Source organism: Desarmillaria tabescens (genome assembly GCF_030435595.1).
Source record: "Desarmillaria tabescens strain CCBAS 213 chromosome Unknown EV420scaffold_6, whole genome shotgun sequence".
Classification (NCBI taxonomy): Eukaryota; Fungi; Basidiomycota; class Agaricomycetes; order Agaricales; family Physalacriaceae; genus Desarmillaria; species Desarmillaria tabescens.
Window position 1 is genome coordinate 1,558,032 of NW_026848305.1, and position 129,233 is coordinate 1,687,264.

The following is a 129,233-nucleotide window of genomic DNA, read 5'->3' on the forward strand; positions in this document are numbered from 1 at the left end:
TAGCGCAGGGGCTCGCCAATAAGACCTCCTCGAACCCGAGTGGTTCGGGTCGAGGCAACCAAAATCAGCAGAAGGGGCAGGGTTCTAGTGGCAATAAGAAGGACGCCACAGGAACCACCTACGGTGGAGCAGGGCAGCCAATGGAAATCGACCAGCTACGATCCGATAAGCGCTGCTTCAAGTGTGGGAACACCGGGTGGAGCCGAGACCATAAATGCCCGACGGATAAATCCAAATGGCTCCCTGTCAAACTCCCACCTCGTAAAAAGCCCAACGCTGCGCGACTCCGCCAATTGCTTGCTGAAGCCGAGAAGGAAGAACTGGGGTCGGAGACGAAAGTTGAGGAGGAGAAGTCGTCAAAAGATGAGCCGGCGTCAAAGTAAGCGATTCGACGGCATCGGCAAAGGACTCAATTCCATCTGGTGCGCGCTCATGTACTTCTAGCCGGACTTATACTACGTATGTAGGTACTCCGTACGAACAATATACCAACTTTTTCGCCGCGTTACCAGTCGAAGGAATTAAGAATGAAGAATCGCAAAACGCCTATGGCATAGGAGGGGATTTCCACCGTCCTACGCAGCCAGCGATGGACACTGAACCCCTAGGGGCTGGTCCACCTCTGACACCCCCGCCTGATCAAACGGGGAAAGTTCTGGAGCACCCAGCGAGCGCCTCAGGTCAGGACAAGATGGACGCCAGACGTGGTGGTCATCGCCCCGGCAGGGAGAATCGGCCGACGACTCCGACGGGTGGGCCTCCCTGCCAAAATGTAGGCAGGGCTGTTCCTCCCGCCAGTGGCGGAAAAGCAGCTGAGGCCGGGACTCAGGGGGACCACCTACATTTAGTAGTGGACTCATCCGCAAACGATGCCAACCCCCTTGACGAGCCAATATGTGTGCGTCTACCTCGAGTTTCCGAGAGTACCGCCAGTGTTAGGAATGAGGATAAGTACCGGATAACTGTGGAGGTTACAATGCCGCGCACAAGCGCCCTTGGCCAGGGTCGAACACAGGGCAGAGAGCCCTCCTCCACCAACTCGTCGGAAGGTGACCAAATGCCGCCGAGGGGCCTTATCGACCGGCCCGGTGACCAAATGCCACTCACGAGTACGACTCCCCGTGTTTCCATAGAAGAAGTTGAAGACGAGGAAGCGCATCTGCGGTCCGACATTCCGGTTACTAAACCCAAAGGGACGTCGCCCGTGACCCCTAATCTGGAGCTGCGAACCGAGGAACGAAAGCCCGTCCCGGATACGTACTACGAGCCTTTTGGACGGCACTGGACCCAAAGAGCGCTGCGACTTGCCACTACCGAGTCGGCAGCCTTCGCCGCCCTCAACCGATGGGTACACCCCAGGCGCACAGGGGAAGTTACAGTTGAATTATGGGAGGCACTCAAGGAGCAACCCGAGATGGCCGCTGAAGCCAGAGATAAGTGGGAGTGGATGGAGGACCTTACCAAACCACCCATGTACATACGAGGGAGGAAAGGGCGCAATGTATCCATTAACGTACAGTTGGAAACCCTAGACACCCGAGAGGTGCACCCTGTGAAAGCGCTAGTGGACAGTGGAGCCACCGGCAGCTCCATAGACCGCGCCTGGGCCCAGGACCACGCTTTGAACCTCAAAAAGGCGGCCCGACCCATTCTGGTCTATAACGCTGATGGCATCCGGAACAAGGGCGGTGATATCACTGAGTATGCCGAAGTACGGCTACGCCTAGGAGACCACGTGGAACGGATCGAGCTAGCCGTCGTAGACCTAGGCTCTACCCCTCTCTTCCTCGGGCATGACTGGTTACAAAGACATAACCCGTTGATCGATTGGGACGCTGGGGCGGTTACCTTGGCCCGCTGTACTTGCCGAAAGATCCCCTTTTCCCTTCCTGATATGGACCCGTCGTCCTGATGGGATGAGTACGAGGAAGGGGACACCATCCTAGTGATCGATTTCGAAGAAGCGTTCCATGTGCGGGCAATGGGGACTAAGGCCAACGAACTAGCCACCCAGGCCAACGCTCGAAAGGAGGCGAAGTCCTTTGAAGAGATTGTGCCGGCCGAATACAGAGATTTTGAGGATGTATTCGCTAAAGAAAATTTTGACGAATTACCCGCACGAAAACCGTGGGACCATGCTATCGAGCTGATCCCCAACGCCAACGCCAACCTTGATTGTAAAGTTTACCCTCTCAATCCCATGGAGCAGGAAGAGTTAGATAAGTTCTTAGACGAGAACTTATCTACCGGACGCATTCAGGCCTCCAAGTCTCCAATGGCGTCCCCGTTCTTCTTCGTCAAGAAAAAAGACGGGAAGCTCCGCCCAGTCCAGGACTATCGCAAGCTCAATGAAATGACCATTAAGAATCGGTACCCGTTACCTCTCATCGGCGAGCTCATGGACTGACTAAAGAAGGCTAAATACTTCACCAAGCTAGACGTACGGTGGGGATACAACAACGTTCGAATAAAGCAAGGGGACGAGTGGAAGGCCGCTTTTAGAACTAACCGCGGCCTCTATGAGCCGCTGGTAATGTTCTTTGGACTCACAAACTCGCCAGCGACCTTTCAATGGATGATGAATGACATCTTCAAGGATCTCATCACCGCTGGAGAAGTGTCGGTCTACCTTGACGACATTCTTATCGCATCGAAAGACAAGAAAGATCACCGACGCATAGTGCGCGAGGTACTTCGGATCCTCCACGAAAACAAGCTATTCCTCAAGGCGGAGAAATGCGAGTTCGAGGTGGAAGAGACGGAGTACCTAGGGGTGCTCATTAGTGAAGGAAGGATCTGCATGGACCCTGTAAAGATTGCCGGCCTTTTGGATTGGCCTATTCCGTCAAAGAAACAGGAACTCCAATCCTTCCTAGGCTTCTGCAACTTTTACCGAAGGTTCATCCACGATTACAGTAAACACGTCAAACCCCTCACTGCTCTTACGGGAAAGGCGGAGTGGAAATGGGGAAAGACCGAACAAGGGGCATTTGAAAAGATCAAGGAATTGTTCTGAGAAGACGTGGTTCTGGCCATCCCGCTTGATGAAGGGAAGTTCTGAATGGAAGCGGACTCCAGTGAAGGAGCCATAGGAGTGGTACTGTCCCAGTGGCAAGAGGAGAAGTGGAGACCGGTGGCCTTCCTCTCGAAGGCGCTATCGGCCACCGAATGTAACTATGAGATCTACGACAAGGAACTCCTTGCCATCATGATCGCGTTGGAGGAATGGCAACAATATCTCATGGGCGCTCGAGAGGACTTTGAGATTTGGACGGACCACTCCAATCTCCAGTACTTCCGAAAGCCTCAAAAGCTCAACCGGTGACAAGCTCGATGGGTAACTGAACTGGCTGAATACCAGTTCACTTTACACCACAAACCAGGGGCCCAGAATCGTAAGGCCGATTTGTTATCCAGGCAAGCGGATCATGATCAAGGGAAGGACGACAATCGGGACGTGACGGTCTTGAAACTGGCCCACTTTCGTGCTCTTATCATGCCCACCATGGAGGAGTTGCATGAGAAGATCAAACTAGCCACGCACGATCCACGCAAATGGGACCGAGGCATCTCCGACTCTCTCAACCATGAGAAGGGGGTCTCACGGAACCAGGATTTACTGTGGTATGATGGACGCATCTACGTACCCAGGGACAGACAGTTGCGAGGCGAGGTTATAGCTCTACACCACGATCATGTAACTGCCGGGCATCCGGGGATCGAAAAGACAAAGGAACTCATCTTACGAGATTACTGGTGGCCCCAAATGCGCTCAGAGGTGGAGGCCTATGTCAAAGGGTGCGAAGTCTGCCAAAGGACCAAGGCGGATCGTCGCCCCAAGAAAGCACCACTCCACCCGAATGAGGTCCCGGACCGACCATGGACACATATTTCGGTCGATATGATCACCAAACTCCCGGATTCGAAAGGGAACGACTCCATCCTAGTCTTGGTCGATAGATTCTCTAAAACCATCATACCCATCGCATGCACCGAAGAGCTGTCATCCCTAGGATTTGCCAAAATCTTGCGGGACTACATCTACGTACCGTATGGCGTAATGCCAGAAAAGATCATCTCGGACAGAGGGGCCGTTTTTGTATCAAAGTTCATGAAAGAGTTCTACGCCCTCATCCAAGTAACTGGGAATCCCTCGACCGCTTACCACCCCCAGACGGATGGACAGACGGAAAGGATCAACCAAGAGATCGAGAAGTACCTTAAAATGTTTGTCAGCTATTGACAGGATGACTGGAGCGAGTGGTTACCACTTGCCGCGTTCACTCACAACAATCGCAAGCACTCTGCTACGGGTTTTTCCCCGTACAAAGTAGTCTTTGGACATGATGGACAGGTCATTAAAACTGCCCAACGCCCGGACGCGGTACCGGCTGCCTCGAAATTGGTCCAGGGGATTCAGGAAGTGCAAGAGAAGGCAAGGGAGTCACTGGAACAAGCGGCTACATCGATGAAAAAGGCCTACGACAAGCACAAAGGAAAGGCAGTGGAGTATCAAGCCGGAGACAAGGTGTGGCTAGACTCCACTAACCTGAATTTACCCCGTCCGATGAAGAAGTTGGGAGATAGACGAGTGGGACCCTTCACCATTATAGCAAAGAAAGGGGCATCGGCCTATGAGCTGAAGCTCCCGGTGAGATGGCGGATCCATAATCGATTCAACGAATCCCTACTTACGCCGTACCATGCCCCCGATTTCCCGAATCAACCACGTCCCGAACGACCGCCTCCAGAGCTTATCGATGATGAAGAAGAATACGAAATTGAAGAAATTGTAGGAGAAAGAGACCGAATCATTGGTAGGGGGAGAACGCGTCGGACCATCACAGAATACCTGGTCAAATGGAAAGGATACCCGATAGAGGAGAATTCGTGGGTCAAATGTTCAGACATGGCAAATGCAGAAGACCTTGTCAATGACTACGAAACCCGAATCCAAAAAATCACATGGACAGTTAACGGCAAAGGAAAGACAGTTGGGAGGGATGATAAGATACCTTTAAACCTTCCGGTCCACTATCATGAACCAGATACCCCATGCGTCTCCGACGTCATTACCGTTTACTCTTCCGAATGCACAGCCCCTGCACACTCCGAGCAGCTCAACGCCCTGGACGATAGGTCTTCACTCGACGAAGAACTCCCTAACCACCCTGACTCCGAGGACTCGGATGTGGATCACCTACAACGGGTTACAGAAAATTGGGATAAGGATGAAGATGATGACAACGATGAAAGTGACGATATTTCATCATTCTACTCTGAATCCAGAAATTCTTCTTCAGACTACGACGAGGGACCATCTGATGACTCATTCGGGACGAACGAGTCTTAGGGAGGGGGTAATGTTACGGTTTATTCATTTTCTCTGTTTTACTCAGCATGATTACTCATATGCGATCCTGACAGATCATTTCCCACAGTACTATTATTAGCGTATCCATTTGTATTTAAGTAGAGCCTCAGCTGGGCTAAACCCCAGCTTCAGCTAAGGTTTAATCTACCTAACATCGAACTCCGTCCTTCGTGACTATCTGTCCCATCAACTTTCATCGCCTTTGACTTGCTAGAGTATCGTCTACCGAAGTGCGAGTAGCGATCCTAGTACGATCTAAGTCGATAGAGTTAGTGGCTAACAGTAAATTTCAGTGACCGATAGCGATTTGGAAAGGAATGCTACAGGTCGCCATTTCTCTTCTTGCAGTTGGGATAGCATGGCCCCTATGGCTCCTTCACTAGAGTCTGCTTCTACTTGAAATTTTCCTTTATCCAAAGGAATGGCTAGCACCATGTCCGCTCGGAATAGCTCCTTGAGTTTTTCGAAGGCATCTTGCTGTGCCCTTCCCCAAGTCCACTCGACCTTTCCGGTGAGGGCAGTAAGGGGCTTGACGTGTTTACTATAGTCTCTGATGAATCGTCAGTAGAAGTTGCAAAATCCGAGGAACAACTGCAGTTCCTGTTTTTTCCGAGGTATGGGCCACTCCAGGAGCCCTGCAATTTTAACCGGGTCCATCCGAATCTTCCCCTCACTAATGATCACCCCTAGGTACTCGGTCTCCTCCACCTCAAACTCTCATTTCTCCACCTTAAGGAAGAGCTTGTTTTCATGTAGGATGCATAGCACCTTTCGGACAATCCGTTTGTGCTCTGCTTTTGTCTTGGAAGCGATCAGAATATCATCCAAGTATACCGTGATTTCTCCGGTGGTGATCATGTCTTTGAAAATGTCATTCATCATCCATTGAAAGGTAGCAGGGGAGTTGGTGAGCCCAAAGAACATAACCAGAGGTTTGTACAGGCCCCGGTTAGTTCTAAATGCTGCCTTTCATTCATCCCCCTTCTTGATTCGAACATTGTTATACCCCCAGCGGATGTCCAACTTGGTAAAGTACTTTGTGTCTTTCAGCTTGTCCATAAGCTCGCCAATCAGGGGTAAGGGATAACAGTTTTTGACAGTCATGTCATTAAGTTTCCGGTAGTCCTGGACCGGCCATAGTTTCCCATCCTTTTTCTTTACAAAGAAGAAGGGAGATGCCATAGGTGATTTTGAGGCTCGAATCCGACCGGAAGACAGGTTTTCGTCCAGAAATCAGTCCAGTTCCTCCTGCTCGGTCGGATTTAAGGGGTAAATTTTGCAATCTAAGCTGGCATTGGCATTAGGGATCAGCTCAATGGCATGATCCCATGGCTTCCACAGGGGTAATTTGTCGAAGTTTTCCTTTGCAAAGACATCATGAAATTCCCTATACTCCTCTGGTACAATATCCTTGAAGCTCTTTTCTGTTTGCTTAGCATGGGCCTGGGTGGCTAGCTCATTGGCTTTAGTCCCCATGGCCCGGATGTGAAAGGCTTCTTCGAAGTCTACCACCAGAATGGTATCTCCCTCTTCATATTTTTCTCCCCATCGAGCAGACGGATCCTTGTCCAGAAGGGAAAAGGGGATCTTCTGACAGGAACATCGTGCAAGCGTGACTGATCCGCTTTTCCAGTCAATCAGGGGGTTATGACGTTGAAGCCAATCATGCCCAAGGAAGATGGGAGTGTTCCCAAGGTCAACCATGGCAAGTTCAATATGCTCGGTGTGGTCTCCGATGCGTAGTCGTACCTCAGCATACTCTGTGATATCTCTGCCTTTATTCCGAGTTCCATCCGCATTATATATGGGGGTAGGTCGGGCTGCTGGTTTGACCCTGACCCCGTGCTCCTGGGCCCAGGCCCAGTCTATGGCGCTTCCTGTACAGCCACTATTGATTAAGGCTTTCACGGCATGGATGTCATGGGTATCGAGCGTCTCAAGTTGCAAGTCTACCAACACGCTCCTCCCCTTCCTGCCTCTAATATACATCGGCAGCCTCTTCAAGTCCTCCAGCCACTCCCACTTATCTCTTGCCTCTGACGCACTCTCCAGTTGCTCTTGTAGCACTCGGCATAAATCTGTGGTTACCTCCCCTAGGAGTTCATTGCTGGACGCAGGCTGTGTAGAGCAGCGGAAATCCCCTCCTATGCTTTGGGTATCGTGCGATTCCTTTTTCTTAATTTCGGTGGTGTTGAACATGGCGAAAACATCATGATATTGTTCATACAGAGTACCTACATACATAGTATAAGTCCGACCAGCAACCTGAGAGCATGCACCATTAGAAATTAAGTCCTTTGCTGATGCCGTCGAATCGCTTATTTCGACGCCGGCTTATCTTTTGATGACTTTTCTTCCTTGACCTCCTCAACCTTCGTATCCTTTCCTAGTTCTTCCTTCTCCACCTCAGCGAGAAGCTGTTGCAAGCATTGTGCGGGGATCTTTTTGCGTGGGGGGAGTTTGATGGGGATCCATTTCAATTTGTCCATAGGACATTTATGGTCCCGGCTCCACCTGGTATTTCCACACTTGAAGCACCTCTTCTCGCTTCTCAGCTTATCAATCTCCATCGGCTGCCCTGCACCACCATACGTCACCCCTGTGGAGTCCCTCTTATCCCCCGAACTCCTGGATCCTCCTGTCTTCATGGAGGGCTGGTTTTGATTGCCTCGACCCAAACTGCTGTTAGGGTTTGGGGAGGTCTTACTGCCTTGTTGCTGGGCAAGGCCGTACCTGTAATTGGCATCGATCCTTTCGATATGCCACTTCCATTTGGCATAGGTGGTGGAACGCACGTTGTCCCCATGCATAATCGTGTTCCGAACTGTCGGTCATACTGTGGCTTTGATGGCTTTGAACATCTGCTTCTCGTCTCCAAATTCCTCGCACTTGTGGGCTAGTTCTTTGAACTTCGCAAAGAACTCAATTGCCGTCTTAAAGTCTGCTTGTCAGAGCTTCCTCCATTCTTGCTTCCATATAGCTATCTCCACCACTTCTCGGAATCTTGTCATGAGATCCTTGGTGAATTTGAACCATGACAGCAGTCTCCAGTGCCCCCATTCGTCGCGATATCAATAATACTGGTCGTTCCACCACTTCTGCGCTTTCCCTCATAGATAGGACTGGGCAAAGGTGATCCGATAAGGATTCTGCCCGGCTGTGTTGAGAGTGTAATACATTGGGAATACCTGGAAGTAAAGCTCACAGTGATGGAGGTAGCGAGTGATGTCCAAGGATTCCCCGGTGAAGTATTCCAGCTGTGTAATCAGCTTTGGTTTCACATCGTTCCAGGGGTTGTTCGTAGCCCCAGGGGGTAGCTGCCATGCTGGCGGCATGCCAGGCAGCGAGGGTGGTACTGGTGGGATTGGTGGATTGGGCAGCCTTGGCAACGACCTGAGTTTCGGGTTGTGTCCTGGGGATGGATATCCTCCAGGCTTTGGTGGTACTGGGGGTGGCAGTCCCATCGGCGATTTCTTTGGTGGCAGGGGGACCATGGATCCCTTCCCTTTGTTGATGTTTGACGGTCCAGCCCCTTCGTCCTCTGCCCATCCTTGGTCAGTGCCTCTGCCTCCTGCCATGAATTTCATGGCATCCAGCGGGTGGAGCATGGGTGTGGGTCGGCGATAGGCCGCACACCCGGGTCGTTGATCTTCCAGATTGCACATGTTCCAGACTATCACGGCTCTATGCCAGGCGTCTACCTCGAGGATGTTCCTCATCAGGTAGAGGTCTCCCGCATGCCTGGCATCGATATAGTCTTCCCCTGCTTTGGTGATAAGCCACTGGGGGTCCTGCACCATGTTTTCTGCCATTATCTCATATAGCGCCTCCCATTCTAAAAACACCAGCACCACCGGTACGGTTTGGACCGATCTAGTGAGAACCGCCCTCACCTGTCTCATTACTTCCCCCATGATGGTGGAATTGAGTGGTCTCCTCAGCATCCCACTGCCTGCTTGCTTGCATTGACCACGTCGCTCCTCCACGCCCTCGTTGTCACCTCTCTCTGAGATCACGTCTCCTCCTCCACTCAGCGAGGTTGGAACAATCCTCGTCGAAGACCTTGTCGAGGAAGTGATGTCTGGCTTCCTTGCGGTATACATCATTGGCCGTTCTTCATAGGGTCTCTTGGAATCGAAGCTCTGCTGCTCCGATTCTTCAATGGGCCTCGTCATCCGTGGCATCTGGCTTGAGGGGGAGGTCCTCAAGGTCTCATATGGCATGACGCTCTGCGTTTCTGGTGCGTGCGCTGTTCGTTCTCGCTTGGTCCATTCGGGCTGCTCCTTCTGGGGTGACCTGAGCAGCTTGAAGGTCGAAGTTGGACTCGACGAGCGCATTGTACTCATCGGTCCATGGTCGCTGATTGAAGGGGACGGGGGTTGCGAATGCCCTTGGGGCAACTGATGGGGTGAAAGCGGGGACTCTGGGGAATTCATTGGTGGAGGTACTTCCTGCAGGGGTACCAGGGTGAGTGTCCGGGTTGTACGACTCAATGGTGTCCCAAATATGCTGCTCCGTCTCGGCGGGGAGGGCAACGGTCCTCAGGATTGGGATGTCCTCAGGCCTGGCAGCTTGGGCCAATACTCTGGCCACAGGAGATTCTTCCTGGGCAAAGGCCCAACTTGTGTGGGGGTACCATGCCACAGGGATTCTCTGCCACTCTCTTCTGCTGCCTGGCACAATTCTTCCATCATAGGGGTCTGCTGGCAGCTGGACCTGGTGGTAGTTGCAGGCAGAGGCCCCAAGGCCGAGCTCTCCACTATCCCCTGCAAGGTCATCTCCACGGAAGTACTTTTCGGGTGTCTGCCTCTGCCTGGAGCCACTTCGCTTCTGGAATAGGGGTCATCTCCTTCTTCTGTCGTGACGCTGTCGAGGAGGTCTTGGAGGCAGATCCTTTCGAAATTCGCTGAGGTTGTCAGCCTTCTTCGCCCTCAGTCCACAGTCCCTCCTTCCTCCTCCAATGGGAGGGAGGTCGAGGATCCCTGGAATTGGGACTGTTACTGTCTCCGAGATTGACTCCTCATACGTCTGTGATGTCGACTGAGGATGCTCTGGGTGTTGGGGAAGACTCCCCAGAATCTGAGGATGATCCTCTGGGTGTGATGGGTCGTCCATCATGGGTCAGTTGGAATATGTGGATAAGGAATTACTGGGTACAGGGATGGGGAGGTGCAGGAATATAATGGAATGGTAGTTGTGCCCTTCGACATTGGATGCAACACCTATATAATTGCCTTAAGGGCAATCGCTAGGAGCTGCTCCTGCGAGTAATCCAAAAGCTACTGCAATGGTCAGGGAGCAGTTCAGCAAGTGGCATACGAGCAGTCGAATGGCTAGGATGGTGAGTGCAATGAGGGTTTCGAATGATAAGGTTGATGTCAGTTTGGTAGTCAGTTTCGGTCATCCAAGATTGGATGTGATGTGCTTGTCAGGATCAGCAGTATCACTACTGCTAACGCTGATGAGTTGGATTATGAGAATGAAGATTTTCAGCATTGCTGTTGGTCCACCCGCGATATGCTGACAGTCACACTGTCCTCACGAGCGTATGGTGGTGACCTCTCTGGTCAACGTAAAAGGTAGGAATGTTTCTTGAATGTCGTTGGGCAGCGTTCGTTCTCTGACATGGTGCTGGGCAATGTATAGACGAGCTTCAGCTAAATGTTAGCCACCAACTCTACAAACTAGATCAAGCAAGGATTGCCACTCGCACTTCGGTGGATTGATACACTCGCAGGCCTAAGAATGTATGGGACGAGTAGTGGAGAACTTAGATAGATGTGAAACATGGAGTTCGAGTTGGGTAGATTAAACCTTAGCCGAAGCTGGGGTTTAGACCAGCTGAGGTTCTACTTAAATACACGATGACTATGATATAAATAGTACTGTGGGAACATGTCCATGATGATCGCACCATAGCATAAGCGAGAAATGTAAAGAAAATGAAGAAAAAGCGAAAAAGATGAATAAACCGTAACACCGATGAACACACATAGAAGAGTGTAAGATGCTGGCATACGCTTGCTCTCTGCAATCTTCCACCTGTCGCAGAATTGGGTGAAGTGGAGTAAAGCTGCAGCATATGATGACCTTTGTGTTAGGTGCATGAGCACATTCAGCAAGCTCAGGGGGAAGTGAGGAGAACATGTTCTGATTTTGTGTAATAGCATAAGGCATTGTCCAGCAGTAGAGACAGTCTGCTGCTGCTACATGAGGGCAGAGTGGGTTGCTGATGATCCTGTTCTCAGAACAGGGTTGGCATGGTACGATGGTGCATGCATAATCTGACAGGTGAAGTGGGAAATTAGGAGGTGCAGGCCCATCTGGTTGAAGAACTTGTGTCAGGTGTGGCACAGGTGTCAGTATGGGTGATGGAGATGTAGAAGGAGAGTGAGAGCACAAAGAATGAAATGGTGAAGGAGATATCAGAGCAACGAGGCGTTGATGTGGTAGTTCTGTTGCTATAAGAGGCAGAGGTGATGAAAATCGATGGAAAGGATCTGAGATATTGGAGATAGCATTTCAAGTTGAAAGGTGCACTAAACATGGACAAGGGTGTCTGCAAGCTCCTCTGGGAGTATTATAGATACTGGTAGATGATCATCCAGTGACCCCAGTTCTCTGCATGAGATAGGGTCTGCTGGATTTGATGCTGATTTGATGTATTTGTAGGAAGGGACAATATTATATGCTGATAATGAATTATAAGTGTGACAAACAGAGAGATTTATATGCTAGTTGTGGCAACAGCCCTTTGTCTGAGCCCCCATGGCTCTGATATTGTCAGAGCAGATGAGTATGTGGATATCGCAATGGTCCATTGATACTAAAATATAGATAAGCAATTCAATAGCAAGTGTCTCAAGCCAGCAGATGTCCCAACCTCCAATCTTCCAGTCAGGAGAGAGGTGGAAAGCAGCCCATTGACCACCAATAATGATGCTAATTCCCTAAGATGTTGATGCATCAACTGAAATACTCAGATCGATGAGCAGTCCCCGAGGATGCAGCTCTCTCAATAAAGATGGTCTGGACAGTGTCTTGAGCCACCATTCAAGGTCTGATATCATAGATTGTGGTGGGTATCTGAGGGCCAACTCATTGCCAGCAAATGAGGCTGAGAAATTGGAGAGTGATGGGAGACAAGAACACCCTTCAGTGTAGACAAAGGAAACGTGACAGAGAGACTCATGGATCTTGTTGACATCTAGCAATGCACAGCGATACCTTCAGAATTTGGCCAGGAAGACCAGAACACATTGATGAAACTTCAAATGCTTAATCTCAGGAAGAAACACCAGCTTCTCCAGGATATCCCAGAGAAAACTGATGAAAGTCATCACAAAGACGAAGGCTTTGTCACCTTTCTCCTCATGCCAAGGTACTTGAAGAGGGGCAATCTGCCTCAACATCTTCTCCTGGTCATAGTCATAGAGGTAGTCACCCTCGTGAAAGGCACTTATAGGCAATGGGATCTGGAAAGCCTTAAGATCATCCTCAAATTTGAGGACAGGAAAGACACCTTCTCCCTGCCAGATATCAACAGTGGCATTAGCAATCATCCCTGAGTTACTGCTCCGCAGGTGCAAACCTCAGGATGATGTTCAAGCTCGCAGGTGCATGGCTCATGAAATTGCAGGTGCAATGCCATTTGAGTTGGTGCAAGTGCAAACAACCCAGGATGAAAAAGAGATAGCAAAAGACTCACAATTTCTGCTACCCTGGTGGCAGTGTCAAAGCATGTAGGAAAATCCTCCTTGTTAATGAAGGAGTTTATGGAAGGAGAGAGCTTAGTACCCTTCAAAAGGTGCCAGCAGATCTGCAATTTGTTGGGGGTACCAGAAGCCTGGGTCTGTACAGTGATGATGAGCGGGGATGACTGGAAGGGATCCCACAATATGCATTCAACCTCGTTTCTTGGAAAAGGGCCTGACATACAGCCAGCTCTCAGCTCCTCACAAAAGTAGTCATCAACTGTGCTGGGGTGTGCAAAACAGGAAGGATTATTGGGAATGATAATGGTACATTATAAATTAGGCATACAACCTAGAGGAAAGCCTTTGCAAAGGTATTGGCAGAGATTAGGGTAGAAAGTCATCAATTCATGTTTATTGAGAAGTTGTTTGAAAGCATCTGCATTATAAGGATGGACAACAAGCAAGAATAAGTGTGAGTTGGGCATGAGAGAGTGCAGTGGAGGTCCAATTGTGATATTGGAAGCCATTGTATTGTACACCAGCATTGGGGGAAGAGCAGCAGCAAAGAAATCAAGCAGAAGAGGACCAGCAGATGCCCAACAGTGCCTCATGATCTGACCTGCCACAGAGTGAGCAGACGTGAGTGTGCTCGGCACTGTTACGGTTTATTCTTTCTTTTTCTTTCTTTTCCCTTTCTTTACATATTGTTGCTTACTATTATGTGATCACAGCGTATCTGACTTCCCACAGTACTATTTATAGTCTTCAAGCTTGTATTTAAGTAGCAGTCTTCGCTGGCCTAAACTCCAGCTTCGGCTAAGGTTTAATCTACCCAACTCAAAGCTCCTTGTTTCGTGACTATCTAAGTTCTCAATCGACTCTCCTATATCTCCTTTGACCTCTAAGAGTATCGTCCACCGAAGTGCGAGTGGTGATCCTTAGTTGATCTAAGTCGATTATAGTTGGTTGTTGACATTTAGCCAAAGCTTGTCCTACGTTGCCCAGCACCGCGTCAGAGGATGAACGCTGCCCAACAACCTGTTACTATATCTCCATCTCATGCAGCTGCTCACAACCATAGCAGTCTTCCTGCTAGTGGTGACTAGCTCAGCACCATCCAACTCAATCAGCATTCATTCGTGGATGACTGACTATGAAACCGACCTTAAAATCCATATCGTATTTCTGATCACACTTGCGATCCTCACAATTTGACTGCTCGTATGCCACTTGCTGAACTGCTACCAACAATCACAGTAGCTTTTGGATTACTTGCAGGGGCACTCCTAGCACTTGCCATCAGGGCAGTATACAGGTGTTGCACCCATGCCTGAAGGGCGAGACTCCCCTTCCATTACATTCCCCACCTCCCAATTCCATACCCTACCATCCCTTACCCGCACATTCCAGTGCAACCCACACTTCACGATGGATGACCCATCACACCCAGAGGAGAATCCTCAGATTCCGGGGAGTCTTCCCCCACCCCAAGAGCAGCCTCCGTTGACATCACAGATGTACGAGGCATTGATCTTGGAGACATCCACATGTCTCCCCCAGGAATCATCGACCTCCCTCCCATTGGAGGAGAAGAAGGAGGGCCTGTGGACCAGAGCGAAGAAGGCAGTGACGACACAGAGTTCGAAGGTGACGAGCTTACAGAGCTCGAAAGGATCCACCTCCAAGACCTCCTCGATGGCGTCCTGACAGAGGAAGATGAAGCCAATTATGGAGTCAGGTGGATCGATGTCAACTCCCCCAGGGACTACTTCCACGGAGATGACTTTGAGGAAGACGATGGAGAGCTCAGCCTTGGGGCCTCCACCACAACTACCACCCGTCCAGTTATCACAGACCCCTATGACAGCAGAATTGCGCCAGGCAGCGGAAGAGAGCAGCAAGGGATTCCTGTGGTGTGGCACCCCGCAACAAGTTGGGTCTTCACCAGGGAAGAAACTCCTGTGGCCGGAGTATCAACCCAAACCACTGGACCCGAGGACACCCCCGTCCAGAGGACCATTGCCCTCCCTGCCGAAACAGAAGAGTGTATCTGGGACACCATTGAAGCATACTCCCCGGATGCTCACCCCGATTTATACACAAGAGATACCATTACCAACAGCATCCAATGCACCAAGTATCTGGGGAACACGCCGGAGGGAGAGCAAATCCTCGATTGGTTTGGAAGAGGTCCCTCCCCCAGCGAATTCCCCGACGTCCCTGCTTTTACACCGTCAGTCGCACCATGGGCCTTTGCGATCCCCCAACCTATCAATCAGAGACCTTGGACCAATGAGTACAACACGCTTGTCCAGTCCAACTTCGACCTTCGAGCTGCCCGGCTCACCCCAGAAGGAGAGGCCCTTGTGGACCGAGGAAGAACAGCAAGCGCATGCACCCGGAATGCAGAGCGATGCGCCGTCCGAGACCTTAGCTTTAACCTCCCCCTCGAGCCAGACGCCGAGGATTGCTCTGACCTCGCAGAGTGGAGGCAGTGATGCCGGCTTGAAGAGAGACAACAGCGAGAGGCAGGAGGCTCCACATGGTCGACCAGAGGAAGTAGACAGTGGACCACAGACAAGATTGCCCATTGGAATGCCGAACAGGCCACCGCTCAGCATAATAATGAAGGAGGTGATGAGAGACATCAAGAGGGTACTCATTGAACCCATCACAGTAGTACCACCCACTCTAGGACTTTTAACCTGGGACAACATGTACGAAGTTATTGCAGAGGACATGGTGTATGACCCACAGTGGCTTCTTTCCAAGGCGGGCGAAGACTATCTGGATGCCTGACTCTCCAGAGACGAGTATTTGATGAAGAATATCCTGGAAGTTGATGCATGGCACTGAGCTGCTATCATCTGGAACATCTACCACCCGGATTATCCATGAGAGGGATGCGAGGGATGCGCCGCATATCGATGACCGGCACCAATGTCCCATCCACTTAGTACATACGGGGTGGGAGGAGGAGGCACCGACCAAGGCTTCAAAGAAGACGAAGGGGCTGGACCTTCTGCCCCTGATAAAGGAAAAGGATCCACGGTACCCGAAAGGCCGCCGACGGGACCACCTCCACCCATAAGGCCCCGCCCGAGCGGCTATCTGGGATGATACCAAGGTTATGATCATTACCTCGACCCCCGAACCCGCCGGTGCCACCGGTACCGCCATCACCACCAGACCCTATTCTCCCATGGCAATTGGCTCCAGGGGCTGTGAACAACCCATGGAATGATGTAAAGCCAAAGTTGATTATGCAGCCAGAGTACTTCACCGGGGTGTCATCAGATATAACTCGCTTTCTCCATCACTGCGAGTTATACTTCCAGGTGTTTCCCATGTACTACACAATGAATGACGAAGGGCAAAATCCATATCGGATTACCTTCGCCCAGTCATATCTATGGGAGAAGGTGCAGGAATGGTGGACCGACCAGTACTATCGTTACCAGGACCACCGGGGACATTGGAGATTGCCGTCATGGCACGAGTTCACCAATGACCTCACCGTCCAATTCCACGAAGTAGCCGAGTTAGCCATTTGGAAGCAGGAGTGGAGGAAGCTTCGCCAGTCGGACTTCAAGTCCATGGTAGAGTTCTTCGCGAAGTTTGAGAGGCTGGCTCACAAGTGCGAAGAATTCAGTGATGAGAAGCAAATGTTCGAAGCCATCGAAGCCGCCATATGTCCAACAGTCCAAAATACAATCATGCATGGGGACAATGCTCATCCCATGACATACGCAGAGTGGAAGAGGTGCGTCGAAAGAATTGATGCCAACTACTGATACGGCATGGCCCAGCAGCAGGGCAATAAGCCCTCCTCGAACCAAAGTAGCGGTTCGGGTTGAGGCAACCAAAATCAATCACAGAAGGCCAGTGGTCAGGGGTTGAGTGGCGATAAGAAGGATGCCATGGGAACGACCTATGGTGGAGCAGGGCAGCCAATGGAAATTGACAAGCTGCGGAGTGAGAAGCAATGCTTCAAGTGTGGAAATACCAGGTGGAGCTGGGACCATAAATGTCCAACAGACAAATCAAAATGGATCCCTGTCAAACTTCCCCCTCGCAAGAAGATCCCCGCTCAACGACTATGCCAGTTACTCACAGAGGCCAAGAAGGAAGAGAATGGAAAGGACACGAAGATCGAGGAGGTCAAGGACGATAAGTCGTCAAAAGACGAGCCGATGTCGAAATAAGCGATTCGATGGCATCGGCAAAGGACTTAATTTCTAGTGGTACGTGCTCCCTAGCTGCTGGTCGGACTTATACTATGTATGTAGGTACTCCGTATGAACAATATACCAACTTTTTCGCCATGTTACCAGTTGAAGAAATTAAGGAAGAAGAATCGCCAAACACCAATGGTGTAGGAGGGGATTTCCGCCACTCCATGTAGCCTGCATCCAGCAATGAACCCTGAGGGGCCGTCCCACCACTGGAACCCCCGCTTGACAGCATGGGGAAAGTTCTGGAGAACCCAGCAAGCACCTCATGTCAAGTCCAGACTAGTGCCAGACATGGTAGCAGTTGCCCTGGGAGGGAGAATTGGCCGACAACCCTGGCTGACGGGCCTACCCCAATTGTTCCTCCAGCCAGCGATGGAAAAGCAGCTGAGGCCAGGAACCAAAGGAACCACCTTCACTTAGTAGTGGCCTCATCCGCAAATGGTGCAGACCCCTTTGGGGAGCCAATATGTGTGCATCCACCAGGGGTTACCGAGAGTACCACCAGGTTTAGGAATGAGGATAAGTATGGATTAACTGTGGGGGTTACAATGCTGAGCACAAGCGCCCATGGCCAGGGCCGAACAAAGGGCAGTGAGCCCTCCTCCACCACCTCAACGGAAGGTGACCAAGTGCCGCCGAGGGGCCCTTATCAGCCCAGTGACTAACTGCCACCTCGAGGCAAGACACTCCCCGTTTCACTAGAGGAAGTAGAAGATGAGGAAGCCCACCTACGGTCTGACATTCCAGTTACAATACCCAAGGGGAAGTCTCCTGTGACCCCCGAGCCTGAATTGGCACCTGAAGCGAAGAGAGCCATTCTCGACATGTACTATGAGCCCTTTGGGACACACTGGACTCGCCAGGCGCTACAGCTCGCCAAGGACAAATCAGCTGCCTTTTCTACTCTAAAACGGTGGGTGCACCCTCGAAGAGTTGAGGAGGTGACGATTGAGTTGTGGGATTTGCTCAAGGAGCAACCAGAAACAGCAAAAGAGGCCAGAGACAAGTGGGAATGGATGGAGGATCTAAAGAAACCTCCCATGTACATATGGGGAAGGAAGGGGCGCAATGTATCAATTAACATGCAGCTGGAAACTTTGGACACTCAAGATGTATTTGCCTTGCGTTGGGATGAATACGAAGAGGGAGATACCATCCTGGTGATAGATTTTGAGGAAGCCTTCCACGTACGGGCTATGAGGACTAAAGCCAACAAATTAGCTGCCCAAGCCAACGCCAAGAAAACAGTGAAGTCTTTCGAAGAAATTGTACCAGAAGAGTATCAGGAGTTTTGAGACATCTTCGACAAGGAAAACTTTGATAAATTACCCCCGCGGAAACCTTGGGACCACGCCATTGAACTAATCCCCAATGCCAATGCCAATCTAGACTGTAAAGTCTATCCTCTTAACCCCACAGAACAGGAGGAGTTGGACAAGTTCCTTGACGAGAACCTCTCCACAGGTCGCATTCAAGCTTCAAAATCCCCCATGGCGTCACCTTTCTTCTTCGTCAAGAAAAAGGATGGAAAGCTTCACCTGGTACAGGACTATCGAAAACTCAACGAAATGACCATTAAAAACCGATATCCGCTACCGTTGATTGGGGAACTGATGGATTGGCTGAAGGAAGCCAAGTACTTCACTAAACTGGACATATGGTGGGGCTATAACAATGTTAGGATTAAACAGGGGGATGAATGGAAAGCGGCGTTCTGAACCAACCACGGCCTCTATGAGCCCTTAGTAATGTTCTTTGGGCTCACCAACTCACCAGCCACCTTTCAGTGGATGATGAACGACATTTTCAAGGACCTCATAGCGGCCAGAGAAGTGTCTGTCTACCTAGACGACATACTCATTGCATCCAAAACCAAGGGAGACCACCGACGCATCGTACGAAAGGTGCTGAAGATACTCTGGGACAACAAGTTGTTTTTAAAAGCCAAGAAATGCGAATTTGAAGTAGAGGAAACCGAGTATTTGGGGGTAATCATTAGCAAGGGAAAGATTTGCATGGACCCCGTAAAAATTGTGGGCCTACTAGACTGGCCGGTCCCCCACAAGAAACAGGAGCTCCAGTCATTCCTAGACTTCTGCAACTTTTATCGGCAATTCATTCGTGACTACAGCAAGCATGTTAAACCTCTGACTTCTCTGACTGGCAAAACTGAGTGGCGGTGGGGCCCAGCACAGCAAGCAGCCTTTGAAAAGCTGAAAGAATTATTCCAGGAAGACGTAGTCTTGGCAATCCCACTCGATGAAGGAAAATTCAGAGTAGAAGCAGATTTGAGTGAAGGGGCAGTAGGGGCAGTGCTATCTCAATTACAGGATGACAAGTGGCGCCCTGTCGCATTCCTCTCCAAAGCCTTGTCAACAATAGAATGCAACTATGAGATCTATGACAAGGAACTCCTTGCTATCATGATAGCTCTGGAAGAATGGTGTCAATACCTGATGGGTGCACGAGAAGACTTTGAGATTTGGATGGACCACTCCAATCTTCAATATTTCCGTAAACCCCAAAAGCTCAATCGAAGGCAGGCATGGTGGGTGACAGAATTGGTGGAATACCAATTCATGTTGCACCACAAACCAGGAGCCCAGAACCGCAAAGCGGACCTATTGTCCAGAAGAGCAGACCATGACCAGGGCAAAAAAGATAACCAGGACATAGTCATCCTAAAGGCCAAACATTTCTGGGCTTTAATCATGCCCACGCAGGAGGAACTGCACGAGAAGATCAAGCAGGCTACTCACGACCCCCGCAAATGGGACCAAGGTATCTCAGACTTCCTTAATCATGAAAAGGGGGTCTTTCAAGACCAAGAGTTGCTTTGGTATGATGGACGGATTTATGTCCCAAGGAACCAATGGTTGCAAGGGGAGATCATCGCCCTACGACATGATCACGTAACAGCTGGGCACCCTGGCATAGAAAAAACCAAGGAGCTCGTCTTGCAAGACTACTGGTGGCCCTGAATGTGTCGGGAAGTGGAGGCGTATGTAAAAGGGTGCAAAATCTGCCAGCGAACCAAGACAGATCATCGCCCAAAGAAGGCTCCCCTCATCCCTAATGAGATCCCGGTTCAACCTTGAACTCACATCTCGGTAGACATGATCACTAAGTTACCCAATTCCAAGGGATATGACTCCAACGGGCAGACGGAACAGGTTAACCAAGAAATTGAAAAGTACCTTAAAATGTTCGTGAACTACCGACAGGATGACTGGAGCAAGTGGTTACTGTTAGCCGCATTCACTCACAATAATTGAAAACATTCGGCAATGGGTTTTTCTCCCTATAAAGTGGTTTTCGGAAGGGACGGACAAGTTATCAAAACTGCCCAACGCCCCGACGTTGTTCCCGCAGCCTCAAAGATAGTTCAAGGTATTCAGGAGGTACAAGAGAGGGCGAGAGAATCGTTGGAGCAGGCGGCCAAATCTATGAAAAGGGCTTACGACAAACACAAAGATAAAGCCGTAGAGTATCAGATTGGCGACAAGGTATGGTTGGACTCTACCAACCTAAACCTACCGCGACCTACCAAGAAACTCGGAGATCGACAGGTAGGGCCTTTTACCATTCTCGCCAAAAAGGGACCCTCCGCCTACGAACTCAAGCTCCCGGTAGGATGGAAAGTTCACAACCGATTCAACGAGTCTCTTTTGACACCGTACCATGCTCCTGAATTCCCTAACCAACTCCGACCTGAAAGGCCACCTCCTGAGCTAATAGATGACGAGGAAGAATATGAGATTGAGGAAATTGTGGAACAGCAAGACAAAGTTGTTGGTCGAGGACGAACCTGTCACACCATAACCGAATATCTGGTAAAGTGGAAGGGGTATCTGGTGGAGGAAAATTCTTGGGTGAAGCGCTCAAACATGGCCAACGTGGAGACCCTAGTCAACGAATACAAGGCGAGGGTTCAACGGATAAAAGGGAAGATTGAACGAGCTGACGAGGGATTGTTATATAGCAGCAGTACCCAACAAGACTCTTATCCCTCTTCCCAATCTTCACAATCCATCAATATGAACGCTCAAAATTGGCATCCAGCATTTAACCCGGAACTTGAAGAAGATTTCATACGTTCGAAATGGCCCAAAGTCACCACCGACAAAGCCGACGGAGTATCAATAGTAGAAAATGATGATATCGAAAACGAGTCAGAAGTCAATCTGGAGAATCTACAACGGATCCATGAAAACTGGGAATGGGATAGTGACAAAGAAGAGGACAATGCCAAATCTGACTCCTATTACACCGAATCACCAAACACAGAAGACGACATAGACTCATTTGGGACAAACGAGTCTTGAGGAGGGGGTAATGTTACGGTTTATTCTTTCTTTTTCTTTCTTTTCCCTTTCTTTACGTATTGTTGCTTACTATTATGCGATCACAGCATATCTGACTTCCCACAGTACTATTTATAGTTTTCAAGCTTGTATTTAAGTAGCAGCCTTCGCTGGCCTAAACTCCAGCTTCGGCTAAGGTTTAATCTACCCAACTCAAAGCTCCTTGTTTCGTGACTATCTAAGTCCTCAATCGACTCTCCTATATCTCCTTTGACCTCTAAGAGTATCATCCACTGAAGTGCAAGTGGCGATCCTTAGTTGATCTAAGTCGATTATAGTTGGTTGTTGACAGGCGCTATGGTTGCAAGTGCAGGGAGAGTGGAGGTTGAAGAAGATACAAATGCACTTGCCATCTGGTGTGAAGAGGTCGTTTCCTCGTATCTGTGCCCAACGGGGTCAGGTTGTGATTGATCCATCATAGTGCTTCGAGATGGGATGGGGGCCCTCACACGTGATGCAGCAAGGAGTCGAGCCTGACCTCCCACTGCCAGATGGAAAGGGCTGGGAGGGCCTACCTCCTTCAGAGAAGCCACATGAGGAATGGCATGCCTCTTCCTTGGCCTTAAGTTCAGCACGTACCCATGCTTCAACCTCAGCCATCTCTCATCTCATATCCTCCTTCATCTTTTCTTGGAGAAGAGCATTGTTCTTGACCTCATTGTAACATTGCACATAGTAATCAAGGTCAAATGCTGTCAGGGAGCTGATATGTTTGAGGTGGAGCTCCATCTCAAGATGCTTTAGATAGTCCCAGTATTCGATCTTGTCTTGCTGACAATCAAAGAAGAGGATATGACTCTCATACCAGATGGCATGATTGCCCTTCAAGCCCAAAGGATTGTGAGATTTCTGGAAATGGTAGAGATTAGCCATAGCTTTGGCATGAAGGCCATAATCTATGGATAACTCTGCCCCAAGAATAGGCATCAGCTCCTCAATCTTGAGGATGTTGAAACCCTTCTTCTCGCAATCGAGCAAATTCGCTTTCTGCACTGGCAACAAAGCAGCATTGACATTTATGTACTGGAGGCTCTTGTTGGTGAAAAAAGGGAGAGGAATATGTATATGAGCATCGTCAGTATCATATAATATTTGGTGAAAAGACACCTCCTGCTGGGTGCCCAGCATCCTTGGCTTTAAATCTGAGCCATCCTTGCAATGGTGCTTGGCCTCCTATGACTCCTCCACCATCTTTGGTGCCTCCCTCTTCTTCTTGTCCTTTGCATTCTCTGCCGCTAACCAGGCCATGGTGGCCTTGGGGTATTTTGGGAAAAGAGCAAATACTCCAGGATTGTGCAGGGTCACCAGCTCATCATCATTGATCGTGAGGATTGACTCTGAGTCAGATGCATCATCCAGATATGTAGTGGGATCAGAGACATGATTGAAATGCTTGATGTATCATGCATCGTTGCAGGCTTCAATGTCAGCATTCTTCTCAAGCCTGTCACCCAGAGGGAGGGACCAAAGTGCTGCTGTTATGGCATCGGTCTTATGGGTTCTGTGGACTCGAGGTGGCAGAATCAGCACCTGTATCATAGCAAGGAGGACTACAAAAGAACAGAGGAAGATGGCCTGATACTGGCCAGAGAGGGAGTCAGACAGTGGAAAAGGAAATGGATGTGATGGACTGCTTATTGCTGCCCCAAAGAAATGTTTATTTGTGGCAGTATATACTAAAGGGCTTTGCTGTCTGCCTAATCTATCTTATCCTCTGATAAGCCATTCACTTGTGCCTTGCTACTGGCTTATCTCAGAGCTGTATATGATGGAAAAACAGCAGGGTCTTGTCCCAAGAAGTCTGTGGCACATTACCAAGAGGCATCAAAGCTTGGATTTCACTTTGATCCATCTGGGAAAGAGGGAAACTACTGGTCATCTCATGAGACCATGCATTCTCTCATGGATAGAATCATTGTGCCATATATTGAGAAGAAGAAGGAGCTCAATCTTCTGCAAACTCAGCAGTCAATCTGAAAGATTGACTGCTGGTTGGTTCATAAGTAGGCAGAGTTCCATGGCTGGATGAGAAGTCAATATCTGACCATTATTCTGGTGTTTATTCCTGGAGGGTGCACAGGTGTATGGCAGCTGCTAGACATGGGTATTCAACAATCACTAAAGAGTAGCATGAAGAGAACTGCACATCACAACATTGTTGAGGAGGTCTCAGCTCAGCTCAGCTCAGAGCAAATTCTGATAATGTTCAGATGGATATCACAAAGAGAATGCTTCATGATTATTCAGTTGCATAGCTTGTCAAAGCTTATGAGGATATAAATAGGAAGGATCTCATATTAAAGGTAAGTAAAGTGATGGACTGCATTCTATAACAACTGTCATTGATAGATTCTCACCAGGCCTTCTCTCTCTGTCATGTTGGTACCTATGATTGTTCACATGAGAGCCTGACCTCTGCGATGACTGTTCAAGAGCTCCTATAGCTACCAAAGGAGAATCCAGCATTGTATGAAGAGCTGACCTCATCGACTGACTTAACTATTGCCACATCAGCAGAAGAACCAGCATATGGTGAAGAAATGGATGATGATACATCACTTCCCATATCTGATATTGTGGAGCACATCATAACAGAAGAATGTGCTTTAAACACAAATTCAAGGGTTGAAATTAGTGAAGAGGATCATTTAGAGCATGCTGGAGCTGCAGAAGCTGTGGAGGATAGTGTACCATTCAGGTATAGTTCATAGCACATCCATTGTTCTGTCTCCTTCAGCCCTAGCTAGGATTCATGAACTTATTCTGGCAGTGATTGACCCTTTCATAAATTGAACTTCCCATCCTGTATAAAAGTAAGCTCACCTCTCAACCTAAGGACTTCTTCCAGATGTGAATCCTTTACTGGGATAGGTCTCCACCCTGGCTGTACCAAATAGATTTTTCAGGAGACATTGAACTCAAGTCATAATGAGATGAAGGGATTTACAATGATGCAGCCATAACTGCTGGATAACGTTCGATTTCCTTGGTTGGTAGACCCTTCATTGCCTGTCCTTGTAACACCGAGCAACTTGGAATGTGCCACTCAGTTGATTAGGGAGGTCAAACAGGGCAAGTCCTTAAATCTTTCCTTGATTCTAGAACATATCTGATTTCTACTACAGGTGTAGTCTAAGAAAAAAGGAGGGAAAGATGCCCTACTCCATACCCCTTAGCCAAAAGGGCTTGCATATTGACTTGTGATTTAGTGGGCAGTGGTTCATCATTGGAAAAAAGCTTCAGGGACTCCATCTGGTCAGTACCTTCAAGTTCTTCCCCTCCATCATCATCTGAAGCTGGTGTTGCAACTGCAGCCTACTTACGCATGGAATTTTGCAATCTAGCATGTTTTACATGCACACAGAGATATAGTGAGCAAGCAGACTAAAATGACATGTTGACACTAATGCTACATGGTGCAATGATGCGGAATATAACTTATGGCATAAGAAGCAATGGGATTCTAAACAGGACTTAGTCACAGCACTGTACCTGATGGGCATGTGTGATGAGAAGGCTGAACCCTATACCCAGTGCACTATGCTCTAACTTACAAGCATGCTCACAGGAATTAGATGCTACTCTGAAGGTTGCATTAACACTGAAAGTACTTAGCAGTGCTCACTAACTATAACATGCCATACCTGAAAATCCAGGGAAAATCCTTATGCTGAGATGACAGATATCACCGGAGTGAACTGGGACAGTGGGTCTCAGCCAAAGTCCATGAGCCCACATTCCATTGTCTGGAGTCCCATTGTTCAAAGGCTCACTTGTTGCCATATTAATGAGAAGCCTCTGTGAATCTAAGAAAGAAGTACTGAAGGACATATGTCAGAATTGATAGTTCTGTATGCCTAGACCTGTCAGTCTGTTGAAGTAGTAGGACACCCTCCATGTCGTGTTTACCTTACATAATCATAGCTACCAAACACTGGAGATCGAAGGTCAACGTTCCTTAGCATTTGACCTTTGTCTCCAGGTATGTATCATTCACAGTCTAGAATATTACTAGCATTTGACCTTTGTCTCCAGCCTGGCACATACTCACTGTGCTAATAACCTGCTCACAACAGGTTATGGGCCCCATGCCTTACTAAGCCAAGACAAAAATTTTCGTTCCCTCTCACGAACCATTTCTTTGACATCAACGTCTCGCTCAACCCCTCAAAGGGATATCACTATCCAATCAGAAGTTGCATCCACCCATCATGGACCATCACATTCTCTCTAACCCCACTAGTCTTCTTATTCCCACACCAAAATGAATGACTCAGACACTGACTCCACCAAGCGTGGATTCCCCAACCTCCACACCGATAACTGGAATCAGTTTGTGCCTTCCTTCGAAGCTTACATGTGTATCAAGGGGCTCTTTGGCCATTTCGACAATACTGAGGACACGCTGGAGCCAGTGGACCCTGACAACCCTACAAAGGCCGAGAGGAAGGAGATGAAGGCTTACCTGCAGGATCGTTCCTCTGCAGCGGGATACCTTTGGCTCTGCATCGACGAATCACAGTGCACTCACATTGGTCTCCTCATGGGCAAGCCAGAAGCCATGTGGTCCAAGCTGAAGGACATTCACCAACAGCAAAAACCGGGTACCCACTTCAATGCTTATGACAGTCCTGTTCAGCATTCAAAAGGATGATGATGAGTCCCTCTCTACTCTTGTCGGATGTGTCTCAAGGGCCATGTAAGACATCAAAGCTCTCTGCCCCAAAAAATTCACTATTGACCAACTTGACGAAGAGCTCCAATCCATGGCTCTCATCTGTGCCCTTCCATCCGACTTCGACAACTTTGTGCCATCGATTCTCCTCCTCCATTCCCTCAGCCTAGACAAACTTGTCGCTGCCTTTCACACTAAGAGACGCAGCGTCGCTCTCACAATACCACCTCAGCAACGTCGTTCAAAGCGACTGCCATCCAAGTCCAAGCTGCCCTTGCAGCCTCATCTGATGCTATCTGTAGCTGGTGTACCAACTCTGGACATACTGAGGACCAGTGTTTCAGCAAGAAGAAAGCCTGGGAACGAGCTGCACAGTGTACCCAGGAGCGTCGGACTGTGAGACTAGGCAAAAAGGGAGGGGAAGCGAAGGCAGAGAAGTCCAATGTTGTGGAGGAGACTGCTAGCCAAGCGAGTATCAATCCCTTGTCTCCAGCATCATCTAACTGGAACACAGATACAGATGCTTCATCTCACATGAGCCACCGTCGCAACTGGTTCCATGTTTGGACACCACACGTTGTTCCAATTCGACTGGCAGATAACTCAGTCATCTACTCAGCAGGTATGGGGACAGTTGTGTTTGAACCAAGAGAGGACAATGGGAAGGTTGGTGAGGCTGTCGAGTTCCAAGACGTACTGCATGTACCTGATCTGTACAATAATTTGCTTTCACCCTTCCACCTCACACACCATAAGGGATATGAGATCAGCATAGCTGGGTCATCTGTTCAATTCTTTCAAGACCAAGTGCTTCATTTCTCAGCCACTGTTAATGACAACAACATCAGATACCTCAACGGTATTACTTGCATCTCAAGACCAGTTACCTCAAATGCTGCTAGCACCTGTCCCCTTGATGTAAATCTATGGCATCGACGAACCTGCCACAGAGGTGTCAGCACTGTACGGGACATGTATGAGAATCAACTTGTCTCAAATATGAAGATGTCCAACACAAGTTCCAGCCCAGATCCAATTTGTAAACCCTGCCTCATGGGCAAGCACTGACGACACAATATTCCTCAAGGCCCATTGCTCCTCCCTACCCATCCTCTCACGATAGTATTCTCTGATCTCAAGGGTCCCATGCCGGTTGCTACACCTGAAGGGTATTACTATTGGATCACCTTCATATGCGGTGCTTCACGATTTTGGGTTGTTGCTCTGCTGAAGCAAAAGAGTGATGCACTGGCTGAATTTAAATGCTACAAGGCTTATGCTGAAAATTTTCATGGCCTAAAGATCTTGGAGGAGCAAGATGATGGAGGGGGGGAGTATATGGGGCATCAATTTGACCAGCTATGTATTGATGAAGGGATATCAAGATGCCATACTGAGCCTGATGAGCCTCACCAAAATGGAGTTGCAGAATGCGCTAACCATGACATTGCTGAAGGAGCTATCACTATGCTCTATGAGGCTCATCTCTCTCCTTCCTTCTGGAGGCTTGCTGTACTTGCATTCGTATATATGCACAACCGCTGCCCCACTGCTCCGCTTCCTGGAACAACACCCTATACTGGCTGGCACAAGAGGAAACCTGATGTCTCTAACTTGTGCGTCTTTGGTTGCTTAGCTTATGTCCATGTCAAGAAGAATAAGTGATGAGGCTTGCAACCACGTACCACCAAATGCATATTCGTTGGGTATCCATCAGGTACAAAGGGATGGACATGCTGGAATCCAGTGACGAAGAAGTTCATCATATCTAGCCATGTCATTTTTAATGAGCAAGTCTTTCCAGGAAACACGAAAGCACTTACCAATCCCTTCAGTGACCTATTTCCTTCAGAATTGAATCCTCCTACGCTGCCCAATCAAGGGGGAGACTCGAAATCTGACGATGATGATGATCCTCCACCTCCGGAAAATCCTCCAGCCTCACCTCCTCCAAGTCCACCTCCTCCAGCATCACCTCTCCTTCCTGATGTCATAATGCCTCCTGGTTCACCATTCAATGGATCTCTTCCAGAGCTAACACCGTCACCACCACCATCACCACCATCCACAGGCCTGGGCAAGCACGAGTACACAACACGTGATGATGGCTTATATGATCCTGGCCTTGGTTATGGTTGTGAGATGCATCGAAATGGCAACCGTAATAGTCATCCGCTCTGGAATTACCAAGGTCCTTGGCCTCCAAGAAACACACATCACAATGAGGAAAATCCAGAGGAGCAAGCACACACAGCCACCATGCCAGATGAAGCCATCCTTGAGGGCATAGTGTTCTCTACTCAGACATTGGCCTACTTAACGATGGAGGAAGGACTTGAAGTTGCATTTGAGGGTATGACAGAAACAGCTCACAAGGCATCTGCATATGATGACGAACCTAAATCCTTCCACGAAGCAATGAGATGCCCTCCAGAGGAAGCCGCAAGCTGGTATGAGGCCACTGTGCAGGAGATACAAGCACTTGTTGAAAATGGTGTCTTTGAATTGGTGAAATGCCCTCTGAATCGAAAGGCAGTTGGGAGTCGCTAGGTATTCAAAGTAAAATGCAATGCTGATGGATCAATTGAGCACCATAAAGCAAGGCTTGTTGCAAAGGGATATTCACAACGGCCTGGTTTTGATTACACTGAAACATTCTCTCCAACACCAAAATGGGCTGCCCTATGAGCTGTTCTGGCACTTGATGCCCTCAAGGATTTAGAGCTATGGAGTGTTGACATCTCATCAGCATTTCTCAATGGTGAGCTGACAGAAGAGGTATATATGGAGCAGCCAGAGGGGTTTGAGGAGAAAGGAAAGGAATGGGTCTGGCATCTCTTCAAGTCTCTATATGGACTGAAACAAGCTGGGAGAGAATGGCACAAGAAGCTACATGCGACACTGACTGATGCCATGAGATTTGAGCAGGTGAAATGTGAGCACAGCATATGGGTTTACAAGAGAGATGATGAACGCATCATTGTCCCTGTCTTTATTGATGACATGACCATTGCTACAAAGACACCAGAGGGTGTCACAAGGGTCATCAATGATCTCAAGAAGCACTTCAAGCTTCATGACCTGGGCCCAACGTCTTACCTCCTTGGCATCGAGATCAAGCGTGACCAAGCCAACCAGACACTCTCTCTCTCCCAGCGCCAATACATCCTAGATATCCTGCAGCATGTAGGGATGGCTGACTGCAACCCTGTTCTGACTCCTTTGGATCCAAATGTAAAGCTTACAGCAGATCAGTCCCCCAAAACACCAGAAGAATATGAGATCATGAGGACGGTCCCATATCTCAATGTGCTTGGCTCTGTAGCCTATCTTGCTATTGCTACCAGGTCCGACATTGCATATCCTGTGAGCGTACTCTCACGGTTCAGCCAGAACCCTGGCACGGCTCATTGGGAAGCTCTCAAATGGCTTCTACACTATCTGAAGAGGACGCTCGACTATTGCATTGTCTATTCCCCTGACCCCAAGTCAGAATCGCCAGTCTTCAATTTCAAGACTTATTGCGATGCAGATCATGGGGGAGACAAAGATAGTGGACGTTCTACAAGTGGCTATGTTGTAAAAATGGGAACTGGAGCCATTAGCTGGATGAGTCGTCTTCAAGCATTCATGACACTTTCAACAACAGAAGCAGAATATGTCTCAGCTGTGTCTGCAGGCCAGGAAATTCTTTGGCTTCGCAATCTGTTCACAGAGTTTGGGTATTCATTCACTGATGCCTCAGTACTCTACATTGACAACGAGTCCGCCTTATCAGTTGCTCAAAATCTGGAACACCATGGCCATGTTAAACACCTCGACCTTTGCTTCTACTGGCTCCATGATGAAGTTGAGAAGGGACGCATCCATGTGGTCCACTTACGAACTGAAGATATGCCAGCTGATGCCTTGACAAAGGGATTGGGGAGAGAGAAGCTCAAGCACATGGTTACACTACTTGGACTTGTCTCAATACCTCCGTAGACATGTTCGGTCGAGGGGGAGTGTTGAAGTAGTAGGACACCCTCCATGTCACGTTTACCTTATATAATCATAGCTACCAAACACTGGAGATCGAAGGTCAACATTCCTTAGCATTTGACCTTCATCTTCAGGTATGTATCATTCACAGTCTAGAATATTACTAGCATTTGACCTTTGTCTCCAGCCTGGCACGTACTCACTGCGCTAATAACCTGCTCACAACACAGTCATCAGAGAGCAAGCCTGCAGGTGTCAGGAGAGCACCTCTTGGCATGCATTTAGCAAGCTCACTATAGAAGTGAGACTAAAACTGGGAAGTCCAACTTGGATGCTCAGTAAGGTGGCAGTGGCAATGTGCTATGCATGTAGGGGTCTGGGTACTGCATGACGTTTGTAATTCTAAATTCCCTGTAGTATAAGTAGGATGGTTCCAGTAGATAGAAGCCAAATTTTGAGCCTCTGAGTTCCTGTGCACATGTTGAAGGCAGTACTATAACAAAGGATCAGTTTGTGACTTCGAGCTTTGCATAGAATTAGCAAGCTCACTCAGAGAAATACGAGATACCCTTTTGATAAGACTTTTGAGAACTTAGTCAGAGTGAATATGAATCAGTGACGCTGTTTCTGTTCTGTTAAGTGTGATAAGTCTGTTCAGAAAATATGTTGAAGTGGAAATCTGAGTTCTGTTCTGTTCTGTTCTGTTTCAGTCTGTTCTGTGTCAGTTCTGCTCAAAGTTCCATTTTGAAATCAGTTTCTGAGCACTTCTGAAGTGTTCTTGAGTCGAGATAACCTACTGGAGTTAGTTGGAGAACCCCTACATACAGTTGTGTAGCGAGTGGGCTAAGTCAGTGCTTGCCTGTGGTGTTTTTTTAGTAAGCTCACTATTGTTTCAATGTGTATCATCTCTGTTTCTGTTGGGATCAGTGTCCCTTGTGTATTTTAACTTGAATCTGCCTTGAAGGTTGCATTGTGCCAGTGAATGACCTTCCTGTAAAAGTTCCTAGACTTAGGAATTCATTAGAAAAAGCTTAGCTTTGCTAAGAGCATCGAGAATAAGAGAAACTCTTTGAGATATTAAAGTATAGGTGGATCGCATTAGAAATAATTGCTCTCCCTATAACTTACGAGGGTGATTGTAGTTTGTGTAGTTGTGTGAGAGTGTGTGTGGGTTTTTGAGGTTCACCTTTTAGCCTGCTCACTATTCCACAGGTGCCCACAGCCAGCCTCTTCACTGGTAATAGTAGCTCATCAGTGGAAGCTGCTGCCAAGGAATAAGCACTGAAATGTCCATATCCAAAGATCAACAGACATCTACTTGGCTACCCTAGACTTTAATATTCTCTTGGACACTACCCTCTGGGATCCTTGAATGTCCCTAGTCAGAAATTCTGACAGGACTCAATGAACTGGTTGCAGTTCACTGCCTCAAATGTTCTATTGCTTACTCAAGTAGAAGGGAGTGGACCAGAAATAAACTCCCTCCTTTTAGAACACAGGTACTTCTACACTAGTGAGAAGAATATGACTGTAATCAAGGGCTGGACTATTGTCTCACTGTGATGTTTCAATAGTGTTGAGAGCCTAATTCTTCACTGTATTGAGTTCAATGTTAGCTTTAAGCTGACCATCCCTAGGCACATCCTTCCTGCCTTCAAACATTCAGAGGATGCTTACTCCCCTGCCAAAGTCCTGGCAGCTGAAATACCTTTCCAACCTGGTTTTCAAGAGCTGCAGCTGAGCAATGCCTTCAGTTTTGAGTTGTTATGTGCAAATTATATATGGGAAGCTTCAGGGGTATCTAGAAGGATGAATATTGAGGTGGCTATAGCTTGTGGGAATACTGTAGGGTGGATAGCCAGATGGCTAGTTAGCAAGGAAGAAGTAAAGAAACTTCTAGAAAGGCCCTCTTTTATCATGGCAAATTTCAATCACCTTGCAACTCTACCTATCAAGGGTGAAGATGGTGTCAAGCTAGTAGCAGAATCTATCATGGTTGAAGAAGAGAAAGTTCTAGTCAGGTTCATTCCTGGTTCTGAGCTTTGAGGGCCACGATCAGTACTGCCAATGGTTTACATCATCTATTGATTCCTGAGTGGGTTTGTACATGTGTGGACCCAGAAGGCAGAAGTCCTCATGCAGAAACACTGGAAAGAAGTGGTTAGCAGTATTGCTTTTACCCTCATCATGGAAGAATGAGGTATTTACATTGCTGAGTTTGAAAGGGAATTATGGGCTGAAAGTTTGTACGTGTACTCTGCCTATAATGCTTAGTACAAGGTGGAGCTATTCAAGGAGGCCTACCCTATTGATTGGACTATCATTAGGCTGAACTCCATGGTTATTCCTGAGGCCTTCCATGGGTATAGTGGCAACTTAAGGGATGAATAAAAAGTGGAGGGGCTATGTGATGGATTATTTTTATCCAGACTGTCATAGTGATTCCTAATGACTACTGTACTTATATTTGGACTTGGTAGGTATATTTAGTTACTTTCTTGACTTGGAATGACTCTTGATGACTCCTAAATAGTAGTATATATACAGCCTGTAGAAGATTAATGCATCATCCTTTCTTACCTTCTTACTTCCAAGTGTGTGATTCTCCCTAAGGACCTGTGTCAGGCTAGAGAATACACTCTGTGAAAAGAGACTAGGAATTATCTTCTGAACTGTAATCACTCTTAGACTACATCCATTATATTGCATCAGACTCTGTAGCCACCTTATTATAGACACCTCCATCATATCATTATACACCACAGTTAGGAACCACCTTGCTAGGCTTCTAATCGAACTTAAAGCTTATGATTTACATACATGCTTCACAATTTTCCTGTCAGCTGCCATGCCCATAGTACCACCTCCTTGTGTCCAAGAACTTATTGTGTGCCTCCAAGGCTTTTCAGAGCCTGTCCTCACTGTAGTATCTATGCCAGAAATGCATATTCACCTGTTGGAATCCTTGGTGTTGTGCAGGGTAGACTCCTAGCTGTTAAGGCCAGTTGATATAAACTTATTATTTCTAGGCTTCTACAGAGCCTGTATTTATACTACTTTGTGCTGTAATCTAGAATGTACTACACTGTTCTACTAGTCTTGTGCTTACTCAGCTACTCTCAGCATGATGCTGGATTGCTCCTTCTAGAACTTTTTGGCAAAATCCCAACATCACCAATTTGAATGGATCACTCCCATCAAAGGTCTCTGGAGGACTCCATGCAGGCATACTCAGCCATTGGAATCTACATCTTTGAGGGTAAGAACATTAAGAGAGAGATACTGCAATGTGCATACTGATGGAACTCCAATCCCAAGCTCATCTCCAACAAACTGCATTTCAGAATCCTATGGATTCTGATTTCCAGTTTCTATTTCATATTCTATTTTATATTTCATCTCTCCATTTTAATTTATCAAGAACCTAATGTCAGTAGCAAAGTATGTCATCAGACTCCATCAGCTACCAACCAGTAGACTACAACTCCTGACCACCCTAGAATGCAGACTACTCCAAGTAGGAACTAGATCAGACTCTTAAACAGTATATAAACTGTAGAACTACACTGTACATACTCAGTTTGAATATCAACTTGGTTCAGCCCAACTCTCTCTTTGACTCTAAGTCTAAACTCTCACTCTTCAGTCTATGGAACTCCAATCTGTTGGACTTACCTCTTACCTTATCTCTGTCTCTCCATGGACTTCCATCTGTACTCATCTTAGGGCTTCAGCTCAGGGGTGACATTGCTAATAGCTTCACCTATGTCCTATGCACTCCACAGCTTCCACTGTGTGCAATCCCTTCCCTTGTCCTTATCAGCATGATCCTAACACTAAGAGCCAATGGACTTTTTCTGAGTTTTGCTGATTAGTACTTAGAATTTTTAGTAAACCTTTCTCACTTTTGTGGTGGCCCCTTGACAATGGTTTATGGACTTACTGTCTCCTGTCATTTTACTGTGGCTATATGGTTGCATACTTTATACTGTATGGTGCAAAGCCCTAGCCACTTTTGGTGATGCTGGCATCTATGCATGGCTATCACAGTGGGTCTGCTACAACTAATTAAGATTGCTCAAACCTTCTGCTGACATTTCTCCAGCAGTGTGGTGTACTCACACAGCACAATTCAGGGTTACATGCTGTGCAATTGGTGATACAACTCTCCTTTTAGATTACACAGCATGTAAAATCTACAATCTGCACCCCACACTGGCCAGCAAGATCACCAACCAACACAGACTGCAATGAATGTTCTCGATGCCACAACTCAAGGTTCCTCAGAAAAGAAAAGTACTTGCCATCAATGATAAATGTTTACACAATGCATTCAAAGAAAATTAAGATATACATGTATGAATAACACACAACCATGTCCATTCATTTCACAGAAAGATGTAAATATGCTCAGCTCTCTTCTGTCAAGATATCTACTATTAGTCACACATCCTGACAAGGTAGAACAAATACTTACCTTTGGTACCAGGTGCGGCGAGATGTGGGTCGATCTGATCTGGAACGGGCCCAGAGGCAGGGGTGGCTGGCGGTTGTGATGATGTCTGGAAGGGAGACGGTGCAATGAGGGAGCGATGGAACCGCGCACGGAACTCATTAGTTGGATCCGGCGGCGGGGGAGGCTGCTGGTACACAGTAGTGTTGTGTTCGATGTCGACGGTAAAAGCGGGTGGAGGGGGAGGTCCGCCATTGGCTGCCGCTGCCGCCTGCTGCTCGTAGTGTAATTGACGCTGTCAAACAAAAAAGGTCATTATGCGCCTCCATAGAACGAAAACGGGCACGTACCTGGTGATTCCACTGATCCCACGCGTCGGCAATGATAGGTTCAAACGACGCCAGCTCCTCATTCGACATGTTGAGAGTCCGGAGTAGGTGCTGCTTAAGCAACGGCGCGCAGGAAAAAGAGAGTAGTAAGGTAGTGGCAAACGTCTGGCCACCGTGCTGCTGGCCATTTGGAAACGGGGGTTCATGCGGCGCCAATGCAGGCTGCTGTTGTGAAAGCTCGCCGAGCACCTTGTTGGTACTGCTCCTCCTCCACGCGATATTGGACTTCGTCCATGCCCTGAAGGAGCTCATTGCCCATGTCCAGGCCAAGTTCGCGCATCTTGCGTTGTTTTACAAGCTGACGGTGCTTTCGCTGCCGTTCCCTTGCTGCAGCACGCACACGATCGCGACGAGCAATTTCGTCGGCGGTCATCTCGTGGGTAACGAACTCTGGAGCTGCCGGTTGTTGGGATTGCTGGGATTGTTGGACTGCTGCAGGTTGCTGTGATGTAGATGGTTGCTGTTGGTGAGCAAGAACGACGAGACCGAGGCCTATGGCTCTGTCCCGTTCGCGTTTGCGCCGCTGACGCTCAGCGGCCTTTTCTCGCTTTACTCTCTGGCTGGGTGTTTCGTTTTCTCTTGCCCGTCGTCTAGAGCTGTTGGAGAGGGGAGTGGCTGGTGGCACCGCTTCCATCATGGCGAACTAGCAATAAATTGTGATTTCTCCCGGTACGGTAGTGGTACCGTCCTGGATGTGCTGTGATGCTAGTGTGACCGGGACGTGCTCGTTGGCCGGCCTACAGTGACAAGGTTCGTGACGGACAGTGACGGGAGAGTTGCAGAGGGTGTCACAGACACCACCGGAAGCCCTCAAAACAGGGCAACGTGGTTTGTTTCCCACGCCACACTCATTGTATTTTTTGTACAGTCCTAACATTTGGCAATGAATTTATTATTTAAAAACGATGCTACGCTGTTCTAGTAGATCATAGATGACATGTCGGAACGGATGCGGTTGTAATCGAACAGTCCCTCAATACTTCCCAGAGCAGCCAAAGCGAACTAGAACCCGGCAACATTAGTATACAGACAACAAAGAGTCATGCAAAACTTACATCTTTATCCCAAAGATACTTTTGCGCGACACGTTTAATGTCAGCAACGGTGACGGCATCAACAGCACTCTCGATCTGCTGAGGCGACATCCTCCTTCCACTGGTGACAAGCTGTCGGCCAATATCCTCAGCAACTGCGGTGGTACCATCCAAACTCAACAATAAGCCGGCCTTGAGCTGACTCTTAGCCCGTTCAACCTCAACCTCCTCAGGTGAAATGCTCATCCTCGTCCATTCCTTCAACGTGTTGTGCAGGAGGTCGTCCAAGTTCATCAAGTTCTCGGATACAAGGTAGATTCCCCACAAACCGGTATCAGAGTAAGAGGTCGAGAAGGACAGGAACGAGTTGGCGAGGTTGTTGCTGGAAAGGATGTGAGAGAGCCGGGAGGAAAGGAGGTTAGAAGCGCCGAGGCTGCGATCCCAGTTACCGAAGATGGATTGCATGACCATCATGGGGAAGTAGTCGGGCGAGCTCCAGCCGACACCCTCAACAGCGATGGCAATGTTGGCAGTGGGGATGGTATCGTCACGGACCCGCACTTCTGAGCCTACAAATGTGGGCTTAGGGTGCGAGAGACGGCCGAGGGGTATGGGGTTGGAGGACACGGGAAGAGAGGTAAAGTGCTTCTCGGCAAGCTTAACAAGCACTTCGTGCTCAATGCCTCCTGTACCGACGAGGACCATGCGGTCAGCGGTGTAGTTGGTCTTTATGTAGGAGGAAAGGTCGTTGCGATTGATGGAGAGGATATTCGCCTTGGGACCGAGAATTGTACGGCCAAGAGACTGTCCTGTAGGGAAAAAAAAGTCAATGTCGTGTGCAATGTCGAGTAGGACGCCCGACTGACCTTGGAAGGCGACAGAGTGAAGGTGGTCAAAGACGACTTCCTCAAGCTGCTTGTCAACCTCTTCCTGCTCCCTGAGAATAACACCACGCTCTCTCTCAATGGCAGAGTTCTCGAGCTTCGAGTTTTGCAGAATGTCGCTGATGATGTCCATGGCCACAGGGACGTCCTTGCTGAAACTTTTGGCGTAGTAGACAGTCTGCTCGCGAGAGGTATAGGCATTAAGATGTGCGCCAATGTTTTCGACCTCTACTTCGAGCGAGTGTTGTGTCCGTCGGCCGGTTCCCTTGAAGGCCATATGTTCAAGGAAGTGATGCGGTACCGTTCGTCTTGTCGGTTTCCGCCCTGGAACCCGCGTCAATCCACACCCCAACGGTCGCTGTCTGCGCATGAGGTTGAGATTCGGTCGCGACAGTTAGACCGTTCGAGAGGGTCGTGATTTCTGTCTGGGGCCCGACGTTGTGAACCGTCGCAAACGCCCTTCTATATGGCCGCTACATAATATAAGGGTAAACATAAAAAATGAAAAAGAAGGCCTCTTACAGGAGCGCGAATAGCGCTTCGAACGAAGCGGGAAAGCATGATGGATGACGCCGACGACGACCAGCGAGGTTGAAAAGAGGTGTGAGCTGTTCCGGGCGTCAACGGATTTATCCCGCTTGCTCCGGCTTGCGCCGGCACCGATTACCTGACATCTTTCTGCTTGCTGATTGGCTGGACTCAGGTAAACTACTTAGTTCAAGATTTCGCCTGAGGATACGTATATAACGATATCCAAGGTACTGAAAGGCTTATTCACGCCTTTATCGATGCTAGCGTGACAAAATTTTGATTACAGACAGACGCAATGGAATTATTACGGGTGCCTATGTGCTGCGAGCAAAGGATCATTTCGATAGTGATGCATGATGCTTCGCGTAATTACTGAGACCACCTGTTCGGGCTTGATGAGGGAACACAGCTGGAGAATGACCTCAAAACCATCAGCACGCCGGAATGTAGCCTGCAGAAGCTTGAGCCCAAGGGAGTCTGCCAAGTCTGATGATAGTTCTCCGTACGGACCCGCATTAACTGCGAACATGTGATGGAAGTACCTATGATGTGATGCCAATGAAACTTGGAAGTTATCGTTCCTTGGACGTTGAAGAATTTCGCTCAGATGGTATCATTTGAGGAGGGGGCGCCGCTGCACCACAAGAAAATATTCATGAAAGATCTGGTACGTAAGCGCAGATTTTGTTCGGCCTGCGGAAGCAGCACATTGAAATAAACGATGAGTTCTGAAGCTACTGCGGAATGGGTCCATCCCGTAAAACATCCCCTTTGGCGGTGCATAATCGTGCTAGAAGATCCCTTAGGATTCACCGAAAGAGCCTAGACAGACACCAAGATAGATTATTAGTATGTAATATTACTGGAACAAATACGAGTTACGGGAAGGAAAAGAAAGAGCAAGTGGTCTCGGGAATAAGGGTCGGTTTGTCCGAAAAAGGCAATTACCCTTGGCAACTTTCTCACAGTCGGTCGACACAAGGCTTTCGACTTTCTCAACACCCTACCGGTCGGCACCTCAAGGTTAGACTCCCCGTTTTCTCTGTTTGCGCGCTGGGGGCATGGTCGAACGTATGAACCGAGAACAAGATCCGTTAGGATGGTATTTTGGATGGATGGCTCAAAGTCTGGTTGGATGACGCTGCCAAAAATTTCATTCGGCTTGCTTCCCTGCGCCAAACCCGCTGTGATAGAATCACTGATCCACGACGTTGTAGATATTCCCTATGGCCACCACAAAAGCTACGAAGGGCAAGGCTGCCGCCTCAAAAGGTGTGTAGCCATTTGGTCGATTTCTACATAAACTAATGAAATGTGCAGCCAAGTCTCCAAAAGACGTCAAGGCCAAGGCGGCCAAAAAGGCAGCGCTCCAGGGAGCCCACTCGCACTCTTCACGCAAGACGCGGCTGTCAGTGTCGTTCCACCGCCCCAAGACCCTCCGATTGGCCCGCAGCCCCAAATACCCGCGCAAATCCATTCCCCACACACCAAGGATGGATCAGTTCCGCACCATCGTCTCGTAGGATTACGCGTTACAACTGCTTTGATACTAGGTCTGACTTGTTGCCAGACCTCTGAACACGGAATCAGCGATGAAGAAGATTGAAGAACACAACACGCTGGTTTTCATTGTTGACATCAATTCGAACAAGCGGCAGATCAAGGATGCTGTGAAGAAGTTGTATGATGTTCAGGCGGCCAAAGTGAACACGCTTATCCGGTAGGTGGCCCTGTGAAAAAAATCTAAATGGATTGCTCTGATGACTGGACAGACCGGACGGCAAGAAGAAGGCATATGTTCGCTTGACACCTGATCACGATGCTCTGGATGTGGCCAACAAGGCAAGTGGAGTATTTTTGCGGTATCAAGAGCGAAGACTGACCGAGTATGGATATTCAGATTGGATTCATCTAAGCGTAGTACGTTTCTGTATGCGATAGGACCCAATATGAGCTGCTGCGATCATGTGATTAATTATATTTTGAGAAAGATGAAAATAATATTATCCGGTTCTGTTCCGAAGAGGGTATTTGTCGTTGTTTTCGTTGCTATGATATTGGAAGCCGAGATGCGTCACAGATGTCACATTCTGATCTCTTTTCGCCGCTCTTTCTTCTGGTTGGCGTCGTCTTTGACTTTTTGGCATTTACGCCACTTTCTCGTCCGCTCGTGCAGCCCCCACGCTCCTTCCCTTACCCGCCTTACCACTGGCAGTCTTATTTCCCTTGCTGTCCAGCGACAGCGACAGCGACCCGTAGTCCTCTCCATGCACCGTCTTCTACTTATTTATTCCCTTGTTCTCTTCATCTCGCTCTTCGCTCTCAATGTCGACGCTATTCACGCTTCCTACCAACGATCCCATGCACGTCGCTCTCTTTTGAATAAGCGGCAGATCCTTGACCTGGCCATAGGTGCGTTCCCAGCTTTCTTTTCTCATCCATTTGTTCACATACCGACCGACAATAGACTCTGGAAGTAGCAACGGCGCCGGCACCACAACCAGTGACAGCGCTGCGAGTCAGTCATCGACTGATTTCCTCTCCATCTCCAGTCTCGTTCAGGATATCATTGGCGGTACTTCGGATACGAGCACCAGCACCTCCTCGTCCAGTAGCAGCGATATCAGTATTTTGCCTGCAGTCACGGCGACCCCAACAGACACATCATCGTCCCAGGGGTCATCAACAGTGTCGACGACTGATTCATCCACGTCGTCGACATCTTCTGTTGATACCGCCACCCTGACCACGGCGTCTACGACCGACTCATCGGCTTCGTCTTCTTCCTCATCTGATACGCTTAGCCAGACGGCCCAGGAAACTGCTTCAGCGACCTCGACTTCGACCGCGTCCACTGGTGAATCTTCTACATCTTCTGATTCCGGTGTTGTCTCCACTCATACCAGTGTCCTCCTTCCATCAGATACCGCCACGTCATCGGAATCGAGCTCGTCAGGCTCTACTTCATCAACTGATTCATTGCCAACATCTACCGCGGCGCCCGCAACAGATTCCACGATCTCCACCGTCACTTCCTCTTCGACTGATGGGAATTTCATCTCCAGTTTGACCAGTATTCTCTTTTCTGGAGACTCGACCACTTCATCTGTCGAATCGACCACCATCTCTGATTCTAGTTCGACCCCTGTCAGTACAGGTACACCAGCCTCGACCACTGCCGATACCGCGACTTCGAGCCCTGCAGCCGCATCCTCCTCTGATGGCGGAGTCACGGCCACCAGCTCCGCTGATGCTCAAACGACTTCTTCGAGCGATGCATCGGCATCTACGTCATCTTCGGATAGTAGTAGCATGGTTGGTTCTCCCGATTCCACATCCTCGAGTGCAACAGAGGCACCCGCCTCCACGTCCTCTTCGGAGGGATCTGCTTCGACTACCGCTATCGACTCGACGGGCAGTACTGATGGTCCAGTTTCCACGTCAGCGACTGATGCACCTGCATCGACTTCGACTGATGATGCCTCTACATCAACTTCTTCAGATGAAAGTAGCGTTCTTAATCCCACACAGCCCGCCTCCAGTGGATCAGAGCCTCCCGCGTCCACCTCCAGCAGTGCAGATGCACCGGCTTCCTCCTCCTCAGATGGGGGGATCCTGAGTAGTATTACGAGCATCCTGTTTTCTTCGTCAACCGGTTCAGATGTGCCAACCTCGACTTCGGATGCGCCTGTTTCCACCTCTTCGGACAGTGGTAGCGCTACCGTCTCTACTCCTCCCGAATCGACGTCCGGTGGTACCTCTGTCCCCGTGTCTACAACGTCGGATGGAAGTTCTGTTACCGCCAGTGCCTCCGTCTCAACGCCCACTGACAGTGGTTCCGCCTCAGCGACAGGTTCCATCTCTGTCTCCGTCTCGATTTCTGTCCCCGTCCCTGTTTCCTCTACTGACAGCAGTGTGTCGGTGACGCAGAGTGGGAGCGCCTCTGCTAGTGATAGCATTTCAGCTACCCAGAGCGCATCAGTAACCGATAGTGTACCGGCCACCCAGAGCGCATCGGCAACCGATAGCGCATCAGTGACGCAAAGTGCAAGCGCCTCCGTCACTGACACTGCATCAGCATCAGTAACGCAGACCGCAAGTGTCTCTGTCACTGATAGTGCATCGGTTTCTCAGAGCGGAAGCGTCTCTGCAACAGAGAGTGTTTCGGCGACTCAATCCGCGAGTGTCTCTGCTACAGATAGTGTTTCGGCGACACAGTCCGCAAGTGTTTCTGCTACGGACAGCGTGTCGGTCACTCAGAGCTGCAAGCGTTTCTGCTTCTGAGAGTGTGTCGGTTTCCCAGAGCGGCAGTGTTTCTGTTACGGAGAGTGTGTCAGTGACGCAGAGCGGTAGTGTCTCCGCTACGGAGAGCGTTTCGGCGTCCCAAACAGTATCGGAAAGTGTTTCAGTAACACAAAGCGCCAGTGTTTCCGCTACAGACAGTGTTTCTGTTACTCAGAGCGGCAGCGATTCCGTCTCCTTATCGACGAGTGCTAGTGCGAGCGAATCTGTATCTGCCTCGTCGACTGGTAGTGCAAGTCATTCTATCATCAGTGAGACGTACACCAACACGGCGACACTATCGTCAACCTCGACCATCACATTCCCTTCCGGCACTAGTACTCCGGAGACTGCTACCATCACCTCCTCTGTATTCAGTGTTAGCGTGACAACAACCACCGAATATCAAGTCCCATCGGATCTCAGCTTTGTGTTGACAGCATCCTCGCTCCAGATCGATAGCCAACCCACAACAACGTCTTCCCAGAGCTTTTCCGATCCTGACCAGGTCACCACCAGCATTTCAGATATTCAGAGTACGCCCGCGACGACATTTACTGCTGCCAGTCTCCCTACCAACCTCCCGTCGAGGATTTTCCCCAAAAACGGCATGACTGGAGATGAGGATCTTACCGGGTATACCTTCATCAGCATCGCGTTCTCGACTGCCACGTTAGGATGGGTTTATGTCACTCAAAACTCTCTTACATCAAGTCAAATCCTGGCTTATACGCCTGCCATTTTAGTGAATGCACTTGGACTGACGAGTACGTCAATCATCTACAATGTTATGAACAGGTACTAACATCCATATGTTCACAGGTGATCAAGTAATGTCATGGTGTCTCCAAGTCAACATCCCATCTGGATACGAGAATGCGTCCGACGCCGCCCTGTTACAGACCATGTGGACCGGGTACATCCCTTCAGATGAGGTTGACACGCTTGCGTCTCTCCTCCGTGTCTCGTCGTCCTTAATCTATACCGACGATTCGGACCCTGTCGCCCATGAACTTGCCTCCCAGATTCAGAGCGCCGTTTCACTCTTCTCCGTCTCCGATCCCAATTCCTCTGGATCTACCGACTCTTCCAGCGCTGCTTCTGGAAGCACGTCGACCGATACAACCCGCCAAGACGCTATTATTGGCGTTGTCAGCGCGCTGGGCGCGATCGCTGTTCTGGTTCTTCTCTTCCTCGTCTATCGCACTGTGCAGCGTCGCCGGGAGCTCGCGCACCGTAGGCTCTCCGATCCGCCTGATACGGCGGGTATTCGGCCAGCAGGAAGAGACTTTGACCAGGACACTGTCGGTGGGCAGAGGCGGAGGAGCTTCTTCTACGCGGAGGATTCGCTCAGAGGCTTCCAGGGAGAACGACCTGTCGAGGACAGTTACGATGCACGGACGACCAGCCCTTCGGCGATGACCCAACGAAGGGCCGTCATGCCTTCTGCGATCTCGGCTCCAATCTTGAGAGAGAGCAGTATGAACTGGTGATATTTGTTTTCGGACTTTTTGTTTTTTAAAGCTTTGCCCCGCCATCCCCACCAGTTTCCTACGATCTCCCTCCACCCTTTACTCCGGATCTCAATACCGATAACTGCATATACCAAGGTTCTTGTCGAATTTGGTCTCCGCGTCTTCTCCCTGCGTTGTTCTTCTTTCATGTTGGGGTTAAGGCGTTGTTCGATCTAAAACGGCATCTGTGTGCTTTTTAATTTATCTTTGAAGAGCCGCATCTTTTTACTGCTTTATTTCTTACATGATAACTGCTGTTTAGTTTTCTGTTACTCTTTTTTTATCTCTATGCTCGGGGCTTTTTTGAAAGAAGTATGTGTGCATGCAGGTCAAGCAAGCAACTTGAAGCCGGATCCCTTTTTCAATGTAATTCATTGGGATCGCTCTTAGAAACTCGCTTTATGAGTGTTGATTGTTTTACCTGTAGTCCTCCTTGGTATCCACTTTCTAAGGACTATCTTTGTCTGATGTATAGGATAAAAGTCGAAGCATGTATATAATGACGTTCGACGTCGGACAAGTCTATTCCTGAGCTTTTTTCTTCGACATTCCCACAAAAATAGGCGTCTTCTCATGTTGGAAGCGAATTCGGACTTGGGAGCTCGAGGCATCGGTTTCTTGGCTTTGTTGGACACGCATGGTGTCGTCGTTAAAGGCTCTCGACAGTATTCAGGCAATTTTCTGGTTCTACTTTTATTGCGTTCTTTATATGTCCTTATCCGAGTCGCTTCCCTGCAGTGCCGGGAACTGAGTTATCACGTGCGATTGCTACTTTGACTTGACGAGCTGTGGTGGCTTCTCGTACGTTTGTACTGATACACCAGGATTCATCACTTCGGTTCAAGTCTCAACGTCGGTTACAAATATTGATTAAGCACCATTGACGAGGAATCAAACTCACACATTGATGACCACTCGGAGTAGTACCTAGAACCTCGTATTCCAGAACATCGTTAACCGACCGAGATGGTGAAAAGACGGTGGACGTCCAAGGATGTCGACGATCTGGGAACATATACGCTCGCTTGCATGCACGTCCGTCTACAATCGTTGTTATGAAACCAAGGCAACCTTCATCGACACTGATTACAATTCCAGTCCAGGTACACGTTGATATCAGCATGAATAACAATAACTGTTCTTTTGCCGTTATGTCGAATTATGAGTACTCAGACTCCGCATCCTTAATAGCAATGGCGACCTAGGAAGGAATTAAGGTACCTCAGATCCAGAGTTAGCCGCGACACTTACGCTGGTGAGATAGGGTTGCACGCTGTCAAATCTAGGATGCATCCGTTGCCGCTGACCCAGAGGTTGTAAGACCAAGTACCTTGGAGGGATCAGTGACAGATGTTGCAGAGTCAGTCCTAATGCGGGCGGTGCCCTTTTAATGGGAATTAAGCATGGAACAGCGATAACAGGAGACTCGCCTTACCGTGATGTGCAGAGCAAGACCAGGCTCCATGAATTGGGGTTCAGACACAGGAAGGTAGCCGCCGAGGAAGTTAGCAGTGCTGATCATATCATTCATCATCCTGATAGTAGTGAGTGGTGAGTCATAGGAAGAAGTGAAGGTCGACCACGACACGGGGGTCAGAGAGAGGACAAATATCCCCGTATTAAATAAACACGCGTCACGATGAATCTGGGTGTGTCATGGGTGGTCGGTGGTATAAGGAATTCTGACTTGAGGTTCAGGATCGTCGAACGGAATAGGTAGAGGATTACAGGAGAATTTCTTATACTGACCTAGTGTACTGCTTCTTGATAGTCGGAATTGTTCCGGATAGCGTCAACAATGCCACATTTGAGAAGAATTTAGAGTCAGTCAATGGTAGAAAAGGTCGAAGCCGCTGCAGAAGGCAATAGATTGTTCGGTAAGGTTTCTACCCTAACGCATAGGGACGGATCCCAGAAACTTGCGGGTATATCTTCGAAAGCTTGAGAGGATGCAGCAAAAGGAGCTTGAAGGAAAAGAAGAGAAAGCGGCTAAGTAAAAGATGTTTGCCCACGGCCCGAGCCGGGCCCACTGCATCTCCACCGAACCACAACGATGGCCAATAATATCCGCTCAGCCAAGCCCGGAAACGAATGGACTACAAACGACCTGGACGCGTATAAAATCAGAATCACTTTCCAGGATGCTCAAATGTTCTTCGACGAAACAGCCTTACCAGCGCCCTCGGTTCACCAAGAGATCCTTACAGCCCCTATCGCTGACGACGCAGTCGACGACTCGTCCTACAATCTCCTCGCTCAACTCGAACTCGCAATGGTGCCCTCCGAACCGGAAGATTCAGCAGTCGTTGATTTTACTGTGGCGTTTTTCCACTGTCTTGGATATATCCATCGTCCTCGAGCCATTCGGACGCGCAAAGAATTACGGTTCCTAATCTGCGGGGAGACCAAGTGCGCTAAACCTGACATCTGCATCCTCAATCGAGATACGAACGATATTATCCTCCTGGTCCAAGAGGATAAACGGTTCGGCCCGGGTGACGTTCATGCTCAACTCATTGCCGGGACCATAGCCGCGTTCCAATTCAATAATGCTCGAAGGCGAGCAGTAGGACTTGATCCATTGGACAGTAAGGTATGTATCTTCCTATGGTGATTGCACTCTTATTCATCCTAGACTCAGGTCATCCCCGGTATAATCATGGTCGGGACTCATCCAAGTTTCTTCAAGATCCCAGTCACCCAAGAATTGACTCGATGTGTTGAATCCGGACAATTCCCACCTGCTCCCACCATCGTCCCTGGGCATGTCCCTGATCTCCCACGTCCCAATCACAGGTTCAGTGAGGGCATGAAACCCCTTGATAATCGACGTGCCATCCTACAATGTTACGAGGCTTTCAAGAAATTCGTTCTTTGACCAGTACTAGTGATTTGGTCACCTCGTTCTGCACCAGGGGATCAGCCATCGGCGAAGACAATAATCTAATCTCCTACCTCGACAACAAACACTTTCTCCATTCTCAAATAGTCAGTCAACGCTGTTTTCGCTGCCTTAGAAGCCACCACGAGCTCCGCCTGCTCTTAGCAGTGGGCATAAGTGTTCACGCGTGCCAACCAAATGGTTCTCGATATGTTCTGGCGCTCGAGTTCAACGTCGGCAGGATTCTTGATGATCAGACTCTATAATTCATCCTTTGGAAGCTGCTTCAAAGTTGTCTTCTCCCCAAGATCCTCGGCAACACCTGCACCAACCAGGACCCATATCAATGCCGCCCCATTTCTACCGACATCCTTTATGGTTCATCCTGGTCCCCATCAAATGTCTCTCGTACACATCGCTCCGATGCACCCCATGTCTCTTACGCATCGTGTGCCCAGGACCTGGACCGTCGAGGACGCACTCATCGTCTGATAGGGAGAAGCGACTTTTAATAGCGCGTGGGCTTCCCAGAGTTGTTGGATGAGAGCATTTGGACTCATGTTGATCCCCTATCTCCGGTCCTATGTAAAGCGCCACGAAACAGCTCCCTCTGAATGTTAGAGGCCATATCGGAGGCCATTACGAAGAGAAAATCTGAACCAAATCTAAGGATAGCCCTGCTGTTGAACTTGCCAGTTTGATTCTCGGTCCCTTTTATACTGAGGAATCAGGATTCGATATCACCAGCTCTCGACGGAATTACGTGCTCTATATAGCCCTTGTTGGCATTTAGTCACTTTTATAAAACAAAGTTCGCACTGGTGGCTGTCCCGGTATCGATCGGCGTCCAGTCAATAGGTCAAGTAAGACTCGGTGATTACCGATTTTCCTCGTTCCCCTCCAGTCACCCTTGAAACTCTGGTGGGGCTATTACTGGCGCTTTGGCATAAACCGAATTCATGGTTCTCTGCGATAGCTTCCCCGTTATCCCCACTGCTTCGCGTGTCACCGTATTCTTGACGTTGGCGCCGGCGGCGTTGGGGCTTGCACCTGAAATAAGTGGCCATGAGGTACAAGCTCAGAAACTGACTAGGAGCACTCTCGATGTTGTATACGATGCGTATTGGCATGCGGCAATGTTTCCTATCGACTGAGATTTCTATATGCATGCAGAAAGAGGATAACTACTACGAACCTAGGTTTCTACGTGAATTCTGAATTATCGACGGTACGATTACGAAGAAGGATACGATATACACTAATCTCATATACACTAATCTCAATCTAGGGATCTTTTAGGCACTAGCGACAAAGGCTCAACGAAACGCGGTGCGAGTCAATACTATCCGTACTCAAAGGATCAGTCCGCAAGATGATTTGCCGTGCGTTATTCCCTGCTGATCGATTATGAATTCAATTGAGAACAGTTAGGCAGCTTGGCTTACTTACACCTGATATTCACTGCAGCCGGAGCACTGACGGCAAAGGAGCCTTGGAGCTTCTCCTTCGCTGTGATCCATGCTCAGGCCACTCCGCCTGCACGCCACCACGTCGCGCAACTTCCCTTCCCGATCCTGGATAATCACAATCTAGTAAACAAGTTTTCCTGTCAAGAAAATGGTGCATCTCCATGCCGTAAAGTCGTACCTCCATTTTGCTCTTCAGTGCGTTGATTTTTCGTTGATAGCGGTGCGCACGTATCTGCTTCCAAGCTATGAATTATATATATCGATGAGTGCTCAGCGAGTATGATTTTCCGATATATACCGTATTAACTGGATGTTGATATCCGCGACATTTACTAGTAGTAAGCGACCGTGCTCCCGGAAGAGGGCGATAGTCTCTTCGACGGTTCCCCGAAGTCGTTGGACGAGAGCATTTGGACTCATCGGAGGCAGACATGGATATACTCAGAATCGGAAAAATAAATCGCGCACGCGACGATGGAAAGAGCCGATCCCCGCCCTGAAAGTAGGAGAGAGAAGAGGGAGATACTGGACTCTGCGTCTGCGTCGACTTTGACCGGTGCCATGAAGTTGAAGTGAACATTCAGATTCTCTACTCCTTGATATTTAATAGAGACTTACGGCAAAAAATGTCGCTCGCGGATGGCTTCCAAGAGTGTCGATTTCGTGATTTTCAGGGAAATGAAGACAGCGTTGCATGTTCGAGGACAGAGATTAGCATCATTGCTTCTGCTCATGTCGGTAAATCCCGCTAGGCACCGGTGCATAAAGCCGTTTCGATGAGTGGAATTGGTTTCCGAACGGGTTGAGAATGAGCTATTCAATCCATTGACGCGGTCTGTGCGTCATAGTGAGTTGTTTCGCCATTTCTTCGGGCCATTCCATCTACTTACTGACTTCAAGTTCTCGTTTAGAGAAGAGAGCCCTTCACCCAGGCCGACAATCGATCATTTCGGAACCGCCACAGTTGCAATGTTGTTTTCATCTCGCAGGTTTGATACGAGCGATGGTGTAGCGCCTTGCCAGCTTGGTATTGTAGTACGACTACCAATCCTGAGAGGCTGTTGAAAGCCGCTGTAGAGTCTGGACTGTTAAGCGCCTGTATGTACAGCCTCAAAGTACATGGAAAGATCCGATAAAACTGGGACTGCAAAGAATATATTGAGTGGCGTACGAGGCCGAATTTTTGGGCGCAACTTGGCCAGAAGGATCAAAGTGTTGTCCCGTGACCATGATGAACTGCCGCGGAGGCTGCGCTTCAGCCTCCTTTCGCTCAAGACACCTTGTTTTACCTTTTCCTCTAAAATCTCATGGCATCAGGCCTGTCGAGACGACGAGTAGCAACATCCTCGTCGTCAACGTCGCTCTCCTCCCCCACTCCGTCCTCGACCAATAGCGTCGGCGGCGGCAGCACACTTTCAAATACCAATGCAAATGGCGGCGGACACGCAGGCTCAGCATTCGAAGGCGGCACCAGGATCGCATACGACCCACGAGATCTCGCGAGTGCAGATTCTGAACAGCAGCCCAAACTGACGTTGATGGAAGAGGTGCTGTTGCTGGGCATCAAGGACAAGCAGGGTTACCTCTCTTTTTGGAACGACAACATTTCGTATGCCCTTCGCGGTTGTATACTGCTCGAACTGGCCCTTCGACGGCGGATACTGCTTGTCAATGACCCGAACCGTCGGCACTTGCCCCTTGCAGAGCGCCTAGTCGAGGTTCGAAGTGATAAGCTCACGGGGGAGACCATTCTCGACGAGACGCTGAGAATGATGAAAACCCAAGAATCTGTTGAAAGGCTGAGTGTTGGCAGCTGGATTGATCTATTATCTGGTGCGTCCCGTAATGACCATCAAGTACACATCATTATATCTTCATACAGGCGAGACGTGGAACGTCCTAAAAATCGGCTTCCAGCTCAAGCAAGTCCGAGAGCGCCTTGCCAAGGGCCTTGTCGATAAGGGTGTCCTTCGCACTGAGAAACGCAATTTTCTCCTGTTTGACATGGCAACTCACCCAGTTGCTGACGTGCGCACGAAGGAATCCATCATCACCCGTGTCGTTTCTCTCCTTACCGCCACCACGTCGACTGTACCTCCAGAAGCCCTAGGGAAGGAAGAGGCTGTCAAGGAGCGCACAGCGCGCGCCGTTTGTCTCGTTTGCGCGGCTTACACTGCCAGCGTGCTCGACAATGCTTTCGGCAGGCTTGGGTATGAGGAGCGCGAGAGTGCGTTCCAGCGATGCGACGAGATACTTGCAGAGTTTAGTGTCTGGCCGTTCGGATCAGAGAGTGGGCTGGGGAACGCGAATAGCTCTAGGAGGAGGAACAGAATCGCCGAGGGCAGCAGGAGTGATGGAAGAGAAGCTGTGATTGGCTTGGTTAGTCAAGTTAAGCGTGAGGCTGGGGGACCGTCGGGAGAGGGGGAAGATACCACGTTTGAGCTCGTCGCGGCCGTGCTGGATGTCCTCGCCAAGCTGGACTCGTTGATATGATGATGATAAACAGCGTTGTTCTGGAATACATAGGTTCAAATTTCTCAGCTGCTGGAGGTGGTCGGAGGAATGGATTTGGTGGTGCGCCTACGCGATTTTTGAGCCAATACAATAAGTCTGACGTATATTTATTTCCCTTCAGTATCGTGTACTATTACATGCGTAATTCAGGGATCTCACTATCTGCGTAGTCTTCGGTCTTTATTACACTCTTCGTCTTACCAGTATCAAGTCGGTTTTAGCAGTCGCAAAAACTTTTGATCCCTGCTATTGACGAGTATCTTAGAGGTCGACCTAACTATATATCTGCTCTATACCCAATTTTACATCTCGTGGACCACGGGCTCTAAGGTAGTACAAATGCCAAAGGTGCGTATCTGTTCTTACAGTACCAGCTTTACGCTTCCAGGCTCGACCGCCCCAAGCCAATATCGTACTCAACAGACGACAACCATTGCAATTATAATTTCACCTTCCAGCTCAAAGAAAGCCAGATTCATTCCGGCAAGATATCGATATTTGACAAGGAAGGGTTTTCGATCTCTCAGTCCATGCGGACCAAAACTGTATCTACGGCGGTATCCGATGCTCTCACTACCAATATACCAACGTTAACGGTAGCGCTGTCTCGAGTTCCTTCTTAAGTACACCAACATTCATGCATTTCGTCATTTCGTATCTCGAGATCTCACTGCACAACCCTAGTACTGCGGGTATATCGCGTTCGATGTTAACTTTCAACGCTCAGCACTTCGGAACCGCTAGACATTTAGGCGTTTAGATATGTACTCAGGTAAAATTTAACTTTTTCATTTCTGTTTTTGTCGTCTTCTGTGATATTGGAAGTATCCACGTGGCTCCCGACGATCATCCGTCTCAACTACGTAGCCACAGCCCGCCTCCAAATAAACCCATTCGAACACAGCCGGAATGATAGCAACCGCTTCGGTGTCAGAAGCCACCCACCGGGGTACACTACCTCATACTACTCACTCCCAGACACCAGAAAAAAAAAGTCCCAAAAAGCATGTTAGTCTATACACGTATGAAAATCCTAGATAAAATAAGTAACTAAAAAAGCAAGCATTTTAAAAAAACCCAGCCCTAATGACGACAACACCCTCTTTACTTTCCCCATATTTACCTTCGCAACGAACCCTGTCGCCTCCTTCGAAACGACGCCACGATACGGAATAACATACAAATACCTAGTTCGTTCATCTTACAGGTAACGATATCCCTCTTCCTCGCCCCCCAGCAAGTCCTACATGGGCCTTTCCTCGGCCCTTCCCTCGAGCCTCAAGCAAAACACGGGTCATCCGTGCACGTTCTCGACGGATCTGTAGCCGTGACGCCACGTTAGAGTCTGAAACCAAAAGGACAAGATGATAGACCCGCATACCTCATCCTCTGGGACCTTCCACCCCCGCTCCCGTCCGATCCGTTCAATTTCACCTCTCCCAACACACACGCCCCGTCTGAGAAGGTCTTTTGCCTCGCTATCGGTCTTACAGCTCATCAATTTTGCTCCAAGGAGGGTCACAATCGTCAAGAGAGTTTTTATCACCGTCGGCAGGCCATCACATACCCACGCGTCCCATACTCGCCGAAGCTCCTCTTCATCGCCGTCAGAGTCACGGATGACACCGACGAACCCCTTCCTCACTCCAGCCTCGCGTATGAGCTTCCCAGCGGGTATCCCCAGCTTCGTGAGGAGATGATGCGCAAGTTGACCATCTGCCTTGCCCAGCGCCCGTGCGAACAGTTCACCATCAATCTCTAGCGCCTGCTCGTCTGCCGTAAAGTACCCGCGTAACGACGAGTCCATCACGCAGCAGAATATCCAAAACGCGTCTTGTTCAGGTGCTAGGGTGAGTAGGAACGCGAGAATCGAGGGTAGCTCGTCACTCCCAACCACGTCAGGACACATCCTACGATATGCCCGTGCGAGCTTTTCAGCTGGAGAAGATGCGTTGGAAGTTTCGGATGCAAGGAGAGCAGTTAGTGCTGCTTGAGACTTTCCGCGAGGACCGGAGGTAAGTATGCCACCTCCCACGGCACCTAAGTGGGTCTTGATAAGAATAATGCTACGTCTCTATGACGGAGATCTTACCATTCGAACTGGGCTGTTCCTTGCTATCTTTCTCTCTTCCGACCAACTCCATCCAGACCGGCCACCGCACGCTCATCGGTATACCACCTCCTTCCATAACTAGTTTTCGTAGCTTCTTTTGCTTCGATTTCGGCGTGGACAGTATAGCGAGGAACTTGGTCTCGCGATCACGATCCAATTGCTTTTCTTGTGCCGACTTTTGCCTTTCTACAGGCATTGGTCTTGTTGGAGGAAATGGCGAAGACGGACTTGAGGACGAGGGAGATGTGGATATTGGGGATGGTGCTACAAGTTCGAATTCGGTGCTCTTGACTTGGATCTGCTGCCCGCTTGACTGGGATTTGATCGAGCCAGTGTCGAGAGACGGCCGTATACTCTCTGAAACGCTAGGTCTAGACTGAAACGACGGAGGCCGTTGAGCTTGAAGTGTAGCAGCACGGTGTGAGACAGTACGTGCGCGGAGATTTGGAAGGGAGAGTTTACGCGGCGGAGATGTGGTAGGTGTGATAGATGGCGGTGGTAATGTCGGCGGAAGAGGGAAGGAAGACAGAGAAGCAGGTGAATTTCCCCTTGGAGGCATTGGGAAGGCAGAGAGGGATGCTGGAGATGATGCAGTAAGTGGAGATTCATTCGTTGGAGGCGGTAACAGCTCGGAATTTGATTCGGGAATTTTGGTGAGCAAAGAAAGAGAATGAGATGCAGAGGTAGTGGTAGGTGAGGAAGGTGCCGGAGAAGGCGGGGACTCGAGTGAAAGCCTTAGGGTGGGCTTCGGAGCCACTGAGTTTGAACGAAGACGGGACGGCGGAGATGATGTTATTGTCGTCACGATTAGTGGAGCTGCCGATGCTGTCCGCGCACGTGTTGGTGACGGTGTTATCTGTTGCACTGCTACAGCATGCAAATCCGAAAAACTTCTGCTTCTTGGGCGCGGTGCAGGCGGCCCATTGGACGGTCGCGGCAGTGGTGAAGGAGATTCGCGTAAAGCCGAGACACTGCTTGTTGTCCTCAAAGGGCTGCTGGTTCGAGGTGCGAATATCGGTGGAGGAGGGGGCGGTGGGGGAGGGTCGACGGTGAAGGTAATTCCCACAGGTCCATATGCACTGGAGAGATCACCTAATGTTCTGCCGTAGATCGTGGCACCGTGCGGTAACGTGAGAACGTGTTTAAGTGTTGGGATGAGATTGTTGGTTGTTGGAGGCTCCACTGGGGCCGTCGAGGGCGCGCGAGGCGCGTTTGGGTGAGGAAGAAAGAGAGATTCTCGTGGTCCATCCGAAGCAGATGGATGGATCCGTTTTCTCACCACCAGAGGCGGCGTTGACGGCGGGGACGTTACTTCTGGAGGAAGAGATGGCGCGAGGGGTGATGGTGGCGGCAGTGAAGGCGTAGAGGGAACAGGAGAACTGTCGGGCGGGAATGTTGATGATGTTGGCGAGGCCGTCGGGGAAGAATTACTAAATCTGGTGTGGAGCAAGGGGGATGGCAATGACTGCGAAGGGCCGTTCGTGGAATGCATGGAAGACGTCGACAACGACTGGTGCATCGTCGCTCTAGAATAGCGGTAGTCGTCGTAAATATCCCACACCGACAGACTCGGCGATTTTGATGGATCCTCCTCGTCGTTCTCTTGCTCTTCCTTCTCCGACTCCTCTTTCTCTTCTTCTGCCGTCGTTGTTGCCGTCGTCGTCGCCGTCGTCTCAGACTTTATCGCCACAGTTTCAAGCGCAATCTCTTCCGACGTCTCTTCCGTAATCTGTTTGCCTGTCTCCGTTGTGGGAAGCGTGTCTTCGTCGCTGTACACGCTGCTGTCATCCTCTTCGTCGGACCCCTGCAGCAATGCAAACCCAATATTCATCCCAGCCGATTCCCTGTCCACTGCTGTCTCTGCCATGCTAAATGTGGTCGACTCGCGTACTGTTGACGACCCAGACATTGATTCTGGCGGCGAAACAGCCGCGCTGTCGCCGTCAGAGAGCGGACGGCTGTCTTCAACAGCGTCGGGGGTCGTATCAGGTGCAGTCATGACCGTGGTGAAACTGTCATCGACCTTATCCTCGACCTCCGGGATCTTCTCCTCTTCAATGAATGTTGCTTTTGAGAAGAGCGGGCTTTTGGGCGTGTCCAGGACATCCAGCGAGCTAAGTCGACTGCTCCCTCGTTTTGCAAGGACTGGTTTCTTCAATGGTTTTCCCTTCTCGAACTGAACGTCTGCGCCATTGAATCGCCCAACGACGCCTTCACAGTAGCCAAGGAACCATCCTTCGTCGGGTGAGGGTAGTTGCATGAGAACAATAATTGGGTCGTCCTGTGAGAAGGATATCGTGCCCAGATATCAGAAACTGTTGCCTGCGAGAAGACATCAACAACATACCTTGAGAAACATTAAATCATCCCCGCTTTCTGCAATACAGTCTCTCACTGCCGTGCACTTTCCAATTCCTCCCTTGCCTGCAAATCGCGTCCACCGCGCCAATTGCGCCCCATCCATGAGCTCGACGATGACCTTGGACAGCGATTAATAATATTAAGTAAAGGAGCGTACAGGGTATCGTCGGAGGGAAAAAGGAAGGTATAGGAAATCAAATAGACAGCTGGGAACTGTGGGCAGAGGGAATTAAGCAGCAAGCTGTTGCCGAAGTTCAAGGATATTTTTCCTGCCACGTGGGAAGGTGCTTGCCGTGATGTCATCATTTCTGTTACGGCGGGCCGAGACCCGATGCCACACCTACGGTCCTGATCTCGGCACATGTCTGGCTGCTCATCGACTGCGAAGCTCGACGCATGACGATCCACCACTACGAATGCTCTAAGGATAATATCCTATGTACACTCGTTCTCATTTCTGGGTGATACATCGGTACTCTCGACATCATGAATCATGATGGATACGACACATGAGCTGATAAATGGCGTACAACGCTCCTAGCTGAGTTCGATATCCAACAGCGATGGAATGCAAGGAAGTCAAACAGGTACCTAACAATAGACCTAATGCCCGGATCACATCCTTCGCTATTCTTGTCTAGGTTCGCGTTTGAGCTTGTTTTGAAGGTTCCTCTCAAGACTCGGCGATGCCTAACTGCTTGGGAACTGACAGGGCAGACATTCTAGTCTCTTGCCTCCCTTTCACCGGATAGAACTCTCAAAGGCCGTAATTCTTTCAAGATCGGACGACTCTTACAATTTTCGGTGTCACTTTGGACTCATATGCAACTCGCCGGAATCTTTTGATTTGGATACCATCATGATCTGTATCTTAAGCATCCCCGCAAACTGATTGTCAGCGTTTATCCTCCCCCCGATAACGCCTACTGTGGACCTTCGAAACAGCGCATCTGTGTATCGCAATCACATCTTTTGATGTGAAACTGCTATGCAAATAAGCACCGAGACCTTTGCTGACGGGCTGGATTTGTATATAGAGTATGTATCCTACTAGTATACGGGTGTGATGCGTCAGGACATTGGATACATATCCGTTAACCTCTAGCGTCGGGCGATGATCGAATATATGTGTCCATAACCGAGTAATGTTCTCATAGGTTTCCCAAACTTGGTACCCAACACGCCATTCCTCTGCTCGCATTGACGTCAAACCTATGTCTTCGTAGAATATACACACTAACAGATACCGCGTAACTATATCAATATCTCCAATAAATATCAAACCCTCAGGCCACGCGTCGAGGGTTGAAAATGCTGAAATACTTCCGTCAACAAAATCCCAACCCGCTTCACAAAAGAAATGGCACTAACCGTTGCCGCTTGATTATAGGACCATCAACACTGTTTTTCCTCTTCACAGTCGTATATTTACTCGGGGTGGCAGCGTTTGCTACAACATCCTCTAAAATATCCTTCGAAGAGACCTTTTCCGTGATACTTTGAACATACTGGACGTTCAGTGAAGCGAGCGACGGGTCCGGAGATGCTGTATCGACAACTCGGTCAAGCTGAGGGTCTGCACGGAGGGATGCAAGAACACGCAGGATGCTATGTTTGCCTACATCGACACGGCGACTAGGGAGGGCATCAAGAAGCTCTTGGATGTCGTTTGGAAGGCCAAGGGTAGCCGCTTTCGGCGCAGGAGCAATAGGATCGAGAGGAAACAAACGTTCTACAGTTGGTCCCGCTTCATTAGTGTCCGTCTTTTCGTTATTAGTCTTAAGCAATGCAATGTGTCAAACAGAATTCTGTTATGAGCACGACACACTCACATCGCTACCACCCGGAGGTATATCTAACTCGGAAGGGGTCCGTAACTTCTGTACACCCTGCAATGGCTCAATCTCCTGGGACTGCAATATGAGGGAACGTTCAACTGATATACTGGGTACTTACATTTTCACACAGCACACGTTCGGGCTGCAAACTCGCAAGTATGTCGCAAACTTCCGACTCTGCAAGGGGTTCCTCAGCGGTTCCGTCCAAGCTTACGCTCAGGAATACCCAGATAAGACTCCCATCCGCGAGCTTCAATGCAAAAAGCAGAACAGGGGCGGAAGAGCCAACCGAGGAAATGCAGAATACAGTCTTGTACTCGTGCTTCAGCCAAGCCAAGGTATCTTCCCTACTCTCGGAGACGTGCGCCAGGCATTTAAATGTACTAGGAGTATAATAGAACGGCTCCACGTTCAGACCATCCGAGAAAGAAACGCGGACAGCCGTTTGCGCAGCCCATTCCGGCTTCGTCCCCGGAAAGACAAAGAGATCAGCCAGAGAACGAGGTTCGGAAAAGACATGAGCAAGGCACAGAGCCATAAGGCTTGTTGTGGAGAAACGATTTTGGAATCGTGCCTCCGAAGACAGGTAGAAATCCACATCCGAGACGGACTTGCTTTGCTTCAGGAATCGGCGAGCACCAGCGACTAAGCAGATCGGCTCGTCTACCACTATCTGCTGTATATCTTTGTCGACGAATCTACTTAAGGTTAGTGATACAGTGTCGACTCTATCAACTCTAAAGACCAAACGATGATCGACAGTTACGAGGTAATTGACGAGCGAATCGTAGACATGTCGATAGTAGTCGTTTTTTGATTCTGATGAGATACCAGCTGCCGATGTTTTTAATACCAACACGGAAACTCGGTCCGGGTCTCCCGATCGTTCTTCCCCATTTGCCACCATCACCAAGTCAAACGACATTATCCAGCGTCTCAATTCTCTGTATCAGGTTAGTGTGTATCTCAATGGTATCTCGTCTCAGTCACCAGAAAAAAGTAAAAGAGAGCCACTACCAGCGATCTGTCCCATGACTATGTGTGTTCCATGAAGATTGTAGGCGCAAAGACGACCTTGAAATCGTGAGTCTTGTTAGGATGCTCTTTGTTCTGAATCTAACGGCGGTGAAAGGGATCCATCCTTTAAGCAAACGATCTGCAAAGGGCGCCATGCCATCCTCGTTACAGGGTCTATGGTTACGATACGAGTGAATAGTGCGCATACATCTATCTTCGTCGCGCTGTATTGAACGCCTAAAATCAACGTATCATGGTTATCTCATGATGCACAGTTGTACCCGTTGTAAAAGTCGCGTCGAATGCCCGCATCGCCTGCGGATCTGTCGTCAAATGTGAATGCCTCTACTGCGGTGGACTCTAGTAATTCTATGACATTTAGAGAAGGGCACAAGGCCTCGTGTTCCCCCAATGTTTGCTAGAAAGCCGGGTCATGCCTCTTTCTGTGGCCAAGAAAAAAGGTTTTGGTTGAAGAGACATCGCTAGGGAATGGTGTGTTCATTGTCTAGTGATCTTTATGGTTGGCCTGATTGTATGCATGTCGTGCAGCCATATTGGAGCTACGTCAGAGGCCGACACGTCTTATCGTTTCCTTCTTCGAGAAGCTCTCTTCCTTTGAATCTCATAGCCCCAGATATCCTGGAATCCTTCACCTCTATCGACAACTCCCCAGCCAAAGCTAGCATTATACATACGGGACCATGCAGAATTTCCATCTCCAAGTTGTCCAACTATTCTCCACGAGGACTCCTTTACTTGTCCATACCGGGCAATTGGTCAAGAACACTAGGAATCTTCGCGAGTCATCTTTGAGCCATTCTAGCTAAGACCGTTCGAAACACTTCATTATTCCGTTGGCCCCGCTTTGGATCATGACGCGGTCGAAAACAAGCTCGCCATGGCCTAGCCAAGCATTACATCCCCCGATTGGCGGTACCACACTGTACGATGTTTTGCTGGGGCTAGGGATGCTCTGTCGCTTCTCTTACCGTACCCACCGCGTTTTCTGACTGTGGTGAGCTTCAGCCTCGTCAGGTTCGCCGACACAGGTTACGCGTGTTTCCAGCTGCTTTTAACCAACGTCTTTCTGTGCCTTTCGTCGATTATTTGCAATGTTTTGGACCTCTTTTACTCTTGCTGAGATGTCTTGCGAAGTACTTCCACATGTGCTATTGGCGTCCCCTTCTCCCGCTTCTGTTTCATCTTTATTGGGGATGGTCGCCATCTCACATATATGGAAGCGCACAGGAATAGCAAATACGTACTAGGCCATAGGTGGCTATCATCCTATTTGTATCGAGTTCCTACAAAGTTATGCAACTCAGGGCTATGCTTGGTTCAGAAAACCAATGTGATGTTCACGGTGGCATAGATTCTACGGTGTCTACGGTGTTGCGTTGTTTGTCAACAACGGTGTGGCAGAAAATACTGGCTACTCCCTTGATAAAGACCACTTACCGGTGCTATCATCGCTACTATTGCTACTTCAATACAACGATGAAGGTCATTATTGTTGGCGGTGGTATTAGCGGCCTCGCTACCTACCACGCTCTGCAGACATACCTTCCCTCGAACGTCTCTGTCAAGGTTTACGAGTCCTATCCAAGTCCGAATACAACAACGTCCAGGATTGGTGGCGGCATTGGCATCATCCCTAACGGCCTTCGTGCTCTCAACGCCATCTCCCCAGCTTCCGTACTGTACCTGAGGGCACGCGGCAACATCTGCCCTTACTTTGCTATCCGAAATCAGAACGGAACCACGCTAGGCCAGCTTGGAGGTCTAGATGATAGGATTTTGCTCCCTAGGGCCTCAGTGCACGAAGGTCTGCTGCTGGGAATCCCGGCCGGCATAACAAAGTGGGGAAGAAAAGTAGTGGAGGTGAAAGAGAGAGCAGACGCTGCCCAAGTTGTCTTCAAAGACGGCACGGAAGAAACATGTGACCTCGTCATCGGTGCTGATGGCGTCAAGAGTGTATGCAGACAGGCGCTCTTTGGCAAAGAGGTCTACCAAGCACAATACGAGTACGTCTCTTCCTTGAATAATTTATCGTACTTTCCCTAAATGTATATTTAGCGGCCTTACCGGCATTGGCGGTTTCGCACCCTTCGCGTCACTCACTCCCGCCCTCCAAAGGAGCATAAAAGCCGACCAGGCGGCTATGACATTCAGCCGCAATGGATTCTTTGGTTACGCTCTTTCTCTGCCTGCAGATACCCCTGTCGACGAACAGCAAGTAATGTTCTGGTCTACGTACGCGACCGATACGCCTCCAACTCGTGATCTGCCTTCCGAAGACCTACGTGCCATCCTCATGCAGAAACATGGTTCGTGGAGATCCCCTTACACCGGCGCATTCCGTCAGATCATCGACGCTGCGTCGCAACCCACTGACGTGGATTCACGTTTCACGAGATGGCTCGTCTTACCTCGCTATGAAATTCTACCCTTACCGTACTGGACGTCCCTTCATGGCACGGCCCTGGGACCTTCAACGGGCTCTGCCAGGATCATTCTCGTGGGCGATGCAGCTCATGTGGCCTCACCCTATTCTGGGCATGGCGCGTCTCTGGCATTTGAAGACGCTCAAATGCTTGGCCTGCTCCTCCGCCATTACCTATCCGACCCAGAGTCACTTCCCAAAGTTGCCAAGGCATACGAGGAGATGAGGATTCCCCGTGTGGGAAGGATCCTTAGATTGGAAAGACGCCAGACGGATGGGAAGCGTGAGATTAGTCGGTTTAAGGCGGTAGTCAGGGATTTAGTGCTCTGGATTCTTTGTATGCTCTTCTCACACTTCGTTTCGTCTTTGGAGTCTAACTTTATCGTCGCAGGTCATCTGCCACTTCGCGTTATGCTGTGGTTGAATCCAACTCATCTGTATGATGTTGAGAAGGAAGTGGCAAAATACCTTGCAGCTATGACCTCAAAATGAACGACTTGACTTGTATAGTTGGAGCGAAAACTATAACATCATTTCATATGAGAAGATCTTTTTTATGAATTTATGAAATGTTTGCACGCTGAGCTACCTTGCATAAAACTAATTCTTGCTAAGCACCACGTCGTCTGGTTAGTAGAGCGCTACGTGCATTTGCGGTCCTGTCGATGAAGCTTCAAGCTATAAGTCATGACCCGAGAACCCGACTACAAGGAATAGCATCGGTGGACATAATACGTCAAACGTGGATCATGCTCAATATCACAGGATGAAAGATAAGTTTCTATCAAATGTGTCAATCAATGAACAATACTTGTTGCTTCAGCTTTGTAAAGCAGACGACCGAGAATAAGTCCTACGCAACTGTCAACTACATACTGAAAACATTCCACCACACCCTCGAAGATCAACAACAGAGGATGAAGTGCCCAATACGTATTCGGCTGTTATAAAGTCCATACGGTTGGGTCTCTAACGAAGGAAAGTAAAATATGGTATCCTGCCTGGTCGGTATATAATTAAGATAATATAAGTGCCATAAGTCTACCACTGGCCCATGTTGCTTCTGATATTATCCCACTTGCTATTAGGATAGCTGATGTGATTCTTGGTCTTGTCAAGGGTGCCCAGGACACCGGCGGCCGCGCCAACAAGGGAGTCGGAGCCGACTTTATCGGTTGACAGCTAAGTCGAGTCAGCCTAGACTTCTACGATAAACCCGTCAAAATTAACTTACCTCCCAGAACATAGAACCAGCAAGTCCACAGTCGTTGATATACTTTGCCTTGAGCGCGACGATGTTGGGTGTATCGTACGAGACGAGCTCCCGGCAAGACCAGTCATACGAGTAGCTACTGATATCACCCGTATTTTCGAAGACTTGGGCATTGCCGACTGTGCGTGAATAGCGTCAAACGGGTATGTGAAGATACAAGAAATAGGCACATACTAGGAAGAACATTGTATGAATACACCCCAGCTTCGATGGTTCCGGAGCCGACCTGAAAATAGATGTCAAAATCAAACGGCAATCAGAAAATAGTCTCGGAAGCGTACACCACTGTAAGATGCTCCCAGACCGTCGGTATTCTCGAAGGCACGTCCATAGAGAGGAATACCCATGTTGATCTTCCAGGCATCCGCGCCAGCCGAAATGTAGTGTTGCACAGCGGCATCGGTGTTGACACCTGTGCGCTCACCACCGTAAAGATTGGCTTGGTTGTCGGAGTAGTCCAACCATTCACCGGAATAGTCGTAGGACATGAGATTCCAGTATGTCAGGGCAGCATTCATCTGGGGTACGACGAGATTGGCATAGTTATTGGACCCAGCAGCCACAGCTGCGGATAGCTGGTACGGAGTGCTATCGCCTTTAGAGTTGGTAAGATTGTCAAAAGCGGTACGAAGTTCCGTGATAAGGTCGGCAAAACCTTGTCCTTCATCGGCATTGGATGGGTATTCAAAATCAAGGTCACTAAGGCCTAGGTTAATGCAGGGAGAGCCGGAATAGAAAAAGAGACTTGCATTCCATCGAAACCGTAGTCCTCGATGAGAGTGACGGCATTGGAGACAAATGTGGCCCGGCTGGATTCGGATGTAACGAAGGCGAAATGACCGGCCTGAGAATAAGTCCAGCCGCCAATGGAAAGGAGGACTTTAATTTTCCGGTTGGCAAGCTTGATGAGGTACAGCTGCTTGAGACAGCCGTACAAATTCGTCCCACTTTCGGTCCAGCTGTCTCCGTCGTAATGTTTCTAAAGAGACGTGTTAATCCTTTTGTAGAATCGGATACAGAAAGTTTGTGTACCTCTTCATCAGCCCACGAATCAGTAAGCCTTATAACTCCAGACCAGGGGTCTACATCAGCAAACGAGTAGAGAATGTCTAAACGCTACGATACGTCAACTGTAAAAAGAGAAAATGGAACACCCATACGACTCAAAGTGTCAGTGACAATATCTTGAGGTTCTGTTGGTTGTGTTAGAGCAATGCATATGCCAAAGACAGGACACTGACGAAAATCGGCGCCGTATATACCCCAGTTGGTAAAGTACGCGACAGACGCCTTTCCTTTGTTACGTTCCTCAAGGTCGCGGGCCTCTGGAGTCGTTTGGTTGCCGGTGGTGGAAGGAGAATCCTTGTATTTGTCGGGACGGCGCATCACAGCGGTTGCATTGACAGTTACCACTGCAAAGCACGCGATACATAAGAAAAGAGTGTGTTTGAAGCCCATTATTGGGGGACGGTCAAGCTGAGAGAGGATGGGAGAGAGGGGAAGAAGTCTTCAAGAGACGTGAAAACTTCCAACATAGCTGCGGGCACATTTTATAGTGCTGCTCCCGAGGTACGAGAAGTTCAATGAAGTAAGAAATGAAGTAAAGGTAGTAACAAGGGGCCGTCAATTTCCTATAATGTAGCATATGGGGACAGGGAGTCGGTGAAATGAAGGCAACCCAGATGGGGAGCGAAAATATGCCCCGAGGGAGAGCTCACATGAGTGAATTTCAGCAAAATGCTAAGAAAAGAGTCATACTAGGTAATATTACGCGCCAAAACGAGAGCACATACGAAAATACGGATCACATCCATTTACGACGTATCGGTGAATTATCGAGAGGTTCTGTCGCAACGACGCAAAAGTAGCTTTCATCTATTGTTAGGCAGCAATTGGAGGCGAGAAGTGATCCAGGAAGTGCAAGTAACGAAGAAGGCCCGAGGCTAGGATCCTGGGATTTCTTTATGTAAAAGTAGTGTCAAAGCAAAAGAGCAGTAGGTATAAGCCAACTTGTTGGGAGTAACGACGGAAGTTTGAATGCTCGCGGTTTCGAACCAAGAAAGGGTCGTATTGATGGCGCTTCTTTTTGCGGGCAACCCCATCAGGGACACTTGCTTGGTCCCTCATTCCAAGCCTACGCGACATCCGAGAGCCGTATGCACCTTGTGGAAGAGTGCCACCTAAAAAACGGTTGCCTAGCACTATGCCACTCTTTTTCCGGGTACTCTAGCACGATTTTTCGCCTATGTTGACTCTGGATGTGGAACCCAGCACGACGACGCCCTTTCGCCCTTTCTAGAACTTTACCACGCCGGAGTTGGCCCAGGACCGCTAACACAAGACTGAGACTCATGACTGCCAGCAGGGCGTGGCCTTATCGCCGGTGACAAGAGGGCGGCTACGCAAATTCAGTTGATTTATTTTGGGTTCTTGCCGTGTAGAAGCACCTTCTTGGCTGCTTTCAGAATCAACGGGATTTGCATGAAGAACCTTCGCCTGTTGTCCAGGACACATGTAACCACAAGTATTGATCCTTTCTTCAGACTCCTAGATCCTCAGAGTCGGGGACAAAGTTCAACCTCCTTACGTCTCCATAATTCCCTTTCAGCGGCCCAAAGACTAACCCGGTATATTGCTGTTAAGTCTAGTACCTTCGATATACATGGACTGTGGGTCGACGGCTGCGGGGGTTGACGACTGGCTGGTTTTCGAGCTAATTCTAACGTACCAGTAAGCGACTCGGAGACGAAAAATCAGGTGACCTTCGGTTCTGGTCGCTTCGCTTCTCATACTAATCGACGTCACCCTTTTCTCTCTCGAATCCAGCCGTACCGAGTGTCGTGGCCCTTACATGTCTTGAGAAGTTCATGCTACATCGACCGATGAAAAAGAATATGCTCCACCCATAGTAACGATGATTTTTTTGCATAGAGTAGGATCTGCACCTGACCTTAGAGAGAAGCGCCTTCGATTTTGGAGCCGTTTAATTGCCAGTCGCCTAGCTAACCATAATAGTCCTAATCACTGGACAGGCGCTATGAAAGCAACGCCTTTCGACCAATACTCCCATCTCCGACCATGCTCCTCACTTTGGCTCTGCTGCTTTACTCCAATCTTTTCACCCAAGTGGTAATCTCTCAAGACACCAACCTTACCGAAGTTTCGCAAGCCTTTATCAATGCCGATGTGAGTGTTGACAGGCTTCCCGAAAATAACCCACTTTTTGATCCTTTTTACTTCATAGATTCCGGAAGACATCTATCTCAAGTTCGATCCGTCCTTCCTTCTCGAAGTTTCGCTCCCTCAAGCAACGAACTCTTCAATCGTCTTGAAGGCAGGTGTTGAGCTCCCCCGCAACGGTGCCATTAATCTTCGGTCGTTCGATATTGCTTCGCTGATTCTACTCGCCCTTCAGCGACCGTCGGGCCACCCTCATTCACCCTCGTTGGCCAGAATATCAACAGAGGCCCATTTGTTGTAGCAGCAGTCGATCCGGACGCCGTCCAATCGCGAAGCGAAATTCGCCATTTCCTGGGAGGGAACTTCGTGGCAGAACATATCTCTGATACTTGTACTGTCTTATCTAACAAGACAGCCGCCGTTTCGGAATGGCTTCAGCCTTCCCCTCCTGTTGGCACTGGCATACACCGGTAATATTCTTCGCATACTCGAAAAGACTACATTACTTATCTTTCGAAGGTACATTTTCCTGGTATTCAAGCAACCTAAAGGTTTCAACGACCAGACGCTCGTTAACTCCACTTCACCATACTGGTCTTGGAATATCAGCGCGTTCGGTGAAGCCGTGGGCCTCGGAGACCCAATCGCTGGGACATTCTTTTTGGTGGAATCTGATCCTGTAGTGCTCTAGAGCGTGAGCTCGTCCATGTGGAAAAGAGATTATATACATTGCAGTTACTCCATCCATGCTGTTTCTGGGAAAGTGACCCACCTCTTCATTACCATTGCTGAACTAATAAACGAGATAAACGATTCCCTGGAAATGAAGACGTACGCCATGCGATCTCCGAGAATTACGACACGGGACGGTACCACAGAAGGCGCCAAGAAGTATGACATCTCCGACGACAAATGTTTGTTCCTCGCGCTGAATCCACCGACATCGTTTGTGCCGAGAGACTTTGGAAAGCTCTATTCCTGGCCTGTACACGCCGTGCGGGAGAAAAATGTATTCGGGCATCCGCGTCCCACGACGACTACATGTGCTGAGTGGATATATGGGATCCGGCTCTTGACAAGCGGTTGAGCACGGGAAGCAAGAAGAAGGCTCTCGAATGTGAAGACACGGTTGTCCATGGACTGCGCATGTTAACTAGACGAGGAATCTATGTTGAACTCCTCCTTGGCGGACTGATCTTTTCCGACGCCTAAACCACACCATGCCCTTCGCTATGTTCAATACTTAGCTATACTCGGGCTCCGAAAACGAGGACCGCAGCACCAGGACATCTTAAAAAAGATCATTTCCCACACCGGCTTACTTATATTAGTGCAGAGTGTGAGCATTCGCTCATCATCGTCCCCATGTAGGTTACTCATCACTTCTACATAGAAATGTGAAGCGGAGATCGCAATGGCTTCACTTGCTTATTAAAGCGGAGCGGCTCGTTCTCGATTTCCTACCCTTTGAACATGCTTTTCGCAATTGCTTTATTATTCGGTCTCCTCACTCAAATCGCAGTCTCGCAAGATACTAGCTTAGGAAGGGTAAAAGAAGCGTTCGATGCCGCCGACGTGGGTATTTCTCCCCTCCCTTGAAATGCTACATTCTCGTCCTTACGCTACACAGATCCCACAAGACATAGCCCTTCCATTCAATCCGTCATTCCTTCTTGAAGTCTCCCTGCCTCAAGCAACAGGTCCTGCGATCGTCCTCAGGGCAGGTGTACAGCTTCCCCGCAATGGTTTGTCACCGGTGTCCGGCTGAATACCTCTTCTACCGTTTGATAATAAATACCTTGCAGCGACCGTCGGTCCTCCCTCGTTCGCCCTCGTCGGGCGTAATGTCGGAAACGGGCCCTTCGTCATCGCGACAGTCGACCCAGATGCTCCTACTCCCCAGGATCCCAACATTGCTCAAGTTCGGCACTTCCTCGGGGGGAACTTCGTGTCGAAGCACTCCATCGCAGGCCCCACTCCCCTGACGAATACGACGGCCGCGGTTTCAAATTGGCTTCAGCCGACGCCTCCCGCAGGTTCGGACGCTCATAGGTATGTAGAGTGGATTTGCTGAGACTGAATACTCATCGCTTGAAGGTATATTTTTCTGGTGTTCGAACAGCCGCAAGATTTCAACGACCAGGTTCTCGTTGATGCTAATACACCTGTCACATCCTTCAACATCAGTGAATTTGGTGAAGCAGTTGGACTTAGAAACCCCATAGCAGGAACCTTCATGTTAGTGGCTCCAGATCCTGCGTAAGAAGTACGTTTCGATGTAAAAAGCAAATCATATTACGCACAAACAGAGTACGCGTTTTGGCGCCCAATCCTCGTCCTCGTCACAGGTATAAGAATAATCAAACAGTAGATCTAGAGAATAACGCGCTATAGAAATATAGGGTAGGAATGTGCGTGATACATATCCAAAGAAGAAAGAAGAGATCAAAATGGCTTAGGGTTTGACTGAGATCTAGTGATCTGGGGTGGCGGAACCAGCGTTACCGTGCTAGCGTCGTAATTATTCGTGATAGGGTGCGATCGTGTACGTGTCATCGAGGGCGCATTCAAAGGCGTGCTCAAGTCACGCGGTGGAACTGGGAGGTCGAACACGGATGATTCTAAGGACTTGCAAAGCGCTTCAAATAGCTTCCTCGCATCATCAGCGCCGAATCCACCGGAAGTCATTGCATTGACCAAAGATTTGAGTTTGGGTCCGACCTTGGGTAGCTATAGGATTCGTGAGAAAAGATTATACGCGCTTCCAGGAGACATACGTTGAAGAGCAGCCGGTCGATCATCGCTCCACATTCCTTGACATCTTTTATATAGGTTGCCTTCAAGTGGCCCGTATCCTGTACGGCAGAGGAGAGGTCGGCATAGTAGTATTTGACAGGTAATCTGGAGCGGTCAAAGTGCTCCACCGTAGGAGAACAGGTGCCAGCACCAATGTCTACCATGAACGAGGCAGGGTTGAAGCACGACAGTTCAGATATGTAATGTTCATGAAGAAACGTGAGGCCCTGCCGACCATGTGAATGTTGGTTCATCAAGCTCGGCTGTTAACACTCACCTCTAGTGACTGCCTGAAAAAGTCCAGGTAGTTGGCCACATTTCGAAACGGAGGTTTGTCGAATTGGAACAACCGCTGCAAGCATAGGAACACTTTCTCGTCGCGTTCTACGGCGCAAAGGATGTGAGGAAAGGGATTCCAGGGATCCGTGCGATACTCTGGATGATTAAATTCCAGAAGAAGGAAGAGCTCTGGAGAAGTTCGCGACAACGATTTTATCATAAGGGTGTCATTGGATGTAGGAGTAGATGGTTCCACCATGACCTATACAGAAGCGGCATTAAAGGGGTGTCAGTGCCATATTGCAGTAACATGTATACCACGCACGAGACTGTTGGTTTCGTAAAGGCCAGGATCCTTCAATAGCAGGTCATCGATAAGGCTCTCGTAGTCGCTGCGCAGTTACAAAATAAACACCCTCAAATAGCAAAGAATACGACACACGACGTACATATCGTAGACGACAGACGAGCTAGTCGAAGTGGACGAGTCCGACTCTGAATCACACGACGACCAACCACTCCTGTAATACGAGCTCGCATCGTCGTCGCTGCTTTCTATGCGAACCATGCGCTGCAGCGGGTGACCCAGTCCCCATCTCGGATAGGAGTCGATGTCCTCAATTGTCCCGTCAGAACGAGCACCGTCGCTATCGCTGTCACTGTCGCTGTTGTCCGAGTCTGTGTGTTCCGGCGACTCGACTATATCTCTTCCCAGAATTATCTGGACGGAACGCGACATAAGTCGCGATGGGCGGGCAGAAAAGGGTGCCATTTAAATGTGATTTACTTCCGCTATTTGCTTGAACTGTCGTTATCATAGGAACTGGGGTCGTCGAGCAAGCCCTTAGAGTAGAGTGAAGCGAGGCATAGCGAATAGCACAGCGACAAGCGCTCAGATACGTGGTGAGAGGAAAGCAGGGAACGGAGAACGCCGGAAGGTGCTCGGGATTATGACATGTCCAAATCCGGCCTTCACCTCCAAGGTGCTGAAGCATTAGGGGGATGTCACTTTTTACCACGCTGGCACCTTCACAGACGATGCTAAGATTCTTAGCAAGTTGTGGGATCAGACAAGATGAACGTGAACAGACAGTGCGCAGCAGTTTACTCGTATTCTTACGGCACGCCAAGGATATACTTTCGAGTCGAATTTTCAAATACGTTTTAATGATTTGCTCTAATAAATACTAGGCGGAGACAAAGTATCTTTCTTCAACCATTCCACCATTGTCTCGATGAACTGCTTGGGGTTCGTCGATTGCGACGGACGCTTTAGCCGATCCATCCTCAAGGTGGCGAGAGGATGTCCATCTTCATCATCGTCATTCCTGTGAGCATCTTCAAACTGCTCCGGAAATCCTACAAGCACACGAAAGACATTATACTTTCCACCCTCCGGACACATATTAGGCTCTGCAATTCCTTCAATCATTCCCCTCAATAGATCCGATCGATGTCCATGTCCGTAGTAGTCCTAAGTGGAAACGATAATCAGACCAGAACTATTTATTCATGAAACAAACAGAAGTGCGCGCGCACGCTATCCAGAGAAGCGAAGGGTCATAGTAGTCGTCAACGTCCTGAGACCGGAGACGTTCTCGAAATGTTGTTAACAAAAGGACGCGGTCATCAATTGAGAGCGGTGTTGCGCGTAACGATAAATTTCTGTGTAAACGTTTGGTCTGAGTCTGGGACATGGGTTTGCTTGGCTCAAGTACGACCTTTCGTCTATATGGCCGAGACGGTCGGCTACGAGGCGTTTCATACAGATTTTGTATAATATTGTATACATTGATAACGTTCTGCCAGACTATTAGTACACATATCAAAGCAACGAAAAGACTGAACTCACAAGTTGCTTCTACTTCATCCAGAACCATCTTCGCGCCCATCACGATGATCTCCCACTCGACCCTGTGCAGTCGCTCCTCATACGTCTCTATCGCCTCACCCTCCTCAAAAGGTATCTCCCGGACGACAATTGGCTCTCCCCGATCGACCTGCTTGACTATCCGATGCACCATAGCCCCAGAACGAGCAATCTCTCCCTTTTGAAACGCCTCATACGCTCTCTCAATAGCATTGGCGCCGTCGAATTCTCCAGGAAGCGCAGGATGGAGGTTGATCACCGGAATCGACCTCTCGTCCGTATACACCAAGTCCAAAAACCCTTCCCCGAGAACGTGCATCCACCCTGCTAACACAACGAGGTCAGGCTTTTCTTGAAGGACGATTTTTGCGATTTCGATGTCGTAGTCGGTCCGTGTCTTGCCTGGGTTAGTCTTGAGGAAGGTTTGGAGAGCCAGATATGCCGTTCGTATGGGTGGGTTGGCTTGTGCTGCTCTGGTGAGACCATATGCCGCTTTTCGGTTCGATAAGACGAGACAGATTTCCACGTTTGGGAGGGCCGGGGTGTTCTGAGCGTCGATGAGAGCTTGCAGATTTGTACCTGCGTTGGGATTTTTAGCTCAGACACGATATTAGTGCAACATCAGAATTTAGAGTACCTGAGCCGGAGATTAGAACGACTATTCGTCGTTTGGGTGCCATAACGAAAGTGCTACTAATGGCAGCTGAGCATGAGATAGTGGTGGTAGGCGTCGAAGCGCCATCAGTACATCGCCTTCCTATTATGGGAGCTTCATGCCAAGTTTTCGAAACTTTCGTTATGCTTTCGAATTATCCGCCATCCTAAACGTACGTATTCATACGTATATACACCATTGCAAGTACAATAAAATAAATTAGTCCATTCTTGTCATACCTCCCGAGTCATATTGATCTCCCGGAGTCAAAGTGATAGTAAGGATTAAAACATCCCGATGATGTCGACGTGCAGATTAGTGCGTCATGGGTACAGCTTTAAGCTGCTCCAATCTTGATGAAAGGGAAGAGTCGGTCAGACTGCAATACGGTATCAGTAACTCGAAACGCTAGCACCGACGTGGAAACGAACCTTTTAGGTGTCCGGTACCGATAATATACGAAACTAGCAAGGCTCGTCTGCAGACCAACCCAAATAGCAAGGGACTGGAACAACAAAAGACCATCAGTATAAACGTAAAACGCTCACATAAAGCGGGAGACGAACCTTTCGGCGAGCCAAGTATGTGTAGTACATGATGTCGATGAGAATTTAACGTTAACGTTAATTAAGAATAACTGAAGAGCGCAGAGCAGAGAGTGAGTTCAGGCGAATAAACCAAAGGTGGCTGGAGAGCAGATGGTCAGGTAAATATTCGTTTATATACCTCAAGACACCCTTGCAAATCTGATGCAAGTGATGGTCGGATGGGTACGGCGAGCTTCCAGACGAGGCTCGACAGGCCTAACCACCGCCTAAGCGCTGAAAACATACCACGGATCAACGCCGTGCATTTTAACCAACAAGTCCCGAATGCTTCGATGTGGGGTCGATTCTCGAAGGTGGTCGCTTATCAAGGCCTGGACCGCCGGTACAAGAGGTGGTAACGCTCTCCGGGGAAAACAGGAACACATTTTGGCACAGCCCAAAATTGCCCGCTGCTTCCAGACTTACAATCACCGCCGTGGCTATAGGCTCCAGCACAAAGTCGCGTCATTCTGAATATTCGAGTCGTATGGCTGAGGAATGCAGCGTCCGGATACCGCCGCAGAGGATCCTGGCGCTATCGGTAAACTTTTCTCCCGTTGACATGGTCTGCGAAAAAGACCATTGAGTGAGCTCAACGTACATAAAGGTAAAATGATGCATATGACAGATTGATCAATTTCCCGGTACTCTTCAATACACTAAATACCTCAATCTGTCATTTTCATCAACCTCGGTCATACTCAATAGCTCAGCAACGGCCGCCAGCGGTACCTCCCCCTTGAGATGGCGTTTCCTTCCCTGCCGCGCGGGGGAACATTGAGGACTATAAATAGGTATGGAGTAGGTCCTAACCAGAACCAGGTGAAGCCTTCGTATTCGATGAATGCGAGAGCCAACTCCAGTCTTGTCTGTACGCGCGCTTCTTCATTGGCGAACATACCGACACTCTTCCCGATGCTGTTGCTTGGAAGTGCTTGTACGCCAGAGTTTTGAGTTCTACGCCAAAGTTCTCGCCATGTCCACCGTCAGCCCAGAGGCTTTCATCCTCAACGACGTCGACTATAGTAGCGACCATAAGGAACATCTTATTCGTCGTCTTCCTACCGCTACGATTATTGAAGCGCAGTGTGCACTAATAGAAAATAGACAACGAAGTCTTACGCCAGCAGTAAAAACGGCTGTAACCAAACACTCGTCCTAGGCATCAAAAAAAGGAATCCTAAGCATTACAAAGACCAGGCCTCAGAGCACACCATAACGGCTGGAGAACAATCGCCCCAACACCCCTCTGCCTAAACCGGAACCCAACATCATGAAGCCTCGCAAGTGCCTCAGTCTCATTCCCTCCCCCTCCACTCCAAAACACCTCCGCCGAAGCAGCAGCCCTAGGCCACACGATCGGATCCAGATTCGATGGAGAAGACTGCTCCGTCCAAAGGAGCTGCTGGCCGCCCAGCACTAACCGGCTTTGCTTCTCCGTCAGGTTCGCTGTGGGGTCGAATGAGTATGCCTGAAGGGAGGGGTAAGTCACGGTAAGCATAAATAGGGTCAGATAATGATACCTTTTGCCACGTCTTGAACGGATCACACCAACTATTCTGATCCACAGTATTCCCGAGCATCTCCCCAGCACCACAATCAAGATAAAAGTAATCCGACGCCGCATGAACGAACTTGAACCCTCTTTCCGCAACAGCTGCTGCATGCTCAGACGAGAGCCACACCATCACAACCGTGTCGTTCCCAAGAGTCGTAATATTATAATCAAGCAACATCTCCTCCCACACAACCGGCGTCTTCCCCGCCGCACGCAGAACACCATGCGTGGCCTCAGTGAACAATCCCAAAGCCTGCGTAATCGTGATCCCTCTCGCCGCCAGATCCGCTTGAGTCACCTCATCCTGGTCATAACAATTGAAATTGATCTCATCCCCCCCAGTCGAGAAATACTTGCTAGGGAACATGGACGATATCGCCGAAACCAGGGAAGCCGTGAAATTCACAGTATCACTAGACGCGACGCGGAGCTGTCCAGCGGGGGGTTCTTTGATCACCATTCAATCAGTGGTCTGGGAAAGCTCAGAAAGCTAAAAGACGCACCACCTGCGTAGTCCTGCCACGGAGTGGCCCCGGAACAAGCAATGTGATCAGGATACGCTTCTGCAATAATGCCCGAATGCCCTGGAGTATCAACCTCGACCAAAACGTCGATACCGCGCTAGGTAGCTATGATTCAATTAGCGTCACTGGGGCACGAGAAATTACGTACAGAAGCCGCATACGCGACGATATCCTCAATATCAGCAGTAGAGTAAGTCATCGAAGAAGAGTAGGCGCCTTTGGCGGACAGGCCAGGGAATTTCGCAACTTGAAGAGGGAAACTCTGGCTGTCTGTTACGTGCCAATGAAACGTGCTCATCTTGACCCAACTCATGGCATCTAGCGTACGTTTGAGGTCGGAGACAGGGAAGCTGATAATTGGAGTCAGTAGAAAAGACTTTCAGAGAATGAGGACCGCGTACAAATTTCTTGCTGTGTCAAGCATTAACCCACGGTACGGCTGGGATGCATGTTTGAAAAGAAGATTCAAAGGCGTGAAAATTTTACGTCATACATAAGCTGGAGCATCGACAATATCCACCGGTGCTTCGGGAGTATACACCCTGTCTTCCCAGTCATACCACAGTTGGCTAAACGTCGTCAGACCTCTGAACAAACCCAGTGTCGAGTTGGCAGTGACGGTAGCGTCTGACCCATCAGCAGGGATAGCGAGAGTATAACTCTCCATGCGGGTCCCCAGCTCCGCTACCGCCTCCTTCGAGATACTCGCCACTTCCCTTCCTTGGAAGACAAGTGTGAGCCTCTCGAGACTCGCAGCACTAGCAATGACACCCGCGTCGTTCGCCCCACGTCCTACCACCAGGCGCTGGAGCTTATCGTTGTACAGATACTGTTTAGTACGCGATATCGCATCAGTGAGGTCTGCGGGTGGAGAGTCGATGCCCGAGAGCGCGATATCAAATGAAGGAGAGAGCCGGAGGTGTGTTGATCCCGTTGAGAGGCTTTGTGGTAAAGGCCATAGAGCTGATACACGCAAGGCAGCAAAGAGAAGCAGTACAAGGCGATGGGACATGGTGGTAAGAAGTCACGTCATGTATCCAACCAGATACGTGCGTGGTATCGACTGTTGCTCGCATCCTCCTATGACCGGATGCAGTCTTCTGTGTACCCTTCCAAAAATCTATTATGACGTTGACTAGCTGCTAGCCGTGGGCGGACAAAAGAGGCGAGCTGTCGCACCAGCCAAGAAGCTGAGAAGCCTCGGATGCCAGCCTCGTGACCGGTGCATGAGTTCGCTGCAAATCAGCGTGCATGCTTTATAGGATATCATTGAACTCGCTGGCTTTATGATAGCAGATGTCGAGAAGTTGTTCCATGGTCGTCGAAGCGTTGATAATATCGCAAGAAAATATAGTGCATTGTTTTGATATGACAAGTTTTTCAGTGTGTTAGACTGAGTGAGGATGCAAGTTTGGCTACCGTACTAGCAACATATCAGAATTAATCGAGGGTATTTTTCGAAAGGATGCATTCTTACCGCGAAGTAAATATAGTCCATCGTATCTACGCATTCTACAGGACTTGTCAGAAACACAAGACAGAGCAAGCATATCTGCTTACCATCGAGAACATCTCCATATCATTGATAATATCTTCAAAATTCATATCATCCGAATCCATCCAAGAAAATATAGTACATATTGTTTTGATATGGCCAGCCTTCCAATGTGTTAGAGGTGTGAATGCCAGTTTGGCTACGTAGTGCTGGTCCATATACGAATCAATCAAGGATATTTTCAAAAGGCCGCGTTCCTACCATAGAATAAGCAGGCTTAGTCCATTGTATCTACGCATCCTACAAAACTTGTCAGAAACGAAACACAGAGCAAGCACATCTACTTACCATCGAAAGCATCCCCATGTCGTCGATAATATCTTCAAAATCCATGTCATTCAGATTCATCGAAGATGTAGTACTTCCCGCTTGCAGTATATCCTGGGCCAGTTCATCCATCGAAATCTGTTCGCGGACAACACCATAAAGAATAGGCTTCCAAGCACAGATATGCTGATACCCAGGCGTCGGCAACGCAGTCAAGTCAATTCTCAAAGGAAACGCCATCATACGCCCATCGCGCTCCCACCGAAAACAGACAAACGCAAAAGCTCGTCCCGTTCCTCCGTTATCCCTAATTTCCTGAGCCTCCTTAAAATCAACTTCCATATTCGTAAGCCACGGCGCTTCAGAAAACGGAGTAACGGATGCCTTGGATAAGAAAATAGTCTGTTCCGGACGTCCACCAAGCCTGGTCAAGTCGCCGTACATCACATCGAGCTGCAGAAAACTATGAAGGAGGTCGTCGGTGGTGTGTATGCGAAGGGCTTCCAAAGTCGCCCATTCAAATATCCATCGACGTTCCTGTATGTCTTTCGTTGTCTGAGAAATACTCAGAGTGGATTTCGCACATACCTCAACCCAGGCGCTCCCATCAATGAAGCGCAGCTTTTCGCGACAATACTCTCTGTGTCGACGCCAATCGGATTTCTGACATGCCTCGCTCTACCAAGGGTAAGTAAATACGCGTCCAAATTGCCAGTGAGACGCAACGCACACAATATCGTATGTACTGGCATTTCCCGCACATTCTCATCTTCTTACCCTCGTATCCCTTCTCTTTTCGCGGACATTGAAGAAAGTGACATACTCTCTCCGGCTTAGATTCCAAGTTGTTGATTATATGTTTGTTGTATATAAAGTAATGCGAGGGCATAATACAAGTAGTTGCGATATGTGGCAGTGTAGCAACTTGCATCTATTTGTTTCGGAAGTCGACGGCTCCTTCCTTCCCACCGCCGGCATCCTTGCCTTTGTCCAAAATCAAACTCCACACCGAGGAAAACTACAATTCATCTGCAGGATGAGTCAGCCCAACACGTCGAACCGCATTCACTAATTATCCAAATTACTGATTAAAACCGCAAATTATCTCAGTCAATACTTACTAGAAACAAGGCCCCATTTTCCTGTCTCATGCTCCTGCACAATCCACGAGCCAGGAATTGTTGACGGCTGCACATGGATGAGAACCTTTACCAAGTCTGGGACGAGAAAATCGACCATCGTTGGCTAAAGGGTCAGCGACTCTTCAAAATAGTATGGTGAGTGTTGATCCGGGTCGTCCCTACGAGAGTGTTCGATTCCATTCGGTCATTAAATTTAGGGGTAAACAAATACCATTGTCGTGCTCCCTGCTTTATCACATCCCTGACAAGCATCAGAGTGTATAGCTGGAGAAAATGGGGGAGCCTACCGCAAATGTTGAGGCATACTGACATCCCTCTTTGAACAAGTGACATCGCTGAAATATCATGATTGCGGGTTTCGAGACCGATACATTGCAACATACTGTGGGAAATTGATGACACTCTCCGAATCGAGTGGCGAGTCACCATTTGAGCGTCCCCTTCCTGAAGGTATGGAGAAAAAACCGATAGTGTCCCCGGACCAGTCCGTGCTCAAACCACGCTTGCCAGACCACGATTTTCCTGTTTTCACAAGTGTCATGAATATGGAAATCTGAAGCTAGATGCCATGTACCAAAGATCGGCACGCCATGAATCCAACGACGGTCTGCTTCATGTATGTCCTTGTCAGTCAGTTCAAGGGGGATGTAAGGGCCAGGACTAGGAGGGTCATTGGTGGTGATGGTACGAGAGAGTTCTTCCACAAAGTTTTGATGATCTGAATATATGATATGCCACGTCGTGCCACGGTACGGACGGCCTCGGTGTGTGATACGAGTGCCTTTATACAAGATAAGAATCAAGATGAGACAGACGAATCAGACTCAAGTACCCTCATGAACAATATCATTGTAAGGCCACATTGTCGTACCAATAGCCTTCCGAGACCAAAGATCCGGTGTGCCAAACTGTGAGCGGTGTTTGTAGCGATGAAAGCCTACATGATGGCCTCCACAAACCCAATCCTCCCAGAGCTGTGTCAAAAGCATGTCCTCATCCTCTGGAGACCAGATTGCAACGGAAAAATTGCCTGTATTGAACCACTTGTAAAACCCGAGGGATGGTATACCTTTGTTGGGTTGGATTCCAGCTTGAAGTAAGATGACCATCCGCTTCTGAGATTTGTACAGTATTGGGAAGCTTTTGGTCGACATATGAGTAACGAAAGAAGCCAGAGGAGATGTCTCAGCGAACGGGAGTGAAAGCCTGCTTTATAAGTCCAGTAGCGGAAGTTGCCGGGTCCCCGATTCTTTCCTTTTTGTACGAAGAGACAGCAAGGATGCGGCCTTTTTGACCTCATAAATTTGTTAATATGTTCATTCCAACTTGATAGAGTGTGAAAAAGTGGGGGTGCAATCTAACACCTAGCCTTGAATTATCCGTTGGATCAGGTGAAGCTGCCAGTTATCGGGAGTATACTTCAAGTCAAGTTTTTGGACGAGGTTGAGCCGTAGATGGTCCACCTCGAGACAACGAGGCTGCCCACTCTTCACACCTTGAATATGGGTTGATGAGGGCATTTTCCTACGTCGAGGCGTCTCTGGAGTTCCCCGACTGAGCCTCGGAGGTATCATGGGAGGAATAGATGTCGGTATGGCATGCAGGGGCGATGCAATGATGGTTCAACAAAGGCGCGTCAAGTTCATGTGCAATGAAGCGAAACTCTGGATAAAAGAGGAATGTATGTCAATGACGATATGTAGTAGACTGAACGCGTCGCAGCTTACCGGCAGTTGTAGTTAGTGAGCCGTGAGGATTTCTTTGCCAAAGGTACACAAATGAGCGAGAGCGGTTTTGAGATTTCCTCGTATACCGGATGTGCCGGCATCTCGGCATGAAATCCCGGTCTGTCGGCCCAAAGAGGCCTTAAAAATATTCTATTTCTATTGCCGTCATCCTTGGGCTTCGTCCAAAAACCAAAGTTTTAAGGGTACGCATTATTTCTGTACGACATCCTTTCACTCACCAAAATCCAGATGGCCACCACGACCGCCAAACCCGCCATAGAGGCCGTCACAAAATACACCAAAGCAACCTCCCTAGCGCGTTTCGGCCTCGTCCCCACCCCAAAAAAGAATCTCCCTCGAGACAAACGAACGCGACTACCCATCCCACCTACGACCATCATAACCCGCCAATTCTCCCCATGCCGGTTCGAAGACCACTACTACAACACCCTCCAAGACGACGTCATGTACATGACCTACGTCCACGAACGCGGTCCTCGCCCACCTCCCCGGCAAATCAGACTCAAATTCGACCCAGAGGATCCTTACTCCAAATACCGGAAAAATCCCCCAGTCGGCGGGTCTCATCTAGGACGACAGCCCCCGCCCCCCTCGTCGCCTGAAAACGTCACGAAGCTGGAGAAGATCCAGATACACACTATGGTAAAACAGGCGGTGATGAGCAAGAGCGAGGTTCTGGGTGTGGTCATGGCTCTCCGGGCACTATCAGGAGAGACGGAAAACGGTGGTGGAGGAAAACATACCATGGAAGGCGTGCAAATCGTCAAGGGAAAGAAACAAGTCGGTGGCTGGCTAAGGCCCGGGATTCCCATCGGCGCCAAGGTCACAATGAAGGGCCAAAACATGTACGACTTCATCGGCACCCTCGTGGAGTTCGTTCTCCCTCGTCTTCGAGAGTTCGACGGCCTTGCCCTCCCCATCGCCGGGTCCAATCTAAACAAACCCAGCTCTGTATCTGGCGTCGTGTCCATGGGTCTGCCGCCTGAAGCTATGGGCTTCTTCCCTCAAATTGAAGTGAACCAGGAAGCCTACCCAAGGCAATACGGAATGCACATCCACTTCATCACCAACGCTCAGGGAGTTGGAGCGCAGGACCGTGCTAGGGCATTGGTATCAGGATTCCAGATACCATTCATTCGTACCGTCCGACAGTAAAGGAAACTAGCTGGTAAGCACACCACCCTTTTCCGTCTCACCCGTAACTTACATCTTCCACAGTATTAGACTAACTTTATATACAACAAACATATTATCGACAACTTGGAATCTAAGCCAGAGAGAGTATGTCACCTTCTTCGATGTCCGCGAAAAGAGAAGGGATACGAGGGTAAGAAGATGACGTTGGTATACTAGTAGTATACCAACGCAATTGCTCTGAGTCATCTGCACGTGAAGCATGCTGCAGCCTTGGGATGTCCACCGTACCCAATCTTGCTAGACGGCCTTGTCGGTACGGTGTACGGTACGGCCGAATTCGTCATTCGCCTTCCAGACACTCTGGTCTATTGACTATGGTCTCGCAGAATCAATCCTCATTATGAGGAAGTGAAGACCGCTTCGGGAGCTTGGTTCCGTTCCTTCAGAGCATTTGGATTGGAAGCTCAACGGTAAGGCTCTCGGTTATACTGCTTTACAACTCTTACTGATCAGTGCATTTAATCGTTGTGACTTCAGCATGGTTCGTTGCGCTCGCAATTAACCTTTTTCTGCTAGTTGTCGTCTTCGGACGCAAAAAAGGAAGCTAGCTGGTAAGCACACCACTCTTTTCCGTCTCATCCATAACTTACATCTTCCACAGTATTAGACTATCTGATAATGATATCTATACCATATGCAATGAGAGTGTTCAGTAAAAATGCTAATGAGAGGTCAAGTACTTATACGATGCAGATACCCAAATAAAGAACGAAAACTATGCGACGATATAGCAGAGGGATAGAGAGAGAGAGAAAAAGGAGTGTTATACAAATCAAAGCTGACTCCCAGAGCCGCTGTCTGTCTGCCACGGGATCTCATTCAACCTCATCCGATCTCGAGTCGACTTCTTCGTACTCGGACGCGGCACACCAAATCTCGCAGTACTCTCCTGCCCATACACAGTCGCCGAAGTCTCAGACGCCGTCCTTCTCGTCTTCTTCGGAGCGACTGTCCTCGGAGACTCGGACCCAGTGCCTCTCGCCACGGGCTTTAGCCCGGGCTTCAGAACAGGTACGATCTCCCTCGCCAATTCTCGAACGAGCACCGCACCATCTCCGCCGCTTTGGCTCAGGTTCTCCACGATACCCAGGAGCCCATACCTTTCGACGAGAACCGCACGATTGGGGTGTACCTCACAGACTGTTCGCAAAATACGGAGGAGGTTCAGCCGCACGACAGCTTTCGTGTTGTGTGCTAGCCGGTCGATGATCCGCTTGAAGAAGGCTGATGACTTGGTCATGGCGATGGTGATAGGCGTAGAGAGACGTGTCATCTTCAAGAAGGGATCAAGGAGATTCTCGAACGAATTTGCCTTGGCCGAAACAAAGCATTGGAGTAAGGAGCTTATAGAGTCCGGTTTCATGAGCTCGTCTTCGACTCGTGCAGTTTCATCTTGTAACCTGTTGCGGGTGTAAAGTCAGCCCGATAAGCCTTCGAACATATGTACGCCCTACCAAGACAAGATAGATTCCAAGGCGCTAACCTGGAAATAAGGATCTTCGAGTAGCTTCAAGTACATCCTAGGACCATCTTGCTGCCACAAGTATGTCCGACAACTCTTCCCTGCGCTAGCCAGATCACACAGAATGGGCAAAGCAAACTGCTTCAACGGCGAACTCGTCTCTATGACTCGTTTGAGGCAAGGGATAATTCCAGCTTGTGCCGCTTCCTCTTGACGCGATTTGTTGAGGCGGCAAAGGTTAAAGCATGTCTGAAAGATATGATTGGACATTTCCTGCGTTGAAGGTAAGTAAATGATATCATAGTTGTAACGAAGACACATACTGTACTGTGAGGACCTGACGATTGTTCATCCAAAATGCGAACGAGGATCTCAATAGCGTTGGCATTCTGTAATACGTCCAGGAGTGTCGAGTTCATCGAGAGATGTTTCACAGCTTTCAACATCAACACGAGACATTCTGGCTCCAACAGCTCGCATGCACGTAAAAGTCCTGTCGGGCAAAGCGTTTGGCAGAGTCCATCTTTTCAAGACATCAGAACTCACGGCGTATGACCTTCCTCGTACCCAACGCATTGCGAACGTGAATGTCCGACTGCGAAACCTGTGAAAATACCAATAAAATTTGTATAATCTTCATCTTCATATCCGTTGACGGCGTTCCTCGGTTAGCCATTACGTTGAGGAGTGCCGATGAAAGAGGGTCGAGAAGTCCTTCTCGAATGAACATTCGACAGAAATCGTTCTTCGTTGTGGGACTCTGAAGCTCAAACACACTTCCGATTCCATTAAGAGCGTGGACGACCAGTTCGGTCTGTTCCGCATAGTCTTCGTCAAGTAGGTCGACGAGCACCTTTAGACCTCGGCACCTAAATAAGGGTATAAGCAAAAATCGACAATTTCGGCGTCTCCGACCTACGAGATGAACATCTGAAGGGTCAGAACGGACGTGTGACAAAGAAGTCGGATGAAATTAGAGGCCTCCAACCGGCATTCAGACGGGTACCTTTTGGAAGTAAAACCTGCCAGGTATGAGTTTTTCAGCGAAAACAATTGATATGTTGCGTACCCATCATGACTGGTATCCCACTAGAATAACTTGAACGAACGGAACACCAAAACCAGCCAATCCACTCACCCTATTAAACAGAAACTCTCGAGGAAGCCCAAATCCGCAGTAACAAGCTACCAATACGGTAAACATCTTGCGAGCAGCTGATGTAGATGCCTAACCCACCAGATTAACAATTTGCAACAACTTCATGTTAACGTCTCTTGAGCACTTGCCCTCCAGAACCTCCAAAATAGCAAGCATTCCATGTGATGACACCAGCTGGACTTGCATCTCCGGAGTATCGGCCATTATTCCGAGCTGTATTGATACAATTGTCAGTACAACAGTAGTATCAAAGGAGTTGTCGTAACAAACCAGCTGATCGCATGCGTCCCGCAATTGGAAGTCAGGCGCAGAAGGCGTGAGTTCATCGATAAGCTGATTGACTTGGGTGCACAGTCGAGCATATTTGTCTCTCTGCAGGTTTGCTTCCAGGTCATCCTCCGCAAAACCTTCATCAATCTCAGAGAATGGATCCTCTTCATCTGAGTTCTCATCCCCTAACTAAATAACAACAAATGAGTGGTAATGGTCAACGCCACGCGATAAAGCACGAACCCATGACTTATTCGATAGCCTTGTATTAAGTTGTAATGCCTGCATGGGTTGCTCCAGCGCTGTTGCTCAACCCATCAGTTCAAGCACTCGTGGTGACCTATGAATTCACTTACTGTTTCCATTTGGCTTCCCAAAGACATCTTCATAATCTTCATCATCCCCCTCCGCATACTTATCAAACTCTGGCGTACTCTGAGCCCGCTTTGCCTCCGCGCGACCAAACGACCCCCCACTGCTCCCAATTGTCCCAACAAATGACGACGACCGTGAATGAGAGCTTCGCATAGTGCCAGAAGGCGGTCCCGGAAGGGGAGCAGATGGAAACCTGATGGGACTGAGAGAAGGACGTGAGGTCCTCCTTGCTAACTCTGGCGCGGACTTTGGTGGCGCAGGGACGGAATTAGATAACGCAAAGGCCTTGATGTCGTCTGGGTGAAAGAGACCTTTGCGGACAGAGTTCTTCATCTGTGACATAGAAGCCGTTTGTTAGCATCAAAAGGGTATCCGGGAGCAATAGAGGGTTCACCTTGAAATTGGCGACCTTATTCTCCAATTCATTCTCATCCGCCAGGTCAGAATAGTCTTCCACTATGGGCTTCATTTCCGGTGAGGGCGCCTTTGCCAAGGGTATAGCACTGGTACCAGGACTTCGATTTGGCCGGATAGTCTGCGCGTTGTCATCCGTCTCAGTTTTATCATCGTCAGGCGGGGTCCGCTCCAGGGCTAAGCGATAATTATTAATATGGAAACGACAGAGGACATGCTGTGACGAACCCTGCAACTTGGTGAAAGATATCCCTTCCAAGAAATCATCATCCCAGTTGTCAGTCTGTACTTCTGGTGGCTGCAGGATAAACGCCAAAGGTTGAATCTTTTCCACTAAGCCTATTCCATTGGTTTTGGGAGCAGATCCCAGTTTCCATGCCGATGGGGCTGACGTTGACGGGCCCGAGCCAGCAGACGTAGACGTGGGTAAAGATGGCTTGAATAAATTGTCGGTAGGGGAGCGACTGGGCGAAGGTGGCCGTGATCGTGGTCCTCGGTGAGGGTGCTTGGATGGTCGTGAGGGCGCTGCATTAAAAGAACCGCTAGTTAGCCATGAGCAGTTGAGAGAAGTGTGAAGGCGGACATTTCAAAGCCTCGTTCCATTCTTGCACCTTGAGTACTGCTTCATCATAGTTGTAGTTGCTCAACGGTCTTCGATCTGCCGCTCTCGTCGCCGCCTCTCCGTTTGACATTTGTTTACGCGTTGAGACCATCCACGGATGCTTGAGAAGCTTCTTGGCCGATATTCGCAAGTTGCAGTCCTTCTGGAAGCAGTGATATAGGAAGTCTTTGACAATGGGAGACGCGCCCTCTGGTATCGGAGGGCAATCATCCTGGACGATGCGAAACAATGCAGGCATTGGCTCAAGCGTATAATAGGGCGGGTTCCCTTCCAAGAGTTCGATAACGAGGCAGCCAACAGACCATATATCCGACGCTGTTGTTGCACCAGACTGTTCAATTACCTCCGGCGCCACTGTTCAAGTCAATGTAAGTCCCGCAAGGATGAAAATGACACGCACTCCAGTAAGGACTCCCCACGACGGCATCATCCAAGGCACCGTTGGCAGTCGTACTCGCCACTCCAAAGTCCGCAAGTTTCACAGTCCCATCTTTGTTCGTGAGGATATTGGCGCCCTTTATGTCTCTGTGTATGACGCCCTGGTCATGAAGATAGACAAGGCCTTCCAGTACTTGGGAGATGTACACGGATACCAGGTTCTCAGGAAACTTTCCGAATCGCTTGGAAATATTGTGCAGTGAACCGTTCTCGCAGAACCTATGCCACTGATGAGAGGAGCATCGGAAGGGCAGATCGAAATGCGCACTCAAGAATGATGTACAGATACTCCCGTGTCTTTACGAAACCCTTGTACTTGACGATATTCGCATGCTGGAGGACAGTCAGGGTATAGCAGTAGCGGGGATGTTGCACACACGTTGAGGTTCTTCAAAAGGTCGATTTCGGACTATGTACAAAGGCAAAAGGTCAAGGGAAGGGATGGATGGAATAGACAATGAACGCACCATGATTTCTCCCAGCTCACTCTTTGGTATATTGCTCAATTGTATCTCCTTGACAGCAACGGTTTCTCCAGTGGCCCAGTTGAGTGCACCTTTGCGACGAATGAGCCGGATCTCGATGTCGAAGAATCAACACATACGGTAGACTTGACCAAAGGCACCCTTGCCCAGCGAGTCTCCCAGTTGCTACAGCTTGACGATGAGGACAACGACAAGAACATCGGGGCCGAACGCACATAATCATGGAGGGATTTCGAGCTGCCAGTCGACTTTGAAGGCGTCGCCATGTCCGTATTAGTAGGTCGTTAAAGCTCTTTCGTCCTCAGCGGCCAGAACGGAAAGAGAAGGCGTCTGTCACGACGAAAGAAAGAGAACAGAAGCCGGAACGCGCTTCCTGAGAGAGTGTCGCGTCCAGCACTGACCAGTTCCCAGTCAAGAAAGCGCCGGTACCGTGACCTAACGTCACCTATAATAGCTTTTTTGCTGCGCGCACTAGCGCTACTAGACCTCAAATCGCTATATTTATTGACATGAAAAAATCAGCAGGTTCAACCGGATAATAATCATATGCGGTATATGATTCAATCCATGGAAAAACATTGATTTGTAGAATGATGCATGAGAGCTGGGCCTTCGAAATTTCGGAATGCTCGACACCTTTTGAAATCATCTGTCACATCGGGAGAGGCAGGGTTGCTATGACAATTAAAAAAAAAGACAAAGGGAACATTGAACACATTGAATAGTGAACTTGAAGCACACGAGTCCAAACTCTCATTGACGCACAGCAACGTTATATTCGGGAAAAGGGTTGGAAGCTATACATTTCACCTGGGGGCCCCGGGGCCATAGACCAGAGTCAACGGCTCTATGTAAGATGACTCAGAGTGACAAACGGTCATATAATTGGCACATATGTCTGTTAGTAGTGCTGTGTAGAATCTGTACACATAGCAGTGGTAGATCTAGCGCTTGCCGTAGATGATCGTGGCTGTGTTGGAATCATCGGCCCGGCCGCCCCGCACGTCCATTTTCTCACGAAGTCGAGAAGTTAATCTCAACAGGAACTTCGACCAACCTTCGACACTTCAAGCTTCAACCTCAGTCAGGTGAAGTCGCTTCATTCGCTTGTATTTTTGGATTCGAATTATTAGGATCCAAAAAGTCCTTGGGCCTGCTAGGTATTCTTACAATCGGTGAGTACCAAAAGACCCTGCCACGAACTACTTATCAAAAAGCAGTCATTCGTCTCCAAATCTATCGTTTTCATTGTGTCCTATTGCTAGAGACAGTTTTATATCTCTCAGATCTAATCATTAAATATAACTCAAGCATCTCCAGGGCGACAATGTTGTTTACCTTCCTGGCTCTGGCTCTGGCTCTAATCTGCGGCGCCAAGGCGCATCACCATTCTGAGTCTCTCAATGACCACCTATCTGTCCCTAGCCACTTGGGTAAATGTGTTCGCCAATTCAATGAAGAATACCACATCCCGTACTGGTACCCAGATCAAGAAACACTCGATTACAGTGGTGTCGAACCCCCTCCACTTGAAATCGAGCCGCTTATCATCTCAGGGCCCAGCAGTAACCGAGTTGACTTGGTTTTCTTCTCCGATGGCTGTGAGCGTTCGTCTCTGGTGTGATTTTATCTAATAAAACTCCTCCCATAGACATTCTCGAGGAGCGCGAAAAATTCATCGTGGACGCTATGCGACTAGCGGAGGACGTCTCCAAAAACCAAACATTCAATACAGTCCAGCCAATACTCAATTTCTGGGCCGCATTCACACCCAGTCAAGAAGTGAGTGACTGTATTCCAAGCTCATTCATTACGTTGCCTTTAACGTACTTCTCAGAGCGGTGTTGGTGTAGGTGGAAAGCCTAAGAAGCAAGCTTAAAACAATCGTCTCTCACTTACGATGCACTAATCAATGCGCAGTACCACGTACGGCCTCTATCGCCCTGGAACAGAACTTCGCGGGGTCTATTATGCAAAACCAGAAGTGGCGGGAGCTGCGTGCTCCTCCATGGGAGATCAATGTGATTTTCCCATTTTGCTAGGTAAGGAACAAAATTTCCCATGTCAGGGAACCTTTTACCGATTTAAGGTCCAAGGCAATGATCCACTGTACGGGGGTGAGAAACTGATGGCTGGCCTAGCATCCTAAATCTAATGTATCCGCGATAGGTCTTGGTGGCAGATACACGTCAGTACGAAGTGGCCATAAGTATCTACGCAAGAAAGCTTATCTTCCTACAGAGTAATCACGTCATCGATAGTCAACGGACCCTCGATCCTACGCCACGAACTTGGGCACTCCATCATCCTTGTTGGGGAGGAGTATGATGGAGGTGAGGTCTACCGCGGCGTCGATGCATATCACGACTTGAGCGAACCCGTTCCATGGGCTCATTGGCTTACGAACCCACCAGAGGACGGCCAACCTCCTCGCGTTGAACGATCCGTCATGCCGCTTCAAGACTACGCTTGGTCTATGCTCAACACATCAAAGCCCTGGACAACCGAGTTCGTTTCATCCGGAACGTTTTCGCGCCACCTCGTCCGATTTTCGCTCTCGGGCCTTTTGGAGAGCTCCGACCTCACGGTGGAATTGGATGGTATTGACCTAGGTTGGGTTCCCAAAGAAGGACTGGGCGTAGATCGATGGCATTATGACGTCTACCAAGACGATGCTTTGGCTGGCGGTACGCATGAGGTCAAGTTCACACTCCTCAACGCGGACAGGGAAGGTATAGCTCAGTTGTGCAACGTGGAAATCTTGGAATTCGGTGATGAGAATGAGTGCGTTGGTCCCCTTCTCATCAGAAAAAAGATGTTTTCTCACACTCATTGCAGGTTCATTGCGGCACCGAATTACTATGGTGTTTTCCCCACGTCCGTTCTCCATAATTATGCTTAAAGAGTCAAGATTAATGGCTCCCCGTTCCTACAGTTACTCCGCCACGAACAAGACGTCCTATCGCCCAACAAACGAGGACTGTCTCATGCGACTCGTCACGACTTCCAACTTCTGCAAAGTCTGCCTAGAAGGCCTCTGGCATGCCCTGCTGTCAAAGGTCAACCTAATCGATGACGTGACTGAGGGCTGTTCTGGGAAGTCCAAAACACTCACTGTCGAGTTGATCCCGTTAGCCCAGTTCAGACAAGTGCCAATTGAGCCGAATGAAAGCTATACGATTACTTGGTCTAGGAACGGAGAAGTCATTGAAGCGTTTACCAATAAAACAACTCTTATCGTGGACGAGAACGCCGGCGCGACTTACACGGTAACCGCGAAATACGCTACCACGGAAGTGAGAGTGGATAAGGAAGGCCATCTGGTTGACAGTATGGATTACACGGTTACAGATGCTTGTGAACAGTGATGTCCATTGCTTGTGACTCTGTGTTCGGTGTGCAGAGAGGAGAATATTTGACTTCCAAATGAATTGCATGATGGGGTAAATACTGTGCTGTAGGGTATTCCGATAAAACCGAGTTGAAAGAGAATAAACTGTCCACATAGTAAGCGCATTAGGAACGTACGGTAAGGTCGAAAGCGAATATGAATACACGAGGATAAAAGCACAAAAGTGGTGGATGCGCTGACATGTGCCATTGAACGACAGTGGTCTTAAAGGAAGGACACAGTGAAGTATGATTATGTGATAATCGATAGCAAGGAGGACGAGGCCTAAGGCGGTAAGTGATTATGAGGGCTCACAGCAATACAGAACGAGGAGGCATGCGAAAAAAGACAGAGAAGAAGGGAAAATCCATACGCGCCAAAATGAAATATGAAAAAGGTTACATAACAACGCACTTGCAGCATCCTCCTGCATCCTCTTCTTCTAGACGAGGTTCCTGGACCTCAAGCTTTGCCGCACCAGCAGAAACTGGTTGTAGTTTTGCGGTAGTGTTTGGCGCGTAGTGTGAGAATGGTACAGGCGATGCAGGAGGTTGCGTCCGAACCGGCAAGGGTGTCCGGTCATGATTCGTAGATATTGGAGATAGTGGCGGACGCGGCTTTGTCTCCTCCTCGTACGCCGTATCTTGTACAGTTGGGTGGTCGTTATTAGGTCTTCCGAACTCATCCATGAGGATACTGTCAGGATCACCATCCAACGGTGGACGATACTTCGAGTGGTCATATCCGAATGTTCCGGGAGCCTGTCAATGAAAGTAAACCAAAACAGACTTGTAGCGTAGGGTAAAAGAACACTTGCCGGTGCGACGACTCTTTCCGTTGGTCTGGGCTTAGGGCTACCATCCGCTTGCTCGTAATGACCGTTGAGGCCCTTCTTTCTAGCAACGACTGGTAGAACCACCTAGGGGAGCGATACATCAGTGGATATTACGACCTGATGAATCTTAACTTACATCGTCCCAATTACCTTCCCGAGGTACAGGTTCTGTCCATGTAGGTATGGCGTCTCGCATATCGTCGTTGGGTGTTGGGTAATGAGCGACACTGCGCCTCTTTGCTTCTTCGTCTCGTTCTTTCCTCAAAGCCTCGTTCCTAGCACGTGTAGCTTTGGATATGGTCGTCCTTGACTTTGATGACGCAGAGAGAGAAGCGGGTGAAGCACCACGTTTTTGTTGCAATGTAGGTGAGGCGGTTTTAGTCTGCGAACGGCTAGGTGGAGTGTATGAAGTTGATGCAAAAGAAGGGGGCTCGCTAGATCCCCTTGCTATTTGCGTAGGTGTCGCCATTCGAGAGTGTTCGGTCATCTGACGTGTAGGTGTAGGTATTCGAGATGGTTGTTGACGGGAAGATGGTCGATGGAAAGTGGGCGTAATACTCCGCGATCCACGCGTGGCTGTAGGCCCAGGTGTCAAAGCAGACGAAGCATCAGACACACCATTGTGATTGGAATATGGCGTGTAATAGTCTGACGAGTTCCCAGCGTCCGAAGCTTCTCCATCCAAGTCGGTCAATGGGTGCTCGTCCATTACTTGAGTAGCGTCTGCAACGCCATCTTCTTCCATGTGGAAGCTCCCCCTGCGTTCAGTAGCGCCAACACTGTCCGCTCGCCTTCGCCTTCGCCTACCTTCCTCAAGGGCGTCCGTCAAAGCATTCTGGGCCTCGGTTTTCGTTCTAAGGGAATGGCCATAGTTGGCGATTTCCAGCATCTCTTGGCGCCGGCCTACTCTTAGTTCGCCCACACCACCATTCCGCGACACCTCTCCCCGATACCAATGCTCAAACGGACGTTCTTCTGATTCCATGGAGGGCCGTGGAGGGTCGTCAAGCGGCTTTCGGATGCTTTCCTGGGATTGATATGCATTGAGAGAAGGGGATGATTCTGGTTTGAAAGGAGCCGGCTCGTTGAGAAGAATCGGTTGTTGACGACTCGTTTCGGATATAGTCGAACGAGAAGCAGCTGCCGGTTGTTCATGCACTATCCATAAGTCAGGATCAGTGGTGGTTGACTGCGGGGAACCGTAGGGACTGCCGCTATTTCCCGGGATGGCATAGTTATGACTTGAGGTACTGCCAGCTCTGCTTCGAGTAGGCTTGGGTATGCGAGTTGGTTTGGCTTCGACATGGCGAGGAGATCTTGACCGCGAACCATTGGACTTCCCATTAAGTCGTCCTTTCTGCGTGTCAGACGAATAAGGTTGCGAATATGTTCTTGAACGGGTCGAAGAAGATTTGGCAGGGGTAACGCGTGAGGATGATGAACCACGATCTAAGGAAGTCCGTGCTTGTTGTTGAAAGGGTCGAGAACGCGAAGTTGTCGCATTGTTTTGATAAGAATTCAAAGCAAAGTTCTGTCCTCGATATCCAAACTCGTTGCTCGCCGTCACTTTCGACACGTCCTCCGACGAGGTTATAGAAATAGCTGATATGCGCCGGGCAAGTGTTCGACTCTCATTCTCCAGTCCTGGAGTATATCATTAGCAAGTCTCAAACAACAGGAATGTTCGTCGAAGATTTTACTTTTTCGCAGAGCCGGTACCACCTCCTCGTCCCAAGACGGACCCGGACCAGGTAAAGTTACCGTTTGGGTAAGGGCCATGGTTGAGAAAAATAAAGAAAATTATGGGAATTAAAGCGGAAATCGAGCCAACCAAAGGCTCGATTCCGGGATTGGCAAGCAACAGAAAGGAGGAGAGGAAAGCAAAGAATGGCGGTAGGTGGTGGTGGGTGGCAGAGACTAAGATGAAGCACCGGCACAGAAACGATGAATCCCAAAATAGAAATAGATAATTTGTTAATATTTTTTTACACTTTACTTAAGAGGACAGGCACAGCTTCGTAATATGTCCCCAAGTACAACGTCAAGAATATCGTTGACCTTTGCGACGTCGTTTTCTCCTTCCCAAGCAATAGTATGCAAACCTTAGTAAGATTGTTGAGAAGCTCTCGATGACGGAAAGATGGTATTGTGAACATGGCAACTGATATAAACGCCTTTGATCAGTTTACTCGGTCCGCCAAAATTTCGACGACTTAACAGCGGACAATCAGATAAAGGACATCGGCCAGGTTGCCAGTACTACCCATAGTTCATGCTCAAGAGTTACTCTCACGAAGTCTCCAGCAGACGCTCTTTCCAACAAGAGAAAGTAAAAGGTCAGAAGAAGGTCAGGGTCCTCAATAGTCAAAAGCGCACAATGATTCCGTCATTCCATCAACCGCAAGACGTTAAGTTCCAAATTTGATGCTTGATAACATAGCGCAGTGATGAGTATCAGTGACGGTATAATAACAAAACGAAAACATGCGAGATAAGTGCTTTCACTCCTCACTTCCCCCTCGACGCTGTAGCTCCAAAAACTCTATACTCTTGTCCGCAGCGTCCTCGATGTCACACTTGAACCTCCCCTTCGGACCAAAGGCGACGGCGACGAAGGTAAGGCGGTCCAAAAGTGATAGAAGAACAACCCGTGACGTCGCAGTCCCGTTTATAATCCCTTATCAGAATGCTGGGCCCAACTGTCCATCGGTAACGGCATCCAATATGTCACAATCGGTCCGCCATCGCCTCGGGACAATACCTGCATGAGGCGGAGGAAGTGCACTGTCGTCCCAGTTTGGGAAGACAGACTAAAGTCCAAAAGTAATTTTAGAGATCAACAACTTCATCGGGTTTTGCCGCTCACTAGAACCTCCGTTTGAACTTCTTCGTTGTTCCGTCTGCTGCTCCTGGTGTCAGGAACTCAATGCGTTGCCTGAGACTATCCGTGATAAAGTTCGGCTGGAGTCTGTGGAGTAAATCATAGCAGTTGCCAATGGCTATTCCTTTGCCGCACTCACCAGAAGCAAGATACCGAGTGGTCTGTCAGATCGACCAGACGCCACTTTAATGAGCTTGTCAGGCGCACACAACTGAGCAACGGGGGTCTTTACAATCTGGAAAAGTCACCAATGGCCGGTCTTGGCGGTCTATGGGTGAACGTTCAACTGAGCTGTTAGTCAACGCGCGGAAAGGGCTAACAAAGGGCTAATAGGGAACGCACCCTAGATAAAGGTAAAAGAAGAATTGAATCAGTAGTGGCTCGGACAGCTAGGAGTGCTGGAAAATCGACCCATGCTCGGAAAACCGTTATACTTCTCCACTAGAGTGAATGCTGAAACAATGAACTTGAAATCAGTCTGTTGCATCCCTGCAGCGTCTGTTGAGGCCAAGTCCGAACCGTTAGAGGTATATGTAGATACAGTAGTCGTTGCATTTAGGATCTTGATGAATTGAAGGAAGACTTCCAATGATTGCTGGTGGGAAATTGTTAGCAATTTTCGATACTTAACAAGGAAGATTGGCAGAAGCCTCAACGAGCATGTAGCGGATTGTCCCAAAATCCATCGCTATATACTCCATGTATATTAGATTGGACTATCGACCAGTATCTGCACAAAACGAACGGAGTAAATTGATGGAGAATTTCAGTCAACTTTACCATAACTATCAACCAACGCAAGGCCGGACTAAGACTTGACGATTCCTTCTGTTGCAAGCGACTACAGATTTGACTGGCGTTATTCCTCGTGTGAGCTGCGTCGGCTGACAAAATGAGAAGTCGCCAGCATGTCCGATCGAGCGCCTCCACGCAGTCCGGGCGCTCTCCAGACTGTAGAATGGTTCGCCCTGCGTGAGGATATGATAAAACATACACTAGTACATGGCTTGGTATATTGGGTCCAGCGGAGATACCGTTCGCAAGCTCATGATTGTTGAGGCTAAAATAAGCGCGGGCCAATATCAAGAGTCTCGTCAAAGTCTTGTCTACGTGATTGCATAGATAGCGAGATGCTAAAGTGCTGTCCGATGTTGATGAGCGGCGGGAATGCATATACTTTGATCGCAAGACGCAAGATAATAGCGAAGAGTCTCAAACAGAAAGGGACCTTGGATCCAGAGCAATCCCTTTGACGGTCTTCCGCTTTTCCATGATTCGAATGGAATCCCGAGTAGAACATAAAGCCAAAATAAGGAAGTTCTTCAAAGGAATGGTTCTCTTTGAACGTAGATAACACACGCTAAGAGTCGAGGCCGTTAATAGTTCCGTCCCGTAGAAAATTCTGTGACGATTTCTGGCGGTAACAAGTTCTGAAACGGACACCCAGCCCCCAAAGCGCCATGCGCTTCGAAATATGATTCAGGAATTTGCATCGAAAGGGGTTCTCGGCGCCACTTGGGGTCCTTTTCATGAGCCCCCAGTAATGCATGAAAGCATTTGCGAGCGACCCAAAGTGTGGAAGATCAGTGTAAGGAGTGGGAAGTTACTGCGACAGTGCGAGCGTTGCCATCGCAGATCAGCAGAAAGTTCATCATCTCCGTGAAGCGGGTATAGACGCGCAGACGGCCTAGATTTTTGTCCACCGTTGTCGCCGAAACCCGGGGAACTATCATGAGTATGATGGACAGTCAATGATAAAAATTCAACGTACGTGAGAAGCAATAAAAGGTGCGATATAATTAATGACTAACATGCGGAAAGGACCAGTGATTGTATGTACTGGTGTATCAGACGTCAGTCGCGGTGGATGACAAGAGAGGAAGGTGATGACCAAATATGGGCGCCGGCTCGGAATTTCGGGACCGGATTTGTTGATCTCAAGCCTCGACTTAATTTTCTAGGAGCAAAGACGAATATTTTCGGTACACCCCCCGATATCTGACATTCACACATGAGGTATTCCACGATGATACTTGAAAAGCCCGCAACAAATTCTTGGCTTCTTAACTGCCCCAAATCTGCGCTCAAATCCATCCCCGGCCTCCCACTAGTCACTTGCTTAGACTATGCGCTACATTCCCCAGGAGCTCATTGACGAAGTCATCGCCTTCGTGCACGACGATATGCCAACCCTAAAAACATGCGCCCTCGTTTCTCATGCCTTTCTCCCTTCCAGCCGCAAGCACACATTTTCTCGAGTCATCTTGGCTCAAAAGGACTACCGCTCTAGCAGTGCTCGTCCATTTTCTGGGGGAATAATGTGTACCTGCGACAACTTTCATTCCCTTCTTCGCAGCTCACCCTACATCGCGTTCTTTGTCGTCTCACTTCGAATGGTACACTTTCAAGTTGAATACGGAAGAGGTGTTCGCGGAATTTATCATGAGGACACGCTACCATGCATCCTCGATTCTCTGCAGAACTTGCAACGCATCACCGTTGGTGCTGACGATAGCAAGGTATCGTGGCGTATGCTGCCGTCGGTCTTCAAGGAGGCTTTATTTCGGTCGTTTTCCCTCCCCAGTGTCCAGTGCATTGACATTGATCAACTGGAAGATATCGACCTACCACGCACTCTGATGGGCCGCCTCGCTGGATCACCATCTTTGAAGCGGCTTTCACTGAATTGGATCGAATATTCACGCGCTCCCCGTTCTGATGGTCTGGCTGATGCAGACGTACGGGAGCCCGTGATACGTCCGCGTCTCGAAGCATTGGAGCTATCAGGATATGATTGTCCAGTTAGCGCAATGTATCTATCAGGACCAAATTCTCTATTCGACACCCATCACCTCCGTGAGCTTTCGGTGGGCTTTACGGGGAAAGATCTGCAGAGGCAGCGTTCTTTGGTTCAAGCCATCATCGATCAAGCCTCGAATACTCTGGAGTGCCTGGTCTATCGGCAACTTTTTGGTATGTCCCCCATTTTGTTGCGTGGGAGAAAGAACTGATGGACTCGGACAATCAGAATGGGACTCTTCATTGAGCCAAGGGCCTCTTCTGAAGACAGAACATCTCGCGCGTCTGCGATCGCTGTACGTTAGCGTCGATTTCGTACCACCTCCCGCTTTGATACCATTGACGCGTACGTTGGAGGAGCTAAAACTGCTGGTGATTTTACGAGGCAATCACGTACCGCCGTGTCATGAATGGTCATTATTGGATGAACACATTGGCCATTGTCGCGACATGCCATCGCTTCGTAGCGTGGATCTTAAGCTGCACAGTCAATGTGGGCATAACTGTTATAGCTTCTTGTGCACAGGTGCCAAGGGGGCCGAGACTCTGAGAGCTTCACTCAAAGAGGTCAAAAAGTCGCTGCCTATATTGCGTCACCGAGGTATCTTGAGTGTGGAGGCAATTCGAGGTATGGGATTACTTATCCTCTTCGGCGTCTTCCCCAGACTCACCCAATCAATTTTTGGCATAGTGCGTCGAGTATGGAGCGGAGAGTTTAACTAGCGCAAGTGTTACACCAGCAATAACGACACACTCAAAGATCGTAAGTTCTTCATTCACGGACCGAACTTCCACCTGACAGGCTTACCCCGTAGGTAGTAGACTTGTATCACTACAAAGCTGAGGTTCCCTGTAATCTTGAATATATTTGTAGAAGGAATACTATGAAGTATCATCAATATGCTGGCAGAAATGTGGAAACTTTGAGCAACCCCTCCATTAATGTATGAGCTTATGCAACCGTCGCATCTGATTTTCAAACTTGGCCTGTTAATCACTGACGGTCTCGTAGACATAGTCTTAATAAAACCCTCTCCGAAAACGTACTGAGGCTAGGTGCATCAAGTTGGGGAAAGAGCGAACGCGAAAACGTGCACAACAGTGATCTCCGATTGTGAAACAAAAAATATTCTTGGCTTTCTTCAAGATAGATAGTAGAGAACCGGCCAAGTACATGACTTGGACGCTCCGTATTTGACAATCAACTACATGCATTTTTGACGAGCACCATTGATGGGGCAAGACAGCGTCAGCACGCAGTCACTGTCAGTTATTTCGATGACACGGCTTTCAACATGTGCAAGAAACGTTTCGGCGCAGTCCAGCCTACCTCTTCGTTACAGCGGAAGTTGTGCGCCAGTTGGCACAGTGCACAGCTGGTCGGCTACAGAGTTGCACCGGAATGAAGGCCGACTGAGCTTACGTCCAAGCAGCACCTGTTCCGATACGAAATCGATGATGCGAAATGGTAGAACTTGAAACGTGCAGTGGCAAAGGTTGGCCGAAAAAAAAATAGCTGAGATATATTCTTGCCATTCTAAGGCGGATATATAAATGAAAAAAAATCACCGGCTCTGAATACGCCACGCCAAACTTAGACCGGCCTTCTGGTAGGGGCTAAAGACTTCCCGCATCTGCTGTCTTCGAGATTTCATCTGAGCTGTAGAGAGCCGCGCCGCTACAACGATAACCGAGAAGCAACTAAGCCTAGTTACTCCGAGCGTCCCCCAGTTCGTATGACGGTAATCGAGGAGTTTCTTCACACCGGTCATTTGACGCAGCTGTACAGAAATTCGTAGGTCTGTGAGTGCCGTAAGGTTCTGTCTCTTGGGCTTGCCGGTGAGATACTCAATCACAGAGGATGGAAGAAGTAAGGGCACGTCGTAATCTTCGTTTTCGATGTGCAAGACTTGGAGGGACGGAACGGAGGGAAGTATACCCAGAAGAAACCCACGTTCGTCGACTTCAGGAGCCGCGATGATCAATTTGGTCAAGGAACACGCTGATCGCTCGAAAAAACGGATGAAGATATCGATATCTGGCCATGAGGCAGCGGGATCTGACCACGGTGAGCTCGTTCGAACAGCGAGCTCGCTGATCGAAGGAAGCGTCACATAATCAATGAATCGACTGACCGCTGCACTGTCGGTATGCCGGAAATGGACATTGACTAGACTGTCCAATCGATGGGCATCACGTTGGCTGTGCCGAAGATCTCTACTCTGTTCCACCTCTCCCACTTCCAATTCCTCTAGGACTGCCGCATTTTCCACAAGGTAGAAGAGATCGCTCAACGCAGCTGTTTCAAGCTTTACCGTGATGATATTTTGCACTGGTAAGGAGACAATACCACTGGCACTGTCGACGTCTAGATGACGAAGTCGAGGAATTGTGGCATAAAGTTTTCGCCGCCAGTTGATGATGGGTGACGCGGAGCTGGAACGATAGGAGCGAAGCGAAAGTGTCTCAAGTATCGGAGCATCTGGGATATTCTGGTCTAGTGCCCTATGAACAGCATCATGCCCATTGAAATCGAACTCCAATCTGCCGATGAAACATTTGCATCGATGTAGTTGGGAAAAAATAGCATTGAAGGCAATGTTTTGGTAGTCACTGTGATAATGTGAATCCCAAGACTCGGTGAAGGTGAAGTTAATACTGAGAGGCAGGTGCCCTGACGATGATATCCATCTCTTAAGCACCGAAGCCCAAGCTGCGGCTTCTTCTGAATGAGGCCTATTGAATGCGTGGTATTCCACGGACAGAACCGCCCAAATCCTGGGTATCGATAATGCCACATCCCGCCACCTCCTACATACCCACAGGAGTCGTAGACGACTCTTCCGGAAAGCAACACCATCATGACGACCGGAATCAAGATTTGGGTATTGTGCGCAGTGAGCGAGAAATACTTCTCCCAGAAGCTCCGCAGGGAGAGAACGTATAGGACTTGCACGGAGGAGCGTACGATGGTCAGCGATGGACTTGACAAGTTGGGCTTCACGTTGGCTAGTGACCAAAAGCTGCTCTTCAAGATCAGCCTTTTGTGTTCGAACTTGCTCAAGGAGCTGTTCCTGTTCAGACAGAGACTTTTGGATCACAACACAGTCGTGTTCATTTGGAGCATGGTTCGTTCCCAGAATATCGGAAACGGAAACAAGTGGCATCCTGTGTATCCCGTTGTCAGTGATTTTTTACATCGTTACAACTGTTACCTAGACGCACGTGCAATATAATTGTGTGCTAATAAGCTCTTTCTTTCTTTGCACGAGTGGGTCTTTGACACCGGTGAGTTGGGTGGCCTCGTTGAGTGAGGATGGCAGTCGCAATTGGGTGGCGATGGTGGCGGTGCTGAGGTTATGCTTCCGGGCCGCTGACATTTAGAGAAAGCAGAAAAATCAGGACATAGACTTTGTGGAATACATATTGCTGGTCTACAGGATCTAGGGTCAATTAACAGCTTTCCAATAGAGGCCATCCTAAGTTCTATTATTTGCTACCGTCTTCACTCACTTCTCCTTGAACTCTCCATTCCTCGCCCTTTTTTATTACCAGCAAAACCAATAGTCCACTGAGCAACAGAATTAGGGCAAAGATTGTATACATCCAGCCTGTGAGCACCGCAGTAAGGAGGGGAAGTAGGTAAACAATGTATTAGTTTCCATCACGAAGAACCCAAAAAACGCACCATCGCCAAGCTTATCCTTTCAGTGAGTGTCCTTGCAAGTCAGTAAGGAAAAATGCTGCAAGAACATGTGACAAACCTGCACAGGTACTGCGATCTCCGTACCAATAAATGCCGCCATTCCACGAAAGGAACTGTTTAGTGCTACAGCACTGGAAGAGCGACCCACATTTGCATCAACGATATAAGCCAATTCGCTGGCATAAGCAGAGCTAATACGGAACGCATTGATCACACAGATCCAAATTTTGATTGAGGAGCGTAGACTTACATTGCGAAGAAACCCGAAACGAATAGCATAACGCATATCGCAGAAACATGCACGCGCTGTTGACATACCCACGCAAGCCCTATGACCGACATAGGGAAGAGCCAGATGCTATATACTGTGCTCCTCAAGCGCATCTAGAGATTGAAAATGAGAGATGAGGGAAGCAGGAGGCAGAGGAGGCAGGGGATGCAAACCTCCGGGTAACTTTTGCCTCCATTCTTTCGCCTGAGCCTTGCTAATTCACGGTCCGAGAAACGACCTCCTAGTATGCTCCCCGCCATCGATCCTTATGGATAACAGATAATACCATTAGTTTCGGTGATGCAAAGCGAACAAAGAGAAACAATCTGCAGACCCAGTCCGAACGACAGTAAGATGAATCCTATCGTAAGCGCATCGTAATCGTAAGCGCTCCCGAGAGTTCGAGATGTTGTGTATACGACTATGAAGCAGTATGAGAATAGAATACCTGTGGGGAGGAGTCGAGTTGTATCATATATCACAGTCCACAAAAGGCCGCGTACCGGAGGAGAATAGCATGAGAAGATTGTTCCGGCGTCGAAGAACGAGCCATAACGGATGGACCGGGTTGACATCCCTCAAAGAGAGCGTTATTGTTGGTAGAGCTTCCGGGGTCAAAGCGCCGGCGTTAGGATTACTAGTTTCCTGTTTTTCCAGGTCAACATCGGTCTTGACATTTCCGTCCTCCCTCGTCTCCTTCGTATCGGTTGGTTTCTCCAGAGTTTCAGCTTCCTTGGCCCGCTGCTTTTCTTCGTTTTTCAATCGCTGTGCTTGCTCCTTCAAATGCCGTTTCAAGATATTTTGGTATGCGTAACTTCGCTCTTTCCTGTACGTGTCTTTGAAAAAGAACAAGAAGCACAAAAAACTAGACCCGGCAAGGATGGCGAGGAACCAGAAGGGGCCACGCCAATTAAATCCTGTAGTGAGGACTCCACCAAATACTGGTCCTAGAGATGGACCGAGAAGAGGAGAAATATAGTATATACCCATCTGTGAGACAGGAATAAGCGTCTGAGCAGTCCTACTAAGGGCACGAACCTTTGTTCCTCTTTCCTGAGGATCGAAAATGTCTGCAAGACTAGCCGCGCCGATAGTCATCACAGCGCTTGAGCTGGACCCAATGAGTAAGAAAGTCAGCAGATAAAACACCATACGCACCCTAAAGCCTGCAGGCATCGCATTCCTATCACCCTATGGAAAAGAAGCGCTTGATAAATAAATTTACTTGGGCACAAGTGTTGGAGCAGAATCTTACAAGCCTATCGTCTTGCTGGTAGCCACGACGATTGAACCGGCGGTGAATATCAGGAGCGAAATCAGGTAGACGAACTGGCATAATGAATTAGTCAAAACAGCACCCAAACACCTTGGCTGCGTTGTACCCGGCGGCCTTTCACTTCGCTGATAGAACTCCAAAGCAAGGGTGTGACTCCTTGCAAGGCAATGAACAAGGAAATGCTCAAGCTAATTTGCCCACTCGTTGCAGGGAGGTCTCTTTCCATATCCTCGATCGCAGCTAATATAAAGTTCGTTAATTACTGCCAGTCATACATCTTATGGAAGCAACCTCACGATTTTGTATGTTGGCTCCGAATCCGGCGATCATCGAGCCTGAACAGATCACTCCGAGGACAAATTTCTAGAGCACGACGATCGTAATGGAGGGCGGCACGCGACCGTGAGATTGCCTTACCTTGCGCATGGATGACCACTTTCGTGGATCATCTTGGACCGGGAGATGCTCGATATCCAAAACATCCTCTTCGACCACTGGGGCAGCGACAGACTGGTCGTCACCCTCTACGATGCTGGATTGACGCACATCTGTCGTCGAATTCAAGGCCACTGTAGCGGGCGTCGCGGCACCAGAGCTGGTCATTGGCGGGAAAAAATAGTGGGTGGATTGTTCAAGATTCTGAATGCCCACAGCGGGGGAAATTGGGGAAGTAATGTGATTCATCCATACCAAGAGCCAATGAAGTAGCTTGCACTACGTCTTTCGTCCGACGACAACCGAGATACGAGGTGAAAAGCCGAAAAATCATCGCTCCACGTGAATTCGCTTCAAAAAACTGCCGACTTCGAAAAGGTTTAGGGGATGACATATACGTTACTTTACGCAAAACAGTTACTCTGTGGCGAAAGTTCCAGCTTATTAACGAGGGAGATATCGGGTAGTCCGGTCACAAGCGAGTATTTGATTGGCAATGAACACTACGCAAACAAACCTCGCCTTCAAGAACGTAAATTCCCCGGTCATTTCTGGAATGTGTGAGACTGATTTCCACTCTTGACCTCACTATGTCCCTTAGGAGGAGCTGGGAAATCGCCATAGAAATAGGACCCGCCGCCTGCTTCTTCCTATGAGATTCCGGAAAAACATGTTGCAATAAAACACCGCACCTTTCTTTTGTTTGCCCTTCTTTTTTACTTTGTTATCTCCGTGGATTTCCGGAACTTGGTCAAGGACATTTGGCACAGACGAAAAGTCAAACGGCTCTGGATCTTGAACGGCGCTTTCACCCTCTCCAGATTTCGATTTCTTGGAAGAAGTCGCCTCCGTTCCTGTCGTGCCGTCATCTGTATCTGCAGGGGCGGCTCGTTTACGCTTTTTCTGCCTAGCCTGACCAACCACGACAAGGGTATCTTCAATCTGTTCCCGTGGCTGCCTTTGAGACGCAGGGATAAACGGTATCTCCGCTTGCATCTCTACTATACCATCCTCAGCGGTTTCGTCAACTTGCATGGGGATAGCATTCTCTTGAGGTTCGATACTGACACGCTAAGCATAAGTTAGTACACCACGGCAGTTGCAGCGTGGAAACGGACGTAAATACCTTGGGTACAGATGGCGCGATGGAAAGTGTACTATGTATCCGGGTAACTAGTTCCCGGAACCGACTCGTATCGCTGCTCTGGTTCGTGTTCGATGTCTGTTGAGTGAGAATCAGTACCAATGTCATGAAATCATCTGTTGAACCCTTACGCGAGCCATCTTTCCAAACAATGCGCTCTGCGAAGTTGCGATACCTGGGGACGATGACTGGACGGACGGTTTCGGAAGGGCAGTCCCGAAGAGCGATGATTTGGACGCTAAACTCGATGCAGCCGTAGCTATGAATGGGAGATATCAGATGAGAAGAATACATAAGAGTCTGCAGGGACTGACAGCCGGACCACAGGGTAGAAGACGGTGTTGGCTGAGTTTCTGGAGCTACAACGTCTTCATCGACGTGCTCGACTTCCATGGGTTCTGGTTGCGGTTCGAGAATACTTGAGGCACTAACAGAACGCGAAAGATGGGCCTTGACTGCATCACGGATGGTATCTAACAGCTCCCTCGCTCTTTTTTTCATTAAAGGCGGAGGAGAATGAAAAACTCTCAATAGCGCAGCCATGTCGGCGGGAGGATTTTCTGCGAGTTGGAACAGGAAATGATTAGGCAAAAGATATCTGGAAGAATCGGAGGTCAGAATGAACGAGGCTACGAATGTCTAATATCGGCTAACCTGGTACTCTCGTCCTCCTCGCGGGCAATCTTATCCCGCCATGCATGAACACCTTTGTATACTTGCTTTTGAAGCGCACCAACGCCCACATTTGGCGCCGAAGCGAGAAGAGTGCCTTTGTTCCATTTACGAGCCAAGGTATCCCATCCAGTGCTACCAGTTCCTTCAGCGGCATCATACAGCTCTTTCTCGTATACTTTCAGAGCGGTTTCCTGTGATCTGGCAAGCACCTCACGAAGTAGGGAGTCGCTGGATAACGGAGAGGATGATGGGCCACCTTCTAGAGCTTGAGAACGAGCTTGGGATTCGCCACGATCCAACAACGCGTTCCGAAGATTATCGTATATAAACAATAGGAAGTGTGTATCGGAGCGAGCATATTTCAGCATCTCCTCAGGAAGTGGCCTAAGGTGACACTGTCAGATCCAGCATGTTAAGAGACATGAATTCCATACCTTATGCGCCAATCGGCTAATTGATACCGCTTGTCGGGGAGGAAGTCGCAGTACATCTCCAGTAGATTCGCGAGGCCATGCTTAGGGAAAGCTAGCGATCATCAGCTTCGCTAGCACTGGATGCAAAAGGTTTTGACGTACATAAAATCTGAGATGCGTGGTAGGTGTCGAAAAGATTCACGATATATAAATTTAGGTCTTGTTGCAGCCATACGATATCGCTATCGGCGCCGTGGAATACCTGTATGTAGGGGTTGGTCTCAGGTTATAACAGGTATGATTTACTAACCTTGATGATGCCCGGGTCTGCAAAAACCTCATTGAGAACTTCCAGTTCATCTCTAAGGGAAAGAACGTCTATTATCCAGTCCTCTTCTCGTGTACTAATCTGCATCAGGCACAGAAATCCTGCATAAGTACGATAACTGTGGTGTTCCAGGTCGACTGCTATTTCTGTCACTTGACGGAGCTTCCCCAGCATGGTTTGCAGCTCTTCTGGCGCAGAAACCCAGCTGAAAGAGGAGGTCTCGAAGGGCTTGGGCCGTATTGGTGGTGCTTGATGAAACATATGCGGTGGGTACGACAGATGGGTGATTTCATATCGATACGGATGAGTGGACCTACGAAATCGCTCAGAAGAGGATGCATAAGAATGGAATAGCAAACATACAATGTACTGGCGCTATCAGACGCATCACTATCTTGATCAAGAAGTTTGTACCCTAAGGGAACTTTCGCGTGGTATTTGTGTTTCAAACGAGGATACCAAGGTGTATTGCTATTATCGACGAGGACCTTGAATTTGAGTTGAGGCTTAGCTAAGTTGGCTGCATGTTGGATGACCGGAGCAGGTTGACCTGACGATTTCTTCTTCTGCTGCGGATATCATGAGGGCAAGCAAGAGCGACAATTGATAGGGATCCAAACCTTGATGGAAGAAAGGTCCACTGAGGGATTTATTGCAATGGCAGGAGGCTTTGTCTTACCCTGGTACTCATCCAGTGAGGTGTCCTGAAAGAATGTCATTATACAACCACAGAAGCATACATGGTAGGAACTCACGACACGCTCCAGCAGTTGGTCCATACGGTCAACGATAAGCGTCTCAAAGCTATCCAAAATATCATCTTCGCTCCGAACTTTTCCCTTGCCTTTTCCTGGAGTATCAATAGTTGCCGCCAGTTCGAGCAACCGATTCGTCAAGAATAACACCTTGGAGGAGAAAACATCTATGTCTTTTGCAAAACCGGGGTCCATTGATTTGTGAAAGGCGAGATCTGGAGGTAAAAGAGCGGCATTTCTCGTGGCCTTCAATGCTGCACGAGGAATGTTCGTGTTCAACTCCTCGAAATTGGGAGCCATGTCGATCGAATAACCAGAGAATTCAGGCTTTATTTGAGGAGAAGAAGGGAGTTATCCCGTACCCTGAACGGTGAAAAGAGAAACCTGGATGAAGGTCGAGCACTGAAGCACCAGAAATTTGCGAAATTTGCCTGCCATGCGCTACACGTGACAAACGTGACAGCTATCCATCGGGCCGGCCTCCGCTCATGAAATTCCCACCACGTCCGAGTTCTTTCCTTGACTACATCGTACAACATGTCGAGAAGGACGTCCTCAGTACCAGACATCGACGACTACCCTTCACTTCTCTGGATAGCGTGCGTCGCACTACCCCGCCCGGCATTTTTGTAAATAACCTCCGGCAGCGTCCCTTCTGTTCTTCTCGTGTCGGCATATTTTGCGCGCAAATGGTACCTAGCTCGTAAGCTCAAAGTTCACGGCATTGGGAAAGGGGGTTTGTACTCTGGGCTACTCTGTCTTTGCCACGACCAATAATCTCTTACTAGCACCGGGATTCCAGACTGGTGTACGACGTGTCCGTGTAACGCCAGACATCGCCGCACGGATACAGAGGGGAGAAGAAGTCAGTCCCGAGGAAATTGCGGCGTCTATTGCGCGTGCGGAACGAGAGGCGGAGAACGGGCCGCCATCCTCTGCGGCTCCTACGAAACCGACATCTGCGCCGGCGGAGCCTGTGAATGAGTGGCTACCTGAGTCCCTCTCAGCACCGAAAAAGCAAGCAAAGAGAAGACGAAAGTAACGTGCATGTTGTGAGTGAACAATGTATCAGATGCTGGCAGTGATTGACTGTATGAACAGCTGTCTACATACCGCACATCCTTAGCATCTTCATGCTAGCACATTTACTTATAACGTTAACGGAGCTATCCTTATCCTGCTTAGTCGGGGATGAAAAGTGTGGATGATACTAGATTTTTGCTTCAAGTGCTGTCTGTCCCAGATTATGCGACTAGGTACTATGGCATCGTCGCCTGTTAGTATTCCAGATGGGAATTCGTGGGCATACGGGTATACAAGTCTCCCGTATGAGTAACATTAACACAGGACAAATGAAAGTAATCTCAGCGTCGACACGAGGCATACAAATCCATTCAACGAGTTGCGACGGTAGATATTGCAAGATATTTCACTACACATTATTTATGATATACTGATATCATACATCAACTTCCTGAACGCTGCCAATAAATGAAGATGCTGACCGCCGACGCTTCAAAGTAGGTCTATCATCGGTACTCTTCCTCTTCACTCCCGTATACCCCTCGACATATGTCGTATTCGCTACGACATCTTCAAGAATATCTTTCGCAGAGAATTTCTCAGTTATACTCTGCACAAACCGAGTATTAAGCTCAGCGATGGGGTGATCGGGATTAACATCCAGGTGGTCAAGCTTGGCATCGGCACGCAGCGAAGCGACTACGCGCAGAACACTGTACGCGCCCACACCCTGGTTCCTGTTAGGAAGGCCCTCGAGCAGTTTAAGAAAGTCATCTGGTGCTTCAGACTTTTTGGGAGGATCAGACGAGTCGGACTTGGCGGTGGAAGGAGGAGGAGCCACGTCTGTGGGCAGAGATCCATCGATGCCTGTTCTTTCGTCGGCCTGGGTGACATCAATAATGTACCAACATTGACAGCGCAAAAACTCACGAGTTGGTCGAAGAGATTTTCAGGTTGTAGGGCCTCCAACATGTCCTGGAGCTCGGCTTCAGGCACCAGTTCTTCCGTCTTTCCATCAAGATGGACATGCAAGAAAAGCCAAAGGAGACTCTCGTCTGCGAGCTTTAGACTAAATAACAGAGTCGGGCTTGTAGAGCTAGCAGAATGAATACAAAACACGCTCCTATGCTCGTCTTTCAACCAAGCGAGTGTATCGGCCTGCGTTTCGGCGACGGAAGCCAGACGTCGAGAGGTGCCAGAAGTATATTTAGATATGCCAATCTCCTCGCCGGAATTGGTTGACGCAAAATCCACGAGACTCGCAGTTTGGTTAGCCCAGTCTGGTCGTGTACCTGGAAAAGAGAGGACATCCGCTACAGCTCGAGGCTGAGAAAAGACGTGAGCTAAACAAAGCGCTACGAAACAGGCGGCAGAAAGAGGGCACTGGTAGCTTGTATCCGCAGATAGATAGAAATCGATGTCTGTGAGAGATCTCTTCTTGTCGGCAAACCATTGAGCACATGTTACGAGGCAGAGAGGCTCGTCGATGACAATCTGTTCCATGTTGGCATCAATAAACCGTCCAACACCTCGAGAAACGGCGTCGACTCGATCAATCCCAAAGACCAAACGATGATCAAGAGTAACGAGACAGTGGATCAAAGCATCATGGACAGCAGCCTTGACGGAAGGATCTATGCATAAAGATTAAATCTTCGCCGAGAGGAGGAGCCACTTGATGAGGCTTACAATGTTTTGGGTCCGGCATTTTCATCGGCAAGTAACGACGCTCAAAGTCCCTGGACTCTTCTGCACGACTGTACGCTTCGCCATCGCGAGGTTCATAACCGGTACTTAACCAGACAAGGAAGTCAAGGAGGCGGTGGGGGCTTTGGAAATCGGTGGCAAGCAGCTGGGAAATCACTGAAGCCGTAAATCTATGCCTAAAAGTTCGTATCATCACATACGGTTCTTCAAGACAAAGTCGGAGATACTAACCTCCCGCGAAACCATCTCCACATCCGCAACTGTAGCTCCTCGCCAGAAGGACTCGACGCTATGGATGGTGGCAAGAATTTAGATACGTATTGTCTATGTAGTTCGGGAGTGCCGAAGTCACCCGAATCTGAACTCCACTGGTAGTTGCTCCACTGATCACCTTGGAAGTGTTTCCGCGGAATTTCGGTACCAGCAACGATAAAAGTGACATCGTAAGCCTGTACATGATGTTGCCAAGTCGTCAACAACTCCTTGAGGATTGGTCGGCCGTCCCCAAATGCATCAGAGAAAGTGTATTTTCCGCCATCCGCGAGGACATTGCCCTCATCGATCACGATGAAGAGTGGTGTTCCCGGAGTTGTGGGGAAAAGAGAAAAGATGGAGTCCAAAGGTTTCGCGGATTGCTTCATCAAAGAATTCGGTGGGGACAACCCATTCTTGCATAATGTCTCGCAACTCATCGAATGGGTCGCGTTTAGGTCCATTGGATAACTGAAGAAGACGTGGATGGAGCTGTGCGAGAAGCCAGCGATGTCGCATTCCATCATCAGGTTTCCCCGACGCGGCTTCCAAGAACCTTTTGAAGACGACCAAACGAGCGAGGAGTACCACACTGAAGTATCGGTAGGTGAAACGGGCATTAAGATCCAAGCAGATTTCAAAAGTGGGATCCTCCTTTGGTGGAAGGATTCTGTTGAACACACCCTCCATCTCGAAATCGATCATCATCGTTGAGATGTCGTTCGATCCTAGTTTGGAAGAATCGACGGCAGCAGTAAAATAGAATCCCCAATTTTGATGAAGGCCTTCCAACAACAGCCTTGTTTTGCCTGACGCCGACCCATTGACAAAGAAGCTGTAGTAGATCAGAAGCAAGTGAAACAATTTAGGGAAATTGTGGGAAGAGGGAAGAACCCACGAATTCGTGTTATTCTGATAGATGCGTGCAATACGGTGATTCAGTGTGGCGTTGTTAGAGAATGTACCAAAGTCATGAAGAAGAAGGACAGGCTCGCTGGTGTTTACGAGACGGGGTATTTCCAGACTCTGGATGTGGTCAGCGTATCTGAAGCTGTACTTGGCACTAAAATTATAGCTGCTGGGAGCCCAAAATGATGAAGCAGTGGGGTTGCAGAACGTGTCGGAACCATGACGGAGACGCTCCAAGTATGACTCGATAGTTGTTAAATAGCGGCTACCTCTCCAAGCCGGTTTAGAAGGATTGGGGCATAGTAAGGCTATTAAGTACGTCAGTATACGATGAAGGCAATAGAAAGGAAAGGAGCAAGTATGCGTGTGTCTTCAAGCCCATCTAGTTTACCACGAGCATGGCGGCGTTCCAAATTGACATAGTACATAGGGTTTTCCCGGAGAAGCTGTTGAATGCATTTTGTAGACAAGAATGATGGCGGCGCATCCTCCAACTTCATCGACATGCGTAGTGCTTGCAAAAAGCGTGACGCATTTTCGAAGTCGGAGATGTCAGGATAGTCTTTGAAGAGAGATGGATGGACCGTGAGGGCCATCCTGTCGATGTTAGATAAAGAACAGTAACTAGACCGGTGCTCAGGATGTTCAAAATGAGGGGAGTATTCGTGTAGCGGTGGGGAGATGAGAGCTGGATGAAAGATCCGACTCGGAGAAGTGCGACCTCTTGGGTACAAAAGAAGGCATCGAAGCAGTGGCGAGCTTCCTAGCAGAGTCAGGAGCCTTCACGAAGACCGGAAATCCGAGGCAAGAAGTGGGCATGCCGCTATGGGAAGACGAGCCCGAGCCGCATGAACCAGAAGACGAAGAGTGATAGAACCGACGCAGCGTCAACTAGGCCTGAGCAAGGCCCATCTCCCACCCAACTTATTTATTTTTCTCCCCCTCAGTAGTTAGAGTACCCATACAACGGAAACAACGAGACCACAAAAAAAGTTACGTAGAATTTTACCAGATAGTTATACAGTCCATAGAGCCGAAAAGTAGAAGAGCATTCAAACGAGTAGCGGTATAGGCTTACATTACAGTAGCGTACTATACCCCCGCGTCTTCGCCCATTACGAGGCGTGTTGCGGGTAACCAATCCAGATCATCATCATCATCATCATCATCACCGACTCGGAGAAATAGTAACTTCGGTCGTCGACGGGCCGCTTATAGCCGGCGTCCAGTTAAGTTCTTGTTCTTGTTCAGTCAAGATCAGATGCGAGCCATGCTGCATTTCGTCCAAGCGCCCTTTACCCATGTGTCAGATATATATACTCGCACGCTTTCTTGTTTCTCTAAAGGCTAGAATCCGCTTTTTCTTATGTCAGCCCCCATGGAGAACAAGAGCCTGTCGTCAAGCCAGTACAAGAGCAGAGGACTTGATCTGACTTAATAAAAAGACAGATTCTTGCTCGTGGTTCAACAACAACTTGCTCCCCTTCAATACTCGATGTCTTCCTCCGAGTCTGCTCAACATACTGATGCTGGCCAACTTCAATCTGACGAAGCAGCTGCGCAAAAACTGTGGCGAATGATTGGCGCCCGTGTTGCAGCCTATCAGTCTATATCTGCCTGCAGGGAAGCAATAGCAAACATCGATAGGCTTAAGTCTGCGTTGGATAGTATGGATGAGGCTAACGAGACCAGCCAGTATTTGATCTGTGGGTCCGACAGATCTTATTTTATGCTGCTTATCCATGCCTTGTTTGTTTAGTGGGCTACATCTTTGAGCAGTCCTCAAAGGCGAGTAAAATCTCGGATCCTGTTTTGGTCCTTCAGGATGGTAAGCCGTTCTTCGGAATGAGGTTCTGGGGCTGTCCGAACTAAAATTTTATCGCTTTCAAGTCACTACGCGGGCTTTCTTGGACCAGCTAGATGGCGAAATCAAAAAGGTCGTCGAGGGAGAAATCACATTCCAGTCTTGGAAAATACCGAATTCTTTGCCTCCTGATGTGCTTCCCCATCTCACCAACCTTAGCCTTCCAACACTAACGCAAAATCCTCATCGTCCCGAATTATTGCTGTACAAGTTGGGTTCATTTCAGAATAATAAGGATCTACAAGCACGGGTTCAGCCCTTTCTTAGCCATGATCATAAGTGAGTTCAAGACGTTTCGGCTGAATTACATATATCCCATTGACGGGCCATTATTTCAGGATTTTTGTCAACAGTGCTGGCTCAGGGAAGACTCGTCTAATGATGGAGACTCTTTGTCAGTCCTGGGGTTTCTATCTTTCATGCTCTCCGATGCTTGACACTACCAGCAACCTTGGTTCGCATGATCTATGGGAAGCCTATGATATTCTTTTTAGATTGCCTGGCTTCACGGCAGATGTCCCCACAAATAAGACCGACCCATCCTTCCTGCACAATGATGAACTATCGAAGTCTCTGTTCACGGCAGTCCTTCTTGCCCGTCTGATTATCTTCTACCAATTTCTGCGACACGTTCCGCCGGATCAGATATCAAACAACGTCTACAAAGCACGGTGGACTGCTCTCCAAGTTCAGCCAGGCATGATTAGGCACTTCGGTGACATATTTGTCAGTCTGCTCACACATCTTCAAACCCTCCATCGAAGAGCTCTGGAGGAACAATGTAAATCTATATCCGCCTGTATCGCCGAACTGCTTAGTCCGGAGGACAACCATTTATTGATTGTGATCGACGAGGCTCAAATCGCTGCCGAACTGCTTCCTTCGGCCTTCCTTTCTCTATCTTCAACCGCTACCGTTCATAGACCGCTCCTTCGACAGATTGTCGAATCTTGGTGCCATGCTCTGGGACGATCGTGTCTCGGTCTTTCCTACCATTTTATTATCGCAGGCTCAGCATTGTCAGCGAAGGAGATTCAGGAAGCTGTGGCATCCAGTCTGCAAAAGGGGACTTCATTTGTAGAAGCATGGGATACCGGCTGCTTTGATGATCAGAGCCGTCAGCGGGACTACGTCCTTCAGTTCATTCCTGACCATCTCAGGAATGACCAATCTATTACGGTATTACTGGAGAGAATTTGGATGTGGCTACGTGGACGGTAAGTCCTGTTATGTCAACTCTGATGTCTGGGAATGGTGACTTAGCTGGTGGCAGGCATCGTTTTACTTCAAACCTCCTCTGCTTGCTTATCACCCAAGGCTTTCAAGATCCTTTGGTCGTGTTCAATGCCTTTGTTGAGCACGTCGCAGGGTTCACACCGACCGATTTCATCCTGCTTCCCAGGCAGCAGGCCTTGACTGCGAGTATCCCTATGTTTACCGATCCCTTACGGAAACAGTTTGATCAGCTCGGTAAGTGCACCTTCTAAAATACGCTGACGGATTCTCATCGTGGTTCTTTATAGAAGATGAAATGAAAATGGAACTTCGAAATGTCGCGTACAAATCCTTTGTTGGTGGAACTCCCACGCCTTTCCTTAGGGGAGCACCGCGAGGTTTCTCGAACTCGGCATCGCGCGATTTTGCAAAGAGGCACACCTTGGAGCACGTATCCATGAACCATTGGTTCTCATGGCTGCAGTAGCATACTTCAATCAGCTGCATAGCCCTTTCGATAATGGTCTCTCCGCATATGTTTGCAAAAACTTTCGGAACAGTCCCTCGGACAGCACTTTCAGAGACTACCTGGCATTCTATCTTGCCTCTGCGCTTGCGGTACCTCAGAAGCTGGGAGACCTCTTCTCTTTCCCTGGCGGTGACCATGGGCTAGGATCCAGACATGCTCATCTCGTGGCACTGCGTGACTTTACCGAGAATCCTACCGAGCCTCCTCGACGATATCCGATAAAGGGTACCTGGAACGTATCTGGGCTGAACCATCGTTATTTACCGGAATATGGGGGTCTCCTGACTTCTCGGGCGGCTGATAGTAAAATCAGCGAGCACACTGAAAACTACTTTGGTTTTGTGACTCACATAAGACCAGATGACCACATTGGGATATTCTATCCAGAGACGGCGATGGGGCCTAGCATGCTCTTTCTGGTGGAACTCGACGATAGCTCGCCAGATACCTTGGGACAGCCACAGTATCTATGGATAGCAGTTAAAGTCATGGTTGGCCAGGCGAGCAGACTCAGTCCTTTCCAGATAAAACAGTATGTGGACGCTGTTACTCCCAAACACTTCTTCAAGACGTACTCTGTAAGTTTGATCCATATATCAGTAAATGTTTCCCTCATCATTTCCGCCTAGGACTACTATGGACAAGGACATCGATTAGATCTATTGAGGGGAATGATTGAAGGAATCCCAGAGCCTAATATGTGCCCGGAGGGTGGAAAGTACAATGTTCTTCGGGTGCTTGCAGGATTTCCGGGACAGTTTGAAGATATTCACAGGAATGACGACGACGAAGATGACCATCCCCTTGCGACGTTGAGGATGGATCGGCTTAAGCGTCCATCGCAATCGACAAACCCTGAGCAGTTCATCGAGACAATGGAGGAATGGCTGAAGAAAGAGAATTGGTCCCCACCCAACATCCATTAGGATACTTTCTATCGGCGAGAAATTCATTACTATATTGCTATACATAAATGTAAATTTGGTTCAGTAGAAATTATACTAGGATTCGGAATGTTTGAATGCAGTCCTCATTGGCTCCGGTGCCACACGGGTAATAATAGATCAGTACGGCTCTCTTTCCCGGAGAACGACGTAGTGCAATAGAAAGCCATGCAGGATGGAACTACCAGCGCGCTAGCAGCTTCTTCATCAGTAGGGTTTACATCCTCGCCAGTTATGTCTGCACCAGTCGCTCTTCCGCTATATTGAAATATTAATCATTTCATGGAGACCAACCACGAAGACGATATAGATAGGTAGTATTCCACCTATAACCGCAGAACGACGATAAGTACATACAACTCCATTCTTATATCAAATACAATGCAACGAAAGAGAAATTGCTTAGGCTTCAATGTCCTCAGCAAGCTGAGGACTGCGCGGCTTTCCACCAACAAACATCCCAGCTTCTTGTTCACGAGTCGGCCTAACGACAAGGGACCACAACTCAGCATCATAGTGCGTCAAACCAAGATGCTGCCGCACATCTTCGACCTCCCTACACGAAGTCCCGCAACGATGTTTCCTCGCACCCACAAGATCAATAATAACAGGATCCTCATCCACAGTCCAGACGATATTATCATCAAGCAACTCGCCGTGTCTGTACCCCAACTGATGAAGCAGCTTGACAGCATGGATAATCTTGCCTCTACAGACAGCAGGGTTAACGATGGAACAATCCCAGCGGAATGAAGTACATTACCTATGGGGACGGCTAATCTGCTTGAGATCGGAGAGTGATATGAACGATGGAGGAGGGTTGATATACTCGAGAAGGATCCACGGTAGGTCAAGATCGTACCCAAAGCCATAGCACGCTGGGATAATACTACCCTGCAACGCCTTCAAATCCATATAGGCACTAAACTCGGCCTGCGCAAAAGCATCAAACCGAAAGACTTTCAAAACGAGCCTTCTTTCAAGCCCGCGGACGTTGACCAGGTAGGTATACCCATCGATACTACTTCGGATCTCAGACTGGACGACGATATCGCGTCCAACCAGGGTCGGAACGAGGCACGAAAACTTGCAGTTCTTGGAAGCATAATCGCCCCATACTAGGCTGGCTTGTATCGGTTCACTCGTGCCGCCATGAAGTTGATTGGAGGTCTCCAATGCACGAGTCAAGTCTGGACCATGAGGAGACGAAGCCAGAGTGTCGATCGATGAACCATCAGATTCTGACAGTTCTATATCTTGTCCGTGCACATCATATACACTCGATGGCTTCGCAGGTGGTAGGGTCCGACGCTGAATCCGAAAAGCTTCCAGCGAGGGAAACTGCTCAGCATACGAGGGATTGACAGCCAGAGCAGCAACGATAGTCAACGCCAAATAAACATCGTGGATGTGGGGGTATGGCCGGTAGCCACCATCCGGCTCTGGAAATACAGTGCGAGCACGCTGGAGACCAGCATCACTAACACTGTAGAACTGCTGCTCAAGGGAGTTTCCACGAAAGTTTCCCTTCACGTCGCTGATAAAGATATGATCTGGCGATGACTCGTTGCGCTGCCGCCATAGCACAAGAAATGCGTTGCAAGAGTAGTACAGCAAAATATTGGCTCCAGTAAGGTTCACTTCGGTTAAGTACAGCGCACCCTGTATCAACCAGAGATTAGAATTGACTCAGTCCGGAATGGGACGGGAAACTGACCTTGTTTAAGAGGAGCCACCAATTATCCTGGTTGTTAGTAAAGGTACCAGGATAGTCCAGCTGGACTGACCCGACACCGTTGAGCCGCTCGACTAATTCGGTTGCTGCTAGGTAAAAGCGTAACGGGTTCACTCCTTCATTGATCACAGTACTAAGCTCACGACCTGCTGAAGAGCGATTCGGGTAGGAGAGCGTAGCGCTGGGAACAATCTGGAGTCCAGGAAGGCTACCGCAAGGCACCCTGTTCCTGTACTGAGGGCGACATTCAGGGATAAAGTCCAGGACGATACTTGATGCGTGTACCAGCATCACTTTTGATAAACTGTCCACTGTTGGTTCTGAAACCGTCGTTTCGGGAGGGGGAACCGGGAGTTTGTTATAGGGATGAGTCTCACGACCACCTTTGGAGTCATTGTCGTCATCGGATTCGTCCAGCTCCATATCATTATTGTACAAAGAGAGTAAGCAATTATACTGGTCTTTGACGGCATCATGATATTCTGCATACCGATCTGCGAAGGCGGTCGAACGAGATAGGTCCTTGTCCAATGCCAATAAGAGGTCAGAGAGTAAATCCGAATCGACAGAAGCCGTGAATGACCGTTTGCTTTTTTGAACGTCAGAGAGCCCTGTAAGCGCGGCTATTTGGCTCTCGGATAGAGGTGTCATGCCACGAGAAATATGAGAAGTGTCAGTTATAGCCAAATCCGGGTGTGATGGAGGAAGGAGTTCCAACTCCCGTAGGGTCTGGTAGCTGAAAGCCATTCGATGAGAGCGCTGGCTTGAGTAGTTGATAGAGAAAGGAGAGCGCTCGTGGTGCCGGGACAAGAATTGAAAGGTCCCTATTTGAGGCCAAACCGCTTATATCATCGGTCTCACTTGTAGTGACTCAAGTTATGGAAAGAATCCATATGTTCAAGTACAACAGGTTCGAGAATATTAACTTGACAAATTATCATACTCGTCCTTAGACAACCAATATTTCCTCAAGAAATCGGATGCCAGCGGTAGTATGGTGCGTGTTTCCTGGGGTAGTCTTGTAACGTCCGCTTCAGGCTTCTTATCCCATGCGGTGTCGTTCGCCGTAGGGTCACCGTGGATATTGAGGTATCTTGAATTTCGCGCTGCCCAGTTAGCGCCTTTATTCAGTACATACCCAGTAAAACCCAACTCACGTATATCGTAGCACGTTTATCCAATGCTTTGAGTTCGTCATCACATTCCCGACATCTTCCCCGACGACAGAGAAAACAAGCATTGTCGCTTCAAGATTCTTCTGTGTTTATGCTAGCGAGTCACGGTAGTCATCAAGGCTCGTAATGTTGCGGTTATATACGTCTCTCGGAGTGGAGACCCTTTATGGTACTTGGAGTATATTGAAACTGTGTTTAGAAAGAAAGCTAAGGAGAGGAAAACAAAAAATCCAGAACGGTAGCACTTACCCTGCGCCATTACCTTGATGTGAAAATCAAGAACCATCGAAGAGCCCTAACCTGGATTCTGTTGTTGACCCACAGCCTGGCAATAGAGAGGCTTCATTGGAGAGAACTTGGAAGACTGAAACTTGAACGTCAGTACCACAAATGCCGATTCTGTAGGATTGCGGTAGAGTCACTGGAACATGCCATACTTGAGTGCAATTCGTCGCAAGTGGATGAGATGCTGGCAAGAGTTGCTCACGACGAACCTAGTCTCGGGCCCACGTATGGCCACCTTGGTGATGTTGAGTTCCCAAGGGAGCTAGTCGAAAGTCGAAAGGCTATTGCCACGGTCGCAAAGTAGGTGCATGCCGTTCTAAAAATCTTTTATGCCGTTCCGGTCTATCGTGGTGGTTAGGTATAGGGGAGTACTGATTTTGGTTTCCCCGTCTATAGGTCTTTAAGTTTTACAACGGCCTGGGTGGTTTGACTTGGGCTGGCCGGTCGTGAGCGTTGGCTAGATGGTAGTGAGGACTAGGTTTCGTAGTGCAGTTATCTGTATCCTTGCATCCGGCGTGCCTGAATGTACCGTACTGTGTAATGATCAGACAGATGAGATACGGCGCTGAGTTGGTGTTGGTGTTGATGTTGGTACCGGCGCAAGGTCCCTAAGAGAGAAAGGTAGTCACTTCCGTTTCGGGCTGTCGGCAATCAAAGCTGCTTCCTTCACTTGTGGACATCTTCATGCATACGTTTCTCCGTCTCCCTGCCCTGCTTATAGACACTTCTCGATGCGAGGACGCCACGCAGCTGGATTTGGATTCCCAGGATAGGAGGGAGAGCTGCGTTAGGATGCGGATGCGTTTCTGCAGGCATACCGACTTGGGTTGGAAACGAGGGGGTTTGGAGTCGGGGAGGGTAGGCCTGGGATCGTGCATGCGTGTTTGAATGCCTGGAGATGGGACGGTCCGTGGAAGGATCGGCGAGGAGTGAGTTTGGCCTAATACCAAACTTTGAACGTGTCTGATTTCTGCTGCTAGTTTGACTCTCTCATTCAAACTGCTACGGGCTTCATCGATGAGCATCCAGATATCCACTCCAGAAAGAGTTTTGGATGCCCAGTCACTGCAGCTCGAAAGTCTCAGATACCTATGCTGAACAGGGGCTCGCCTGGGTATCTCTTTTCCCTCTATCCCCATGGCACCCTACAAAACTCTAACGCCAATAGAGTTGCTCCCACCATTATACCCCGATCCACCTTCTGGTAGAAACCGAATGCAGCCCATCTTACCGCCAAAATTGTCTACCTGATCGATTTCGGGGAGAGCAAGACTGAGCCTCCCAGAAGGATATCCAATTCACAGCCTCTGCTGATCCAGCTTTACTCTCTGATCTCCTCTTAGCACTCGACGAGGACCTTTTCCGCTCTGCTGTCCTCTCACAGAGATACACCGAATACTGCAATAGCATCCAACACGACTACAGTCGCACTCTGCAGAATTACGATAGACACTCCGACGCCGATTATTCGTTCTGTGAAACGATCGTACGCTGTTTTAGCATGCCGTTCATAACACAGACATGGGAAGCCATGCAGGATCTGATCCCAGAGTGCCATCCACACTATCAAACTACAACACGGCCTATCCGTGGACCGGAGATTATCCCTGACAGCGTCCTCTTCTTCGCCCGTCGGCGTAGTGTTCTTCTTGGGAAAAGTGAGGGCCCACTGCTGTTGTTTCCTGCAGCAACCGAGTTGGTTCAGCGACTGAATTCTGTCGGTTCCGTCAAGTTGGGCTGTCCCTATGACGTGGAGAACGACGATAATTGGTGGATTCTTCTTAGCAAAGTGAGTGTTCTGGGTTTGCTGTTGTGAAATCGGCTAACCTTGGTCTGAGACTGATTGTAGCTCAGTTTAGCTGCTAAAACTATGACGTTAGCGCATCCTGCCCAACGGACATCCTCCCATTATCGATATCCCGGTAGGTTGTTTCTTTTATGGGTGCGTCGGGAGTGCTCAGTGTTACTCAGGCTGAAGATATGTTTCGAAACCCCCGAAAAGCATATGAATCGGCTTTGAAAGAGCACGGGCCCGTAATAGGTGTATACAGGAAAGGAAGGGTATTCATACTTCTAACGGATTTGCGATTCTTTTCGCTGATAGTTCTGCAGCTCGAGTTCATAGTCAACGATCAATTTACTACCGAAGTTCTCACCAATGATTCCGTCTTCAGCTTTGAAAGTGGTACTCTTACGGTATGTGACATTCGTTTAAGGCTTATAGCCGCCCGCTTAAACGAGCATTCTAGGTACTAAATCTGCATCCGCTACTACTGCTTCCTCGGAGTTTCATCCGCGACATCGACAAACTAGTCAATGAGGGCCTTGTTCCCCTCATGAATCAGATAATTCAGAAAAGTATGTTCTCGCATCCTGCCTATCTGAAATATTCAGTGACGAAGGATAGTCACTCCAATATTCGAACAAAATATGCGTGAGTTGACCGACAAGGCGCAAAATGCTACATCCAGGAATCCGGTTCCGGTCGATTTGGCCAGTTTAGTCCACAAGACTATGGCGGAATCGATGCTTACGATTATCTTTGGAGAGGTAGGTGTTCTATTCGGACAGTGCACTGCGCGCTAACTTATGTTCTCCCCCAGACGTACACCACCCTGGCGGATATCCAAGCGGCGGAAACAATCGCTTCCGACATTGCTGTCCTTTCAGGAATCTATCAGAACATAGGATACTGGTCTCGGACATTTCCAACTACGTGGAGAGTCATCACATGGTAGGGATTTTGGTCAGTTCTTCAAGCGCGGTTGATACAAGCTATCTCCGTCAGGGTACGCGTAATGGGATTCTCAATTCCTTGGAACTTTGTTCGCATAATCGGATTCCGCGTCTGGAAAGACCTAAGACTCAGCTCAAAAACTGGCGCTACAGGTCACCTCCACAAGGTACGAAAATTATTGCTCCATTGAGTTGATTGAATAAACCAGCCTCAGGAATCTCTGCTCTACTACCTTGCCCAGCGCTACTCTTACAAAGATGCGCATGTCGTTCGGCTAACACTGCTCGACAGCCTATGGATATTAGGCCTCACCCTTGGGTATGCTTATCAGCACCCAATCTCAACTGAAAATGGTGCTGACGTCGTAGATAGTTTACTCTTTGCCTCGATCCACCAAACGTACGCTGAAAAGTCTGCCTCTTGTGATGCGTCGGTTTCTCACTATCTACTCAGTGCCGCGATCATCGTCTGGGTTGTGTTCGAGCTGGCCGTGCGTCCTGAAGTCATACCGACCTTGCGTGCAGAGCTCCAAGATATACTTGAAGTGGACGAGCATACTGGAAAGCTTGCGCTAACAAACGCTTCCTTGAAGAAAGCTGAGCGGCTCGACTCGTTCATTCGGGAGGTCATGCGCACGAAGGGTGATACTTTGTCAACGATTCGGCTCACTATGCGAGATGTCACACTCGGTGGATACACTATTCCAAAAGGTAGGTTCGAGGAATTGATACAGGTCCTTATTTATAGGCTTATCTGTGTCCAAGGACAGTTGGTGTGTCCCCTTGCGACATTGTCCCACAGGAATCCCGCATACCATGGCGAGGATGCTGAAGAATTTGTCAGCGATCGGTGGGTGGGCCATGGCAAGCCGGCAGTCATGGTAAGTCCCACCTACTGGCCGTTTGGTCTAGGGAGATTCGCATGCCCAGGACGAGCGCTAGCCGTCGCAGGTATGGTCCCATTCCTGCATCACTTCGTACAGATGCGTTGAATAATCGGTTACAGAGATCAAGTTGGCGGTATTCTTTTTAATATCTCGGACTTTCCCAGCCCTAGAGGGAGACAAGTACGAAGTCGTAGACCCTTTGAATATCACGTCGGTACCACCCGTGGGACGATTGTTGATTCGACCAGCTCCTCCGGTATTTTGAGCATGAAAGTCCGGGCCCCACATATTTGATAGCGCGGAGCGGTGTGTTTGTGTTCCATTTTGATCTAGTCTGCTGGCTGTGTACTTTTTTTAGAGCATTGATTCTTTTCGTACTTTGTATACATTGCGAATAGATACCGATTGTTAGGAAGGGCGAATATATTCACTTCGGATAAAGCGAGCTTTAGAACTTTGTGCAACGTTATACCCAGGAGTTCACATCGGAAAGCGAAGATAAGAAGAATTGATTTAAGTTTAGCTACATATTTGACTTGAAGCGCGGGTATCTATTTCTGCACGTAGAAAGTGTCGCAGGGCCCGGTGCCTGCACCTATAAAAGAACGCCGTTATATATCATAGAATCACAGAACTGTGAATAGCATAATTCAATGTAGAGTCAGGCGATGAAGGTGCTTAATTTTGGCAAAAGACGCTATACCATGAGATGTTTTGTCACAGAAGTACCATCTTGCCTTTGGGGCAGGTAATCACCGGTGTCCATCTCAACGAGATGACTAACATTTACTGCGACGGGAGTTCGGCGGCTCAAAGAGAAACTCTGTGGGCCGCTGCTCTGTGGCCCGGTTACCGACAAAGCCGTCAGTTCTCGAGAGCTGATGCCGAGACTGACACGAAGAATAATTATTGTGAATGTGCTTCCGATTACATAAGGGTGCGGTCTGCTGGTGTTTAGATGATCCGCGAGACACGTACATGTGGACAATCAGTGCCCCCAAAATCTAAACCGTCGACTGTATCTGTTCCTGATTTCTTGACCGATATTATACAAATGTCCTGAAAACAACAGTCTAGCTATCTTACTTTACTCTACTTAGATTTCCTCTCCTTTGGTCTTATTGACGAGTCAGCGAGGTCCACAGTAGTTTACTTGTTGGAATTATTGCAGTGGGAGGCTTGCAGTAGGTATAATACTAAATTGTTAGCTACTAGAGCTCCTAATGAGCTCCTTATATACTACGAAATGTATCTAGAATATTCTACCAAAGTAACTAAATATATCTAAGTATCGTGACAAATGAGTAAGCCGAAGCTTCGGGAATCTTCTGGCATAAGCTTGAAGTTGCAAATCCCAACACTCCCCCTCAACTTTGTTGGGAGTACAGAGGAGAATGTAAGAGAGAGAGAATTAATTAGCCTCTCGAGGGAGAGGCATTGTACTTAAATACAAGTTGTACTACTTCTAGAATTTACTACGGATTACTATATGTGCCTACTATTGCGGTTAAATGTTCATGCCGCTTAGTCATGCCGAAGCTTCGAGTGCATTCTAGCACTAACTCGGGATTGCTATCCCAACACTCCCCCTCAATTCCGAGTACCTAGAATACCTGCAGATAAATATTCATGTAATGGTCTTGGTAGTCCTTTAGTGAATATATCTGCTAAATTCTCCTCTGAGGCGCAGTGCTGAACTTTGACTTCATTTGAAGCCATGCGCTCGCGAACAAAATGATGACGGATATCAATGTGTTTTGATCGCGCGTGGAATATTGGGTTCTCAGCGAATTTGATCGCTGATTGATTGTCGACCATAATAGTAGTTGCACCATCAGGTGGCAACCCTAATTCGGTTAGAAGCGCTCGCAACCATATTACTTCTCTAGTTGTGTGCGCGAGGGCCATATACTCTGCTTCCATAGTGGATAGGGCTACGGTGGGCTGTTTCTTTGAACTCCAAGTAACAGCTCCCCCTGCATAGGTACAGACATAACCAGATGTTGATCTTCTATCTGTTCTGTCTTCTCCCCAGTCTGAATCTGAATAGGGTATCAGTTCATCTGTAGTCCCTCCATATGTAATTCCTAAGTCTAGAGTCCCCTTCAAGTAACGGAAAACTCGTTTGAGGGCTGTGACATGCTCAGCAGCCGGATTCTGCACATATTTGCTTAATTCCGTGACAGCATGTGCAATATCGGGCCGGGATCCATTTGCCGCATACATCAGAGATCCGACACCAGTGTGGTAATACTGTCTGGTGGCTGTGTCAGTGCCTCGGGGGTCACCTTCGGGGATTTTCTCTAGCCGTACATTCGGGTCCATAGGCATTTTGACCGGTTTACAGTCTTTCATGCCCATTCTCTCGAGTACCTTGAGAATATATGCCTTCTGGGATAAGGTAATAGTGCCCTTCTCCCAATTTCTGTCTATCTTCATGCCCAATATATGTTGAATCTCCCCCATGTCTGTAACATTTAACTTCTTCTTAAGTTCTTCTTTCATGTTAGACATGGTTTCATCATCCTGGGCAAGCAATGTCATGTCATCTACATGCACAGCTATAATTATGGGGCCTGATTTCGCTTGTCTGATGTATACACATTGATCACTGATCAATCTCGTGTATCCAAGTCCCAAAAATGTAGCGTTTAATTTTTCGTTCCAAACTCGGCCAGATTGCTTGAGTCCATACAATGTCAATTTGAGGTGTGCCACTTTGCCGCTTCCATCAGAATATTCTGGCGGTTGAGCCATGTAAATGGATTCATTGAGCTTTCCATTTAAGTAAGCTCCGACGACATCCATTCCATGTATAATCAAGTTTCTTTGTGCGGCAATGGCCATAAGTAGGCGGAATGTGTCCAGCCTGACAACGGGTGCATATGTCTCGAAGAAATCAATGCCGGGAACCTGCGAAAATCCTTTCGCAACGAGTCTGGCCTTGTATCTGGTGATTTTCCCATCACCATCCCTTTTTAATCTATAAGTCCACTTGCAATTTACAAGTGATCTGTCCTGGGGTAATTCCTCTAACTGCCATGTACCCAGAGAAGTCAATAGATTATATTCTTCATCCATTGCTTTCTTCCAATGATGCCAATCTGGCCTTGTTTTAGCTTCTTCAAGGCTTAATGGCTCATCACTGAGGTTATCTGCAGTCTCCCCCAGACATGCATAGTCTGCTGCTATATTTGCAGTTTCCAAAGGTTCCTGTGTCATTTCACGCTGCAATTCCGGCAGTTTCGTGCCTCTTGCAGCTGGATTATGGAGCAACCGGTAACTTGGTTGATTGATTGATGAGATCCGGACCGATTTGGTACGTGGCTCGATCACCTTCCCACGCCAAATGGGAAGCTTTGATTTGGTTGCCGGGGCATCAAGGGGCATTTCCCCTTTTGATTCGGCAATTTCGGCAGCCGCGGAATCATCGGAAATGTCATCATTTCCACCTGGAGTCTGCTCGACATTGTTCCCTGACTCCCCCTCGAGCAACGAAGGGTGGGATACAATATAGTCATTGTCTGTAGGCTCTTTAGTGTTGTCATCAAGGAATATAACATTTCTTGAGGTCTGAATCTGTCTGGTCTGAGAATTATAATATCTCCAGGCCCTAGATTCATCTGTAAGACCTGTAAAAATGAATTCCCTTGATTTCGGGTCGAGTTTTGACCTTTTGTTATCTTGCTGCAACACCCAGCACTTTGCTCCGAACTCCTGGAGTGTTGAAATGTCCGGTTTCATGCCCCAAAACACTTCTTCGGGGGTTAGATCATTTTTGATGGCCTTAGTCGGTGATCGGTTCTTCAGGTACGTGGCATATGCCACGGCCTCGGGCCATAGGAATTTCGGCAAGTGATGTTCTTCTAGCATGGCACGCGCATGCTCCACGAGGGTCCGATTGACTCTCTCCGCAATTCCGTTTTGGGGTGGAGAATATGTGGCAGTCAGTTCCAACTGAATGCCATTGCCATGGAGGTATTCCTTCACCACCTCATTAATGTATTCCTTCCCATTATCAATCCTCATAAACTTCAGGTCCTCCCCTTTGTGGACTTTGATGTATTTCTGGTACTGCTGGATTTTCTTTTGGATCTCTGTACCTTCTTTTGACTTGAGAAAATACAATATTGTCCTCCGGGATTTGCCATCTGTGAAGCTTATGTAATATCTTTCTCCATGGATACCGTGAGTTCGGGCTGGCCCCCATAGGTCCGAAAATGTCATTTCACCTATTCTTGTGTATTCCCTTTGAGCTTCTTGCGGAAATGGCTCAACATGGTGCTTGGCCTTTATGCAGGCTTTGCAATCCTTCTGGGGGTCAGCTGACTCATCCACATCCATACCCTTGACCATCTTCTTTCTGAATAATCTCTTTACCGATCCTATATTTAAGTGGCCCATCACTCGGTGCCACTTCTGCCACGATCGGGCCGGTTTAATTGCATGGGCTTGAGTTATTTCTGGCGCAATGATGTCAAGGCTATACAGCTTCGAAATCTTATCTCCATGACCAATTGTCTTGTCACGCGGTGAGATAATATCCATCCGAGATCCTTTGAATTTGAGTTCAAACCCGGCATCCGTGATGCGCCCTAGCGAAATAAGATTGAATGGTGCCTCGGGACAGTGAATACAATCCTTCAGTGTAACTGAAGTAGTCTTGTCCCCTTCAACCATTTTAATCTTTACTGTTCCTCTTCCCAAGCCTTTTGACTTTCCTACACCAATAACTTCATGTCCTGGGGTCTCAACATAGTCAGAAAAATGCAATCTGTTCTTGACTATATGTTTAGTTGTTCCTGAGTCCCCCAGCCATGATGACCCTGCAAGCATAACAAGTGCAGTGTCTGTAGTGCAAAACGCGTAATCTTCTTCATCTGAATCCGATTTGGCAACATGTGCCTGGGTCTGGCCCTTCCCTTTCCCCTTCCATGACTTTCCAGAATTCTTCTTTCCATTTGGGCAGTTTGCCCTGATGTGCCCGGCTTCTCCACATCCGTAACATGTGATTTTTGAGTTAGACTTCTTGCCATGTGCTGCAAGTGTTGTGGTCGGATCAGAAGTCTTTTCTCGTAATCGGATGTCTTCCTGGAGAATTCGGGAGATCAATTTGTAGGAATCTTTCAAATCAGCAGTGTCCACTGATGAAATGAATGAATTCCATGATTCCGGGAGTGATGTAAGCAGTGTAATAGAGAAGTCCTCTTCCTCAACTTTCTGCTTGAGGGATGCCAGCTCCTCTTGATAGGACCTCATAGTCCTAATATGTTCCTCTATGTTTCCCCCTTCTTCACACTGAGCTCTAAAGAATCTCCTTCTAACAAGGACAATTCCCATGGGTCCCCTGGACTCATACATGTCTTTTAGAGCATTCCATGCTTCTTCCGAAGTCTTCGAACCAGCAATATACACCAGCGGGCCATCTGAAACCCGCAACCTTATTGTCGAAAGAGCCTTCCTATCGCTCTTCTTCCAATCTGCCACCAGTGCCGCTTCTGCCGGGGCCGGAGTGCTTCCGTCTGCATAATCAATTAGACCTAAATCGGTTAGGATGTCGATCATCTTGATCTTCCACGTCGGGTAATTTTCCGGGCCCTTAAGGGGGTCAATTCTGTAAACGGACTGGCTTTCCATGTGGTTCTGTATGTGTACGTAATGTACAAAAGTGCGAAGTGGGTAACAGTGTAAGTAGTTCAGTTAGGGCCGGGGCCCATAACCTGTTGGGAGTACAGAGGAGAATGTAAGAGAGAGAGAATTAATTAGCCTCTCGAGGGAGAGGCATTGTACTTAAATACAAGTTGTACTACTTCTAGAATTTACTACGGATTACTATATGTGCCTACTATTGCGGTTAAATGTTCATGCCGCTTAGTCATGCCGAAGCTTCGAGTGCATTCTAGCACTAACTCGGGATTGCTATCCCAACAAACTTCAAGTTACTAAAATGCATAATCTTCTTCATCATCTTCATCAGCTACATTTGCTCTTGTTGGATCTTCTCCCCCTTGAGCAATATTTGGGCACTTGTTTCTGTAGTGGCCTTTCTGCCCACAACCGTAGCAAATGATATTAGCCGGATCGAGAGGTTGGCCCTTGATTGATTGCGCGGCTAACGCCATTTCAAATTCTGGTGAATTTAGTTTCCGGCGGCGCTCTTCATTTAGCAATCGATGAGTGACATAATCGAAGTCTGGACCTCGCGTCGGATCGCTGGGATCAGTATTGGCCTCGATGTAAGATTCGATGGCGGTAATGATGTTCTCATAGGTAGGGGGTAAGGATGCCAATAGAATAGTCATCCTAAGTATGTCTACCAATGTAATTCCAATATCCTTGAGGGACTGGTCAAGTTCATTGAAATTATTGATGTGCTCCTGCATAGGTGCTCCCTCTTCCATTCTGAGAGAAACAAAACTATGAAGAACGGTCATACGATTGGCCCATCCTGAGGATTCATAATATTCCTTCAGAATTTGCCACATTCGGGCAGGGTCCGTGGTCTTCCAGGTTAGCGGTAACACAGAATCAGACACATGCAGAATGATCTCGGCAGTGGCAAGCCTCGCGCGCTTGTCCCAGACAGTCTGTGTCCTTGTTCCACTTGCGGGGCGGGGTTCTGTACCTGAAACTATTCCCCACAAATCCTTCCGAATTAAGTGCATTTCCATGTGGTACTTCCATGTGAAGTAATTCTCCTCACTAAGGAGATCAAATCGGGTGCTACTCCGGTCTTCCATAACTGGAGATATCGAAGTGGTATGTAATGAGAGTATGTAATGTGCCTGAAAAGGTGAGTATACGGTGCCTAAAAAGGACTTTGGGAACAGGGTGCTAACCTAGAAAGGGTTTACAGCGACTAATACAATGATTTCACCTATGTAGAAACGATTTACGGTGGCGTAGAAATGACTTTTAACAACTTCGTCTACCTAGAGAGGATTTACGATGGCCTAGAAAGGACTTCGAGCACCAACCTAGAGAGGAATTACAGTGGCCTAGAGAGGACTTTTAATTACACCTGCCTAAAGAGGACTGATGGTGATTGACATGTGGCTAGAAAGCCGGCTTGGGTGGTCCGAAAGAGAATGTGTGTGGAAGATGAGACTTCTACTGGAGCTCGGGGCCCATAACCTGTTGGCAGTATTGCAGTGGGAGGCTTGCAGTAGGTATAATACTAAATTGTTAGCTACTAGAGCTCCTAATGAGCTCCTTATATACTACGAAATGTATCTAGAATATTCTACCAAAGTAACTAAATATATCTAAGTATCGTGACAAATGAGTAAGCCGAAGCTTCGGGAATCTTCTGGCATAAGCTTGAAGTTGCAAATCCCAACATTACTATTGTTTACCTGAGCTTGTATTAGCAGAGTCGACCAATTCATACTGTTTTACTGTTTTAGACTTTGATTGCTCCGCCCAGAGTAATGTTCCTTACTGTGCTAAGACCTTTTATGGCTTTACAGACACATTCACTCTCAATGGCGTTACGAAGCAAGGTGGCCCCCTCTCACCTGTCAAATGCATGCTTACCAGCAGTCTCAGGAGTCATTGGCTCAATGATAGCTTTGCCGCCAATGGCGATGGATTGGTTGTTGCAACCACCCAGGCTCTCAAGCGGAAGAGGCATACTCCTTATGATGACATCTGCCTCCCTGTAGCCATGGTGGAGGTGATGGATGACTCAATCATGATTGCAGGTTCTTTCCCTGTTTTCCACTGTTCCACGAGAATGCTGGAGACAGTCCAAAGTGCATATGGCAGTGAAACAAACTGGGACAAATCTGCTGTGTTTCTGCATAATGTACCAAATCCACCTACAGTCATATACCTCCCCTCTGTTGAGCCAGCTAACCCTTCTGTAGTGACCACACATCCTGTCAATGTATATTCCTCTCACATAGAGCTTATGCGGGTCTCAATGAATGACCCCGAACTACAATTTCAAAAACTGACAGATCTTATTTCAGGCTTTCAATTCCCTACTTTACACCTTCATCTGCCGTTTACTGCCTTACAGCACATCCTATCCCAATGCCTCATTGCAAGAATTCGTCCAAGGCTTGCGTTTCACCCAATTTCACAAGACGCGGCCCACCGCCTTGACTGCTTGATTGCCCAGAAGGTTTATGACTATCTCAGATTCCCCTTCCAGTTTAACTCTGCCCTTCTCTCTCTTCCACTCTCAGACTTTGGTTTTGGATTTCCTTCAATATCTCACCTGAATGACATGGCAGCCATTAACGGCCTTTTTCGGGACCTCAATCATCATCTCTCCATGTTCCATAACATGGCATTAATAACTCTTGCTGACTGGACCTGTGCCCTTAACGACTGTCAATTTCCACTTCATGGCAAGTCTTTATCCTCACTCACCTCTCGTCGCCACCCTTGCCTCCCTTTCCCCTGGCTAGTTGCTCAAAGTGCCCTCTCACATCTGAACATATCCATCCATGACACTGACTTATCATATCTCTTCCATGGCGACATATCACTAGTACATCTCAATAAACTTCTCCCTCACACTAAAACTGTCCCTCATCACCATCTGACTAATCTGGCCAACGCCGACATCACAACACTTCGACAGCTCGCATCATTTCCTTCACCTTCATCTCTCTCCATCACCTCACCACCTTGTAATCCCCTAATACCTCTTCAAACTGTCTTATACAATCATACATTCAGTCGCGCTCAAGAATTATCCCAACAAACTACTGAATAGCTTGCCTCAATTACATTGGAAGATATCATGTTGGGTTTTATGGGCTTAGCGGAAGAGAGTAAAAATAACCATACTCAGAAAAGGAAATGAAGGAGAGATGATGATACAGAGGACCGTCTGAGTGTTGGTGGAGTTTTGGAGAACTCCAGTGCAACTGGTTCTGATCTGTCGATGCTCGCACTGCCACACTGCATGAGAAAAGAAATGGCAGAAGAAGTTCTCCATGCGTGCTTGTATACCTCCCCCCATGATTCATTTGCTTCACCATCTCTGCCTGGGTCCTGGGCCACAGATGGCTCCATGATACCAGTGACACCAGGTTTCCAAGAGCCACGTTCAGTCACTTTTTCAGCCATTTCCGGTCAGGGCAGTGTTGCCTTCTCCCTTGATCTCTTCCGAACATCAGCCAACATTGGTCTTGGGGAAACGTATGGACTTGTTGCCACAAACATCTATGGTAGCAATAGCCATCTTCACTCACCACAGAACTCTCATGACATCTACATCGACCATCTCAATAGTGAAAGAATTATTGCGTCCGCTCGGTGCCCGTCTTTTCAACACTATCAATGGTCTTCTTTACCTGGACGCTCCCTCTATCGATGGTTACTGTACAATATCACTCACCCTATCAATAACACCTCCATACCCACAATTAAATATACACCGGCTCACACCGACTCTACCACTCCTCCCTCCCTCCTAAACAACGCCGCTGATCTCCTTGCAACAACATCTCAAAACCTTACGTTACGACCTTTTCCTGCTCCTGTACCTACCTTCTTTATGGATCACTTTGTTATATACAGTGAAACCGACAGCTACATCGAATCCAATGTCTCAAAATATCTGTCCAATGTGCATGCTTCCCTTACCATAATGCAGCCCGACTTCCGACCTGCCTTGACAATGATGATGCCATTATATCGACCATGTGCCCCTCCTGAACACCCTTATATCTGCGCGTCCTCTGCGTTCTCTGCTGTCATTCAGTTATATGCACGATCAAGTCAGCTGGATTGTTGTTACACCAGATTTCTACGTTTCGGTGACATCTCCCCTACGTGCACTTCTGGCTGTCCTGAAATCGAGACCATCCATCATATTTTTGTTACATGCCCTGAGTATGATGCCATTTGTGATGAAGTGGCTCAGCAGTTACACGCTAAGACATCTAAACTTTTACATGTGGCTGATACTCCCTTGTCGCAATGCATTCCTCTTCTCGAGTTGGCTCGAAACCTCTTCAAAGATGGTCCTCACTGGCCACATCACTCTGCACAGTTTTACCTGGGGCTTTTGCCACCCTTTCCCCATGAAATCCTTGACGGGCCGTCCCCTATGACACACTCCCAAACGCACATCAGGATTGCACACACCTAGCATATGGCTGGCATCCGTCTGGCTGGTAGGATATGGGGTATGTATAAAAGGAACGCACACTTTCATGTTTCCTCCAAAAAGGACAGCAGATCTCGCCCAAGTGTAGCCGTACCGGCCTTTCTTACTGATATCTTATGCTTATAACTTGATACTTATGCCTTTATCTTTTCCTAGTTTACTTCTTCTTTTTGTGTTTTCCTTTTATTTGTGTTCAGCAATGAGTCGACAGGGTCTTTGATAGTAATTTGCTATTGTTTACCCGAGCTTGTATATAGCGGAGTCGACCAATACAACAGTCTTACAGTCTTAGAGGCATGGCATTACGAATAGGGAGACATGGGGACCTACCAGATCTAGGACCATATACTGAGCATTCGAACCGAGTGTGTAGGTGATCATTAACGAAAGTACAGAGGCTGAATACACAGCGGCTGACTTGATGACCATCATGAGAGCAGAATGAGCGAGTTTCACTTGAATGACCATCAGCAATCTCACAAATGGTATAGGGCTGTAAAGGGGGTGCATGTTTTCTATAAACATGTTTATAGAGCTATACACTGCTGGATTCATTTTCAGGATGGAAAAAGGTATTCTAAAAATGTTGTGACTTTTCGTTTCCTTTGTATGCTACCAAAACAGGATATGAAAAATGAAATGAAAAATTTGTCCTATTTAGTGCTCTTTTCACATACCGAAAACAGTTTTTTTCTCTGAATGAAAGGTGGTTTCCTTCAAGAGGGTTCCACGATTACTTAAATTGTTTCGGGCTTTTGCTGGACCCTCCCTCCCTATCACATGACTACTAACACGTCATGTATACCATATCAAGTATGCCGAGGCAGCCAGAATCAGACTTAGCCGAAGATTCATCAATAGTCTGCCATCACACCATCAAATAAACTGAAAAATAAACTGTGCCATGAACTCCAATTTGAGATGGCACTCCTCTGGCATATAGTGTAGGAAAGCATAACTAAAATGGATGTGTCAGAAAGTGAAACCTTGCAAGAGATGCCGAAGCAGCTGACTAAGCCCAAAAATTTGA

General features: G+C 48.5%; 38 protein-coding genes across 38 annotated transcripts; 18 read left to right on the top strand and 20 right to left on the bottom strand.

The window, feature by feature from the left end:
* Positions 1-22,273: 22,273 nt before the first annotated feature.
* On the bottom strand, positions 22,274-22,822 carry EV420DRAFT_1263613 (uncharacterized protein; the record flags this gene model as incomplete). Its single annotated transcript, XM_060467182.1, has 1 exon — positions 22,274-22,822. A coding segment is annotated over one exon (549 nt), but the record flags the coding sequence as incomplete, so codon positions are not given.
* An 8,908-nt stretch (positions 22,823-31,730) lies between these two features.
* EV420DRAFT_1476154 (uncharacterized protein) lies at positions 31,731-32,372 on the top strand (the record flags this gene model as incomplete). The annotated part of the gene is made up of 2 exons (XM_060469318.1): positions 31,731-31,825; positions 31,964-32,372. 2 exons carry the CDS (start codon positions 31,731-31,733, stop codon positions 32,370-32,372), a joined length of 504 nt encoding a protein of 167 aa, XP_060335883.1.
* A 2,393-nt stretch (positions 32,373-34,765) lies between these two features.
* Positions 34,766-35,805, bottom strand: EV420DRAFT_1618502 (uncharacterized protein; the record flags this gene model as incomplete). The annotated part of the gene is made up of 3 exons (XM_060475349.1): positions 34,766-35,074; positions 35,130-35,345; positions 35,383-35,805. The coding sequence occupies 3 exons, from the start codon at positions 35,803-35,805 to the stop codon at positions 34,766-34,768; spliced, it is 948 nt and encodes a 315-aa protein (XP_060335884.1).
* A 281-nt stretch (positions 35,806-36,086) lies between these two features.
* Positions 36,087-37,647, bottom strand: EV420DRAFT_1638336 (Metalloenzyme, LuxS/M16 peptidase-like protein; the record flags this gene model as incomplete). The annotated part of the gene is made up of 5 exons (XM_060476817.1): positions 36,087-36,170; positions 36,224-37,011; positions 37,069-37,317; positions 37,388-37,559; positions 37,609-37,647. The coding sequence occupies 5 exons, from the start codon at positions 37,645-37,647 to the stop codon at positions 36,087-36,089; spliced, it is 1,332 nt and encodes a 443-aa protein (XP_060335885.1).
* An 851-nt stretch (positions 37,648-38,498) lies between these two features.
* Positions 38,499-39,645, top strand: EV420DRAFT_1518098 (ribosomal protein L23/L15e core domain-containing protein). The gene is made up of 6 exons (XM_060472039.1): positions 38,499-38,640; positions 38,835-38,889; positions 38,938-39,136; positions 39,188-39,337; positions 39,390-39,459; positions 39,518-39,645. Exons 2-6 carry the CDS (start codon positions 38,844-38,846, stop codon positions 39,530-39,532), a joined length of 480 nt encoding a protein of 159 aa, XP_060335886.1. The 5' UTR covers positions 38,499-38,640; positions 38,835-38,843; the 3' UTR covers positions 39,533-39,645.
* Positions 39,646-40,513: 868 nt separating this feature from the next.
* Positions 40,514-42,241, top strand: EV420DRAFT_1062743 (uncharacterized protein). Its single transcript, XM_060465582.1, has one exon. It carries the CDS (start codon positions 40,930-40,932, stop codon positions 41,899-41,901), a length of 972 nt encoding a protein of 323 aa, XP_060335887.1. The 5' UTR covers positions 40,514-40,929; the 3' UTR covers positions 41,902-42,241.
* Positions 42,188-43,391, top strand: EV420DRAFT_1263688 (uncharacterized protein; the record flags this gene model as incomplete). The annotated part of the gene is made up of 2 exons (XM_060467188.1): positions 42,188-42,665; positions 42,721-43,391. Coding segments are annotated over 2 exons (1,149 nt in total), but the record flags the coding sequence as incomplete, so codon positions are not given.
* A 2,067-nt stretch (positions 43,392-45,458) lies between these two features.
* EV420DRAFT_1062917 (uncharacterized protein) lies at positions 45,459-46,391 on the top strand. The gene is made up of 2 exons (XM_060465583.1): positions 45,459-46,005; positions 46,054-46,391. The coding sequence occupies exons 1-2, from the start codon at positions 45,466-45,468 to the stop codon at positions 46,288-46,290; spliced, it is 777 nt and encodes a 258-aa protein (XP_060335889.1). The 5' UTR covers positions 45,459-45,465; the 3' UTR covers positions 46,291-46,391.
* A 458-nt stretch (positions 46,392-46,849) lies between these two features.
* On the bottom strand, positions 46,850-48,182 carry EV420DRAFT_1476161 (uncharacterized protein; the record flags this gene model as incomplete). The annotated part of the gene is made up of 7 exons (XM_060469320.1): positions 46,850-47,012; positions 47,202-47,343; positions 47,384-47,452; positions 47,489-47,496; positions 47,774-47,867; positions 47,941-48,005; positions 48,061-48,182. 7 exons carry the CDS (start codon positions 48,180-48,182, stop codon positions 46,850-46,852), a joined length of 663 nt encoding a protein of 220 aa, XP_060335890.1.
* An 825-nt stretch (positions 48,183-49,007) lies between these two features.
* Positions 49,008-50,466, top strand: EV420DRAFT_1062937 (Golgi phosphoprotein 3). The gene is made up of 3 exons (XM_060465584.1): positions 49,008-49,595; positions 49,645-50,336; positions 50,398-50,466. The coding sequence occupies exons 1-2, from the start codon at positions 49,070-49,072 to the stop codon at positions 50,253-50,255; spliced, it is 1,137 nt and encodes a 378-aa protein (XP_060335891.1). The 5' UTR covers positions 49,008-49,069; the 3' UTR covers positions 50,256-50,336; positions 50,398-50,466.
* A 1,104-nt stretch (positions 50,467-51,570) lies between these two features.
* EV420DRAFT_1263425 (uncharacterized protein) lies at positions 51,571-52,185 on the bottom strand (the record flags this gene model as incomplete). Its single annotated transcript, XM_060467169.1, has 1 exon — positions 51,571-52,185. The coding sequence occupies one exon, from the start codon at positions 52,183-52,185 to the stop codon at positions 51,571-51,573; it is 615 nt and encodes a 204-aa protein (XP_060335892.1).
* A 2,326-nt stretch (positions 52,186-54,511) lies between these two features.
* Positions 54,512-54,853, bottom strand: EV420DRAFT_1235215 (uncharacterized protein; the record flags this gene model as incomplete). The annotated part of the gene is made up of 2 exons (XM_060466576.1): positions 54,512-54,670; positions 54,737-54,853. Coding segments are annotated over 2 exons (276 nt in total), but the record flags the coding sequence as incomplete, so codon positions are not given.
* Positions 54,854-56,121: 1,268 nt separating this feature from the next.
* On the top strand, positions 56,122-57,402 carry EV420DRAFT_1063105 (uncharacterized protein). Its single transcript, XM_060465585.1, has 2 exons — positions 56,122-56,665; positions 56,719-57,402. The coding sequence occupies exons 1-2, from the start codon at positions 56,537-56,539 to the stop codon at positions 57,235-57,237; spliced, it is 648 nt and encodes a 215-aa protein (XP_060335894.1). The 5' UTR covers positions 56,122-56,536; the 3' UTR covers positions 57,238-57,402.
* A 1,700-nt stretch (positions 57,403-59,102) lies between these two features.
* EV420DRAFT_1638341 (uncharacterized protein) lies at positions 59,103-60,540 on the top strand (the record flags this gene model as incomplete). The annotated part of the gene is made up of 3 exons (XM_060476818.1): positions 59,103-59,629; positions 59,682-60,385; positions 60,440-60,540. 3 exons carry the CDS (start codon positions 59,103-59,105, stop codon positions 60,538-60,540), a joined length of 1,332 nt encoding a protein of 443 aa, XP_060335895.1.
* Positions 60,541-61,089: 549 nt separating this feature from the next.
* Positions 61,090-62,779, bottom strand: EV420DRAFT_1618510 (glycoside hydrolase family 18 protein; the record flags this gene model as incomplete). Its single annotated transcript, XM_060475350.1, has 8 exons — positions 61,090-61,230; positions 61,283-61,440; positions 61,496-61,547; positions 61,603-62,027; positions 62,084-62,300; positions 62,354-62,430; positions 62,482-62,514; positions 62,563-62,779. The coding sequence occupies 8 exons, from the start codon at positions 62,777-62,779 to the stop codon at positions 61,090-61,092; spliced, it is 1,320 nt and encodes a 439-aa protein (XP_060335896.1).
* A 1,428-nt stretch (positions 62,780-64,207) lies between these two features.
* On the top strand, positions 64,208-65,243 carry EV420DRAFT_1063176 (PEBP-like protein). The gene is made up of 4 exons (XM_060465587.1): positions 64,208-64,507; positions 64,566-64,680; positions 64,737-64,971; positions 65,021-65,243. Exons 1-4 carry the CDS (start codon positions 64,400-64,402, stop codon positions 65,190-65,192), a joined length of 630 nt encoding a protein of 209 aa, XP_060335897.1. The 5' UTR covers positions 64,208-64,399; the 3' UTR covers positions 65,193-65,243.
* A 478-nt stretch (positions 65,244-65,721) lies between these two features.
* On the top strand, positions 65,722-66,975 carry EV420DRAFT_1063168 (PEBP-like protein). The gene is made up of 5 exons (XM_060465586.1): positions 65,722-65,840; positions 65,895-66,076; positions 66,132-66,246; positions 66,307-66,553; positions 66,599-66,975. Exons 2-5 carry the CDS (start codon positions 65,975-65,977, stop codon positions 66,762-66,764), a joined length of 630 nt encoding a protein of 209 aa, XP_060335898.1. The 5' UTR covers positions 65,722-65,840; positions 65,895-65,974; the 3' UTR covers positions 66,765-66,975.
* Positions 66,947-68,315, bottom strand: EV420DRAFT_1638345 (uncharacterized protein; the record flags this gene model as incomplete). The annotated part of the gene is made up of 5 exons (XM_060476819.1): positions 66,947-67,231; positions 67,279-67,524; positions 67,575-67,838; positions 67,902-67,968; positions 68,026-68,315. The coding sequence occupies 5 exons, from the start codon at positions 68,313-68,315 to the stop codon at positions 66,947-66,949; spliced, it is 1,152 nt and encodes a 383-aa protein (XP_060335899.1).
* A 968-nt stretch (positions 68,316-69,283) lies between these two features.
* EV420DRAFT_1063258 (formyl transferase) lies at positions 69,284-70,222 on the bottom strand. Its single transcript, XM_060465588.1, has 3 exons — positions 70,084-70,222; positions 69,429-70,025; positions 69,284-69,378 (listed from the first exon to the last, which is right to left on the bottom strand). Coding segments are annotated over exons 1-3 (642 nt in total). The 5' UTR covers positions 70,127-70,222; the 3' UTR covers positions 69,284-69,376.
* A 21-nt stretch (positions 70,223-70,243) lies between these two features.
* EV420DRAFT_1518148 (uncharacterized protein) lies at positions 70,244-71,041 on the bottom strand. The gene is made up of 4 exons (XM_060472042.1): positions 70,935-71,041; positions 70,668-70,738; positions 70,533-70,606; positions 70,244-70,480 (listed from the first exon to the last, which is right to left on the bottom strand). The coding sequence occupies exons 2-4, from the start codon at positions 70,695-70,697 to the stop codon at positions 70,417-70,419; spliced, it is 168 nt and encodes a 55-aa protein (XP_060335901.1). The 5' UTR covers positions 70,698-70,738; positions 70,935-71,041; the 3' UTR covers positions 70,244-70,416.
* A 504-nt stretch (positions 71,042-71,545) lies between these two features.
* On the bottom strand, positions 71,546-73,855 carry EV420DRAFT_1518154 (beta-hexosaminidase). Its single transcript, XM_060472043.1, has 6 exons — positions 73,264-73,855; positions 73,172-73,209; positions 72,919-73,120; positions 72,750-72,867; positions 72,212-72,693; positions 71,546-72,159 (listed from the first exon to the last, which is right to left on the bottom strand). The coding sequence occupies exons 1-6, from the start codon at positions 73,780-73,782 to the stop codon at positions 71,869-71,871; spliced, it is 1,650 nt and encodes a 549-aa protein (XP_060335902.1). The 5' UTR covers positions 73,783-73,855; the 3' UTR covers positions 71,546-71,868.
* A 615-nt stretch (positions 73,856-74,470) lies between these two features.
* Positions 74,471-75,657, bottom strand: EV420DRAFT_1063403 (uncharacterized protein). The gene is made up of 4 exons (XM_060465590.1): positions 75,323-75,657; positions 75,181-75,270; positions 74,614-75,129; positions 74,471-74,565 (listed from the first exon to the last, which is right to left on the bottom strand). The coding sequence occupies exons 1-4, from the start codon at positions 75,521-75,523 to the stop codon at positions 74,557-74,559; spliced, it is 816 nt and encodes a 271-aa protein (XP_060335903.1). The 5' UTR covers positions 75,524-75,657; the 3' UTR covers positions 74,471-74,556.
* Positions 75,658-75,718: 61 nt separating this feature from the next.
* EV420DRAFT_1063395 (uncharacterized protein) lies at positions 75,719-77,073 on the bottom strand. The gene is made up of 6 exons (XM_060465589.1): positions 76,567-77,073; positions 76,309-76,515; positions 76,118-76,256; positions 76,022-76,050; positions 75,946-75,975; positions 75,719-75,892 (listed from the first exon to the last, which is right to left on the bottom strand). Exons 1-5 carry the CDS (start codon positions 76,886-76,888, stop codon positions 75,968-75,970), a joined length of 705 nt encoding a protein of 234 aa, XP_060335904.1. The 5' UTR covers positions 76,889-77,073; the 3' UTR covers positions 75,719-75,892; positions 75,946-75,967.
* A 554-nt stretch (positions 77,074-77,627) lies between these two features.
* EV420DRAFT_1518165 (60s ribosomal protein l7) lies at positions 77,628-78,889 on the top strand. The gene is made up of 3 exons (XM_060472045.1): positions 77,628-77,664; positions 77,711-78,650; positions 78,701-78,889. Exon 2 carries the CDS (start codon positions 77,711-77,713, stop codon positions 78,635-78,637), a length of 927 nt encoding a protein of 308 aa, XP_060335905.1. The 5' UTR covers positions 77,628-77,664; the 3' UTR covers positions 78,638-78,650; positions 78,701-78,889.
* A 275-nt stretch (positions 78,890-79,164) lies between these two features.
* Positions 79,165-84,320, bottom strand: EV420DRAFT_1518168 (uncharacterized protein). Its single transcript, XM_060472046.1, has 20 exons — positions 84,120-84,320; positions 84,024-84,069; positions 83,887-83,975; positions 83,799-83,828; positions 83,688-83,752; positions 83,382-83,638; positions 82,943-83,335; positions 82,588-82,884; positions 82,340-82,536; positions 81,927-82,278; positions 81,814-81,872; positions 81,571-81,759; positions 81,379-81,513; positions 81,280-81,326; positions 81,211-81,230; positions 81,061-81,163; positions 80,688-81,010; positions 80,465-80,634; positions 80,134-80,414; positions 79,165-80,079 (listed from the first exon to the last, which is right to left on the bottom strand). Exons 1-20 carry the CDS (start codon positions 84,168-84,170, stop codon positions 79,452-79,454), a joined length of 3,732 nt encoding a protein of 1,243 aa, XP_060335906.1. The 5' UTR covers positions 84,171-84,320; the 3' UTR covers positions 79,165-79,451.
* A 620-nt stretch (positions 84,321-84,940) lies between these two features.
* On the top strand, positions 84,941-87,395 carry EV420DRAFT_1518172 (IgA peptidase M64-domain-containing protein). The gene is made up of 9 exons (XM_060472047.1): positions 84,941-85,505; positions 85,556-85,686; positions 85,742-85,773; positions 85,825-85,946; positions 86,001-86,021; positions 86,074-86,092; positions 86,146-86,688; positions 86,743-86,781; positions 86,840-87,395. The coding sequence occupies exons 1-9, from the start codon at positions 85,232-85,234 to the stop codon at positions 87,270-87,272; spliced, it is 1,614 nt and encodes a 537-aa protein (XP_060335907.1). The 5' UTR covers positions 84,941-85,231; the 3' UTR covers positions 87,273-87,395.
* EV420DRAFT_1518177 (uncharacterized protein) lies at positions 87,396-90,058 on the bottom strand. Its single transcript, XM_060472048.1, has 4 exons — positions 89,831-90,058; positions 88,267-89,774; positions 88,113-88,214; positions 87,396-88,056 (listed from the first exon to the last, which is right to left on the bottom strand). Exons 1-4 carry the CDS (start codon positions 89,907-89,909, stop codon positions 87,694-87,696), a joined length of 2,052 nt encoding a protein of 683 aa, XP_060335908.1. The 5' UTR covers positions 89,910-90,058; the 3' UTR covers positions 87,396-87,693.
* Positions 90,059-92,947: 2,889 nt separating this feature from the next.
* EV420DRAFT_1303172 (uncharacterized protein) lies at positions 92,948-94,743 on the top strand. The gene is made up of 4 exons (XM_060468427.1): positions 92,948-93,984; positions 94,040-94,438; positions 94,502-94,573; positions 94,626-94,743. The coding sequence occupies exons 1-3, from the start codon at positions 93,138-93,140 to the stop codon at positions 94,531-94,533; spliced, it is 1,278 nt and encodes a 425-aa protein (XP_060335909.1). The 5' UTR covers positions 92,948-93,137; the 3' UTR covers positions 94,534-94,573; positions 94,626-94,743.
* A 565-nt stretch (positions 94,744-95,308) lies between these two features.
* Positions 95,309-97,155, bottom strand: EV420DRAFT_1518209 (uncharacterized protein). The gene is made up of 2 exons (XM_060472049.1): positions 97,036-97,155; positions 95,309-96,978 (listed from the first exon to the last, which is right to left on the bottom strand). The coding sequence occupies exon 2, from the start codon at positions 96,975-96,977 to the stop codon at positions 95,376-95,378; it is 1,602 nt and encodes a 533-aa protein (XP_060335910.1). The 5' UTR covers position 96,978; positions 97,036-97,155; the 3' UTR covers positions 95,309-95,375.
* Positions 97,156-97,172: 17 nt separating this feature from the next.
* EV420DRAFT_1063766 (MFS general substrate transporter) lies at positions 97,173-99,895 on the bottom strand. Its single transcript, XM_060465591.1, has 13 exons — positions 99,481-99,895; positions 99,360-99,426; positions 99,170-99,303; positions 99,043-99,116; positions 98,946-98,978; positions 98,826-98,898; positions 98,291-98,777; positions 98,122-98,235; positions 97,961-98,052; positions 97,767-97,900; positions 97,575-97,707; positions 97,499-97,514; positions 97,173-97,421 (listed from the first exon to the last, which is right to left on the bottom strand). Exons 1-13 carry the CDS (start codon positions 99,745-99,747, stop codon positions 97,300-97,302), a joined length of 1,746 nt encoding a protein of 581 aa, XP_060335911.1. The 5' UTR covers positions 99,748-99,895; the 3' UTR covers positions 97,173-97,299.
* Positions 99,896-103,227, bottom strand: EV420DRAFT_1063820 (ribonuclease H-like domain-containing protein). The gene is made up of 12 exons (XM_060465592.1): positions 102,814-103,227; positions 102,679-102,762; positions 102,422-102,624; positions 102,041-102,371; positions 101,893-101,992; positions 101,752-101,842; positions 101,297-101,701; positions 100,957-101,240; positions 100,774-100,901; positions 100,625-100,720; positions 100,191-100,569; positions 99,896-100,138 (listed from the first exon to the last, which is right to left on the bottom strand). The coding sequence occupies exons 1-12, from the start codon at positions 103,111-103,113 to the stop codon at positions 100,044-100,046; spliced, it is 2,496 nt and encodes an 831-aa protein (XP_060335912.1). The 5' UTR covers positions 103,114-103,227; the 3' UTR covers positions 99,896-100,043.
* An 84-nt stretch (positions 103,228-103,311) lies between these two features.
* On the top strand, positions 103,312-104,269 carry EV420DRAFT_1518222 (uncharacterized protein). The gene is made up of 4 exons (XM_060472050.1): positions 103,312-103,412; positions 103,461-103,549; positions 103,602-103,865; positions 103,915-104,269. Exons 1-3 carry the CDS (start codon positions 103,351-103,353, stop codon positions 103,853-103,855), a joined length of 405 nt encoding a protein of 134 aa, XP_060335913.1. The 5' UTR covers positions 103,312-103,350; the 3' UTR covers positions 103,856-103,865; positions 103,915-104,269.
* Positions 104,270-104,272: 3 nt separating this feature from the next.
* EV420DRAFT_1638358 (uncharacterized protein) lies at positions 104,273-107,300 on the bottom strand (the record flags this gene model as incomplete). Its single annotated transcript, XM_060476820.1, has 7 exons — positions 104,273-104,719; positions 104,767-105,470; positions 105,526-105,719; positions 105,775-106,178; positions 106,207-106,630; positions 106,694-107,012; positions 107,096-107,300. The coding sequence occupies 7 exons, from the start codon at positions 107,298-107,300 to the stop codon at positions 104,273-104,275; spliced, it is 2,697 nt and encodes an 898-aa protein (XP_060335914.1).
* Positions 107,301-107,949: 649 nt separating this feature from the next.
* Positions 107,950-111,375, top strand: EV420DRAFT_1745046 (uncharacterized protein). The gene is made up of 8 exons (XM_060480113.1): positions 107,950-108,410; positions 108,464-108,532; positions 108,595-108,847; positions 108,907-109,785; positions 109,842-110,038; positions 110,092-110,138; positions 110,168-110,890; positions 110,942-111,375. Exons 1-8 carry the CDS (start codon positions 108,200-108,202, stop codon positions 111,236-111,238), a joined length of 2,676 nt encoding a protein of 891 aa, XP_060335915.1. The 5' UTR covers positions 107,950-108,199; the 3' UTR covers positions 111,239-111,375.
* Positions 111,327-113,867, bottom strand: EV420DRAFT_1760746 (uncharacterized protein). Its single transcript, XM_060480636.1, has 3 exons — positions 112,974-113,867; positions 112,020-112,918; positions 111,327-111,965 (listed from the first exon to the last, which is right to left on the bottom strand). The coding sequence occupies exons 1-3, from the start codon at positions 113,736-113,738 to the stop codon at positions 111,659-111,661; spliced, it is 1,971 nt and encodes a 656-aa protein (XP_060335916.1). The 5' UTR covers positions 113,739-113,867; the 3' UTR covers positions 111,327-111,658.
* A 543-nt stretch (positions 113,868-114,410) lies between these two features.
* On the top strand, positions 114,411-114,623 carry EV420DRAFT_1230770 (uncharacterized protein; the record flags this gene model as incomplete). The annotated part of the gene is made up of 1 exon (XM_060466540.1): positions 114,411-114,623. A coding segment is annotated over one exon (213 nt), but the record flags the coding sequence as incomplete, so codon positions are not given.
* Positions 114,624-116,389: 1,766 nt separating this feature from the next.
* EV420DRAFT_1263652 (cytochrome P450) lies at positions 116,390-118,339 on the top strand (the record flags this gene model as incomplete). The annotated part of the gene is made up of 11 exons (XM_060467186.1): positions 116,390-116,512; positions 116,564-116,647; positions 116,701-116,809; positions 116,859-117,001; positions 117,055-117,185; positions 117,240-117,354; positions 117,397-117,506; positions 117,561-117,587; positions 117,642-117,898; positions 117,953-118,138; positions 118,194-118,339. The coding sequence occupies 11 exons, from the start codon at positions 116,390-116,392 to the stop codon at positions 118,337-118,339; spliced, it is 1,431 nt and encodes a 476-aa protein (XP_060335918.1).
* Positions 118,340-125,602: 7,263 nt separating this feature from the next.
* Positions 125,603-128,185, top strand: EV420DRAFT_1303188 (uncharacterized protein; the record flags this gene model as incomplete). The annotated part of the gene is made up of 2 exons (XM_060468428.1): positions 125,603-126,764; positions 126,900-128,185. 2 exons carry the CDS (start codon positions 125,603-125,605, stop codon positions 128,183-128,185), a joined length of 2,448 nt encoding a protein of 815 aa, XP_060335919.1.
* Positions 128,186-129,233: the final 1,048 nt, after the last annotated feature.

Excerpts from the sequence above, each read along its gene's own strand:
- EV420DRAFT_1518098 (XM_060472039.1), top strand. The coding sequence starts at position 38,844 with ATGGCCACCACAAAAGCTACGAAGGGCAAGGCTGCCGCCTCAAAAG. Across the intron at positions 38,890-38,937 it reads CAAGGCTGCCGCCTCAAAAG|CCAAGTCTCCAAAAGACGTC; the intron begins GTGTGTAGCCAT and ends TGAAATGTGCAG. Across the intron at positions 39,338-39,389 it reads AAAGTGAACACGCTTATCCG|ACCGGACGGCAAGAAGAAGG; the intron begins GTAGGTGGCCCT and ends ATGACTGGACAG.
- EV420DRAFT_1062743 (XM_060465582.1), top strand. The coding sequence starts at position 40,930 with ATGGTTGGTTCTCCCGATTCCACATCCTCGAGTGCAACAGAGGCACCC.
- EV420DRAFT_1062917 (XM_060465583.1), top strand. The coding sequence starts at position 45,466 with ATGGCCAATAATATCCGCTCAGCCAAGCCCGGAAACGAATGGACTACA. Across the intron at positions 46,006-46,053 it reads TTGATCCATTGGACAGTAAG|GTCATCCCCGGTATAATCAT; the intron begins GTATGTATCTTC and ends TCCTAGACTCAG.
- EV420DRAFT_1062937 (XM_060465584.1), top strand. The coding sequence starts at position 49,070 with ATGGCATCAGGCCTGTCGAGACGACGAGTAGCAACATCCTCGTCGTCA. Across the intron at positions 49,596-49,644 it reads CTGGATTGATCTATTATCTG|GCGAGACGTGGAACGTCCTA; the intron begins GTGCGTCCCGTA and ends ATCTTCATACAG.
- EV420DRAFT_1063105 (XM_060465585.1), top strand. The coding sequence starts at position 56,537 with ATGCAATGTGTCAAACAGAATTCTGTTATGAGCACGACACACTCACAT. Across the intron at positions 56,666-56,718 it reads TGGCTCAATCTCCTGGGACT|CACACGTTCGGGCTGCAAAC; the intron begins GCAATATGAGGG and ends ATTTTCACACAG.
- EV420DRAFT_1063176 (XM_060465587.1), top strand. The coding sequence starts at position 64,400 with ATGCTCCTCACTTTGGCTCTGCTGCTTTACTCCAATCTTTTCACCCAA. Across the intron at positions 64,681-64,736 it reads TGTTGAGCTCCCCCGCAACG|CGACCGTCGGGCCACCCTCA; the intron begins GTGCCATTAATC and ends CTCGCCCTTCAG. Across the intron at positions 64,972-65,020 it reads GTTGGCACTGGCATACACCG|GTACATTTTCCTGGTATTCA; the intron begins GTAATATTCTTC and ends TATCTTTCGAAG.
- EV420DRAFT_1063168 (XM_060465586.1), top strand. The coding sequence starts at position 65,975 with ATGCTTTTCGCAATTGCTTTATTATTCGGTCTCCTCACTCAAATCGCA. Across the intron at positions 66,077-66,131 it reads AAGCGTTCGATGCCGCCGAC|ATCCCACAAGACATAGCCCT; the intron begins GTGGGTATTTCT and ends TACGCTACACAG. Across the intron at positions 66,247-66,306 it reads TGTACAGCTTCCCCGCAATG|CGACCGTCGGTCCTCCCTCG; the intron begins GTTTGTCACCGG and ends AATACCTTGCAG.
- EV420DRAFT_1063258 (XM_060465588.1), bottom strand. The coding sequence starts at position 70,126 with ATGGCACCCAAACGACGAATAGTCGTTCTAATCTCCGGCTCAG. Across the intron at positions 70,026-70,083 it reads CGTTCTAATCTCCGGCTCAG|GTACAAATCTGCAAGCTCTC; the intron begins GTACTCTAAATT and ends ATCCCAACGCAG.
- EV420DRAFT_1518148 (XM_060472042.1), bottom strand. The coding sequence starts at position 70,697 with ATGTACTACACATACTTGGCTCGCCGAAAG. Across the intron at positions 70,607-70,667 it reads CATACTTGGCTCGCCGAAAG|TCCCTTGCTATTTGGGTTGG; the intron begins GTTCGTCTCCCG and ends TTGTTGTTCCAG. Across the intron at positions 70,481-70,532 it reads CGGTACCGGACACCTAAAAG|TCTGACCGACTCTTCCCTTT; the intron begins GTTCGTTTCCAC and ends ACCGTATTGCAG.
- EV420DRAFT_1518154 (XM_060472043.1), bottom strand. The coding sequence starts at position 73,782 with ATGTCCCATCGCCTTGTACTGCTTCTCTTTGCTGCCTTGCGTGTATCA. Across the intron at positions 73,121-73,171 it reads CTTGACACAGCAAGAAATTT|CTTCCCTGTCTCCGACCTCA; the intron begins GTACGCGGTCCT and ends TCCAATTATCAG. Across the intron at positions 72,694-72,749 it reads GTGGCAGGACTACGCAGGTG|AACCCCCCGCTGGACAGCTC; the intron begins GTGCGTCTTTTA and ends TGGTGATCAAAG.
- EV420DRAFT_1063403 (XM_060465590.1), bottom strand. The coding sequence starts at position 75,523 with ATGCAAGTTGCTACACTGCCACATATCGCAACTACTTGTATTATGCCC. Across the intron at positions 75,271-75,322 it reads GCCAGTACATACGATATTGT|AGCGAGGCATGTCAGAAATC; the intron begins GTGCGTTGCGTC and ends TACCCTTGGTAG. Across the intron at positions 75,130-75,180 it reads ATGGGAGCGCCTGGGTTGAG|GAACGTCGATGGATATTTGA; the intron begins GTATGTGCGAAA and ends AAAGACATACAG.
- EV420DRAFT_1063395 (XM_060465589.1), bottom strand. The coding sequence starts at position 76,888 with ATGTCGACCAAAAGCTTCCCAATACTGTACAAATCTCAGAAGCGGATG. Across the intron at positions 76,516-76,566 it reads CAATGATATTGTTCATGAGG|GCACTCGTATCACACACCGA; the intron begins GTACTTGAGTCT and ends TCTTGTATAAAG. Across the intron at positions 76,051-76,117 it reads AGTGTCATCAATTTCCCACA|AGGGATGTCAGTATGCCTCA; the intron begins GTATGTTGCAAT and ends ACTTGTTCAAAG.
- EV420DRAFT_1518165 (XM_060472045.1), top strand. The coding sequence starts at position 77,711 with ATGGCCACCACGACCGCCAAACCCGCCATAGAGGCCGTCACAAAATAC.
- EV420DRAFT_1518168 (XM_060472046.1), bottom strand. The coding sequence starts at position 84,170 with ATGGCGACGCCTTCAAAGTCGACTGGCAGCTCGAAATCCCTCCATGAT. Across the intron at positions 81,514-81,570 it reads GGGACGCATGCGATCAGCTG|CTCGGAATAATGGCCGATAC; the intron begins GTTTGTTACGAC and ends GTATCAATACAG. Across the intron at positions 81,231-81,279 it reads GAGAGTTTCTGTTTAATAGG|TGGGATACCAGTCATGATGG; the intron begins GTGAGTGGATTG and ends AAGTTATTCTAG.
- EV420DRAFT_1518172 (XM_060472047.1), top strand. The coding sequence starts at position 85,232 with ATGTTGTTTACCTTCCTGGCTCTGGCTCTGGCTCTAATCTGCGGCGCC. Across the intron at positions 85,687-85,741 it reads CATTCACACCCAGTCAAGAA|AGCGGTGTTGGTGTAGGTGG; the intron begins GTGAGTGACTGT and ends CGTACTTCTCAG. Across the intron at positions 85,774-85,824 it reads GTAGGTGGAAAGCCTAAGAA|TACCACGTACGGCCTCTATC; the intron begins GCAAGCTTAAAA and ends ATCAATGCGCAG.
- EV420DRAFT_1518177 (XM_060472048.1), bottom strand. The coding sequence starts at position 89,909 with ATGGCCCTTACCCAAACGGTAACTTTACCTGGTCCGGGTCCGTCTTGG. Across the intron at positions 88,215-88,266 it reads GGGAAGGTAATTGGGACGAT|GTGGTTCTACCAGTCGTTGC; the intron begins GTAAGTTAAGAT and ends TCGCTCCCCTAG. Across the intron at positions 88,057-88,112 it reads CGGAAAGAGTCGTCGCACCG|GCTCCCGGAACATTCGGATA; the intron begins GCAAGTGTTCTT and ends TTTCATTGACAG.
- EV420DRAFT_1303172 (XM_060468427.1), top strand. The coding sequence starts at position 93,138 with ATGCGCTACATTCCCCAGGAGCTCATTGACGAAGTCATCGCCTTCGTG. Across the intron at positions 93,985-94,039 it reads GGTCTATCGGCAACTTTTTG|AATGGGACTCTTCATTGAGC; the intron begins GTATGTCCCCCA and ends TCGGACAATCAG. Across the intron at positions 94,439-94,501 it reads GAGTGTGGAGGCAATTCGAG|TGCGTCGAGTATGGAGCGGA; the intron begins GTATGGGATTAC and ends TTTTTGGCATAG.
- EV420DRAFT_1518209 (XM_060472049.1), bottom strand. The coding sequence starts at position 96,977 with ATGCCACTTGTTTCCGTTTCCGATATTCTGGGAACGAACCATGCTCCA.
- EV420DRAFT_1063766 (XM_060465591.1), bottom strand. The coding sequence starts at position 99,747 with ATGAATCACATTACTTCCCCAATTTCCCCCGCTGTGGGCATTCAGAAT. Across the intron at positions 99,304-99,359 it reads CGGAGCCAACATACAAAATC|CTGCGATCGAGGATATGGAA; the intron begins GTGAGGTTGCTT and ends ACTTTATATTAG. Across the intron at positions 99,117-99,169 it reads GCGAAGTGAAAGGCCGCCGG|TTCGTCTACCTGATTTCGCT; the intron begins GTACAACGCAGC and ends TCATTATGCCAG.
- EV420DRAFT_1063820 (XM_060465592.1), bottom strand. The coding sequence starts at position 103,113 with ATGGCTCCCAATTTCGAGGAGTTGAACACGAACATTCCTCGTGCAGCA. Across the intron at positions 102,625-102,678 it reads TGGACCTTTCTTCCATCAAG|AAGAAGAAATCGTCAGGTCA; the intron begins GTTTGGATCCCT and ends TATCCGCAGCAG. Across the intron at positions 102,372-102,421 it reads TCTGATAGCGCCAGTACATT|GTCCACTCATCCGTATCGAT; the intron begins GTATGTTTGCTA and ends GCGATTTCGTAG.
- EV420DRAFT_1518222 (XM_060472050.1), top strand. The coding sequence starts at position 103,351 with ATGTCGAGAAGGACGTCCTCAGTACCAGACATCGACGACTACCCTTCA. Across the intron at positions 103,413-103,460 it reads CCTTCACTTCTCTGGATAGC|CGTCCCTTCTGTTCTTCTCG; the intron begins GTGCGTCGCACT and ends AACCTCCGGCAG. Across the intron at positions 103,550-103,601 it reads TCACGGCATTGGGAAAGGGG|CACCGGGATTCCAGACTGGT; the intron begins GTTTGTACTCTG and ends ATCTCTTACTAG.
- EV420DRAFT_1745046 (XM_060480113.1), top strand. The coding sequence starts at position 108,200 with ATGTCTTCCTCCGAGTCTGCTCAACATACTGATGCTGGCCAACTTCAA. Across the intron at positions 109,786-109,841 it reads TGGATGTGGCTACGTGGACG|GCATCGTTTTACTTCAAACC; the intron begins GTAAGTCCTGTT and ends AGCTGGTGGCAG. Across the intron at positions 110,891-110,941 it reads ACTTCTTCAAGACGTACTCT|GACTACTATGGACAAGGACA; the intron begins GTAAGTTTGATC and ends ATTTCCGCCTAG.
- EV420DRAFT_1760746 (XM_060480636.1), bottom strand. The coding sequence starts at position 113,738 with ATGGCTTTCAGCTACCAGACCCTACGGGAGTTGGAACTCCTTCCTCCA. Across the intron at positions 112,919-112,973 it reads GGTGGCTCCTCTTAAACAAG|GGTGCGCTGTACTTAACCGA; the intron begins GTCAGTTTCCCG and ends TGGTTGATACAG. Across the intron at positions 111,966-112,019 it reads CAGATTAGCCGTCCCCATAG|AGGCAAGATTATCCATGCTG; the intron begins GTAATGTACTTC and ends TGCTGTCTGTAG.